Here is a 144,179-nt window from a genome sequence, read left to right as displayed (position 1 = left end):
TTGCTCAAGCCTCCATTTCTGGCCATTAGTGCATTACGGGATTGTTTTACGTGGCCTGCCTAAGAAGCAGCAACTTGATTTGAGTAGGCAAGGTGGGGCTTTTAAGAGCTGGGAACAGTCCGAGCCCTGGCAGCATTCAAGGTGTCCTCTCTGAGACTCGTAGCCATTGAATTAGCTCAGCACACACTGAGCCCTTCGCATGCAGCCGCCTCTACCAAGCACTGCCATTTTGGGGAATGCCGCTCTCCGGCACCTAGCAGCGTGCTGCAGCGGACCTAAGCTGCAGAAGTTGCTCTGCGCTGAAGTGACAGGTCCCTTTTTCTCCTATCTGAGGAATGTGAGAATCTTCTCTTATCTCTTAGCAAATTCTTAATATTACTGTTCTGTATTTATGTTTTCCTACCATGTTCTTTGCTCTTTTTTTCTTGGGATTCAGACCCTTTTCTTTCTCTTATTTTATCCTTCTTACAGTTTACCAAGGTTTGTTCAGTGACCATTCTTACATTTTCCTACATTTTATCATATACTTAAATATGTAATACAGTTCTCTCAGAGTCTATCAGCAGGGGGAGTGCTTTAGGAATAAAATTATTAATCCTCGTTGTTTTTAATCCAAATGCCAGGCATTTACACAGAAAAAGTGCCATTTGGGTGTCTGAAAATGCTGCACTGGGGAAGGTGGGTTTTTATGTCATGTGGACACAAGCGAGGTGGGACTATGGAGGGAAAGGGGACGTCTGTGGAAAGGATTTTAGGAACAACCGGGGATGGTGAGGACTCACCTGGATTCTATCTCATTGAAATGAAATGAAATGCAAAAGAAACTCAGCAGCGAAGATGCATTTGGCTTCTCCGTTATTTCTGAGGAGTGCCCATTTCCCCAGTTCCCTTTCTCTCTCCTAAACGGCAGCCATGAGGAGTGGTGGTGTGCCCAGGTGACCCACGCTCTGGCCCAGGGTCGTCCCTGGCCAGCTTGAGCTCCCCATGGTGCCAGGCGCTGGCCCAGCACCCCTCCAGGGCCACACTGTCCCACCCCACTGCTCATGCCCTAACAGGGGCACCACAGCCTCGTGACCCTGGCCAAAATCAGGTCTCCAGCGTGATGAAGCTCAGCCCAGCACTTGCTGGATGGAGCTTCTGCCAGCACTGCCATGCATTGAGGGGTTTAGGGTTGCCCTAAACTCTTCCAAATAAATCCCACAAATGTTTAGGGGACCTTCTAGTCTTTCCTGGAGCAGTACAGTAGATGCCACAGTGGTGGCATCTCCTGTTCATGTACTTCTGCTTCCAGCTCAAGCAGTGTGGATGCTGCTTTCAGACTGAATTATTTGCAGCACCTGTGAATGAAGGAAGGAGGTAGTTAATACTTATCCTGGTTGTGATTTTTGTGATGGAGCTAGGAGAGGAAGCATGTGGTTAGGATTATAAAGGGCTAGTGACATGACAGTCTTCAGTCATTGTCAAACTGAACTCCATTCACAGCTAGGCATTAAGGGATTTCTTTTTTTTTAACCACAGCAGCCCCCCTGAGGAATCTACATCACCAATCTATTTTTATTTATGATGATTACTAATAGATGATTTCACTTGCAGTCCCAGTTCTTATATTTGGCACTCTTGGTATTTCATAGCTTTAATTTATGCTGCTTCACTGCCATTGGCTTTGTTTGGCAATTACACAAATAAAAAGTGCACCTTCACCCTCCCGTGTGCTTTGTGTCGTCTCCACACAATAGCAGGCATTGTCCACATTTTGAAGAAGGTCTGATGCAGAAATTGGCTATAAGAGTAGCCAGTATTTCAGAGATTGAAATGGATATCTCCTAGTTGCACAAAGACAACTAAATGAGATATCCTAGGGTTATTTAAGTAATTTTTTGTACCTATCAATGACTTATCTGTTTAGGATTCAGGCACTCACTCCTGACCTCTGTTGTGATTTCCTTTCGATATGTGACCTTAGATTTTATGATGATAGGTACTTTTATATTTGATAGTCTCTGCAATTTTTTTTAATAATCAGACAGTGTAGATACATACACAAACATGTGCCTGAAGTATTAACAATTTTACTTTATTCTGCACCTGTGCTTAGATTTCTATAATATTTTAAAATGTAGTGTAGGCTGTTAAGCGTCTTCAATAGCCCTTTAAACTCTGCAGATAAGTTATGAAACCTGTACGTGCCACCTCCAGCTCTGACTGTGACATGTATTGTGGTCTCACAGAAAAGCAGTTATTGTAGTACAGATTAAATTCTTTATTTGTCAGGGAGGACTCACAGATATCCATGCATTTATACTTCTTCAGTGCTAGTGTTATACAACAGGGGAAGTTTCACTACCATTTCCCTTCCTGTGCTGGGAGTTTGTAGGTGTTATCTCCTGCATGTGACCTCAGTGAAGACAGAAAATTCAAAATGTCAGAGTCAGCTCAAACTCCCGAAGAAATCTACTATGGGACTGCCAACCCACCAGTGAAGTTTGGTTCAGATTAAATGGAATCATTTTAAACAGATCTGTCTATAACAAAACTTTCCCAGATGCTGTAAAATGATATCATGATGCTTCTGATTCTAAGCTTATGAAAAAGAAGAGTTATACCATTTTGCATGCAGATTTGTGGAGGACGGCTACTGAGGCTTCTCTCTAGTTCCTATTTATACAGATAAATCATGTGCTTTCTCTGGAGTCTGGTCCTTAATCCCTTCCAGGGACTACTTGTAGTGAGTAGGACTAAAATGAGATTTCCTCCAGAGCAAGAACTTGAGGTATAAGAGGCTTGATAATCAGAAATGAAGTGGGTTGGGTGAAATAATTTTTTGAACCTTACTTCACCTTCCTTCCCTCTAAACCCAACCCAGGTTTATGCCTTCATGTTCATATCACTCCTCGAAGGAAATGCAGAGTGAGACAGACACAAGTGTCTCCTCTGTGGCATTTCTAGCCGAGGCACCTTGTGAAATGTTAAGTCCCAGAGAGACTTCTGGGGAAGTCTTCTGGGGAGAATTCTGATGGCGGTGTCAACAATCACTGACACTGGCATGACATAAAGACATACACATTTAGAAAGGTTGTAGAAATCATTCCATCTGACTCCCTGTTTCCTATTTCCTTTCTGGCTTCCTTTTATCATGTTTGCATTTTGCTCCTAATGCAACCTTTCTTCTTCTCCATATTTTCCCCGATGTCCCACCCTGCTTTGGAAGATCACTCCTTTCTCAGCTAAAAATGAATATTCTGATCACATGGAAACAAAGGGAGTGGTGTCCCAAATTGGTGAAGGAAAGCCTGAATTTTTCGGGTAACTTTCAAAAATGTCTCAGTCCTTTGCTTCAATGCTGATACCATTGAAAGCTAAGGATAAAAAAAAAAAAGAAAAAGATATTTTTTCAAGAAGACCAAACCACCTCCCCTCTTATACAGGGGAGCCAATGTAAGGTGGCCAGCCCTAGTGATACAACATGACTGTAATTATCTGTGTGGATGCTGCACAGAAATATGGAAGTGTCTTTGAAATCAGCTGTACCTCTAGTGAGGTTCTGCAGGCATGAAGTCAGGGAATTTACTGACTGAATGTTCAGAACCCAAGTTTAGTCTAAACTGCATGGGGAGGCCACTCCTGATGCAGCCAGTCTAGCAAAATAGGAGTAGTGGTCATGTCTGGAAAGTCTGGGGCCACAGTCTCTGGTGTGCGTCTGTCTGTTGGTCGTGTATCACGGAGTTACCTTTACCCAAACAAACCTGGTGATTTTCATTCTCCTGCAGGACTACTGAATATTATCAGTTTAAACATGGTTTTATGGTTAATAAGTACTCTTCACGCTGCTGGTAAGGGCCCCCCAGGGCCTAACAAAGATCATTCTTTGTTTTAAAAGAATCTCATAAAAGTAGATTGGTCGTTTTGATCACATAGACAGATGTGTGCAGTCCGAACGCTCCCTACCCCCTGCAGTCCGCAGCGTACACTTGAGGAGTTCAATAATATGAACCTCACTAATCATCACGGTGTCAGTTCAGGTCACACCGCCACAGACTGAACGAGGCATCCCTGCGTTAGATACGCGATGGAGTCCCGTCACGTTCTGAAGTACAAAAGAGCCACGCTGTTCTGCAACAGTGGAGGCAGAAAGCTAACCCTGAAAGACACTGTGCCTTTTAGGGCAGCAGTGATGGAGCCTCAACATCTCCAAGGGTGAGGCCCTTTATACCTATTTGGTTTGCCCCCCTTACCTGAAGGGTTCAAATTAGCTGCTCCTTTACAAGTTTCAGCTTTCATTTTTAACTTGTGCCATTGAGAAATGCATGCAGTTTTCAAAGCAAAACACACCAGGGTTCTGGAAATCAGATGCTACGTGTTCAGACATCAAATAGCCCAGAGGACTCTACTTTAGTGGAGTCCACTCACGTATTTTCCTCATCTTTCTATAAGTCCACTGAGTGCCTGATCTGAGACCCTTTTTTTTACCTTCCCACAGTCTTCACAGATAAAAATTTGCCACTGTCAGAACTGCTGAATCCCTCTGTCACCTCCTCCAGCTCTTCACTGCTTAAACCTCCCCAGTTGAGATCATTGATTGACCAGCTACAAAATCTTCTGTTAGCCTTCTACTTACAGGCATCCAGGTTCGTCTTTGCCTGCCTGCCAAACCAGATGCTACTCATACCCCTAAGCATACAGCTCCCCTCTCAGCTATAAACTACCCAGGAATACTTTTCTTTTCCCTATTGCCAGCTCTTCAGTCCTTCCTTCCCCATCTGCACAGAACCGCCCTTTCCTCTTTGCTCTCTATTTGACTACATGAATCTGATAGATGTTAGTTAGAATTCCTTTTAGAATTCCTGTTAGAATTCCTTTTGTTTTCAGAGTCCTAAGCAGGTTTCTATAGCCACCAGTTGTTTCTCTGCTATCCTTACCAGCAGCTCTCATTTTAACTTTCCTCTTCCAGCGATCTCCACGAGAAGCAGTTTGTGCATGGCCAGTGACAAGTGGACATTTGTTGGTGTTTCAAAAAAATCTCAGACAAGATTATTCTTTGAAGTGGCTCTTCCCTTTTTAGCCATTCTGCTTACTTTTGTATGGCTGCTTTTGAGCTGAGATATGTACAAGACAGTCCCTTTATTGTTTGCTGTAATATTTTACAAGGATTTGTTATGCAGCTTGGTAAGTGGTGACAGTAAATCCTTTTCTAATACACCAAGGCCACTACAAGGAATGCTCTGCTTGTTGTTAGGCAGACACCTGGGCTGAACTCAACAAGGCATTTGGCTAAAAATGCTCACTACTAACACATCTGCTTTATCCATCTATTGGGGAGGGAAGGAGAAGCAGAAGGAGTTGTGGGGGAGACAAATTATAAAAAAACCCAACACCTCAAATTATTGTTTTAAATTATTTGTGTTGATGTGAATGTAGAAGAAGATTAGTTGACTTTCTGGAATCACAGCACCAAAATGACAGTGATGTATGAGATGAAAAATGCTTTCTAGTACACAGAGATGCTCTATTCCTTCTTCTGCTGCAGTGCTGTGTGCAACAGAGAGACACCCAAGATTCGGCTTACAAAGCTGAGCCAGAAAGTACTTTATTTTTATTCTTTCACTGCTCTGTTCATAGGCAGGCAATGGAGTACTTTCTCCAACCTGGAGCCCATTTAAAAACAGACAGAGCTATTTTTTGACTTGCATGTCAATTCAGACGTCTAAAAAAATCTGTTCCAAATGTAGTGCTCTCAAACATAAAAAATTCCATTTAAAATCAACAAAAAAGAAGTTTTAAATCCACATGATTAAAAAACAGTAGAAGGGCAGTGCTAGAAACTGATGTGCTTCTTCTGACTTGAAGACAAAATACAACTTAAATGCAAACTAGAGTAAACTATTCTGACTTACATAAGAGTAAGAAAATGAGAAATATTTGCCATGTGCCATCTTACTCCTGAGAGTACTCACTGGTTGTGTTCAATTCACATTTTATAAGAGGGTCTCTGTATGATGCTGTTATCAAGGACAGTGATTTGCGCTCCTGAGAACCCATGTGATGGGAAGTATATAGTGTATAGCGAAGTAGACAAGGATGTCAATGGGAGCTCTTCAAACATGTAATCTTTGATATTCCACCTCACACACAAGAATGTTTTGGCAGCTAGGAAATCTGATGAAAGCTGTTGCTGATCAAATCTCCTAGTATCTTTCCTTTAAGAGTCTCACTTGCAAGTCAGGCTTTACAAGACAATGTCTTAGGAAGCTCATGAGAACTAACTCCCAAGCCTGTTGAAGCCAGGTGGATTTCCACAGGCTTTGGATCAGCCTGTTCACTGGATAGAAAGGGTCCTTTCACACATGCATGTTTTTATGGTTGGTCAGGATCTTGACCTGACTACTTAATCTCATGACATGCCCATGTTGGTTCCTCTGGACACCTCCAGCTCTGGTGACAGGTCATATTTTCTTATTTGGCCCACCAGTAGACAGGGAGAAGAAAATTAATGACTTATACAAATACTTAGGCAACTTTGCATCAAAAGTTAATTTGGGACAGAACTTCTTTCCTTTTTCTCACTTCGATGCCTGTTTAAGTAGGTCAGAACATGATTTTTAAGATTTATTGTACTCATTGGTGTTGCTTTTTTGAATCTGTATTGAGCACTTAAACAAGTATCAATTTACGATAATACCTTCAAGGCTGTGTAATCGATGTAATAAATTCCAACTTATTTGCTTGTCATTCCTTGCACAAGAAACCATTTAGGGGAAGAAAATATAATGTTTGTCAAATGGCTGTTTGGCAAATAGATTAAACTCTTTAAACAAGATGGTTTTGAGTCAGAACTTCTCTGCAATAAAATACAGTTCTATCATTTACAAGACTTGTAAATATAGATCTTGGCTTATTTCTCCCCATTAAATACTATAAAAGAGTTAACAATGCAGGGGCAGCGACATAAGCTAGAAAAACATGGGGCTTTACTTGAAGCTGCCATAGTGTTTGTGGTTGAGCCTATGAGAAGTAGCCCATAATGATTTCTTACAAAGAGATGGCAACGAGAGCTGTGCTGGACAGCATTAAAACTCCATCCATGTAAGCAGAAGCTCCGCTTGTTAGCTCAAGTTCAAGGTACTGGAAATCTGGAAAAGAAGAAAGGCCAACCTTAAAATTTACATCAACCGGTAGATGTTTTACAAGCAGGATGATATGTGCCCTGCTCTTCTAGGTGTGTGTAGCCTTTGATGCTCGCTTTCTTTCATTTATCTGTTTGTGGGAGGAATTTACAAGGATTTGCATGATTTCAGAACACATAGCCGGTGCTCACCTAGTATCTGTTCCTATAACACAGCTCTCGCTATCTCTTTGTATCTCTACCTATCTCTCGCTAAATACATATATGTATACAGGTGTACGTATATATGGATATACCTGTCTTTATATATTTTGGAGAGAAAGAGTGAGACAGGGGGGTAGAACAGAGATTTCATTCAGGACTACTTTTTCATTACTGCACCTGTTTTCTGCATTCAAAATACGAAACAGATCAATTTCATAAGGAGTTTCCAGGTAGGCCAGTTTCCTAGCTAGAAATAGTATGATGTGAAACAATGGGAGGAACATCAGGATTGTCCTTTTATTCAACCATAGAAGAATTTAGTCTCCAGTAGTATTAAGCAGTAATTGACACAATGGTTTCCAAACATTGCGGCTGGGACCTGACCATCTGCTTTGGGGTATGCAATCCTGAACACATCGCAAATGATTAATTCCCATCAGATCTGAGACTCTGCCCATAACTAAGGTCACACCACCTTGGATTTCTGACTCCAAATGCTCAAGAAATGTGGCACTAACACCAGAGAAAGAGGTAGGCATCTTGTGATGTGAACTGTAAAATAAGCCATGCACCGGAGATACTTCTCCCCAACCTTGAGCAGAAGCTAGTACCCAGATTATACCCTGAAGTGTAAAGGGTTTCCCCTTTACAAAAATTTTATCTTATCTAATGTAACTGTGAGAATTATGTATGCTCTTCTCACTCAACTGTATATTTCCCTTTTGAAGCCTACTTCATTTTTTACTTGTTCTATTCAAAAACATTTTGATTAACTTTTGTTTCCTTCAGGTCTTCATTTCAAAGATAACACACTTTCACTTAACACTTTTGTTCCCACAGAACTCTTTTTGTGACAATTTTGGGGGAGAAAACACTATTTTCACTGTTTTATCTCAATGTTTCATTTGTCATGTTGTGGAAAACCCAATCTTTTAAAATATATTAATACAATTTTCTCTAAGAAACAAAGACTGTGAAGTAAAATAACTGAAAGTTGGTGCTTTGTCATTTCTTCACTTGATTCTTCCCAGTGAAAGGAGCATTAGGGGCAAGGACAGCGTGTTTCACCACACACTCTTTTACCATAAGCACAGTAATGTTTTACGAGGTACCCCTCAGAGTAACAGGGAAATAGATCACCAGCTCTACTCCCACTGAACTGAATGATAAAACTTTCTTTTTTAGTGCTGGAAGAATCAGCCCTTTTCTCCTTTGGCACCTTTTAATTTCACAGTGTGTCTCCTTGTGTTGTACCATCTTGAGGACAGATACATAGGTTTTTCTGATTTGCTTCTCTTCCATATTCACTACATTGCAAATTTTTAGTCACTTGTTATGGAAAACAGTTTCCATATCTGTACTTATCTTTGCTTGCCATTTATAACCATTGTCTACTTGTTGTTAGATCCTTTTTGAAGTGGTATGGCCAGCACTAACCATGATTTTTTAAAAGGTTTTAGGACGTTAATGACTGTGCCAAAGGTCAAAAAGGCTAATCTGGGCAACAGTTTCCTTCTGTGTTATCTCACAAGCTGGGTAAAAGTGTCATGTATTAAAAGTGTAGTCAAAAGTGTTGTAATGGGAAGCATGCTTATGGAAAAGTGTTAGTGGCAGAGTATCATATGCCTTTGTATATTGATATTAGCCCCAGTGGTAGTATAACACCTTCTAAATGTTTTCTCTTGAGGAAGCTTCTTCCTTATCCTGAATATAAGAGCTCAGTGATACAGCTGGCGCATCATGAACAGAATGGGGCAGGCGATTTCTATGGCCTGTATAAATTTGTCAGTGAGGTCCAAGAGCTGTCGTACGAGCAACATTTGGACACAACAGGTTAATGATACTTGGCCATGGTACATTTTTCCTCGTGGTGTGACATAACAAAGGCATATTGGAAATGGATCCAATACTTGTGTGACATCCTTTGGACTTCATTATATTGACAAGTATGACATATGCAAAAGCCTACCTCAATTTTGGGAAAGAAATAGGCATTTTTTTGCATCTGTTCAGACCTGGGACTATGAAGGAAAAATCAAATAGTAGTGTTTTGAAAGCAGTTTCAAAAATAAGTTCCTCTCATGGCACTTTTCTGTCACATTGTCCCTCCTGTGTGTCATGGTGATGAGAGAACGGTGAGTTGCATTGAGATGGCTGGTTGTCTTTGCCAGGGTGGCCCTCATTCTTTCTGTATGGGAAGATGAAGAGTGCATCCAGACTCTTAGAGCTGGCAAATACTGAGTCCCACCTTAGACAGTCACCTTAGGCTGGATTTTTCTCTGTCATCTTTAGCAGTTCTCTGTGCTGAGCTCTCTGACCAACAAGAATTTTGTGCAGGGACTTTTTCCCCACCAAAAAGGGCTCCAAAAATGGCTTTCCAGGATTCGGGATTTACTATTTCAGAGACAAGAAACCAGTTGCATGCAGATGCTATACTGGTTCAAATTTAGAAGCTATTTTTGAAAATAAAGCCCTTAACAATGTTAATTACTTATATATAATCCTTGAAATTATATTAGTGGTAGGAATTTGAACACTACTCACACAACTTAATAGAATTATAACATTAACATTCCTTTTGTGCTGTTGAACTATCACTGCACTTTAAGAGGGATAGTACGTTTTAAAAAGCCACTGGAAACACGCAATTCAAAATAAGCATCAAGGTGCTTAACACTGAAGGAACAGCATCTAGGAAGACTAAAAGAGATAACATTTCCTTCATATATTAATTTCATAACTGTATAATTTTAAACCTCTCATCATCATTTCCGTTTTCCTCTTGGATTTAAAGGAGCTGTTGATTCTGAATGGATTTGAAGTATGAAGGAGAAACCAGGAGGTGGACAGGTGCAAATGGCAATCAGCATAACCTTCATCAATGTCCTTTTTCATTAGTTTGCAAAACCATTAGAAACATGTTGCAAAATTCCCACGCTGAGCTGCCATGACAGCACAGTTCACTGGCTAACACCTTTAAACCTCAGCAAATCCAACAGGTTATTGCATCCTGATACTCTTCATTAGCGAAATCCAACAGTCTGATCCTGTCCAATGGATCTTCTAAAAATGGCTAAGCCAGTTTCATACCCAGCAAAGGGAATCTGAGGTGCTCTGCTCGTAAGGTTCATACATACAATGCTGCAGGTTCAACTAATGGTTGTCACACATAAAAAAGCAATAATAAAGCTGGATATTTAGAGAGACTAAAAATCATATTTTATCAGCTGCTTTGACCTTTTTGTATCAAATGGTTAATAGTATTTGGAGCAATGGAGAGAGACGACGTTACAGCCAATCATTGCTGATTTCAGTTGAAAAAAAAACAGGTCGTATGTCACCAGGCTTGCTTCTACCTATTCAAGCACTTACCCTTTGGAGACTATCTTTTTTCTCCCTCCTTGAGCCTTATCTTCAGGAAATGCTAATTAACTTGCCTTTACATAGACTTTCCTTTTAGTAGAATTGCTGGGGAACTGTTTCTCCTGTTGCAATTAGTCATTCCTACTGGTTTTCAGATTTCAGTGGCATGGTCACAGAGCTGAGAGTAAAACTGTGGCCCACATACTGTGAAGTCCTGCAGTCAGGCTGTGCAGTTTAGCCTGGTAGAATGATTACAGCATGGACACCGGCTCAATGTGTAGCCTTGAAATTGAAATCCAGTCTTGATTTGCACAAGGATGCATAGAATATATTTCAGCTCCTCTGGTGAAACAGGCTGTTCCCACAGCAGTGCAAGCCCGTTTTCCCTGCTGGCCACACAGATCTAAATGAGAGCATTCATTCTCTCTGCACCAAGGGTTAGCTCAATATGTCTCTCTTGTACAATATAGAAACAAGAACATTAGCATATGATGATCTGATGATCATCATCATTGTTATTGCCTTTAATCATAACTACATTTTTCCAAAATCAAATGTGACATGATTCAATACGTATCCTTGACTAAGCTGCGTATATTACAGGCCATTTTAAGAGCGTACAGATGGGTATGAGTTCCACGATTTGTTTTTTTTTCCTACAGTTTAATATCTCAGTAAGTGTTAGAACAAACATATTTCCCTATACTGTCCTTTGTCCTGCAAACATTGTTTGGGAAAGGCTCATATGTCTCCAGACTGGCCAGTCTATTCCTGACCCACAAACAGGTGTTTTGACAACCTCCAAACACTTGTAGTTCCTCATTAAAGCACTGTGAATGGCACACGTGAGCAATCATGCAGCCTTTGCCACTTTTTAGGCAGTTCTGCTATGACAGGAAAATTTTTATAAGCTCTCATTCCTTTGAGTGATTTCATCAGTGAAGATTTCATTTTTAAGATTCACCTCCAGTGAGTGTCATATAGTAACATAATGGATAGTTTATTAAAAAAAAAAAGAGGTATGATCATATTTGTGGTTATATGGCCTGACCAAAACTATTTGGAATTAATATTTTTTTTTTCTGGCTTTTCATTGCTTTTCTTAAGCAAGATGAGTGTGTTCATAGTATATCTATGAATATACCATGAATTTTCATTACCTATTTGAAAATGACTTTGCAGATTTATCATCAGTTTTAATACATGTGAGGTTTAAAAATGTGTGTCCTCTAAATCTAGGAAGGCGATTTGGGAGAGAGTCTGGACGAACCACTATAGCTTCTTCTAAACTGCAAAGTCCTTGGTGGACTGAGAAACTGTTTCTGCCTACACCCAGTACCTTTTGTGGCAGTAAAACAGCAGAATCAGATCAGACAATGATCTTCTAAAAAAAATCCCCTATGTCATCTTGTCTACTTGAGAGGACTTCTATATAAAGAAGTTCTTGGTTGCAAAACTCCATATTATTTTGTCATAATCATCGTCATCATCATCATCATCATCCTTCAAATTGAGTCTTGATTGACTCCATTTGTACTCACAAATTTTTTTAAATGAGGGCATGCTTAACATTACAGACTGTGACTGACCAGCACTGTATTTAGAATTTGCCTAGCTTTAAGGCCATGAGCAGCTATTTTGATTTTGAAATGACCCAAGCTTAAAAAAAAAATGAAGGAATGACTTCAGCTATAAGACTATCCTACTGTCTTTGTTTGAAATCTATTGAACTAGGAAGATCAGTAATATGCGTGAAATCCTGGTCCCAGAGAGCTCATTGATTTCAATGTCATTTGGGTTTTTATCTACCACTTTCTAAGGAGAGTCTGAGTCTTCTTATTATGTAGGTGATATACATTAACATGGATCTATACAATACAATGAGTCTTTAGGCCAGTTGCTTGTGAAAAAAACCCCTTGTATCCTTCCCATTAAGTCATTTAAGGCTACTATAAACATACCGTCCAGTCTTGAAACTGGGGAGTAGGGGTATAAATTTGAAAGTTTAAAGTTGGTGCAGCTATGTTATATTATGTATCTCCACCAAATCTTTTCTTCTTTACACTGAGTGCAGAGATGTGATCTGTACAAAAAACAAAACCACTGAGCTTGTTTCATTGGATTAATTTCACCCTGGCCATGTCGAAGTGATATGTATAGATTACTTTAGTTCAGCTCATCAGAAACATTTAATAGTAGCAGAGATTTGTTGATATAATGTAGATTCAGGTACTGTATAAATTGATGACAGGGCCTTTTTATGGAAATGGCAGTTTGCTCACCTTAAAATATACATCTTGGAACAGTTGTTATGAAAAGAATGACTGTGTTCAAAATTATGGATAGAAATGGTTTTTTTTTCCCCCTCTGTGTTGAGGTCCCATACTGCATCAGGTGAGGAAAGTACCATATTAGTACAAAACAAACCCAGAAAGTCTTTAAAAAATAGTTGCAGGGGAAAGAGAGAAGAATGACCCATCTCATCATTCTCCTCTCCACTTTAACGCTGTGTTTCATAACTACTGAATAAAGCGCCTGGAGGGGATGCTAACAGGCACACAGCTGTAAGCCCTACAGAGCTTTAAAACAGGCTACATCAGAGCAACTTAACTTTATTTTGGGAGGTTATGGGATAAGTCAGAACCTGATATCTCCATTACAGCTAGATTCCAGAGATATGATCTATTTCAGCGAGGGCTCAGAGTGGCCATATTATTGGAAGTGGGTGAAAATCCACCTGGATTTGGTGCTTCAGACATGCCTAATTAGAATTCTTTAAAAGCTGTAATGATTTTTAGAGGACTACAGATAGACGCTAATAGTGTAATGATTCTGTAACATGTCTGTTCCTGGAAACTGCATAAGAATTCTCACAAGATTACTGTATCATTTATATGTTCCATACACCTCTCAATTTCAGAAGGAAAATTAGGAAAATCCAGGGAAAAACAGGAAAAACTGCATTAAATTGCTGAATTTCTGCTTTGGAAAATGATAAACAAGGACCTATAGATATTCATAATGGAGGATCATCGTTAGCAAAAGTCTGTCTTGCCAGACTGGAATTTGGAAAACATAGTTCAGCTTCTATTTCTGCCTGATTGACTATGCAATTGACTTTCTTAAGCAAGTCATCAGGACCCAGATCCATCTCACCTAACTTTACCATCTAGAAGGGGAATTTCTGCTCTAGTTGCTTAGGCTCTGTCCTTCATCATGTTACAGCTATAAGACATTTCACTCCCCTTTCTAGATTTTGCATGGACTAAATCTCCTCTAGCTGTATGTCTCTGATAGTCTATTCTGCATAGGTGCTAATTTTCTCCCGGGCTCCTTCCAAGACAAACCCTGAGCATGAATGAAGAGAGAGCTTTGCCTCAGGGTCCACTCCACGCAAGAGGTATGGGCCACACCAGCAACCTCTGCTATTTTCACAGAGACATGATTACAGAAGAGCCTAGACTCCATCTTAGACTAAATGCTTAACTTCAAGATAGCTAATATTAGATGTGATGAGGTCTAACACTGGGTCCCTACATTCTTCTCACACTGTAAAAGAGGAATAACAATGACCTTTTTTCTGTCTCAAATTATTAGCATTCAACTCTGACCTTTAAGAAATGTGCAGTTCTGTGCAAAAACATTAATACTAATTAAATAAAATTTTACATATTTTTCATCTGAACCACAGGATCACAGAATGGTTGAGGTTGGAAGGCACCTCCGGAGGTCATCTGGTCCAACTCCCCTGGCTCAAGCAGGGCCACCTACAGCTGGTTGCCCAGCACTGTGTCCGATGGGTTTTGAATATCTGAGATCTACTGCTATTGATTTTCCTATTACTGGTTAAACACAGTTGTTCACTTAATATTTAAAGTTACCAAGACTTCTTTTTTTTAAAAAAAAGATACAAAAACTTTAGCTGAGAACATTCTTTTTTTTTGGGGGGGGGGGGGGGGAGGATTTTATTTGCTAAACATAGCAAACAGATAGTAGATCTGGATACAGATGAGAGACTTGAAGTCCATGATGACATTGTTTTGCCAGCTCCTTCACTATTCTTTAGAAGCTGTTTTTATCCATCACAATTTCCTTCACACGAGCAGCCTTTTGTTGTTGTTTTGTTCTTCCAGTGCAATGGATTAGCCTTTCTCTGACAGTTTTTTGAGGGTAGCTTCAAAATGGCTCAGAGGAGAATAAAGAGCTAGGAGATTTGAGCTAAATTTACGCTGTAGTTTGTTGGTACCCTTCGGAGTGCGCTCACAGCGTGCTGGCTGCTGGCTTGATTAAATGCAGTACAAACCGTTCTCCACAGCTTTTTGCAGCACTGAGGCAGGTGTCCAAGTCGCTATGTTATTAAATGCCACTGATATCTGTGGAAAGTTTTGTGCCTCTGGTTACTGAAATGACAAACACAGGGAAACTTATAAAAATCATCATGCATTTTATGGGATGAGCAGAAACCTCATTAGCAAAACGCTGATCTCCCATGTTTTCCCATGAGAGTTGGTGGGTGAAAGATGCATCGAACAACTGGCAGTTTTATTTTGGGAAGAAGAAGATCATAGTTTTCTCTGTGTGGATCAGCATCTAATGGACAGTTGCAAATTTTTACTCCCCTGAAATCTACCAAATCTGGGAATCTGGAGTTACTCATGTGGCTCTTTCAAGCGGCTCATGCCCGGGAATACAAAACGAATGTAACATTTCTTGCAGGATGGGAAAAAAAAAAGGACAGTCAAGAAAGAGTGGGGGAAAAAAAAGGAAAGTGGCATACCCACACCACTGCCACTTTGCTGCACACCCAAGATTCAGATTCCAGTTTGGCTGGAGATGAAATTGATAGCTCTGCGGGAGGAATGTGGGAATAATGGGCTACGGACACTATGAATGAATTATGCACTGCAGGCACAGGGCTCCTCAGCGCATCGCTGCCCGAAATTTTATTTTTATGTGGCGCATATTTAGAAAATTGAGGAGCGCCTTGGAAAGTTGGGACAGCTGGTGAGCGTGTGCGGGGTGCCGGGGGAATGCCGGGGCTCCGCCAGCAGCCTCTGGATAAGCAGGTCTCCAACACGGCTGCCAGCCCACCGCCCCAGGAGCAGCCCCCCGCTGCCACTGCCGGGGCTGGACAGATGCTATGAAAGGGCTGGCATTAAGTGCCTTTTGCAGGATATTAAACCAGCATCCTAACTGGTAAAAAAAATGAATTGTCACTGACATTACGTCGGCCCGCTTGGAGCCCTCTCTGCTGCTTTCTGCAGTCTGGTAACTATTACGCACAAGAGATCAATATTCTCCTCAGCGCTGGAATTTAAGTAATGATTTCCAATAAAACCTATTTCAGACTGTTCTGGCTAGAGGACAGAGACAAGCCACAAAACATAATGCACTTAAAGCCTTTTTTTTCTCCTCTTTTCTTTCTTTTTTTCCCCCTTCCTTCCTCCCTTTTTTTTTTTAAAGACTTGAATAATGGAAGCGAGATCTAGTGATAAGACACATGCACACACACAGAAAGGAGGCATTTTGGTCCAGGCCAATCTGCTTAGCTAATGGCTGTAAGCTGACACCCGTAATGAAATAAAAATGTCTCGGTGCAAGTGCATGGCTGTGCAATTGCTACCAACACCCACCCCGGCAGCCCCAGTGATGGGTGCTGGGGAACACGCCCTTTCTCATCACTTTTTTTCACTTCTTTCTGTTTTGCAGCAAATAAAAGGTACGTTTCCAAAATGGAATTAAGTAAATACTTCATGATTTCGTGCTACGGAAAGTCTGATGTCTTTAGACGTGGTGAACAGCTCCAGCTCCCAGTAACTGTAATTGACACTCCAGGTGCTCAGCACTTCTGAAAATCAGGTTTCTAGTACTGTTCCAGTTCTTTTTTTTCCTACTTGAAAGCTTTTTTTTTCCTTTCTTTCTTCTGGTCTTTGCAAAAGAATCTGAAGGGTGTAAGAAGATGACTGGTACTTGAGGAATGAAATTTCTGATCTATTATCTGTTAGTGAAGGAAATAATTTACAGAGGTGAGATAGATAGAGATGTACACATATATCTTCCAGGTTGTCATAGTTTCATATTTTGCCTTTGGCCTCACTGTACTGCCTAGCTTCTTTGTGTCCCGCAGCGCAGACTTCAGACAGAGGAAAGACCCTGTCCAAGTGTGCTAAGACTGGACTACTGTGGTTAAAATGGTTTCCCCTGGATCTCCCTCACAGCTTGCAGTTGTCTGATTTCAATCAGTGGCAGTTCTCTCCACATGTCTAGCCATCAATCTTCTCCTGCTCCTGGATGAGTGTGTCACAGCATGGTGCATGTTCCAGTTAAAAAATAGACTGCACCGCAGCTCTCCCTCCTCAGTCATTGATAAGTATTCCTTTGATATTTTTATTAAAAAGGAAAGAAAACACATTATGATATATGTTTCTGAAAAAAAAGAAAAGAAAGGAAAAAAAAAAAAGAAAGCCCGAAGCACAGCGAAGCCCTGGAGGCTGTAGGAACAGCAGGAAGCAGGGAGGGAGTTTGGGGTTATGTGGTGGTGATGAAACTATTGCTTGGTAAGTTACAGTTTGTGTAAGAGTTGAGGATTTCAATCTTTATTGCTTTCCACCCTGCGCTCCTCCAGCAATAAAAGTTCTCTGGACGTTGTGCGAGTCTCCGGTGTTCATCTACTTCACACCCCTTCCTTTCCCCACAGTGAAATAATAATTGCTATTTGAAAAGAGAGTTGCTTGGAAGGGGTTTTGTACAAAAACTAAACCAAGCGTGTCATAGTCCCTCGCTCTCACCTTTGGACCTTCTAGAAAGGGAAATAAATGGCTGTTTTTCTGCTTTAATTCCTCTTTTAGATTATAGACTGGTCTGCCAGTCTCCTAGACCAGCTTTCCTCTGTGTGGCTGAGGTACGTGCACAGGAGCATCCAGAAGTTGCCCGATAGAGAGGACAGAGTGACCTGTCTCCACATAGGTGTCCTTATCCAAAGTAAACCCACCTTCTGAAAAGGGTCTGCATAATAACTCCGCTTCTGATAAAGCACTTTTCCATGACAGAGCTCAAAGCACTTTATAAAAGAAGGTAAGATTATTATTCTTGTTTTATAAATTGAAAACTCAGACACAAGGAGGAAAAGCAAACTGTGCAATTTGCCCCAAGGCAAGTGACTTGGGGGACTATAAAACTCCTTTCTCTCAAGTGTCAGGGTTGTATTTAGGAGGCGCTCTACTTAACGTCTCACCCAGTAATGAGCTTTTACTCTTCATATATCGAAGCCGATGAGATTCAGCAGTTAAAGAAAAATTGCATAAATAGGCTTGAGCCAGTGTCATGGTTTAACCCTATCTCAGCCGAAACCAGGACAGTATGTCAGGTTTGAGCCTGCTTTTCACATATTCTCATGCCAATAATTCTAATTTAGAAAGAAAGTGAAAGGGGAAAGCAGCCAGCTGGGAAATAATCACATTTAAGAAAGACAATTAGAAAATAACCAGTTGTGACACAGTTGTTTCTTAAGCTAAAATTAATCTCTCTGTTACATTGTCACATTGTGTCTTTTCAATCAGCGATCTGCAGTGAAATCAATTGGTCTCCACATGTTTTTAAGAGCCCTTCTCCATGATATTTACTAAAGCCCCTAAATATGGAAAACTCACCCACAATCACACAATTCACTTTCTCATGGAAACCCATGTGATGAAAGCCATAGGAAATAGTTACTGTTAAAGCAGTTCACATGAATAACTAACTTCAGGATGAAAAATTTGCCACCAATACTATTAATTAATAAGAAAGAGCTTTTATGGTCTATTTTACTTTTCACTGTGTATTTTGTTAGCGCATTCTTTTACACTGGGGACTAGTCAATTTTATTTCTATGCAAAACAGCATAGCATATGTTATTCTCTCTTCCTCCCCTCTGGTAGGCAATGCATCTCAAAAAAGTGAATTATATAATAAGTAATGATTAAATAGGCACATTTCTAGCATAGATTTGTTGCTCAATAGGATCCAGAAGAAGATACAAAATTATTGCAAATGACACCAAAATTGGTCATTATGGGTAATGATGAAGACATACCGTACTGCACAGAAATCTGGGCTCATTAGTAAATTGGCCTCACCTGTATCACTGCTAAATGCCACATGAGATGGTTAATTAAGACCTTTCATTAAGAATGAAAAATATGGATTAGTTTTACAGAATGGTCGACAGTCTTTAGGCACAAAGTGACTCAGAAAAGGATTTAGTGGTTTTGCTGTGCAAACAGATGAGCAAGAGGTTACAGGGCAACACAGAGGCTGAGTCAGCAAATGCTGTCCTGAATGTATGTACGTGAGAAGACTACCATATAGAAACAAAGGAATTTTACTGCTACGGGTTACTGACAACTAGTAAGATCATTACTGGGATGTCTCTGTCCACTTCTGATGGACACATTTAAGTAGGATGTTGGCAATTTGGAAAATGTTCAGAAAAGAGCTACAAACACAACTTCAGTAACAGAAGTGAGAGAAAAAAGCATCTTAATTTAGTCACTAAAAAGTACAGATTAAGAAGTGATGTAATCATGGCCTGAGGATACTTCTCTGGAAAGAAAACTGGAGAATCTTTTTGCTTAACAGAAAAGGTAATTTTGGATGGAAGCTGAATCTCAGCAAATTCAGATTAGCGTTCAAGCACACAGCTCTTTTCAATGAAGGATCTTAACTGCTGAAAAAAAATCTTATCTAGGAATACAATGGATTCTCTCTCCTGTGAAGTCTCTAAATCAAAGCTGACTGTCTTTCTGAAAGCGCAGTTACAGTTCAGGCAGCAGCAGTGGATTTCATATTGGGAACACTTGGCAAAATTCTTTGGTCCTGTGTTATGAAGGAGGTCAGGCTACATGATTATTATCATTCTTCCTGGCCTTAAATGCTATCAATCTATGAAACATGGACTTAACTTTAAGTCTCACTCTAAATCATTTTACATTCATTCGACTTCAGTGGAGCCATTTAACATGATGGAAGTTAAGCACACGCTCAAGTGCTTTGCTGAGTAGAGGGGAACTTGCCTTCTTATAACTGACCCCATGCCAAAGTGCTTTGTTGAAATGGTGCCACAAGTCTTTGTAAGTCATCAAAGGCACAAACAAGAAAATCTCTCACGTTTGTTTTTTCATAGTTTTAATTCAGAAGCTACTCTTTTTCTTACAGTCCCCTCCCCCTCCCCTCCCCCCCGTAAATTGTTGTGTACTGTGCAACAGAGCTGCCAAATGGCACTGCCTCTTCCTGGCCTGTTTTCCTGCTCTAGGATTTAAGGAGAAGTGTCTGAATCCTAGATGAACCAGCAGAAGTCATCCCAGGTACATCAGAGGGTTGCATGAACAGGCCATTTCTGCCATGGCGGAAAGAGGCAAGACACTGCTTTAGGAGACTTGATTAGCTCTGGTTACCTACTTGAATAAAGTATTAACAAAGCATTAACAAAGCTGTAGCTTTATTAGTGTGAACTGTAAGAGATTGAATCAAATCAAATTGATGCTATGCGCTGTGATTGTAGAGGACTTTTCCATCAGAAATAGTAGTTAGCATTTCAAGCACTAAACTGATGGTGTTATGATATCCTCATTCACACAGGTTGGTTCTTCAGTGTTTCAGTTCAAAAGGAATTCAGAGGATGCAAAATAATATTTAATGTAAGGACTTCCTGACCTAAAAAAAAAAAAAAAATTAGACCTCCCTTTTCAGTATGTGTTGTGTTTTTTCCACTTTAGTAGCCATATTTTTATGAAGCATTTATTTAATTTCAGTCCAGTAAAAAAACCTCACCCCATGTCTTCGCTTTTAAAAGGCAACAAAACTCACAACTTCTATGATAAATCTTGCTGTGCTTCTTTAAAGGGTAGCTCACTTTTTAAAAAAATGTGATCAGGTATATTAGTCAAGTCCTGAATTTCACGTTAAAAACAAATAAATCACCAGTGAAAAGCAATCAAGTATTTGGTACTGAAAAGACTTACTATAACACAAAAATGAAATACAAACTGTGAAATACTGCGGGAAGTGCTTATAAAGTTCATTATCACTTTTCATATTTTCAGCAATTTCAAAAGCCAGAGAGAATGAATATGCTTATATTTTATCTTGATCTTTCACTTTGCTTTAGTTCTTGCCAGGCAACTTGATCTGTAAGGCTGAACTGTAGGGACATTCCTATTAATTTAGATATTAATCTCAGCTACAGTATGCAGCGTTGATTCCTTGTTAGGCTGAATGGTTAAAGTGAGTATTTGCAACTTTGATTTACATCTTGCAAATTGTATTATTTATAGCAGTTTTGCCCTAAAATGGCTAGTTAGCAGAGTTCAGCGAAAGTTAAAATGACTTAAGTCTAATATTAGATCATGAATGCTATACAGTGCTGACTTTCTCTTCTGGGGAGCTTGGTTCCATATTTACAGCACAGACCACAAAGAAGTGCAAGCCAGAATTCAGCCCCATTTAAAGTAACCCACAAACATCTCATTAAATCATTCAACACACAATATCAAAAGCTGAAAATATGGCTACGTGCTTGCATTTTCCAACTCCCTGCACAGTTTTAGCTCAAAATGGTTTTCTACCACAGGAAGTGATCACAGAATCACAGAATCATAGAATCATTAAGGTTGGAAAAGACCTCTAAGATCATCGAGTCCAACCATCAACCCAACACCACCATGCCCACTAAACCATGTCCCTAAGCGCCTCATCTACACGTCTTTTAAATACCTCCGGGGATGGTGACTCTACCACTTCCCTGGGCAGCCTGTTCCAAGGCCTGACCACTCTTTCAGTGAAGAAATTTTTCCTAATGTCCAATCTGAACCTCCCTTGGCGCAACTTGAGGCCATTTCCTCTCGTCCTATCGCTTGTTACTTGGCAGAAGAGACCAACACCCACTTCACTACAACCTCCTTTCAGGTAGTTGTACAACATGATAAGGTCTCCCCCGAGCCTCCTCTTCTCCAGGCTAAAGAGTCCCAGTTCCCTCAGCCGCTCCTCATAAGACTTGTGCTCCAGGCCCTTCACCAGCTTCGTTGCCCTTCTCTGGACACGCTCCAGCACCTCAATGTCCTTCTTGTAGTGAGGGGCCCAAAACCAAACGCAGTATTTGAGGTGCGGCCTCACCAGTGCTGAGTACAGGGGCACATTGTGTCTTTGATATCCAGGTCAAACAGATCCCCAAAAAATGTAAGAGCAGAGGATGACGAGAGTCAAGTACTGCTCACTAAACGTTAAAATTAAGGGCTTCTTTTTAACTAATATCACCTCACTGATCCAACTTCAAAGCACAGCCCCACAAACAACTGAAAGAGGACAAAGAAAGTTGGAAACTGGAAAACTGTTGAATTCCTGAAGGGGAAAAATTTTATGCCAGCTTCACCGTTAAAGGGAACGTAGTCAGCTTTAATCATATTAGGATTTTCTTTCAGCCCCAGGATGACCTCTAATTCCTGTGACATTCCTTGTGCTGGGCTTCACCGCAGAGATGCTGAATGACTAACAGTCTCCTCGGCACACTTCCATCCTGAAAGGAGGGAAATGAAGAAAGGGAAGAATACTTTATATGCCAAGGCACCTGCCTGGAGACACAAAGTAAGACTTTTGCTGTCTTGGATAATTGCATATAATTATGGTTTTTCACCTCAACATTTCATTTCAGACTTGGCCATGGGAGAAAATTCCATATTGCATTGCTGGTTTTCTTCGATTAACAATAATAATAAAATAAGATTTGGAAACATATCCTCATTCTGGATTTACAAAGTCATTCTGGAAGGAGGCTAAATTATTTGAGTCAAAGAGAGGATTCTGTCCTTAAAATTATGTATGCAAAGAAAGGAAGACTGGATCATTGCACAGAGTGCTTGCCAATGACTTGTTAGACCTAAATTACTTTCCTAACCTGATCAGTGTGTAATTTCTTACAGGTCTAGTGAGATTAATTACATGGTGACAGACATAGAGCTGTCTCTTGCAGGATATCCTATAGGTGAGGTGCAAAGGACATGACCTTGCATAGGGGCTTCCTATGGGAGGGTGGCAAAACGCATTTGCATGAACTTTACTCCTGCCACTAGATCTCTAACAGCTGATTACATTTTTGCATCTTAGCCTTTTTAAGCGTATAACATAATTCAGCCTTTCTTCTTAGCAGATCATTTCCCTATTTGACCCAGCCTTTTTACTGTGGCCTGCAGATCTATCTCAGCACAGAAGCCCACGAAAACTGTCTTTTGGGGCATCAGACCCTTTTTCCCTTTGTGTGGACACTCACATGGCATTTTTACTCCTTGGGCTATGCGTAGAGCAAGAACATAGGAGAGCACAATGCCCTTTTTTCTGAAGAGAACGGTGCTTCTTTGGCCTATTTTGCACATTACCAAGCTACTGGGTATACATTCCAAGTAAGTTCGAATGTCAGAGCTACTACATCTAAAGGGCCACATTAAAGAGATCCAAAATCAGCCCAGTCTTTTTATATAAAGAGCAGTAAAAGCTCTCCAACTTAACCTAATAAATTACTGTTATAAAAACAGTTTTATATAATGTGCAGAAGTCTAAGAAAAACTGTTTTAATGGTTATATAAAAGAGAGATTTGCAAATCTGTGAATATGAGTTAACGTTATGCATTTTCAAGTAAAGGGAAAAAAAAAGGGGCTAAAAATTGCCAAAGTAAAATGCAGAATAATGGAGTCTCAGTTTCATTTTCATCCAGTTAACTACCTTGAAAATGAAAAGGCTGTTCTACGGAGTTCCTTTGAAAAGTTAGATTAATTTAACTTTGGAAGTTGAGTACTAGGAATCAAGTGCTGCGCCTGCACTTTCTGTGACCAGCTGAAGGAGACGAGAACAGACAATGAGTGAGCAGAGCTCTCATGAGTAATTCACCACATACACAAAATTTTGACTATGTTGCAGTCAATGGGGTTTTGGCTATTAACTTGAATGAGGTCAGGATTTCAATCATGTTTATCTTAAAAACTCTAAGTCAAATTTGAGAGAAAAGGAATCTAAGTAATTGTCAGAAAAAAATTAAGTTTGTGGGGGCTGAGTTTATTTATAAACCAAGATTTAATTCCATTGGCTGAAAAATAGGGATTTGTTAAAAAATTGTAAAGCATTGAATTTGCTTCAAACCCCACTTTTTTTCTGCTCAGAATGAATGAAGGTTAAACTGAAATCGAATAATGGGCTTACCCATCTGAAGATGTTTCATTGTGGTTTGTGAAATCTTTGTGTTTACACAAATGATAATTTATTTCATTTCCTTGTTTGTCATTTTACCCCAAAATTTCTGTTTCATAGAAATTTTTCTGACACAAATGGGCAACCTCCTTTTCTTTTTGATGGCAAGACTGAGAAGCCCATTTTTCACAGAGCTTCATATAACTCATATATGATAACTAATATATGATAACTAATATGCACCTAGAAATACATTTTTTCAACTTACTGCTGAAAATTGCAAAAACTGACTCCTGAAGTCAGATGTTTGATTAAGACAGAATAACAGATATTGAGTAATAAACCCATGAAATAACAATAAAAGGAGATTCAAAATTAATAGGTATGTGGCTTAAACCTGAATATGCACAGTAAAGCCCAGTGAAGAGAAGGTGACCTTCTATGCCTAGATACTATAGCATGTGCCCTTGTAAATACATCATACCTAAAAACCCAGAGGTGGCTTACCTACCCCTTTTGACAAGTGACACCTTTTCAAAATATCCTCAGCCCAGCCTCCACTCTGTGCTCTAAACATTTCTATAAGCACTTTTTTTCTTCTGTATTGTCATTTTTGCACCTAGTTTTCAGTCACTTTTTAATAAAATGTAGTGTACAGCCCATACAGACACGTTCTGTAATTCTGCGTGCAGGGCTCAGCACAGCGGCCTTCCTGTAACTGGCTGGCACCTTGGCCAGGGTGCAATGCAAATATTAAACAGTATTAGATGGCTGGGTTAGCCATTGCTGTGATTATTCTGTGATCTAGACACCTTCTCACCATCCAAACATTTTAAAAAGTTTCCATTCTTCTTGGTGCTAAGTATATTTTAAACACCTGCTGTGCCTATTACCTTCTATCAGAAATTATATTTGTAGGTGTTAACCAAGCCCGTGCAGGCCACCAGTTATAAAAATACTGCACATTGTTATCTTGTTTTTCCTTCTCCAGTGGAAAACAGCTTTAGTCTCTCAAATGTTTCCTGAGCATTGTCCCATCTCCAGAGCAATGGTATACTTTCCGTGAGGAGACCCAAAGTGTCCAGTTTTGTGGAGGAAATGGAGCTAGCACCTCATACAGTCTCCGAACACTGGAACTAATTTGGATTTCTCTCCTCATTCATACACTCAGTCTTCTCCCCCCACTCTGCTCCACCTGTTTTCCTTTTCTACTGAAGTCATACAATGAACTGATGACTGAAGATTTTCCTATCCACAATCCTTGCAATTTCTTTCCAAGTCAGGGCACAGCATGATAGCTGCATTTAACTGTATTTTGATTTTTGGGCCAAATTCAGCATGGTACCAACCTGTACAATCCACTAAAGTCAGTAAGATTACACAAAGAGGAATTCAGTCCACTATTACAGAGGCTTTAACTTGTTTTCCCAGCTCACTATGAGCACTAATTGCCTAGAAAACTTTCATGTCATTTGTAGTATCTGGCAACTTTAGCTCTCTTTTTCCTTATTTTCCCTCTTTGGTGTCAGTGCTGCTTTGCTTCCTGAATCATCTTCAGCGTCATTCAATACCTGCAACCTGTTGAACACCCACAGTTTCATTCATTCCCTTCCCTTCCCTTATGAGCAAACTCGTCCACTTCTCCATACATAACCTGGTTACCTCCAGGCAGTGTCTCCCTGCTGAGCATCTCACTGCACTCCCGCAGCTGGGAATCCTCCTCTTCTGTCATTCCCTGTGCCCAGCTAAAAACTACCAGGCATCCTTAAAGTACCTCTCCAACTCACTGGCCATTCTGAAAACCCACGGTGTCTCCTGTATCCCAAGCAGCAATTTCTCTAAACACGATGTTCTCCTCCCATCGGCTCTAATGACCAAAACCATTTCTGGCTTGTGTGTCCCATGGTAGGCACTTAACCCTCTTAGTGGGAGAACCCCAGCAGTGCCAGGAAGCCCCAGTGTGCCTGGAGTTTCACACAGAAAATCTGATGGGGAACTTAGCAAGAGAGAGTGTTTTTCCCCAAAGGACAGTCTCCAGAGGGGGTGGAAAAAAACCCCACACCCAACAACAGCGAAAACAAGACAATGGCTGAGAAGGAAGATCGAAATACAGGGAGGTGACATATCCCAGAGGGTAATGACAGAGGCAACCTTCCTAGGGCCAAGGTCCTCGCTTCTCCGCCCGAACTGCATAGGATTCACTTGCATGTTACCAGAGAACAATCAAGCCAAAAAACTCACAAGCCAAGTGCTTTACAGCTGAATTTGTGTTGAATGGCAGCGAGCTGGGGCAGTGCCCCACACATTGCTCAGGAATAAGGTAAGTGCCGAGGATGGGCTGAACGCAGCACACGCCGCATCCGTTATTTGCCAAGGGGGGGCTGCTGCATCTGTGGTTGTGCCACCGGCTCCTCAGAGCAAACGCGTTGACTACAATATTCCCCTGAGCAGCAGCTGCAAGAGGATCGCTTAAAATTGCATAAAGCATTAATCTGAACTCTGAGACAAGTTTGGTACCGCACAGTTGGACATAAGCCAAAGTGTCCCATGTAGTAAAGGGGAAGGGGGAAGGGAAGAAGAGAAGGAAAGGAAAAAAGAAAAGACAGTCCTGTCAGTGGTTTTAAGCTGCCACTTTTTTTTTTTTTAAATGGAAAAATTGTTACAAATGGGTTCTTCAACATATGTTATTAATTTCATGTACTGGCTTCTTGCCAGTTAAGCATCAGTCCTGGTTTCTTTGCTTTCAGTTTTAACTAGCAAAACTCATGAGGTCATTAACGAAAATGGACACAAACTTTTTTTTTCCTTGCACACAACTGTTATGGAGCCACTGACTCTTCTGAAGGCTTTTATTTAATAAAACTTCAGCTTCTTTTTTTTAATAGGGAGATGTGCTCCTCAGCAAAATCTGGTGTTTCTACTATAAACAAAGCAACATGTGAAGGACTTAAAACACATTTACTGGTACTGGCAAGAGTAACAAAATCAGAAACTTTGAAAAACACTCATAAATGTTAGGTAACATTTCATAAAGCTACACTGCTATTTACTTTGCTCAATATGTATAAGTGCGAGAGACCAAAGCAGTACTGAAAAATAACAATGAAAGAGAATGTGGTTTGATAAAAATATCTACATATGGAAATGTTGATTGAATGTTATTAATGTTTGATTTGGCTTGCAGAGAACTGCAAAATCCACTTGAAGAAAGAACGCCATTTCATGGATTTCTGTGCAAAGCAGCATCTCCCACATTGCGAGAGCCACACTGAGCCCTTAATCCAGCACGCACGGTTGCTGTAGGTGTGGGCAGGGAACACAGGCTCATTTGAAGAAAGAACTGGTTTATTTTGCAAGTGAAAACTGGCATTACTCACCCCAAGGAGTGGAAACAGAGATTTGGAGCTGCCATGAAAATAGAGCTCTTGCTGGTTGCTAAGGGTGCCAGTGCCCTGTGCTGTTGCACCCCAAATGCCTGCAGTCTCCACTCCCTGTCCGCTTCCTGGCCAGCCCGTGATGGCCAAGCCCATTGTGAAGTCCTCTGCAACCACTGCTCCCCATACCCACATCCAGGACTAAGCTGAAGGCTGTGCTTTGTAACCTAGCAAACGAGAGGAGAAAAAGGATCTTCCAAAGGCTTGGCCCCACTCTGCCTCCTGCTTCCCATCTGCCTTGTACACACAGCAGATGTTGTTGGATGGTGGGCGCTGGACAGGGCCTGGCAGAGGAAGTCACCAACGTCCAGCAAACCTTACATATCTTACCTATCTACTTCATTATACCTGTAAAGAAACTGTCCTTTAGAAAAGGAGAAAATAAGTTTCACAACAGCAGGCATAGCCTCTATGGGTTATTAGTACATATGACAAAATAAGTACTAAATGAATAAATTAATAACTACATCTTCACATTCAGCAGAGCTACAAAGATGCACAAATAACAAGGCTGGATAAATGCATGCTCTTATTACTTTTATCCTTGTCCTTAATTGCCCCCCTTCTCTCCTGTTGTTTAGTACACGCTCCTATTACATCATGTCTAAAATTAGATTGCAGGATCAGGCTTTCTTGTGAAATATTTAGCGCTACTTTCTTTAGGCAAGACCAGGAATTCTACAGGAAAGGCCTTTTTTCACTACTTTTTATGTCTTAGCCTGATCCTGCTGCTGCCAAATGAAAAAATGTCTTTTTCTTGGCTTCAAAGAATCTTGGGCTGGGCCATGCGGCCAGAGACCACAACATGGCATACTTGTTAGATAAAGGAAAATGTATGTGTGCATGTATAAATAGCTGATCTGCCTGCTAGAGAAGATGAAATCATGCTCAGAGATTTCTTTTCTAATTAAAAAATTATGATTCAAATGGAAGCGAAGTCCTTCTCCTATGCCTAAGCAGCCCTGCAAATTATACTAGAAAGGGATAAAGAATACATCTTCCTACTCTAAAGATGCAGAGACCATAGCAGTTAGATAAGGATATGCAGATGCAATCTAATATCCAGGGCTCTGTTACACACAGCTATGCATGCATACACACAAATGTATGCACGCTTTCCAAGAAAGTCTCTGGTAGTATAGGCTTAGAAAGTACAGTTTGGCTAGATAAACGCTGCGGATCACTACCTTAACTGTCTAGCTCTTCCAACAAACTATTTTCACAGCTTCGCTGTAATTACATTAAGATGTTTTATTTGGTGGAGAAGGATGAATGAGAAATTAAAACTGATACTTAAGGGTTTATATAGCTTCAGCTCAAATCCGTGTTCTACTCAGAAAGTCTTCTGTGCCTTAAATTAAGTGCCTGTGTTCCATACATATTTATAAATGTAATTTTTCCCCTCCCCTCAGATGATTTGTAGAACAGGTACTTTAAAATATAATGGGGCATTTTTAATAGATCTCTATCTTTGCATGGTCTGTTCAATTCCTGGTTGCTTTTCTTTCACCCTCTGGAATATTGCTGGTCCTGAAGGTCTCCCAAAAAGTATCTGGCTTCTAGATCCCCTCAGCTGATCATGGCAAGGACAGGCCACAGTACCTGGTGAGCCTAAACCTAGAAAAAGGTGGTGCTCTTTCACTTTAGTTTTGATTGTCTCAAAATGCATCCTGAGAAGATAGATGTTTAGGTAAGGTTCAAACTTATATTCGTTGATCAAGATTTACTTCACGTAACTTTAGACAGGTGAAAGTTGGTTGGCTAAGGCTGTGCCTACATCAGCATTTTGGTTGCAGGCAGCAGCACGGTTTTGAAGTGAATTCTCTGATCATTGCCCCTTACTGCACATTGGTTTGGTTTGCAGAGCAGTTTCAGTGGGTTGAAGGTGGATTCCCCTAGATGGAAACGAGACCAGAAGGTCTACTTCCAAGACCAAAATGCTTTCCAACCCCTAGTGGGGACATAAGGGTGCTAACCCCAGACTAGTCCTTTGGACAGCTCTGAACCACAAGCACGAGCTCAGGCAACCCCCCCAACGGCATGCGGTGCTGATGTTGGGGCCTGAGCACCAAAGCTGCTTTGGTCTCCTGGTCTGTTCCTGTTGCACTGAGATACTTGCTAATGCTGACACAGCCCAGCTCTCGGCTGGCCACGTCAAGCCTCCTTTATGGGCAGTAGAAATAAATAAGCAGAGGCAAATCATCTTCCTTATCTGAGACAGCTATCTCAGGACAAGATAAATGGAAAGGACAACCAGCTTAGATGTACACAGTGAACTTTGGTGTACTGAGTGAAGACGGTCAATCCCCATCCCACATGCACAATTCTAGATATACTCAGCAACAGGCTAGGAACCAGCTGCAGACCACTTGCATGTGATGCACAGAAGGAACGATGCTGCATCCCTACATGGCAGGAGGGGATGTGACCCTCAGGGGAACCTATGCTCAGGGTCTCATCCTGAGACCCCACGCACAACTGTGATACAAGCTTGGGGCAGGACTTGTAGAACTGAATGCAGCTAGGAACAAGAAAGAACTTCCCAGTTTCTAGCATTGTAAAGGAACTGCCCCTTCCTGAATCACCTACATTAATGAAGAATAAACTTTGATGAAACTGAGCAAAGGGCATGATAGAACTGGACAAGCGCAGTGATAATGGAACTAGAATTGGCATCAGCACGCAACAATCCAACACTACACACCATCTCTCCTGCCCTGAAGGACTGTTATGACAGATGAAGCCCAAAGTCATGGACTAAATGAACTCAACGGACATTTTAGAGGGACGGCCCATAGACTAAGGGAATGATATCTGTGTGTACATATCAAAAGACAGGAAAAGTGGTGGTGATTAATTGGAATGTATTGGAAAGTGTGGGACCTGGGCATGACGTAGATGGTATAGAATAAGGGTTAGCTAGAGTTCTGGTTTCAGCTGGGATAGACTTAATTTTTTTTCCTAGTAACTGGTATAGTGCTGTGTTTTGGATTTAGTATGAGAACAATGCTGATAACACACTGATGTTTTAGTTGTTGCTAGCTAGTGCTTACCTAGTCAAGGACTTTTCAGCTTCTCATGCCCTGACAGCGAGAAGCTGGGAGGGAGCCTAGCCAGTACAGCTGACCCAAACTGGCCAAAGGGATATTCCATACTATATGATGTCATGCTCAGTATATAAACTCGGGGGAGTTGCCCGGGGGGGTGGCGACTGCTGCTCAGGAGCTGGCTGGGCATTGGCAGGTAGTGAGCAATTGCATTGTGCATCACTTATTTTGTATATTCTTTTATCATTCTTCTTCTTCTTATTATTATTATTATTTTCCCTTTTCTGTCCTACTAAACTGTCTTTATCTCAACCCACAAATTTTATGGTTCTTTTTTTCCTGATTCTCTCCCCCATCCCACTGCAGGTGGGAGGAGTAAGCGAAAGGCTGTGTGGTGTTTAGCTGCCTGCCGGGTTAAACCACAACACTACTCTATACGAATCTCATCATAACATACAGAATAAGATTCCTCTTTTCTTTTTCCTTTAAAGTTAACTGCTATGTTTCAAATTGAAAGAAGTAGTTTTATAGTTTAATTTATCCTATGACTAGTTATGTTCTGTTTGAGAACTTCTCCATTTTCCATTTTCTGGAGCTCTAAGAACTCATCGTAGCAGTTGCCAAATATGTAAATGTTGCAGCAATTACACTCTCATTGCCCATGAAAAATGGCCTTGTAAGGTTTTAAATGGATGCAGTTCTTTGGTGTTGAAAGTATTTTTTAAAATCCAGGAAAATATTTTTTGTTATCCCTTACTGTAGTAAGGGTTAATACACACTCTAAACATTAAAGTTGAATAGAAAAAGTTATGATGTATTTGATTGATTATTTTATCAAAACATTCCTTTTCTGAACTTAGAGGAAGACTGAAGCCAACCAGAAATCCACCAATGATTTTGTCATCTATCAAAGATTTATTAGATAACATATTTCACAAAGAAAATCTATTTGTCACATATGCTTGACTAATCTATTAAACAGGCATGACTTCAAAGGATACATAGGTGCAATAACCCGTTCACATAGAACAAGTGGCAGGACTGGGATGTAACACTTGCAAATTTAAAGAAAGTGGCATAAACATATGCTACAGAAAGGAGAAATAGCTACACACATGGCAAAAGACGAAGTCAACTGAATTTGTATTCTGGCTATGCATAGCTACATACTGGTTCTGGCTATAAATTTTTTAATAGATACGCTGCTCTGTCAAGATCAAAAGTTTCTGAGGAATGTGATGATTTTAAAAACTTTTTGTTTCCAAAGTGAATGACAAGATACATGTGCTTTTGAGTTTTACTACAAAAATACATCTTTGATTTTACGCTTTATATATTGGAATATAAATATTAATATCTGAAATAAAAGGAATTGAAATGTACAATTTCCTTGACCTAAAGACATTTTTAACAGCTTGGTTTACAGAATATATTTTTATTCTCATTCTGACTTGAATCAAAATTAATTTCATTATATTCAAATTTTGCAGATTTTAATTCTGACAGGTTCAGTTATCCAGACATTGAAGCACTTCTATTTTAATAGTGTCCTTTCCTCATCCCCAGATGATGTGTGGTCAAGAAGCAAAACAAGAAAGCATTGGCCTAGGTGGTAGCATTTTGTTTCTGACTGCAAAACGCAGCATTCATGACAATTACACTTTCTTCTCTGTTATGGGAGGGTATGTCCTATGACATGCACTTTTAAATTGTACGTGGTACTATTGTTCTAACTCATAAACATAATATCAGATATGATAAAGTGGCCTAATTATTAAATCGCGCATTGTACCTGGGACAATATTTACACGCTTGAAAACTAAATTCTTCCTGTTCACATTGCCACTTGGTCTCTTGCAGTTTTTAATACTTTGCTGTTGAAATGTTTTCTATAATACTTTGAACTCCGCCTCATTTAATCTAGCACGCTGAGCACTGAGAAGTACATGATCCTTTCACCTTTGGACACTTGGAGTAAAAAGCAGAAAAGCACATTACTCTTGCCCTAACAGGAAGAGTGCCAACACAATGTGTCATTTGTCTGTGCAGAAGGAGGATCATGGCGAGGACAGTGAGATATAGCAGCTTAACCTCTTCGGCTAACAGCACAGCTTTCATGCAACTTGACATCACCCTTTCTGGCCTGAGGAGGAATGGTTCAAAAATAGATGAAACGAATGAAAACACTCAAGCTCCAAAATCCATATTGATTTCCTGTTCAATAACACAGTCTGAATGAGTGATCAGTATTTTCACTTGTTCATTTGTGAAAATGTTCCTTTTTAGATACTGGGATCTGTGAGTATATTCACAGTATTTGCCTTTGGCAATAAAAATCTCCCTGGTATTGACTGCATAGATAAATAAATATTTCTCTTGTGAGAAAAAAAGACAGGGAATATCCTGTCAAGCTATACACATACAGGGTGGTTTAATGCCATGATTTCAGCTCATCTGCTTTTCCACCAAGCAGAGCTGGTGATGATTGAGAACATCTGAAGCCAAAGAAGCACCAGCACCTGAGAGAGGGAGCTCGGTCAGGCTGTGAAGAGGTCTTACAGGACATGGCATCAGCTACAAGGAGGTTGTACTGTCAGAGGAATGGATTTAGAGTGTGAGCATGTCCCCACCGTGCTCCCATGGCAAGAACCAGCTTGCAAATTGCCTCCTGAAGATCATCAGGTTTTCACTGGAAGCTACTGAAATACACGGTCAAATTTGTTTTGGGAACCAGACACCACTAACTTCAGGATCCTAGATCTCTTTTACCCTTTTGGAAATGGTAACTTGCCTCTTTAGCTCCTAACACGGATTCCAGCTTCTGCAAAGCTCAGCAAACAAGGCTGGAAAACAAGCTGAATCTAGAAAATGTATGTGAAATCAGAAAAAGAAGTTGTGACCTTCATCAGAGATGGACTGCCGTGCAATACTTAGCTTGTTACGTTTTGCTCTTCACCCTCTTCTAAAGATCCATGCCTTTCAATGTTCAAAATAAAGAGATACTTAAATTAATCCGAGGAAATGCCAAATAATAACTTTTAGTTTTTATTCACGGTAGTGAATGGGTGAAGAGAGAGCTAACTGCTGCTCAGCCTAGCTAGAAGTCTTCATATGCCGCCTCCTCCTCCTGCAGAGATCCCTGTTTTTTAGGTGTCCTGGAAAACTTTCATTGGCACGGGATGTTGTGAATGGCAGGCTCATTTCAGTGCTGACAGGCCTGATGCCTGTCCCTGGGGAAAATACCCTGATTCATCTTGGCCAGGATTTGAACACACAGCTTTTGGACAGGAGCTTGAACAGATTAAAGCATTAATTTGCCTAACTGCCCCAGCTACTGTGCTTGAAACCTTAGGGCATCAGCTTAGTTTACTAGGCACAGCATCTCTACGTACTTCTATTTCACTGCTGTTTTATAGCAGGGCATTGTCTTGTACAGTTCTCCTTATCTACACTTTTAATGGGTGTTTATAGTTTGTGGCAAGCAAATAAATAAAACACCCTTTTAGAATAAGAAAACTGAAATGTAATACATATAAACCAATCACGGCAATCCTACAATCTGACAATGATTAACCACAGCAGCAGCAAAGCAAAGCTGTTTGTATGTATTGGAATTAAAAAAAAAAATGAAAGCCTTCCAATGATCTTTTTCTTAGGTTAGTAACCAAAACTACTAAATATACCATGCGTTAGACTGAGCTGATCATCAACAATCAAACAGATTTCATTTGCATGAACTCTGAAGTGATTTTATGTTGACTGCACAGCGTGTGCCTGCACTCCCGAGGCCCTTCGGCAGGACTACGCCGCTAGCTTGCCTGGGTGTGCTGCCTGCACACTCGCTTGGCTTTGCCTGGAATGCTGTGGTTTTGCAGTCCAGATGTATATGTTGGTGGTGGCTTGGGGATTTTTTTTTTAAATGAATGGGGCTCATGGAAAGCAAAATAAATATTGTGAGTTTGCATGTAAAAACACGGCTGAGAGATTCTAAATTAGAGTAAGATCATTAAAATAAGAACAACTTTTCTACCTCCAGTTCTCTTAATTGACTGCCTGAATATTTGCTATCTGAAAATGATTTATCAACAATGAGGTTCTTCACAAAAATGTGCTAATTACCATGAAAACTTGTTGAGAAAACTGTTGGGTCAGTTCTGCTTATTTCAGTGTTAAAATGACTCATCAACAGGATTGTTCAAAAGTTACTGTAGTCTAGCATAAAATAAAACCAAAATCAGGATGGAACACATTATTCAGAATTTTGTTTTCAAGTGAATACCACACTCAGCAGAATAGAAGAAGCTGAATAATAAATGGACACTTGGGTCAATGTGCTGAACATTTTTACTTCAGAGCATTTCAACCTTCAAAAATTTTCCACGTGTGCCCAACTTTAGGCAGATCAGTAAATAATTCTGACTTAGCTACATCCTTGGCTATATGCAAACCCGTAGATGTGTCATGGAAGGTTGTAAAAGTGTTTTCTGATCCTACGTCTGTTAACACTGCTCTGCTTTCTGGCTGTGGTGGGCCCTGTCTTTGCAGATCAGAGATTTCCAAAGAATATTAGTCACAAAATTTCTGGGCCTTGCCAGAGGCAGAAAGTTCTGGAAAACTCAAAATGTATTATTAAGCACTTTCCAGCTCTGCTTAACACAGATCAGGAGTGTGGATAGCCACCACAGTTTGCACTGAGCTTCAGCATATCCTCGAGTTTGTCTGGCATGGCTACGGGCAGCGCAGAGGGGAGAGCAGCAGCCTGTGGGAACAGCGCAGCGACTCCACACCGGACCATGGTATGGAAGGAAGATGCGCTCTCTGCCGTGCAGAGCACTTTCCATTAGCAACTTGAAAATCGCATCATTTCTTCTTACTATCTGCATTGGTTTTCAACGCCTTTTCAAACCAAATTTATATACGTGTCTTTCATAAAATAAAAAATGCAGCACTCCTGTGTGCTCAGGTACTTTCCCCAAAGCGTACGTTCCCCTGCCCTTGTGCCTCTCGTGTCCCCACTGACAGCGCAGGCTGTCTCTCACGTGTGCTCTTTCCCTATAGACTGGCTTTTCCTTGCCAACATCTGCCTCTGCTCTCTTTACTCACTTTCCCCCACACAGCAAAACTAAGAGCAGCAGAGGGTCGGGCTGGCTTGGGCAATCACAAAGCTGGAAGCCGTCAGCATCTTGATCCCCCTGGGGGTCCCTCAGCTCCAAGTCCGTGAGTGGTCCGGAGGGGGTGTACCTCAAGGAACAGAAGGAAATGGCAGTGGAACAAGTGTCCTTGCCAGGGATGGGCAGTCACTCTCTCCTGGAGAAAAAGGAGCTGGAAAAAGGAGAAAAAAAGCTATTCCTGCTCGTAATACATTGTGGGATTTTCCATGTGTTTGATGGTGGGGGTGCCACCTCTGCTAGGTATAATATACTCGTGATAAAGCAGTTTACCCTTGCAAGGCAGCACAAATTTACTGGGGTGACCTAATCAGTCTTTCTTCAGTATTTTGGTTTCAAGGCATTTAACTTCTGAGCCATTTAAATCGCAAAATGAGTGACACTGTCCAGGCTGCCAGCTGTATGTGCCATTAAGAACCGCAGGGTCATTGTGCAAAGGACCTTTGAGTGGAAAATTATATTTGTGATATGGGACAATAGATAAGGTAACTGACTGACTTTCTTTTTTTCAGTTTAAATGACTGAAGTATTTACTTAATGTAGGTATGTTCAAACCAAAAGTGACAAATGAACAGTCTTTAATAGGAACCTTGATCTTGGAGCACACCTGTTGGTTACATAAAGTTTTGGATGTACAACAAAGGAATAAGTAAACCTGCATATACACAGATACATATATATTTTTTTTATATATGGATATATATGTATCACCATATAAGTTCCTTCACAGGGAATATATAGAATTGTAATTCAGCCAGAGGAGAACAAGGAAAGTATGATGGCAAATGTTTTTGATGGCAAATGGTTTCCACATCTTCCCACTCTTGTCGATGTTCTGCTGCTCTTAAGGCGTAGGACTTAGTTTTTATTTAATGTTTTCATCACTAGGCTCCCATTCAGGAGAATGTCTGCATTGAGTATCTTTAACTAATCAGTTTTGTTGCAATGTGAACATGCAAAGGATCAGATACAGTCAGGAAGTTTAGTGGCAGATTTTAAAAAATGCAGTTCCCATCAGTCTGGCATTAAGTTATTCCCCAAAACGGGCAGCCTCCCCACTTTCTGACCATATATTCGGTGCTCACAAAGAGCTTTTACAGTTGATTTCCGAAGGCTGGAGCAGTGACTACAAACAAGCTTTTCCTCCTTCTGAGGATTCATTGCTCTCATGCAGCTGTTGTTTTAGCCTCCTGTACAAATAGGTTTAAAAAATAGGCACTTCCTTACATATAACTGTTCACGGCATCTGGAATGACAGGGTGGGCACATTACAGTAAATGGTGTTTAGAAAGAAATGATGTGAAAACAAAGAAAGCCACATAGGAAAACACTGACAAAACCATACAAATATGTGGCTTATCTATTTTGACTATTTGCTTTCTTTATGTTTTGGAGGTTTTCACAAAACGCATGTGGCCCTCACTTCCAGGCACACAGTATGTAGTTTCAGGATTCTCCAAATGGAGAGAGTGGTCTGAAAAACTGTGAATATAATTAGATATGGAATATTTTTAACAGCTGGAAGGATTTCACACTTACAGCCCAATTTACAAAACTTTGGGCTTGGCACTGTTTCAACACTAGCACTGGAAGTAATAATTTCTCTGGCATTTTTTTGGCTCCTGAAATTATTTATGTCTATACATATATCATTTTAAAATCGCACACACACAAAAAAAGAATACTTCTACCTGGTTAGTGATAAATGAGCAACTTTAGAAGCAGTGTCAGAAAGAAATCAGAAAAAAGTGATCCCACACAAGGCCCATGCTTAAAAATTACAGCTAATTTTTCTCCCTGTTTATAAAAGGTCTTGTGGAAGTTTCCTGTGTCATTGAAAGTGTTTCAGACATTTTTCTGATACTATAATAGAGTTAATTTGTATGAGATTTACAAGGAAAAAATATTAGCAAGTAGCCAGCACATCAAATACTGTAGCTAGGAAAGCAGATTTATCAAGTAGGTGAACCAGATACCGTTTCTGAGATGAGATCTAAAAGAAATGAGAACAATAACAACACAAGGAACAGATGATTATACTTATCATTTTCCTGTCTTTTCTTGGCCATGTTTTAATAGCAGAATAAGAAGTCTATACAGACTCTGAATTATCTTGTAAACTGCAATCCCAGCCATTTTTGTGCATGACTCCCTGTGCATGACATCCTTTCACTTTTGAGGCTCTAGAAGCTAAAAAAGTCACCTTATCAGAATATGTTACATAGCAAAGTGTTCCTCCCGAAGGGAGGGGGTTATAGCTCTCACTAAAACAATATCTTACTGAATTGGGGTAATGACTGTGTAGCATCCCAAAGCTGTTAAGTCTGTATTAGAAGAAAAATATGTGTTTAGTTCTTTGATAGTCCGTAGATCACTAATACTGATAAAGAAAAATTAGAGTAATCCAATGACATTGTGATGATACCCAAAACATTGCTTTTCAAAACGTGTGCCGTTCCTGGAAAAATATACTATGTAAGGTCCTGACAGTGGTGCATACTTATGTTTTGCATTACATAGATAAATAGTTCCAAAAGGGTTTTTATACAGAGATACAAATGTATGCTCTGTTTGCAGCCAGTGAAGGGGGAAGATATCCATATCCTTCTCCTAAGGTTTGCAGAATAGGTTCATGGCTGCAGACTTCTAGGTTACAGAGCTAGTCTCCTCTTGAAGGCTGTGGAGAAGGCACTTGAAAACAAGGACTTTTTGTGTTGTACAACCTCCTGCAGGTATACGGTTGTGCACTCAGGATAACTCTCGTGGAAGTAAGTGACTCAATCAATGGATGAATGCATTTACAGTCATTATTTTTTACTTCATTTCCCACCTGCCTTACACTGCTAGTAACTCACACACTGCTTGCTATTTGGAGGAAGAGGGGCTTACTTGCTCCATCCATTAGGGTCTAGCCTGGAGCCTGTGGGATTCAGGCCTTTACCAAACACGCCAATAACAGGCAGCTACCGCAAGGAACCAGCGTGGCTGAAGGTCATTTAATGCCACACACCAAGTAACCATCCCATAGTGATACCTCTGGTTTCACCAAGCCTAGGTGGGCTTCGCATTGGCAATGAGGTGCTGAGAGGACTGAGATGCCTTCAGCAGTGCCGCACAACGCACACTGCCTGGGCTTTGTTTATCCTTTCAGAGAATGCTGACCTCTCCTCAAACTTTCAGCCATGATGGAGTTTCATTAAGCTATTGCATTATGAATAAAATTAGTTTTTCCCCTAAAGGCACAAGCATACTTCTGTTCCTCCCCCCATTCCATCCCTCTGGAAACAACTTTTAAATTTTGCAAAACTGAATGCCGTAATGAAAAAACCCTACTATTCCAATACTTTCTTTTGTACTGCCAAAACATCTACCTCTACCATTAGTTACCACGAGGGCTTACCCCAAATTCCAGTTAATTACAGCAACAAACATGGGCTGTAAGCATTCATCAATACCTCAGGTAGACAGGAAGGAAGACTAAGGACAAATTCCTCGTTGATCCATATGTTTAATATATAAGACGTATGTTAAGAATTACATCTTAACACTGTGGCATGTTTCAAAAATAAAAACCAATTTGGGTAGTCTGAAAAGAGTTGTGTTTGAATACATATTGATAGCAGGACAGTTTTATTGCTAGGGAAAAGTTACTACAAAAAAAAAAATCCATAAAGTGTTATTTGGGTAAAATAGGTACAGGAGTAATAATTTAATTTTCTTGTACTCAGTTCTGCAAAAATAAAAAAATTAATGAAGGTATATATTTATAACTCCATGCCTGTCACGTTTGGATTATTGAAACATTCATGCGTCTGATCCAAAGTCCTCTAAAACCAATCTCCCCCCAGCCTCTGGATCACGTGTGTAAAATCAAACACACAGATAAATCTTTACCAGATTAGGTTGTAAATAACTACACTTCCTGCTCCACCCCATATCTAATAGCTTTAATCTCTTTCCCTGGGCCTTTGCAGACATCACCTTAAAAAGACACTTCTATCAACTCCAAGAAGTGGTTGAAAAGGAGCCTCTAAGGGCTGTAATCCTGCTCTGGCAGCTTGAAGTCGGGGGCCCTTCGCCTGCATCCCCCGCTCGCGTCTCCAGCTCCAGGTACCCACCCCGACCGTGCCCCTGTGCCTCGGCACGGACAATCAGGGCAGCCTCGCTGAGTTTTCCCACCGCCTAGCACACACACCCTTGTAAGCCGTACCTCTCCCTTTCTGTTTTCATTTTAGCACCGGTGAGGGGGGAGGCGAAATACAAGATATTCATGTGCCAAACAAAGGATGGATCGGGTGTCAGCCGACAATTGTCTCCGCTAAGGAGGCAACGTCAGGAGCTGGCGAGATCAAACGCTGGGAGGAAATATGGTTGTAATATTAATAAACACCTGTCTGGTATTACTGTACCTGCTGGACTTCTCCCAGCAAGATAATTAATCACCTAAACCTGGCAAAACAATCTCCTAAGCCCCATCACCTCATGCATTACAAGGTCAGTTTGAACATGCTCCAAAACCCGTGCTGGGGACCCCGCAAACTCCAGACATGGGCTTTTGAGTCAAGGAGAGCTGGCAGTTCCCGTTCCTCCCCGCCAGCTGGATCAAGAGGGGAGCGTACCCGAGGCTTTCGGGGCACAGCTGTCCCCCTGCCCTCAGCAGCACGGGGGAGGCCGGGGCGCGGGGATGGGGAAGTGCCCGGCGCCGGGCGCTGGAAGGACTCGTCCTTCTCCTCGTTTGCGTGCATCATGGTCCGAGCCGGCTGGAGTGCTACCACTCAGTGGAAATATCGTGGGCACCCTCCAGTTCCTCAGGGAAACTCTGTGGGATTACTTTAAACACACTGTTTTGCAGGATCAGGGCCCGACTTGGCCAGCCAGTCCCTTTGGTACAAAGAGGCCACTCTCGCGGCCTGGCTGCAGCCCCCGTGCTCACCTAGCGCTGCCAGAACATGCTGCCCTCCCGCTTTCATCTCGCTGTGCGGACAAACCCCGATTCGGTTACATAAATAATTCTCGCCCACTGGAAGCCATCCAGCCATTAAACCTCTTGATTCAAGAGTTTAAGCCTGAGATCAGGATGAGGCCTAATGCGTGTGGAGTGGAGATTATCCCACATCTGCCAACCGTGGTACGCCGGCATCTGCCGAGCACCTGGCGGGGGTCACGGCCAGATCCACCCTACGGATCCAGTACAGCAATTCCTATATTCCCTTCTCTTACTCAAGTGGCAGGACGTCATCAAATATGTATTTCTAAGACAGATTGGCCCCTAACTGGGTAGCGTGCGCGGCAGCCCCAGCTGAAGACGGTCTGTTAGCAAGAGCAACCGTGCCCAGCCCCTGCAGCCCGCGTGCAGGACCGCTGCTGCCGGCGGTGCAAAGCCCTGGCCCGAGCTGTGCCGCCCCGCGACACCTGCCCGAGCGAGGGGCGGCGCACGGAGCGGAGACGGCCTTTTGCATTTGCCTGACGCGCAGTCGTCACCTCTTGAGAAATGGCATGAAAAGGCATCTGCAGGAACTGAAACTAGCAAAGGACATTAGGTTAAGATCCAAGGGGAAAACTCTCATTGTTTCACCAGATCCCAGACTTTATCCATTATCTCCATACTGCCTGTCCCGCTCAGGGACGCTCCGCTAGCTGCACCCAGGAGTAGCACAGTAGCCCCACGGCAGAATATTCATTAACACAGAACCAGCGTCCTTTGTCTCCCTGCACACGCTGAGCATTTTTGTTTCACTTGCACATGCGGTCTTCCAGGCTTCCTTCTGCAGGTTCAAGCCCACAATAACTAACTCCCCTTCATCTGCAGTATAGTAGGCTGCAGCTATTGTAATAAAATAGCTGTGATCTTCAGCAACTGCAATAGAACATTGTCTTGAGATCAATTTCCTTTTACAATAAAGTCTTGGTTTTGCCTTAGCATTTATGAAGTGGTGGGAGGCCGTTATCCATTGAAATTATCTCTTTCATATACTATACCGTAAAAATATGGCCCTCTATGTGTAGTGTTATAAAGGTATTTGGCTGACTGACTGACTTTAACCACCCAAGAAGAGTAATAAGTTCAGTAATCCTCTGGAAATGCATAGCCTGGAGTGTGTTATTGCAGCTAGTACGCAGGGCACTCTACAAAAGCAAATCACAAAAAAAATTAGATTTGTGCATTACAATCCTTGATTGATACGGCCTTGACATAAATCACAGAGTTAGAAGAATACACTGCTGGATTAGCAAACCACATTATAATAGTATGGCTTGCCATGTCATTTTGCTGAGATATTTATGATGCCAACAAAATCAATGACAGTCTTAAGCAAGTTACTGTTGTTACAGGGCTCTATGAATAGACTGTGCATCTAAATTTTTAGTGTGTGCAGAACAAATGCAACCAGGTTATAACTTGGAAAGATATCTTGGGACAGATTCTTGGACTGGTGTCTGAGGACGGCCAGCCCAGTGAGGTCTAATACTGCACTTGCAGAAAAAACTTTTATCAATGAGCCATAGGTGTGTTCTGGTGCCAGTGATGGACAGAGGAGTTATTTTTTTTGAAAATAGTATCTATGAGGGGCTTATTTGTTTGCTGTGGAGTAACTGTGTTGTGTTCACTGGTCTTCCTCTGCAGTGTCTGAAGGGACAGGGAAAAAGATCCTCTTCAAGCGTGTAGCTTCACATAAATGGTGTAAGATGCAGAGCCTGGTGAAAGTCCTAGCAGGCTTCACAGTGTGTAATCAGGCTGCTTTGAAGTTTGGCTGTGGTCCTTACCGCTGAACGGACAACTCAGCAACTGGGACATTATTAATCAGGGAAGCATTTCTGCGCAGCATTACGGTTAGGTCTCCTTCACGCTGCAGCTCCCATTGCCCACAGCACAATATCTTCACTGTATCCCTGCATCTTTACCGAAGCGAGCCATCAGCAGGAGTGCAGACTGAAGGCCTTTCTGGACCCACAATTAAATATAGTGATGGCAAACTGGAAGGGGTAAATTCTCCTTGAGGCCATCAGACCTAGAGAGCAAACATTAACAAAGATACTGATGGAAGGAGTAGATATCTTCCAAAATAATAGTACTACTTTTATCATAGTTTATATCAACCCGAACAGCAGTGTTTCATATCAGCAATCATAAGTCTGTGAGAAGACGGCAGGAAGGGAGGGGCGCAGAAGCATTGTATGCTGATTTCAGAGTGCTTTGTAATTACATTAGAACATTTTAAGACACAAGTTGATCAAAAAAATCAGAGAGCTTATCCTGACCAAGTCACGAACTATCCAGTAGTCAGAAGGCTAGTGTATCAGGGGGTTGCTATTTTCAACATCAGCTATGTGAACCAAAGATTTAGAGGGGGAAACAAACCACTGCTGGAAGAAATGATCAGAAGAAAAAGCACAAGTGGATATTTGGAAGTTGGTAAGCTACCTGGGTGAATAAGCAGCTCATGATGCCAGCCCATCTGAGGCCACATCATCTAGTTTATATATAGCCTTTAAAACTGTCCAGATCATTTACAGTTCCAAATAAGCATCAACTGTGTTTAAGATCAGTCACAGCTTTTGACTCCTGGTTTTGAGAGCAAATAAATGGTTGTCTGTGTTGAGGGTGAGTTAGACAGGGACTATGTGAGACAAGAGATTGGCTTTGTTTCTGCTGCTGTCGTGGACTCCAGCCAAAGAAGGAAGGATTATCACACTAATACAGCATGGGACTTTGAGATGGTCTATCAGACCATAGAGCAGAAGAAAATGTAATGCAAACTCAAAATGCTAAAGGGCGGTAACTAGCATGGCCTGACTTTGACAGTGTCTGAGCAGGGGTTCTGCTGGAGATCACCTTTTCAAGCCTATGCTAAACTGTTCTTTCTCCACAATTTATGCTTCAGCAGCAGGAAATGAAAATTTGAAATTTGGCCTGCAGTTTGAGGTAAACAATGCACTTTCCTCCCTTTCTTTTGCGTCTGCCAGGGTACAGAACCCTGAGGAAGGGGCAGGATTTTACCAGTAATATTTATTACTGAGTCAAATCTCTTCATATTGGTACACTTTGAGGCCAACCCCACAGCCAGCATAAATCAACATAGTTCTATCAGAGTTGCATTGCTTTGCTCTGCTGATGATCCAATCCAACAAGAATAGGAGAGGAATAAAAACAGAGACCCCTAATTGCCAGAAATAGAAGAAAGTTAGAGTAAAAAAGGCCAGGTGAATAAAAGTGTTCCTTATGAAGTTTGTGTATTTTCTTAGTACTTACTTGTTACAGTAGAAGCCCTGCAGGTCAGGTTTGAGTAGTTGAGAAGCTGCAGTATGGAATCAATTAATCTAGTACTGTATTTCAGGGAATAGTTTATCAATAGGTTTCTTTACAAAACAGCCTGACAGCTATTTTATATTCCACTCATTCCATTGAATCTGCATAGAATAGAAACCCTGCAGCCGTCTCTGTTTCTTTCAGTCCCCTGGTTTTACTACCCTGATTAGGAAGCTGATGACTGTAATGTGTCAGTGTGATCCAAAGCGAGCACTTGGGTCTTGCTGAAGAAGATATTCTTAATATGATTTGATAGTCTCAACATTTTTGTTTCTGGACGATTTTATTATGTGAAGACGGTCTGCCTTGTGATAGGTGTGATCAGCTGAACTGCACATGGAGAAGATACTCAGTGAGGTGCCTGAACGCCAGCACACAGCTGATGGAGATGCTCTCTCTCTCCATCCTCCACACACAGATGTGCCTGAGGCTGTTTTAAGAGAGCAGTTCAGGTAAGGGTGGAATACCGCCATTTCCCATAATGTGACACAGTTAGAAAGATCCCCCAAAACAGTTTTTATCTCTCTTTTTTATAGAGACTTGTCTTGGCTACTTTAGCCAGGTTCCATTTGCAGAGCTTTTTTATCTTAATGGCAGTCCCCAGAGTAACTTCAGCTGTCTCAGCAGTATTGCCTCAGGAATTGTGAAAGGAGCTTCCAAATTTTGTGGAGACTTAGGCCACGAGTCCCTCAGAAACACGGGCTCTGGCAGTTTTCCAAAGAGCTATAAACATAACACATCTCTGGCTGCACAATCACTGATTTTCAGGGCTCAGATAGACTGCACACAGAGGACTGGATCTCATGATCAAGGATCTGATGGCCCCTGAGCTGCCCCTGTGTGGGGCAGCAGTGACTTGGCTGGGGCGTTTAGCATCCCATGGACCCAAAGGGGATGGGAGCATTCTCCATCCTAAAGAAGGTGTGTAAAGCTAAGCAGGGGTGTTCGTGCAGATTGCAATCGCTGTGATATTCTTCAGAGCCATTGCCCAAGAACTGTGTTAGAAACAAACCTTCAGTGCACACACTGCTACAAAGTCCTACTTTGTCCACTGCTACTATACTGAAATATCTTCTTTTGACCTTTGATGGGAGATATTTCCCATTTTGCTCATCATCTTTGAGCCAACTTGAGAGCTGTGGTCAGATATGCCTTAGACCAGGTTGGTAAGTGCACTTGGTTCTTTCAGAATCTGAAGAAACACTATTACTGTACACTGATGGCATGCATCTACAAATACCTCACTATGTCTATAAGTTAATGAGTGCCCATTTACCTGTTCATGTAAAGGAAAAAGCTCAGATAATAACGTATTGCAATCAGGTCTCAGGATTTGACTACCAAGTGCTGATACTTCCTAAAAAAAAAAGTAAATAAATGAAACAATTGATTTTGAGGACATAAACTTTCATTAAGGGGCACTGCAGTGGCCAGATGTAGGCACTTCACTGCTAGAGGAAGAATAAATTTTAGATAGGTTTTTATTACACATGAGGCAAACGGCTTTACTTTCTCTGTTTAACACAAATACGCAAAGCTTGCCTTTGTACCACAACGCTACCACTCTCTTGGTACCAATATTAAAGAGGTCCCCTTGTTTGGTGGATATTAATACCAGGCTGCACTCTGAAATCTGATTTTAAAAATAGAAAGAAAGTTAATTGTTGCTGGGAAATTTTAATTGAAGCTGATTAAAGGAAGCAACAAAATATATTGACTACTAAACCTCACTTCTTATTTTAAGTGTGACCTGTAATGGACTCCCCCAAATCATTACATGGTCCCTCTAAGCATTCCAGGTTCTTCATTTGAAATTCATTAAATGTTTGTGTGTCTGATTTTTGGGGGGTTTTCTGAAAAGTTTTATAGTCACAGCTGCACTAGTTATGGATAGGTTTATAGTGCCTTGCCCATCAACTGGCCCACATGTCCAGTCCAGTTTGTTTGATACCCTACCTTTCACAAGCGTTCAGCAGTTCTGGAGGTGTTCTTATAAAGCTGCCTGTAAATGTACCAGCTGGACTCGTTTATGTACATGAGCAGCCTCATTCCGGCTGACTTACAAAAAGCCAGTGGCAGTAAATCTGTGGTCAGTCCATATATGTACTTTAAAGTATTTTTTTACACTTCTGAAAAGAAAATAATAAAATATTGCTACGCTTTTTAGTAAGTTATATGCGGTCTTCAGAAGAACTTGAATACTCTGTGGTGAACAAACAACCTTCTGAGAGTCCCTTTTTCTTTGCAGTAAATTCTTTATGCTGTGCAATTAAAGCTGTTAGAAAAGTCTGCTCTCTTAGAAGCACACTGATGGACTGCATTTTTGTAGAAAATCATGTGAACAAATTGCTCATTATTTTCTTTTGTGACTGTTGCAGGTGCAACACGAATAAAGGACTTTTTCAAGGCTGCAAACACCTTCTTCACATTGCCCAGGGAGGTTTGGCGGTAAACAAGACTGATTTAAAATGTTCAGATGAGTGGAAGAATGAGAAGGCACCATGAATAACACATGCAACAGTAACCTCAACAGAAATTATCATAGGTGAAAGGACTTCCAAAGTAAGTGTGCTGGGTTTGGCTGGGATAGAGTTAATTTTCTTCATAGTAGCTAGTATGGGGCTGTGTTTTGGATTTGTGCTGGAAACAGTGTTGATAACACAGGGATGTTTTCGTGATTGCTGAGCAGTGCTTACACAGCATCCAGGTCTTTTCTGCTCCTCACACTGTCCCGCCAGTGGGTAAACTGGGGGTGCACAAGAAGTTGGGAGGGGACATAGCTGGGACAGCTGACCCCAACTGGCCAAAGGGATATTCCATACCATATGATGTCATGCTCAGCATATAAAGCTGGGGGAAGAAGAGAGAAGAGGGAGATGTTCTGAGTGATGGCGTTTGTCTTCCCAAGTAACTGTTGCGCATGATGGAGTCCTACTATCCTGGAGATGGCTGGACTGCCGATGATGGAGATGATGGCCTGCTGATGGGAAGTAGTGAATGAATTCCTTGTTTTGCTTTGCTTGCACACGTGGCTTTTGCTTTACCTATTAAACTGTCCTTTATCTCAACCCATGAGTTTTCTCACTTTTACTCCTCTGATTCTCTCCCCCATCCCACGGGGGGGAGCGAGTGAGTGGCTGGATGGTGCTTAGTTGCCAGCTGGGGTTAAACCACGACAGGAAGTAAGAAAAAAAAAAAAGAAATAATAGTAAGAAATTTTTTTCTATTTCTTTAGGATAACGGGAGCTTTCAGCTAACCATGTGTGTTATTGCTATAACTCATGGGTGTTTTTTACCAGAGCTAGTTTTCAAATTAATTATTTGACAGCATGTCTACTGAACACAAGTTATAACTTCATGGCAACAGTGGACTTTCCTGCTTTGTGTTTTACCACAGGAATACTTATGGCATGTGTCACTGTTTCTTCTACTACCCTGCAGACCAGTCTCTGTAGCTTTTCCAATGAGATAAGTAAGTGGGTTCAAGCTTCAGTGAGGAATATAGCTGGGATCTTACCAGGATAACTATTCTGGCTATCCTTTTCCAGCCGTAGTTCTGTTGCAATAAAAAGATACTAATACACATTATTGGTATCTGTGCTCTATTGCAGTCCTAGGACACTTTTCCTCTCTGACAGTGCAGCTTGCCTTCTTCCTCCCTAGTCTAGAACTTGTTTTGATGGTTACCACCAACTAAAAATAAAATGGTTACAACCTCCATATGGTACACTGCAAAATACAAGAAGCATTAAGAAATTAAACTCAGAATTTCCTAAAGCAACCTAATACTTTGGTTTGGGGATGTATTTTTGACTTTGTTAAAATGTATTTGCTGCAAGCAGCTGTCCTGTGTTCTGGGAGACTTTTCCAATGCTTCAAATTTCATAGCAATTAATAGTTGCAGGGAACAGTCAAAATACAGTGCTGTCGACCCGTACAATCATAAGTCTTTCCTAAACCCACAGCTTGTAAGTCATGGAAATTCATGCTCTAGGAAGCTTGGAGCCAAGCTGACCCGAGGGCATGGAGGCAACCACCTGTGCAACCAGCAAAGTGACCTGAGTCAGAGGCTATGGCCGAGCATACAGACCCTCAAGTGTCTGCACTGATGTTCGTGCTTCACGGTTAATCCAGTCATCAGTTGCCTTCTGCTCATCACTCGCATGTCCAGGGACAAAGTCCTTTTCCCTAGCTTTCCAAAGGAAGGAAAGCAATACTTCTCTCTGGAAAACTGAATGATTCTCATTTCTTAAATAGACCAGTAAATCTGTATCAGTTCAAATTATTGTTACCTGGTCCCTTCATTAAAAGTGTAGGAGAGGTGGCAGAGGGTTGTTTTTCTGTGTCAACATTTCGTTTCCTCCCAGCATGAGAAATGACTTGGCAACAGGTTTCGTCGGGTGGAGAATTCACAGCCTACACATTGCACTCAGATTGTGCCCTAACAGTTCAAAAACACTTCCAACATTACGCCTCTTCTATGGTTATTTACTACAGAGAAAATCAATATGTTCTTATTCTCTCTTACTTTCTTAAACCAAGCTAGTTGGTTTTAACATTAACCTCCTTTTATTTATCTTTCTGCCAGATTGAAAAGATTTGACCTGAGGTGTGGAGCTAGATGTTTCATACCTTCTCTCTAGTGCAATGTTGTTTGGGAACTAGTTATATTATTGTAGAGAAATGCAATACAAACTTTATGTGTATGATATTAAGGGGGCAGCGTCTAGACAGAGATTGGGTGCCTCTAGACTTGTGTCTACTACAGGGATTGATAGAAAAATGAAATCTCTTAGTGAAGCTTTCCTAGAAAACCACATAAGCATTAATGGCTTTATTTATAGCGCTAATATTTTAAGCATAACATAATTGTGACTTCAACCATTTAGAATAGCAAATGAGTCAGGGCCTGATGCATAACTCCTTCAAGCAAATGCAATAGATGATTATCTTTTGGTGTTTGGTTTTTTTTTTCCTCTCTTTAAAAGAATACCTCTTAATCTGCTTTCTGTTAATGTCATTAACAGAAAGGTCATCAACTATGGCTATTACTGATATTTTATTCTTAGATTAACTGCAAATTTTTAAATGCTTATGTGGTGTGCAAATTAGCTGCTGAAGAGCAGCCAGGAGTGGCAGGTGAACGTGGCAGGGGGTGTCAGAAGTGACTGAATTTTGGAAATGGGATGACTTTCTTAAAATAGACATGAGTCATAAAGAGATTTTGGGGAAACTCTAACTCCTACTGTTAGACAGTGAGGTAGAAACCTCTGTAGGGTCCCAAGGCCGAAATGGCAAGGTTGTGAGTATTGGAAAAAGTCAGTGGAATAGACTGTCAATGGCTTTGCACTTTTTACATTACTGTGCTTTATCAGAGTATATGAAAATACTTTGTGTAGATACAGTAAAACATGTTGTATTGATTCACATGCCTCATGTTTGGGAGGACAAATTCTGAAGAGCCAAAGAACCTATGCTATACTTGAACAGTTTTGTTTTTTGTGGAAGTGTGGACGCTGAAAAAGATTGTAAATTTGAGGAACCTGAAAAATGCCCTTAAACACATGTTTACCTTTTGGAAATATTACAAGAACATAGCAGGGAGCTGCCTGTCCAAAGGCCAGGTGCTAAAGAAAAACAAAAAAGATTTACAAAAGCCTAATATGAATAAGATGACTCCCCTAAAAGCCTAATATGAATAAGATGCAAGAGGCAACTTGCTCTGAGGTCAGCATGACTTTAACTTAAATGTCAGTGTAGTAAAATCTATGGCCAACATTTTCAGAAGGGGCCATTGGTTTGGGGTATCTTCAGAGCATTACCTTGGTACCCAAAGTTCAGCATCGCAGTATGTGGCATCCCAAACCTGCAGCTGCGTTTGAATCTCATTCTTATTATTCTTTCAGAAAATTCATTGCAGTGTAGGGACTGTTAGATCGTAGTTCTGTTCGTCATTATTACTGACTTGTTAACATTTCTCTTATGCAACTTCTGCTGTAGTGGATCTAAGGTTTATTATTATGACATAACCTGGAAAACATTTTAGTCTTTTTTCTTCTCTTGGCAAGAAAATGCTCCCATTCTGGGATGAAAAGATAACACAAATGAAACCAGACAAGGATCATTACATTTGCTAATCTTAAGTGAGAGATTAATGTTGTACTCTGGACTAGTTCTAAAAAAATGCAAGGTTTTACTCCGTTTTCAGAACAACACCTGCATCTGCTGAGGTGTGGACAGAGGGAAAGGATCAACACTGATTTTCCAGTCTCTTTTATGGAATAAAGGTAGTGCTGTCATGTTTTGCAGCTTAACGACTTAAGGATTTGCATGTCACTAATCTTGTCCACTGTCACTTTGTTAAAATCAGAGAGCAAGAAAGCAAGGGAGGGCTCATTAATTACTTCAGCTTCTTGGTAGTAAGACATGCCTTTGATTTTAACTTTTTATTTTCAAATGTAAAGCAAAGTTACTAACTTTTGCTAGACTGTAAGGACAAAGGGCTCCTTCTCACTCCGGTGAGCATGGGAGCAGTGAAATATATTGAGCCAGTGCTCTCTTTGTTACATTACTCGTTACCACTGGGGCTAACTGGTTACTGAGCCCAGTGGCTGGTAAACTGAGATGAATTCAAGACCAGCCCATGGGTGCTTGCTATTCTTTCTTCAGCTTTTGTTGTTGTCCAGAATATACACTGGGCCTTTCTGATGCAGAGGGTTACAGTGCAAAGACACTCTTGCGACCCAGCATGCTCCCCACTGCTCTGCTGTTTGTAAAAGATGTGCTGTCTGGTGCTCAGCATTGCAGATGACATTCCCAGCCAGAGTCTTGCGTTATTAGTGACTAAATTAAGCTGTGTGACAAGAAGGTTGTCACATAGTTGCACTGTAGGCTGTAGGTCTTGGGTGCCCCTAAACCTGGGAATGGGAACTGCAAGGATGGACCAGAAATGGAATGCAATGCTTGTGGCTTGCCAGCCTCACCCCAAATCAGCTCTCACAGTACAATCACTAAGGTGATTGAAATACATTGCAAGCCAGAAAAACCCAAACGCCAGAACAGTTATTTTGCTTAGAAGGGTACAGAGGTAAGAGAGAGCAACCCATATTGCTACCGAAACTTCAGATCAAAGCCAGTGGGAATTCTCTGAAAATGCTGTTTCTTGACTGGCTTAAACTGATCAAAGTGTGTTTTGCTGATGGGAAGGATGCTACTGCCATTTTGCCTGCCTCTGCTCACATACTTCCACAGTCTCCATGCTGTCTTCAGGTTAGCACGTTTTCTCTGAGGTTGCATTGAGATTTGACATCTCTAACTCCCATTCCTGTCTATGAAGCTTCATAAATTAGATATTTAATCAAGATGGCTAATTTTAATACGTCTTCCCATGAATTACCTACTGTCTTCCATCTAACCTTCAGGAGGCTAATATATTGAAGGTATAACTTGGATGGGACATTAACTAGTAAAACTAAACAAAACACATCAGCTGCGGTCTAATATTCAACTCAGCTCAAGGTAAATTTTTTATTCACTGTGAAGAAAATGCTCTCTGTTGTGTGGGTTCCAGCTTCAGTGTGTAAATTGCTATGCACTGAAAATTGTATATTCTGGTTGGAAGGGACCTCTGCTCATCTGGTCTAATCTCCTTTTAAAAGCAGGGCTGTCTTCAAAGTTGGATTGCTCAGGGCGGTGTCCAGCTCTGTTCTGAATATTTCCAAGAACAGAGACTCCACAGCCTCCCTGGGCACTTGTCCTAGTCCCTGGCCACTCTCATGGTGATATTCTTCCTTTCATCTAAGTAGAATATCCCTTGTTGCAACTTGTGCCCATTGCCTTTTGACCTTGCAGAGGTGCTCTTCTGAGAAGAGTCTGGATCCATCTTCTGTATAGTGCCCTTTAGGTAGCTGCAGGCAGCATTTAGAGACCTAAGCTTCTCCAAGCTAGACAGACTCAGGTCCTCACCCTTTCCTCGCACATTGTGTGCCACAGCTCCCTAACCACACATGTAAGTGATCAGCTGCATGTTGTGCAAACATGTGAAAAACATCAAGCAGTTCATTACTAGCTCTTGAATGAGACTTGACACAGAAGTAGGTAAAGAGCCTTGGATTCAGGGTGAACATTGCCAGACAGAGGGACATGTGATAATGCAAAGGGGGAGAGTGCTTCAGAATATGTTACCCAAGTTCTCTTGTCTTGTGCCAACACGACACCTGGGCCCTCTGCGTTGTCACCCCTTCCTACGGCACCTCACAACCACAGGAACAGATTTTTGCACGTGCTCATGGAAGAAGCCTTTTTTGAGAAGTATGTGGTGCAGTATGGCAGTCGCCAATGTGAATTTGGGCAGGATGAGACAGAATAGACACAGAACTGCTGGCAGGCTAAAGTTTTGCTGTGAACAAGCAGGGATCTCCTGTCTATAACCTCATTTAACCTCACTGGAACATTAAATATTAGAGAACTGGAAAATCCTGAACATCCCCATAAGTGTTTTGCCTTTAACCTGTTGGTGGGTCTGATTTTATTCACTTTTAAATAAGACCAGGTTTGCCTTATATGAGGAGCTAATACGATAACTAAGCCCATTTTCAGCACAAGGGTGCAAATATCTTTTTCATTGTTCCTTCCAAGGCTTCCAGAAGAACCACACGGTGCAAGAGGCATTCAATGTCAGCGTTTTGGGGGTTCACCGTTAACGATCATGGATGTGGATAAAAGACTGGTTGGCAAGTGATACCATATCACCCACTGTTGTGTCATATCCAGTATCTTACATTAAGGAGGCTTTAGGGGAAATAATAATAATTTTGAGGGGAAAAAAATTAATAGAAGTAGAGGTTTGGCAAAAATAAATGTTTTATCAGGAACAGCCCTTGCCAAGCATAACATTTTCTCAGGAGCCAATCTTGGCAAAATGAATGTTTTATCAGGAGCAGAAGTTTGGAAAAAGTAACATTTTATCAGAAGTGGAGACTTAACAGAAAACACCTTTTTATCAGGAGTGAGGACCATGGCAATTTAAGGAGAAAGTCTTGCTGAAAGTGGAGTTTTATCAGGATTTTTGCTTGAGGAAAATAGTGTTTCATGAAGGGCAGGAACTTTCCAAAAATAATGTTTTATTAGGGGGAGGAGATGGATGAAAATAATTTTATCAAAAAGAAGGGGGGAGGGATGGATTTAGTGAAAGTAGTGTGCTAACAGCTTCTACTTTCCAATATGGGAAGCTTTGCTCCTGGAAAAACATTATTTGCACACTGAGTGCTTGCCCTAGCTAAAATGCTGGTTTTGACAAGCTGTGCTGCTGATAAAATGTTATTTTTGGCAAGCCCATCTCTCAAAGAGATGTTTTTAGAAAACTCTTTTCAGAGAGAAGATGTGCAAATTGACTATAATATCTGCAGCAGAGCCAGGTACCTCTGTAAGCCAGATTTTCATCTGTTTATTAGCTCTCCGTGGCTTCCCTTCCGCCTTTTGCTTTATGGTGATGATGTTGATGCACAGCACTTTGGATCCTGAAGCACCGTTCTGCTTCCAAATGTAGGCCTCCTTCATCATTTTGTTCCCCTCGGCTGCTCACTGACTCAGACTGGTTGACCCTTCTCCAAGTGTGTGTGTTATGCATCCTTTCCCACCGGGGCTCTGCTGCTCTCTCCCCACACCTGGAAGATTGCTTACGCCTTGTTTCTAACTCCTCCAGTCAGAGTTTGACACCACTGGGCTTGAGATGTCCCTGAATGCAGTGAAGGACCCAGTGGCAAAAGCCACATGGAAAGGTCTTAATTGCATCTTTTTCTGGTGGTAAGAGGCTAATCACGAAAGACTGAATGTCTTGCAAAGTACGCTCTCGCAAAGAGGGGCAGGAGAGAGGAAGGAAATGACAGGTGGAATCACTTGATGCATCTCCATATCTCATCACATCTCAAAGTCATGCTGTACATGTGCTCCCCAATGGAGTTCTAGGCAAATACTTGTGTCAGGAGTCTCCATAGGTGTTATCTGTAGGTGTCACCACTATGAAGGAACTAGGACCATACGTGAATGTAGACTAGAGCCTCTTAACAATTTGTTGTTGAATATAAAAGTTGAGATGGCATGCAATAAACTGGAAGAGAAGAGCGTCAATCACTACGACCGGATGGATGGGATTCTCCATGGACATTGCAGGAATTTGCAGGGCGTCATCAGAATCACTCACTGTTTATTTACAATGTCACTGAGCACCAGTGGGAAACCATGAGAAAGGCTGACTCAACAGCTATTTTTAAGAAAGGTGACAGGTGTGAGCTGGTTACCATAGGCCACTCCGTTGTCCTCCCTTCCAGGTACTGTAAGACACTTGCACCAGGAATGAAATGGCTGGCTATTTTGAGAAGGGGGACTCTGAAGCTGATTTCAACTTGAGCTCTTCTTTTAAGGCTGTAAGAGAAAACGTCCTGTAGGGAACCGGTGAATGAAAGTGGACAAGCATATGTGGTGCAGTGCGTTAATTACTTCAGCTGAAAACAGGATATGGGAGACAAGCGAAGCACAGGAAAAATCCCACAGATCTGACCAAGAGGACCTTAATTCTCTTACTGTCATAAGAAATAAAGAATGTCCTCCAGTGTTTCAAAATTTTCCCAGTGCACATTGGCCTTTTATCCAGGTCCTACTGAAGCATTTCCACATATGAATATTATAAGTTAATGTCATTGCCTTAGTGATTGTTCTTCATTGTAGCCTAAATCACCGTGCTATGAGTGATTGACTTATTACTTGCACTATGAGCACCTGTATATTGTTGAGTTACTGATGAATTGTCACTGTAGCCCCTAAAAAAGTATTTTGTTGTTTTATACTTTGACTCTTCATGTGAGAGAGGAAGGATTGCCTTTTAACGACAAAAGACTCGGGTAAGATTCGGTTTTTCCATGGGTGAATGGATCTAGGTAGTGAAGTCTTTTAGAAGAAACCCTAGATGTTTGAATTCATCTTTTGTGACTACCAACAGCAACTGGCAGAGAAGTTACACAAAGAGCAGGGTAATGTGGGTAACATCTCCTCTTGGTACTAAGTAGCAGAAAAAAACGGGGCTTGAGGGGGTATGGGCTGACTAGGGATGGTTCAGGAAAACTACAGTTGGGTCTCCGACTACCGCATTTCACTTCAGATTCAAATGAATCTCATACTCCAGAGAAAGTCTTTCCTGAAATCGCTGACTAAATTTTGTTTTCAATTTGAAACTCTAGGAAACCACTTTCGTGGAAATCTATTTGTATACACCAGAAGCAGTAAATTCTTTCCAGTTCACTGGAGATTTTGCCTAGGTGATGTTAACCCAAATTTACAGCTGTGACATTTCTGCACATTTGCCCCTGCCGGAAAGCTCAGCTTAGCTCTTCTGGACACCCCATTTGTGCCCTACGACTCCCACCAAAGCAGAGCATTCCCCCAAGGGCTCGCCTGCAGAGCTGAGCTGTTCCCTGCTAAAGTTATACGTGTATAAGTTGCCCCTGAAGTAAATTGCCCCGCCCATTTCGGCCTCCGAGCTCAGTATCCCTAGAGAGCACTCTGCTCCCCCTCCGTGGCTCTGCTCGCAGCAGTGCTTACTCTGCGCTTCCCTTAAACAGGCAAGAGGACAACAGGTGCAGCAGCAAGAGGGCATCTGTCCCATTCTTTTTCTGCTGGGTTTTTCGGTTATTATAAAGTACTTATTAATAACATAAGACTGTTGTTGGTTTTTACACTTGATTTCCAAAAGATGATTTGTAATATGGTGAGAGTGATCTAGCCCTGTGCATGTACTGAGAGGGGCTGGAACTAGTTGTTTCAGGTTACACGAATACTTTGCTTAAGCAGAACCAAAGCAAATTTTGGCTTGTCTGCTGAAACAAAAAAAAAAAAAAAAAAGAAAAAGAAAAAGAAAAAAAAAAATCTTTTCTACGCATAAGCCTAACCACAATGCCAAGTCGTTTCTATCAGAAATTGTTCGCAGGGCTCCTTCCTCGCGTAGGATCTTTCTGTGCATCCCCAACTGCAGTCCTATCATAGTCTTCCAGGAAACACGGTGACAGAAGGACCTGCAAGACCTTAGATCTCCCCACCAGAAATGGCTCTCAGCCTGATGCCGTGTGTTTATTATAGTAAGCTATGTCATTGACCTCAGGGGGACAAGGGCTTGGCTCTTGGCTATTAAAATTACCACTGATCTCTGTCTAAATAGCTGCTGCATTTACAGCTAGGCAGAAGATTTTAACAGCCACAGAACAATTGAAGGGAGAATTCATAGTAACATTTAAAGAAAAGTTGTCATTTTTTTTTTGAAACAGTAAGAGGTTAAAATTCAGCCTTTGCTCACTTTCATCGTAATGGTACCCAAGTTGTTTTCAGACTTTTCCAAGTTTCAAATGATAGTACTTCCTCCCCCTCAAACCATGTATTTCTCAAACTCTTAGTATTGTAATACCCTGCAATGCAAACATTATATGCGGTTCTCTTCCCCTCTCTCATTCAGGCCTTTTTGTCTCCCCTAAAACCACAACACAAGTAACATTCATACCTTGTTTTATCTACCTGTATTTCTATCTCTGAAGGAAATGATATGATGCATTTAAATGGCCGATAGAGATCTTAAAGCTTGGCCTGTAGTTTAGGAAAGCTTTCTCCTCCCCTTTTGTACATGCTACTTTCTTTCTGTATTTTTTAAAGGATCTTTAACTGCCAGGAAACTCCTTCGAGTGGGGGTCTACCGTTTTCTGAGAAAGTTCAAGCAGTTTTCAGGCTTAGGATCTACTGGATATGACTGTTGCACAGTATTTCTGTAATAACCACAGCATGCTGTTTAACAGAAAATACAGAACTGAGCAATACATATGTATAAGTATATTTTTTGAGGTGGAAAGCTCAGCCCATGGGCTGGACGCTGTTTTCCCTTGAGCCCACTGCAGGCAGCAGGGCTCGGTGCTCCTGCTCGGCAGTCCCACATCTCCATGCTGCGGTGATTACAGAAAGGATGGCATTTTTCCCTCTTCCTTTGAATTCGCCTGGCTTCAGGGGTTTAAGTGAGACCATTAGTGTTATTGAACTTAGCATTTGGTGGTTTATATATGATAAAGGGGTTATTACACAGTGATCCCTGTATGTTTAGGTCAGCTGTGGCAATCAATCAATGGACACTTTGCCTTTGACAGCACATGCTTCCATAAAAAAATTCTCTGGCACAGCCCTGTTAGCTAGTAATGACAGAGTAACCTCTGTCAAGTAATATACTTGATAAATTTTGCATGTGCTGTTGACTGACAGAAGCTGTGGCTTCCTGTCTGACCAGCATACATGGGCTTCAAAGAGCACAGAAACCCCTTTCTCCTCCCCGAAAGGAGCGCCTGAAATCCATGCGGGTAGAGTCAGACCTGCCTCTGAGGGGGGAATAAAACAATGCTGCACAAGGGAGAGCCGCTTTTATGCCTTTACAAAGCTAAACTTGCTCTTTCCCCTTCCCTTGCCTTTTCCTGTCACTCACAATTACCCGAGACCTGCCGGCTTCGCGCGCTCGGCCGTGCAAAACACCCGCCTGGGCAAGCGGTCCAGGCGGAAAGGGGTAAGACTCCCTCCCGGTCCAGCTGGCCGGGGCTGCCTATCTCTGGGATCGGCGGGGCTGCGGCGGCGGTCGCCCTTTGTTTAGTCTGGGCGGAGGCGGTAATTGTCTGCAGCTGCCTCTCCTGCTTCCTCGCTTGCCTTGGGTAGCTCGGAAGGTACAGCCGCAGCGCAGCGGGTCCGCAGGGGCATCCCAGGATTTTCTAGCCCCCAGATGCTCACCGGTGTTTCAGTGCGGTCTGGCAGTGGGCGGCAAGCCTGGGCGGCTGGGGCCAGCCCCGGCAAGCCCAGCTTGCTGCTGCTGGCAACGCAGGTAGCTTAGGTGGGCTTTGGCCATGGCAAAGGCACCTTCATCATATAGACCCCTTCAACATCGTGATATTGTCGGGAAACAGGTCTGCCAGGCTTTTTGCTTGAAATGCCCTGACCACAGGCAGGGAGGCACGAGGGGATTTCTAGCCAGCCTTGTTCCCGGTGTCTTCTCACCATCACGTCCAGGCCAGGGAGCACGGCAGGCGTTAACCCTTCCTCTGACGGTTGTTCTTTCAACGCCACTTTACATTTCACCATAGATACTGATGGCTGTCTTTAGCAGGTTATGAAAAATTAAATTTCCATGTGGCCAAGCAGAGCTCACATGAAGGAGGCTTAAGCCCGCCTGCTCCCTCATTAACCACATGTATCTGTTTGTTTTGGAGAGAAGGGGATTTCATCATTTGCTTCCACAGGGGCACAATCTGATTATGTGGGATTAAGCCTGAAAACCACCCTAATCCTAAATGCAGCAATACATAAAGACTGTCAAGTGAGTGTGTGATCTCAGCTCCTGCACTTGGCTGTATGGGGCAGACCTGTGAGGCGGGAGCTCGCAGCAGCACCCCACTGTCAATTACCGTATGGACTAATTGGAGTGTAATTTAAAGGGATTCCAAAGTCCACTTGTCAACAGGTGTTCTTTAGGGTATGCTAATCAAAACAATCCTGTTTATGGAAAATATTATTTAAAACCAACATGTAGGCTGCAATAATAAAGTGACACAGTTTCTCAGCAATTGCAACATCACTTGGTTAAAGCTGGCCGGAATGAGAAAATATAATCCTGGACCCCAATCGCATCTGTACTCATGCGTTCAAACCGTTGCATTTAGAAAAGACAGCATTTTTTGCCTCTGAAATGCTCCTTTAGTTTTCATATAGATATCTGCTAATAGCAGCAGGAGTTCCTCTGAGACTACCAAAGTCAAATGTGTTCTGAAACAGAGTCTAAAGGACTATCTAATTGTCAATATTCTATGTCTGTATTTTTTATTTGTTATAAGCATACTTTAGGCTTTCAAGCAGAATGCAAAATGATGACACAGGCAGTTAAATAATACTTATCATCCAGCTGTCATTCATTTGTAAAGGACCACTGCAGAACTCATGATATAATAAATCTTCAAAATATATTCCTCCTTTCTTTCTCTCCAACTTAAACTTGGAAATCATATCAGAGAAGTTGCATGTGGAGATTTTAATTACAAACTGAAAAGAATATCTCCTCAATGAATAACCATAATGAAAAGTGCTAAACTTTGGAAATGTAAACAATATAGCAATTCAAACCAGCTTTAAAACTTCTGAGATGCAGAAGACTTAAAGATGAATATTTCTTCTGGTGGGATATAGAAATCTTGATGAGATCATTTTATATGGTGAAGTATGTGGTTGCACAGAAATAGTGCTTCATTTATTCACAATGGGAAACATCATTTTCATTCAGGAAATTTAAAAATGATCATTTCAAAAATATGTGTTTGAGGAATACATTCATAGTAATTTCTGATGGAGACAGATCTTCTGAAAAGGCCAATTTCCGTCATTTTCCCTGCTACGTAAAATGTTGAGTGTGTACTATGATGATTAATGAGGCACATTCCATCTAACTATTCATTTTGTGGAGCTTGAAACAGTGAGGAAGGATTGTTGTACGTGAACTTAAACTTTCACATAAAATATAGACTTGGGGATAAAATTCTGATTTTCCTAAAAAAAGTATCAGTAGCATGAATATTTCACCCCCTGTAATTAAAAGTTTACTGTTGAGTACATGCCTATTCTCTCTCCTGCTGTATTTAATATCTTACAGAAGAAAATTCAATTCACTACCAAGGTATGCTCTGCTCTAAACAGTCTTAAGCAACATTTTGAGAGAGTTATAAACTGTTCTTCCCTATCTTCAGTCTGCAAATGTGGTTGGAATACAGTTTTAAGCAGGATGAAAGATTAAACAAACAAAAAATAATGAAAAGTCAAAATATGCACACTGTGCAAAAGCATGGTCGAATACATTTTGCCTTGTGTAAACTTCACCCAATCTATGTGGGTTTTAACATATTTCCATGACTTTAAATAAGAAAACATCTTAAAGCACAGCCCATGGGAAACCCAAGCTTGATTAGTTTTACCTTTTACTACAGCCTGCAGAGTGTAAAACACAGCACATCAGAATTGAATTTGTCATCTCCAGACCTCACAGGAATTTTAGGAACTAAATAGTTAGGAAGCATCCTGGTACTTCTCTTTGCTTTAATCATAGTAGAAGTTTCAATTTAAACATTCAGGAAATCTCCCTTATTTAAAGCAATCAACTCATTGCTGACAGGGTCTGGCTTTACTGTGTTTAATTTTTTGGCATCATGCAAAACTTGATTGGTTACAGCCAGTGCGTGAACAGGTCCTCTCGCTCCCCCTACTCCCCAGAAAACATAAAAAAATCCCCAGATCTTTGCTGTATCATTCTCAGCCCTACACATCCTAGTATGTGTGCAAGCCAATGGGATATTAGTGCAAAACCCCGAATGGAAAATGAACATAATAACTAATATAGCCAAGGAAAAACTTGCCAAATAGCTCTTCTACATCTTTCAGCTGCAAAAGCTTAGAATCCAAATTTTGGTCCAGTTATTAAACTTTTTTGACCCTTATTTTGAGTGTGCCTCTTCTCATCTGGTTAGTTGTAGATTCGCAACACGTTTCTAAGATTGCAGCCTACTCTGGATGAAGGAAGAAAGCACTCGCCTTCCCTCCATCTTTGAGCTGTGGTGTTGGTATTCACATAAATTAGGTTGCACTCTCAGAGGAGGAACCTCTGGTGAGCCCTGAGGTTGGCTGTCAGGCCTAACGTTTTAGGATAAGCACTGATGATTGACCACAAAGTAAGATGTAACTCCTGATTAAAGACTGTTGGTAGGTTGCGCCATAAGTAGATTATAGTATGCCACTTCCGTGCTTACTTCAGCTGATAAAGTGTCTACAGTCAGATCTCGCATGGAAACCATATTATTTTAGGAATCCAGAGAGATGATGCCTTGGACCAGTCTCCTCCGACGCTGAATTGCACTTACAAGACCCAAGTCTGAGAATATGAGTCCATCACAGCTCAGGTGAGCACAGGCCAGAAGAGCTCACACTCAGAGTCAGGGAAGGGTGCCCTAAACCAGATAGGTTTGAAGAACAGCAGGCAGTAAAACAAGTTTGAGCTATCTTCCTGGCATATTTTCCCACAGGACGGGGCAAAAGGTGATGCTACAACACGCAGCTATTCCTAAAGCTGCAAAGATCAGTGCAGTCTGCACAAAACCTCTGCTCACAGATCAAACAACTTTCAGCAGCTCCTTTCCCATGCTCTGCTTCTCTGCCCGCTTTCTCCTGCTGTCCATCTAGAGCCTGCTGACCCACATACTCACAGAACACAGTCAAACAGGGTTTTGTCCTGCTCTTCCTCTGCCCCATGCCTGTGCCTGCACCTGCACTCACATGGCAGCATGTGCTCAAGGGTTGCCCGTGAACCTTTGTGTGCAGCTGCTTGGAGGGGCAAGTTCAATGCCTCGGGCGGGAAACCACTGAGCTGCGGGCCACTAAACAATGGCAATTCCTTTCCTCTTTCCTTCATGAGGCTTTTATTTTTAACAAGAATAAGGATTTTTTTTCTTTTCAGCCAACATCCACCCTGTGGCTTTTTTCCAGCACAACAAGGTGTTGAATCCCACAGAGAGGCAAAGAGTGATAAGCACACAGCGCTCCTCTCGCCGTGACCGTACGATGCTTCTATGCCACTTCTTCCTTGCTGAGTTTTACTCAGGCGGCAACAAGGTTCAGGTGGCATGGCAACTCCTTCTTTTTTGGGGTAGGGAGGGATAATTAAACAGTTTTATTTTGTGTCAAAATGTGTGTTTGGTTTTTTCACTCATTTTAGTCTGTTTTTATGTGGCTTCCCTGAAGCTGTTTAGATAGTTGGGAAGCTACTCTGGGGAGGGAGGGAAGGTGCTGGGGAAGAGGCTAGGGTAGAAGCATGCTGGTTTTCTGAAGGATACTGCCTCAATTTTATCCAGCTAACACTAAGCAGAAGTGGTCATATTAAGTACTCGGTATTTACAGATAAGTATTTCACTGGATGATGCTGTACCAATGAAAAAAGTACACATTTTCAGATTCATATACAGTTTCTAGTATTTGCAGAGTCTATAAAAACTCTGTCTTTGACTTGCCTCCTTCTCAGCTGTGACCTCAGAAAGCTTAATGAGTAATAATGCTGGAGTCTCCATTAGAAAAAAATTTCTCCATCTTCCTAAATATCTACGGACACTTTTGAGTGTCCAATTTACTCCAGCAAGCTGTTGCAGTTCCCACAAGTACTTCTGCAATATAGATTATTTTAAAAAATGTATTTTCTTATACTTTTCCTCAACTTCATCCAGAGATCTAGATCCAAATGCAAAACCTAGGACGAGGAACATGGAAGGTATTTATATAACTCTTTGAAAGACAAACTTATATCTGTATCTCTGAAAGCTGTGGAAACTTTCTTCTACAGACAGGAAATTTCTCAACTTTTAGTTGTACTGGGATTGTTACAAGTGCTACAACTTATAAATGAATCAACATAATTACAGGTATCAAAGTCAACATGATAAAATATCCATAAAATGTATAAATATTGGTAACTTATGCAAATGATAAGACTGTGGACCCTAAATCAGGAAAAGTTTTCAGCATATTGACTTCTCAGGCTTATTTCTTTGGTACCACTTTCCCAGTTTAAAGTTGGACTGTCCTTGACACTGACTTGAACAGGGAACTCGTGCTTGTCAGATCACAACTAAGAAGGTAACGTGAACTAATCAGAACAGCCTTTAGGCCTGTACTGAGGAGCTGACATTTCCTAATGTAAAACTGTGCTGCATTTCTCACCTTGCAGTAGTTCTGCAAGTCTTGCCTACAGCTGCAGTGGATTATTTCTTGAGGCCAAAGTCCACGTAACTCACAGGCTAACATTTCAGGTCAGCCTGGCTCCATTTGCAGAATTTAACTGCTGCGAATAAGCATCTGCCTTCTTCATTTTTTCTTCTTTCTTTTTTCTTATGGTCACATTCACAGATTCTCACCTTTTGCATTGTTTCTGTGCAAGCTCTTCAGCCTCTGTTTATACTACCCCAAATGCAAGTTAGCATAGTTTTCTGTTCCCTGTATTGTCCCTGTCTTTTATCTGGTGAAAGTTTATTAAACAGAACATTACAAATAACACCAGATCATCCTAGTTTCCTGCTACCTACTGGACTAAGCATGGCTCAACACACGTAGAATGTAAAGTGGTATAAATCTTAGATTGTGCTTCCTCTCCTGCTACTCGGGACCAGGCTGTGAACTCACACATGACTTGTTCAAGTACTTCTACTGTCTTATGTGCCTCTTCTTCCCATGGGAGCTAGCTGAATTCAGCATTGGTTTGCTTAACTACTTTTTCCAACTGTTGGTGAAAAAGAAACCAGAGTTCCTCCTTCAAGGGCAAGGTTCATGCTTCAGGCTGGCATGAACACCTCAAAAACCAAGGGGAAGCAGTTCTCAGCATGTACCTTGACAAAGTGGGGCAGAGTAAAGAGCAAGACCAGTCTTGTGGAGAAGCATGAAGACTTGCTTTCCAGTATATATCTGACATAGATCAGTGTAAAAGAATTGCCTTACAAGTGGAAGGGCAGGAGGACTCCTGATGCATCAGAGGGTCTTGCAGCTTGGGGTGTGAAAAGCAGGGTCCCTGTTCTCTGCAGCCATACCCTTGTATGACAGACAGCATCTGTTTTCTTTATGAAGGGTCATCCATTATAGCAGTACTTCACAAAGCAAAATCTACCTGCAGACACTATATTTCAGAGAAGACAAAAGAAAAAAAAATTATGCAACTTCTAAGACAGATCTGTGTCATGAGCTTCACGTGGTTTAAATCAGCAGAGTAAATAACACAGTTAATGATGTTAGACTGATTTACATGAATGAAGTCTAAATCTGACCAATTGCATCTTGGCTGTGGTGCACCCAGATAAGACATCTAACATGTTATGCCTGTCAGTTTCCCTCAGATGCTTAGCACATGCCACTAAAGCTGAAAAAATGGACATCCTGAGCGAGTATCACTGCATTACTGGCTAGATCCATTTTTTTCTTTTAATAGTCATGAACAAGGTATGAGAAGCGGGGACCAATAGTAGCTGGCTATATTTCCTGAGCAAACATGGCTGGAGCTACTCAGTGCTTCTAGCTCAAGCTTGTGTAACTTGCTAAAGGTCATTTAATTTTCCTGTTAAGGCTTGATCCAAAGCTGAACGGAGTCAATAGAAATATTTTTAAATTAACTTCAGAGCGTACTAATGATACTGTTATAATATATGTCTTGGTAAGCACAACGAAGGAGCCCATCCACATTAGATAGCCATCACGGAGCTATTGATGGAGAAAGCCTGTGCAATGACAAGCTCACGTTTGTCTCTGGAGATAAACTATGTACTAAACGTCTTCGCAGAACGTATATGAAAATTTTGGCCAGAGGTAGATTCACGTCTATCAAAGCAGAATTAGTATTATGTATCCTAAGTCCTCTCACACTTTTGGAGTGGAGATGAACCTCCTGCTTTATGACTCTGTTGACCAGTGTTGCATAAAAAGTCCAAAATCAAGCACAAGATTAATTTAGGTTCCTGTTTCCAAGAAGCTTAGCCTCAATTTCTGCATTCAACAACTTGGTAGTTTGCTATTCTTCATTCTGGATCAGCAGCCTGTGGCTCTCTATCCTCTATAGGTAGTCGTGTTGAATTGAAAGGTGTGAATTTAATAGAATCTAAGCAGAGGTTATAGACAGAATATGCATAGTACTAGGAATTAAGCCTCTATGGAATGCAGATTTACAGTGTGGTATTTCTATGAAGAAATATATCCATATTAAATAACTTGAGCTTTAGAAAAAGAAAGCTGGAGTCTTAACAAAAACTAAAAAACCCCCTCACATTGTAAAGATGGGAATCTCTCAACACGAAGGCTTATAGGGTCAAATTCCAATGCTCTCAATAATTATTATATAAATATGGATTAAATTCTCTGAAATCAATGGATTTGCTTTGTTAGTACAACTGGGGAAAAAAAATGGCCCACTGGATAAGTGATGTTAATACACATCTATCCAGGCAATTTCAAGATAAAAGAAAGATCTGAGACATTAGATGCAATCTCTTATAATGATTAATATGCAAGAAGATTGATAGGTCCAAACTTCCAGCTCAGATATTGCATTTGGATTCCAGAATGATATCAAGAAATTTATTGCAAATACTCAAGCTTTAAGAGAATATTGCCCTTAAAGATGTATGGAGAATAGTAAATCATATTTTTAAATTATTTTGTCTTATTCTTTGCTGTACAGAAAAAGATGTTTTACACGTTAAATAGGCAACATCAAGACACCATACAGAACAATTGCAATCTAGAATAATCCAAAAGGGAATGACAAAGTACAGAGAAAGCTGAAAAAGGGGTAACACAGGAAAGAGGTATATTAAAAAGATCACAACATAACTGAATGATGTTATGTCATTGGAAGTCTTACTGCAATACTTTTAGATATTTTTTGCCTTTTTTAGGTTTCCTTAAAAGAAAAATACATATGAATAAACTGATTTTTGTGAGTTATGTAGTAAATATAATTAAAATAAAAATACAAAAATCCATTTTAAACACAAGATAGACTAAAATACCTTAAGCAATCATTTTTGTAGTTTTCATTTAAGCCTTAAGGATATCAGCAGTTTTTCTTTCTGTACATGCCTGAATGTGTATTTGCTTGCTGAGAGCAGAGAGAAATTAGAAATTCTTCTTGAGTCATAGACTTGACTACCTGTGGAATTTATTTCTCAAAGTATTGAATCCCTGCTGGGATTAAATTCAAAATCAAAACATACTTTCTTTTTTCAGATGTGTATTTCTATATTTTCAGCCTAATTTCTATATTTTTCAGTTGTGGGCCAGTTAAAGCCAATTTTCATAGGCCTTGTTCAAGTGAGTTGACCTTGTGGAACTTCCCACTGACTTCAAGTTGTAGCACTCAACACCTCCAAAATGAAGGCTCTGAGGATCTTGCCTGAATTAAGCCATCTTCAACAGTCAGGCATGCAAACTCCCTGTATAAAACTGGAGACTTTTAAATGGATTAAGTTAATGAGAAGAATCATCATCAGTGACTGAGTTTCTCAGTTCCCTTCAGTGCCAGCAGCAGGTCCTGAAAGAGGTCCTGAAATCCCAGGATACCAGAGAGTGAAGGATTTCTGTAAGGAGCTGTAAAGTTGCTTGCCGAGAACCCCATCAGAAACAAAGAAAATGGCAGGTGGACAGAGAGGTTTGTGGGAGCAAGGCTGGGGTGGGCACCACTTTGGTCTAGAGGACAAACACAAAAAGGGCTGTGCCTGTGCCTCTGGGGAAGGCAATTCCCCAAAGATTAAAATTCCTCAAAGGCATCTTTCCTGCCACTGCTTTGACCATGAGACCTGATCTGTATGGTTTAGCCTCCATGGTGAACTCAGAAAACAAAGAACCCAAAAGATGGGGACACCTGAAAAACGTGGGTCATATTCCTCTGACCTTTGCCCAAGAGGTCCATGTACTAATAATTCACTTTGTAGTAAGACAATCTTTATTAAGGTCAAAATAACACTGGAAAAAATATATAAATCATTCTTAAACTGAAGAATAATGTCAAGCGGGGGAATAAATATAAACTGACACATAAACTACAACCACAATATATGTATAAAATCAGCAATACAATGTGATTTATGAGAGTATAGCCTATGATCCCATGATTCAAGATGCCAGTAGGTCCAACAAACATATATAATTATAATAAAGCCATGTTTTCCAGAGTGACCTATTTGGAAAACATATTGTTATTATTAGGTTGCTAGTGCAGTCACTGGATGTAAATCAATCTCTTCACTGTAGGTGTTGACAGTGGCAGTTCTGGACATGACAAAACTTCATGATACCAGAGCATCAGCAGTCCCACCTGCAGGATTCATTCATTATTTATATGTTTGGGTTTTTTGACCAAGACAACTCCCGAAGATGGTAACTTATTGCTGTCTTAGTGTGGCCTTCCCCTTGTTATACAGCCTTTTCCTTTACCCCTTACTCAGTATTAATTACCTGCTGCTTTGCATGTCATTAACTTGACTTCTTCTATGAGACAAAATTGCAGTCACGTTCAAAAGACATGTCCTTTTTTTATCAGTGGCTGGACAGGTTACAGAGTGATTAGCTGACTTCAAGGCAATGAAACATATAGCCCTGCTATTTTATTACAGTGAGACCTTATGTTATGTTTGAGAAGGGCTTCGGGGAAGACCTGTGCCAACAGTCATCTAAGGCAATGATGCAATTTATTGCTAGACGGCTTCCTTTCACCAGGGCACGAACACTCAGCAAGGACTGCAGTTTAGCCCATTCTGATAATCCAGCTCACTGGGATGAGCATCTTTGGCTTGCCAATGTTATGAAGTTTAGGCAGGGGGTTGTGCAAAGGTGGGGGCTATGCAGGCATCTCTTTGTGGCTCGTTTTTATAGGTGAGGTTTGCAGGGGGGGTGATCTACCCAAATACAGGTCAGTTGGACAGATGAGGCTGATATGCAATTTAGCCATCATTGGCCGGAATCTCATACATGCTAAAGGTTTTTTAAATTGCTCTGAATGCTTGCCCAATGCCGGCACGCAAAACTTCTCTGTGTACATGGCCCAGGGGATCAGTCATGTCACTGGTGTCACACCAGTGTCACGCAGAGGGCAAAGGAGCCAAGAGAATCTGCTGCAATCATCCAGGCAGGATGTCTTAAGTATTCCCCCCGCTAACCTGAGAAAGTGGCAGTAGATACTCTCCCCCCTTGGCTTTCCAGACCCCTTCAGGTAGGTCAGAGATACTTTGGTATGGCTGGAGGAAAGACACACACTGTGAAGCTGGCTTTCCCGTCCCTACTTATATGCCCCAAAATACATCCACATGCTTGTGGTGTCTCTTTGCTCCCTTGGACAGGAGGGAGCTCTTGGGCTTGTGGTGGTGATGCCCAATGAGTTCAATGATTCAAACTGGGAAAGAAAAAAATCAGAAAGGTCAGCCAGTATTACCGCTTTCTTTATTCTCCCGAGTCTCTGGAGTTGTGTTATTGTCTTCATGTGCTATGGTGAACGGACCCAGTAAATAACTTACGCTATACCCTAATGAGTACTCCGAAGGAGGCAAATTTAATTAAATTACAAGACAAAGACATAGAGGGGACACCATCCTGCTCTAATTCAGAACACTTATGAATGTCGTTAGTAAATTCTAGAATGGTCCTGACATAATAACCTATTTCTCTCTGTAGTGGGTCTCCTTCTTAAAGATATTGTTTTGGGGAAAAGGAGTTGCATTTTTGTTTTTCCTGCAAAGTTTCACCAGTGAAATACATGAAAACAGAGTGGATGAAGCTGTAGATAGAGCTAATAAAGAACTACCTAACTAACAAAGAAAAGAACTAATTAAAAAAAAAAACCTTACATGGCCTCAAAGAAAATTCATTTGCTCCCCCACTCCCTCTCTTTTTCTTCTTTCATCAAATGAAAGAAGTTACTTCTTTCTTCATTGTTCCTGCTTTAGTTTAGAGTGCTTTTAATTTTTTTTGAAGGACAGATTTGTCATGCTCTGAAGGTTAAAGTTGGACTTAAGCAGCTTACTCTATAGAATGAAATGTAAAGTGAGGATTTTTTCAGCACATAGACAAATATTTTATATACTGTGATTTTTTTAAAAACAGTTCATAAAGTGACTGTGTTGTGACCGGAAATTATTTCTAGAAGTCAACTACTAGCTACTTTCTCCCTCCTGCTCTCATTTATACTTTATAAGTTTAGTGAAATAAATACTGCTGAAAAAACATCTTTTTGGCTTCACTAATGGGAACATAAGAACAAATTAACTGAAGGTTAGTGAAGTTTCACTGTGTTACCCATGACCTTGTCAATCTTTCTAGTCTTTGGGGTTTTTTAATTTTATTGTGGATATGTTCATTTTCTTTCCCTTATCTTTTAAAACTTTCTTCCAGCAACACAAGCCGAAGGCAAAGGTACAAATCTTTGAATTACCTGTGAAAAAAGTCATCTTGTTTCCATCTTTCTTTTCCTTCCTAATGATGATGATCTCACTCCTCTTCTGTAGTTCAAAACCACATTTGTGGCTACCAATCAGTTGCAGGCTTTCAGCCAAGCGTCACTCATGTCTTCAGACTTCTGCGCCACTAATGATCCCTAAAATCCCTTTGGGGTTACAATATTTACACCTTCACAACTAGATAGCTGAGGAAAAATAAAGTGGGCAGAGCCTGCTGAATTATTTTGGCATTTAAACTACTTTCCTACCCTGAGAGTGCAGGCATATCAGTTCCACTTAGAAGAATGTTAGTCAGTAATGAAGTCATCAGCATCTCGTGTCAGTGCAATGTACTGAGCTGTCAGAAGTTGTCTGGTGGCTCTTGCTCCTCTCTGTTTTCTTTTGTCACTGTTCTTTTGTGTCTTCCAACTTCCCTTCCACTCCGACAGTCAGGGCATCTCAAGGTAAAGGTTGTTTCGCAGACTCCAGCCGTGCTACTGGGATATTTAACATCTTCCGTCATCCCAGGCATTGAAGTGGATGAATAAAAACATAATCATACAGCAGAGAGAAGCAAAAGAATATCTCACTGGTATACAGTCCATAATTCTCATTTATTCAAAACCTGGTCTAGAGCAGGTGATATTTCATAATGCACAAAGGCACATCTGAAACTACCTTTATTAACACAATCTTAAATTTCTCTTTTTTATTTAGAGCAAAGTAAGAAACACATTTGTACACGACTTCACATAATCCTCTGTGCAAATATAATTAACATTAGAGGAAATTTTGAGAAACAGCCACAGAAAACAGATCACCAAAATAAAAAAAAAAAAAAAAAGAAGATGAGGACTATCTAAAGGAATTTTTAGTCACTCTGGAGTCATTTAACAGCAGCAAAAACAATTCTGTTCAGCAATTTTTAGTCTTGGAGAGTTACTGTGTTTTGGGAGGTGGGAAGCAAAAGAAATGACAAAATCATGTACTTTAAATGACGTAAAAATAAATGAGCCAGTGTTGAAATGAGAAAGACTCACTTTCTACCTGCCACGTCCATTGTGACTCCCTAGATATTCTCTTCTGAGAAGGAATCAAAATCCACATGGTGGTTTACCAGCATAAAAAAAAAAAATACAATTTGACACAGATAGATACTTTTCTGTTTCCATTATATCATTAAATCAATTTAGAGCTGCTGCAACCCACTTTGCCCAGGGAAGGATGTATTTCTCTGCAAGTCTTGTTTCCTAGCTTTATTAAACTCTGAATGCAAGAATCATGCATGACCTGCAAAGGGTATAAGGTCAGCTGGGTTACATCACTATTGGTATGTGAACCAGCTGTCAAAAATGCAATAACAATACACTCTGAGAGATTATGGAGCTGGAGGACTCTAACATATGCAAAGCACAGAGAGTGATTTTTCAGAGAGGTGTACGCTGTCATCAACATCGGAGAGCAGAGCAACTAAATTCCTTCAGTGGATTTTCAAAATGTACCTTGTAGCACTGAGACACATGCAACCTTCTTAAATCAGCCTTTTTCTTTAAAAAATACAAATTTTGTAGGAAGTTATTGACAGTTTCAGCTTAGTAAGTAACTGAGTCCTGGTACACAAATTCTCGGTGCTTCTCATGTCACATTAAGCACTATTTCCAGGCTATTCAGAAGTCTGTGCTACTTCTGCAACTCTAATACTGCGAAACAAACAGCAACATCTCGCTGCTAGTTCACCCAAAATGTGTGACAATTTGTGATGCATTTGCAACCTGAGTGTTTTGATCAATTGTACAAAGATCATGTAACTAAACTAAGAAAATTCCTCCATGCTACGAAATAATTCAGTGTAGTAATAATAATTACACCACAGTGAAGAGTTCAGTGAAAATTAGAGGCAAAAATAGATAGTAGATACATTAATTAGGCCAGAACTGGAAAGGCTTTTGTGATCTTGTGTTTAACATTGTCAGTCACTAGCTTTCACCCAGGGAAGCGCTCAAAGCGGGTGCTGAAATTTCAAGATGACTTTTCAGAGCTCTGTGCAAGCCTCCGCAATGTGATTTGGCTACATGTTAACCATTGCTTCAGAATGGGTGGTGTTACTTACTCCCTTAATTACCCTCTTGAAATGGGGCTCTAATTTCTTAACTGTTCACAGGCTCCTAATTCGACTTTCTCAGAGAAGGTTGTCATTTTCCTTTCATTTGCAATCTGCTTCATCAAGCTGCTGTCTTCTGTGTTTCTCTTTGTAAATACAGTAACAGTAAAGACACGTACAGTATACCTTAAAGTGTTATCCAACCTCTATTGAAATCCTGATCCTTTAGGGCAGTGTATTTCCTGTACACATACGTATCTCGCTAGCAGCTGTTCCCAAATATATTGAAGTCTCTCATTTTCAGGTTTTTCCCACTGCTTTCCCATGCCTCTCTTTTTTTCCTACTGACAACCATGTCACATAAAAATGTTGTCAGATTAGCTTCTAATGGCTTTGAAATGTATCATAAGAGTGGAAAAAAGCATTTCAAGAGACTGACTTGTTGCTTATGTTAGTCTGGTACTTTTTGGCAAACAAGTTATGAAAAAAACAACCATGAATCTTTGAATTTTTGTTGTATGAGTGACACAAATACAAACCTCTACAAGAAGTACATCCTTTTTTTTTAATATTTCTGCTACAAAATGGAGGTAGAAGACTGTGTGTGCATGAAGAACTAAAACTTTTAATGAGAAAAATGTGCATCTTTATCAGAGTATTCAGTTTAGAAACAGCATAAAGCAATAAACAAACATTGTCACATTAATGATTTTTAGCTACAAAAGCTACAGTGGGAAAATAAATGCCAAGTACTTTACCTACATTAATCTGCTAGAAATTTCAGGTCCTACATTTGAGCAGCAATAAATGAATGAATCATAATAAAATGCAAGGCATTGGTCATACCGAATAGTAGAATCAATTGCTGGAAACTCTTTGGTAAATACTATAAACAAGAAATGTATTTGTAGAAAATAGGCTGACTTACTGGCAGAAAGATGGCTTACATTTGTACGTATTCTTTGCAAAGAATCATTCAACCATGTATATATTAAATATTCAATACTAATATACATCGCTAATGTTTATATATAGCAATGAGACGTACTCTGGGGAAAAGTGAAGTTTTATAACACATTTGTAATTCAGTTTTCTTTGTCAAATTACTAAATGTGATTCACTCATTTTAAGCTCCAGCTCTTCCAGTAGAAATGTGTGGATTTATGCAGCCTGTTTCCCTACAGCAGTGATTTTCAGACAGGATTTAGGAGACTGTAAAAGGTGTCTAAGAAAAGCAAATCTAATGGCAGAAGAATTAATTTCACTGTGCAGAAGTTCTGTATTAGAAGACTTTGAGAAAAGATCCAAGTACCAGAAAACAGTAAGATTACTATTTTTGTATCAGTAAGACAGAAAATTTATCCAGATCATAGTGCTGTTTATCATGAAAATAGAAGATTCATTTTAGAAACTGAAGATGGATAGTTTCACCACAGAACTCTGAAGACTTTTCTTCCAAGTAATATACCTCAAAGATATTTTCCTTACAAACTGAATTATACTTTTCTTATTTTCGTCTTATTCTTCCTGATTGTTCCCTCTTGAATGATCATGGTATCCCCGCTTTCTTTAGTGTTGTCACTTTTCCAGCATTTGCAATGTGTTACCATGTCCCTTCGTTAATGATCAGCCACACACTGGTAGCTCTTTTAGGAGAGTCCAAAATTTCTCACTGTAAGAATACTCCCAGCTTCTTTCACCAAGAAAAATGCTTCAGGTGTTAACTCTGGACTTGGCTTCCAAAACCACTTGCCTTGTCCCAACTTTCAGTAGTGCAAATACCAATCATGAATACCACCATCATTATTCGTAATGATAAAAAATTGAAGTCTTTAAACAGAGATTTTCAGACTGGCCTCCATCCTACATGACTCAGAGAATATTTTTCAGCAGACAATAAATTCAGTGAGATATGTCAGATTTTTTGTATGGTGAGGAGAAGATTAGTATGAAATTATGAGACTGCTTTTGGCCAAAATATTGGGAAAACAGAATATGTTAAAGCACTGAAAAGTCTTCTTCTGCACAGTATTTTTATTTTCAGAATTGTCCCAATATTTAAAAGGAACTGCAAGGAAGAAGAAAAAAGATTAAATTATCCTGAAAATGATACAGCAGGGGGCTGAAGAAAACTTCTAAGGTTTCTGATTTGAGTCATGTGAGACAAACAGCTGAAATACATTCTCCAGGTTCCTGGTGGAGGCCTGATCTAGCTTATACTTGTATATCTCCTTACACCTGAGTGCCTCAGCAGCAGGGATGTGTTGATCCTCAGATGTCCTGTGGGGAAGAGGAATATTGCTGTCCCGTTTTACAGATGCAATGGTGGGGCAGAGGGGAGCAGTGGCTCGTGGTTCACAAATGCTGCCACTGATGGAAAAGCATCAGTCCTTCCTTCCTCTCATCCCACCCCAGCATTGCCCTTCTCTGTGTGCCAGCAGGAGCGTTTGTGCCACCATCAATCAAATCTTAAAACAGACACCTTCCTGTGTTAAAAATGAATATTTTCTTCTTTTGCGGCGGGGAAAATGGCTGGGGCAGTTCCAGCACATGTGTGCCCTGCCGTGGGTCCCCGTGTGGCACTTCTGCTGACTGCACTGCTGCTTTTGGTGGCAGCTTTGGACCTTCTTAGCATGGGAAAACCTGTGCTAAAGCCTGTGTTAGACTTTAGCCCATGTGCTTTGTGCAAAGATGTCTCTGGTAAAGTAAGGAAACTGCAGCTGCATCTCCCAAACTTGAGGCAGAAACTGATGGCTGGATCAGCCTTCCCCTCGGTACTGAGCTGGGAACCTCCCTAGCTTAAAGTATAAGTTTCTAGAGCTACAGAGAACCCAGCAGTAGCCAGCAAAAATTTATTAAGTGCATAGGTAATATGAGTAATCTTATTAACATCCTTCCAGGACTAACTCTAGTATTACTAAATTTACTGTATGCCAATAATATTTAAACAAAGATCCTTAGCTGATCTGTCTTTTCTTTTGTAAGTAAAAGTCAAAAAACAAAGGACAAAGGGAAAAATGGAGCCCATTATAGGAATTGTAACTGGAACTGTTTAAAAATAATTGAATGTGTAGCTGTGGGTATAGCCTACAAAGTAAAGTAGTAGCAGCTATAACATTTCTTCTCTCTAGGGCAGAAAGAAGGGTGAGCTGGAAAGAAGGCAGTATATACCTGCCAGCATTCTGTTGGCACAGAAACATACACAGAAACATACACAGAAACATCTCTTCTCTTCTATCGTATGTTGAAATTGTGGGCATTTGGGAACTGACCATATAACAGCCCCTTGTAACTGTACGTCTTCAGAGTGGAGTTATTTTTTGACTCTTATTTCAGCTCTGCATTTTACTCCATTCATCATGCCACACACCAACTCTGATGCTGTCAGTCTCTGCGGGATGATGAGGTTGAAAAGAGAGGTTAGAGGCAGCTTTTCACCTTCATTCAGCTTTCTTATTTTCCCAGTTTACTGGTGAAGACCTAGCTCACAAGCACAGAGGCTTTTCGGAAACAGCTAGAGATCATGAAGGCATCACATTTGTTCCTTGGCTGTTGGTTAGTGACCTTAAGCTAGAGGACCCCGCTCCAAGGCCATGCCATGGACATTACTACCCACTGTTTGTTGCTACAGATCCAGATTACTTCATTTGAGGTGATTAAGGTTAGGCTACGTAACTCAGCTGTTCAAAGGTGCTCAGGGTCATTTCCTCACCCCCTGCCTCCCACTTCCCTTCATATGCCCAAAAGACACCGTTGCCCCAAAGAGTTAGGTTTGGAACAACTCCACTTACTGCAGCGAGAAAGGATTAGGGGAGATGCCCTGCAAAGGCCAACAGAAATATCTAGGGGAACACTGAGCTAATGAGGATTCATTAGCCCGGCGTAGTTTGGCAGCCTGGCTCCTCATACCTCGTCTCGGCTAAAGCTGGTACTCAAAGCCGAGGGCCAATATACTGCCTGCCTCTGCAGTGAAGACATGCTTAACGGGGCTATTACATTTTCCACATAAGGGAAATCCACCACTATTTATATCCAGCTTAGTACTTTAGATTCAGGCAGAATACTTCTGAAACTACATCCATCCAATATTAATAGCATCTGTCTCGCAGATTAACTATCACATTGTGTTTTTATTTAAACATCATCACTGAGCAATCACTCACTAAATTATTTAAAGGAAACAACAAAAAATTGTTTTAAGGTCACAAGTAGGATGTCAGCGGGCCAGTATTACTAAGCATTTTAAAACCTGGAAGATTTCATTTTAAGGAACTGTAATAATGCCTTTCTTTGGCATATGTAATTCTATATTTTATATTTATGAAGATGGACATTTCTGAAGTGTTTAATGAGCAGCAATATAGTTGCTCAGTTAAAAGGCAGAGCCTTATACTATTTTTAATATTATCCAGTAAGTAACTCAGTGCCATATGCTTCTGTAGCTTGTCTGCCAAAGAATGCAGCAAGTTGCTTTGGAGGCTGCCTCCAAACTCCACACCCCAGCCAAAACCACGTCTGTGGTAAAGAGCTATTGATGTCCTACCAGCGTAGAACATAAAAATGGCCCCACAGAGAAGTTACACAGAGGCTCTGCTAACTCCATTGAACGGGATGTGGCTTGGAGCAATGTATGGAATCAGGGCAAAGCTTAAATACTAGACATGCTACGCTGGAAAAAAACAGTATGATCTTGCAAACAGCGAGGTGCTTACTCCTCTTGGTTGCCAGATGACCTCTGCTCCCCAAAGCATAAGCCATATACTAAACTTTCATGCACCACCTTAGGGTACATTAAATGTTTTGGTCTGGGAAATGGCAAGACAGCCATTCCACTTTTAACTTCTGCCTCCAACCTCTTGTCTCAACAGGTATAGGTGACTGAGTTAGAAACGGATGCATGAAGGATAGAGAATGGGAAAAGAAAAAAGAAATTGTCATCAGCAATAAAGGGTGAACATGAACAGGAATTGAAGAGATCTGTTAGCTGTACACGTGAATTTATTTTGTTGTCTTTCTTTGCACTATATAGGTTATTTTGTACAATGTTTATCTGTTAGGTACAGTATCTAAATCTTTACTTTTTAATTGTTTATCATACTGGGTCAAGATTAAGCTCCCATTTTGCACTGACTGGATTGCTTCCATAAACTGTAACAACTAAGCACTTCTATTACCATCTTATTTTTTTAACATCATGCAAAATAGTTCTGTTGTTCGGTAATCATGAGGAGCCAAAAATAATTCCAGTGTTTTCATTCAGCATCTGGGTACTCATTGATCAGCCCTGCACTAATGGGAGCCCCAGTATAATCTAAAAAACAGACCCAAAGATGCGTACCAGGACCTCCTTAAGGTGCAGTTCCCACAGCACTGTCATCCTGCGAGGACTGCAGTAATCAAGAGACTCATTACAATAAGAAATTGCCTCATTTCTAAATCTGTTCATTTTGCTGTAGTAGTGCTGATTTGATGGTAGAAGTGTGATGTGATGAGGGCTCTAAGCTCAAAACCTTGTCGTGTTTTTCTGGCTGCAATAGCTGGTCTATAAAGGATGGAGTCTCTCTACAGGCTTTGCTTTGTTAAATGAAGACAGATAAAAATCTTCTCTCTCCTGTCAACAAAGCAGCTGAACCTCCTGTGCTTAATATGATAGAAAACAACAATTAAAATAAAATTTACCTCACACATACACTAGTCTTAGCCTATCTGGACATTTTCTATACAATTTAATATTTTTGGCCTAAAAACAATAACGGTTGAGAAGGGACATAAATGGAAACAAAGGAGCAACAAATCCGAAACAGATGTTAGGAAGCACTCCCAGCACAGGAGAGCTGATGTGCTGAAAAGCTACCTGGGGGCAGGACATTAAAAGACGCCTCTTAAGAAAGCCTGTGAGGAAGGGCAGAACAACGGAGGAAGGCTTGATCCAGATACCTCTTCGTCCTCCACACCTCTCACTTCACCACCTCAGGGGATTCTGTTTTTCTTACACAACACGATTCTGTGGCCCATTCAAGCCCACTTTAGAACAAAAGTAAAAAAGTGAGGGAGAATTTTTGAGTGCATTTCAGATGAAAAGAATAAGAAGGAATAAAAACACTGTTGTGTTCTTTCCCCTCTAACAGAAATAGGCCAGTTTGGCCCAGGATGAGCCTCTGAGAGGATTAAAACCCACCATCCAGTATCCATCTGTGCCATTAGTACTTCACTCATTAAGCAAGTAATTTTCACAGTCTGGAAGATGCATTGGAAATGAATCTTTAACCAATGCTGATGACCGTGTTGATAGTTATGCAATTTATAGTGCGCTTTTTAGGGTTGTCTTTAAAATACCAAAATTACTACCTGTTGAATAGGGCACCCACTGTGATTAGCCCCACGCAGCCCATTCGATAATACTTAATGATTAACACTTAAAGCATCCTGTAAAGTACTTTCTAATCATTGACGTAATCCTTCAAAACCAGGGGAAAGACAGGCCTAGCAAGGGGGAAAATGAGTCAGAAGGTAACATGGATTTCTTTGTCAGGGACCTCAGGACTCAGTCCTTGATTCCCACCCTCAGTCTGCTATGGTTACCTTCTCAAAGAGGGCATTTGCGTGTTTCTGTCTCTTTTTAAATGTGGATGGAAACACACAAGGGAATCCATTCCTTCAGGAAACCAGAGGGTCTGTACTGAGTGGTTCAGGAGAGGATTTTCCGTTCTCCACACTCCTAAATCCTGTGGATGCTTCCCAGACCCTGTTTATTAGTGCCCATGAGACATATGCTAAGGACAGTGGTGATGAGGGACCAGGAGGTAAGCTCTGCATTGCTGAGCCCAGATGCAGTCTAAATAATGAAGCCTGAATTACACTATAGCTCTTGTGACATATGAGTAACTAAAAGGCAGAGCTTTAGTAGCAATGTTCTGGACCATTAGCTCCAGAAAGCAAAACTCAGGCAACTCCAACTTATTGGCATTTCTAGAGCAACCGGTTCTAGTCCACCCTTGCGGGTAGTAGCAGGAAAGAGTGGTGCTTGTTTGGGATGGAGTTTTAACGAGTTCCTGGCCAGAGTCTGTTCTGGATCTTTTCATGCCTTCATGGGACAGGGGCAAAATGCAGAACCCCTCACTACTTTCTCTTTTGTGAATACTTGTTAAGCATGCCACCTGCCATTGAGAATGGGGTAACTCAAGGAAGAGGTGATTTGGCAGGCAGAAGTGGGTATCACATTTGCAGCAACTTCGCTTTCTGTCTGGTAGATGGGTACACATGGCTTTAGACCAAACCAAGGATGGTTTAGCGTGCACTACTTTTTGTCCATGCATCACACTCTCCAGCTTTCTGATGCAACATGGCAATCTGCCACAGGGGAAGGCATCAATTCCAAGTGTGGATTGACTACTTTAGTATTTCCTCCCCTCTGCCAACAGAATGGGCTAACACTGTGGGTGCTTTAATAATATGTCTCTTCCCTTCATACTAGGGCTGCATCCTCTCCTGATTACTCTAACAGTTATTTTGTTGTTTATGGTCTAACTTGTTTCTCATTTCATGTTTGCAGTTACTCTGGATGCATTACTTCTCACTAAGAGATCAGGCAGTAAAGAAATGATAAGGGAATAAAATACAAGAGTTTATAAAAAGTAGCTAATTATCGACCCGAAGTCTCCAGTGTGTATGTGTGAAACTTCAGTTTTGCGGAGGGTCTGAGTACTAGATGTGATAGTATGTTGATACTTTGTCATTAGTCTGGTGGTACTGTGTCTTTACAGTGATTACTAGGATAGATATTATCTGCATTTTTCTAAAGCTATACCTACTTTCGTCTAGGTAGAAATATTAATTCATGCTCTCTAGGTATAATTTCCATTACAAACACATTAGGTCTACTTTCTTCCTGACCCAGAAATACTCTTGTCTAAACTACAAATTTCTGTGCTACAGAAGAGATGCAGCATCAGAATTCAAAGCCAAAAAATTCCATGTCCACTAGGAAACCCATTTATTTTCTTGTTGAGCTCAGCCCACTAAAAAAACCATTTGCATTACTCACAAATAAGCAAGCGACCAACATGCTTAGAAATGAATGTAGTTGTGTTAAACCCTGCTGCACATCCTTGCTTTGTGACTGTCACTGCAATGAAAATCCTTTGCAGCTGTCATGTGAGTGGATGACACAAATGATGCCTGGAGGGGATATGTTTTAATTATGAAATGTTAACTTTTTGTGACAGATAACACACATGTAGCCAGTCAAGTAACAAGGATGTGTCAAAGCAGGCTTTGCATATACATTATATGATCCCCTTTCAGTAACTAAATTCTGGATAACAAAATAAGAAGGCTCCTAGTTTCTAAAAATAAACTCTCTTCTTATTAGGAGAATTATTTGCAGACACAGTGTGTGCGCGCTGCTGGCACTTTGTCAGTGCATGTTTCGACAACCTTCTTCCTACCTCCTTCAGACTCTTCTCCTTTGAAATCTCATGCAAGTTCCTACATCTTCAGTGTTACCACTTTTCACTGTTGTTTTGTCTTCTGAGCCAGCATATGCAGTGGGGCAGTAAGAGGTTATTAGGCCATAGTTCTTTACAGGGACACATTTTTACTGCTGTCCTAGCGTGGCCTGCCAGTCTCAGGATCATCACATGTTCTGCTCTTCAGGCCAATCTCTCCTGCGCTTTGCACTATTTACTTTCGTTGGGATTTTCTTCATGTTTGCTGCTGCATTCATCTGTTGGATGCTCTCCTGTTGAGCCTCTCTGTTGTTCGCATGCTTTGCTTCCTCTTACTTCACCATGTGGGCAACTGCCAGTTGAGCCACTTGTTATGTCCTCAAGCTTCTGGCCTTGCCATGTTTCCCCAAAAACCTCCTGCTGTGTTGCGATTGCCTTGGACTTACATCACCCCATCTGACCTTAGTCTGAGTTACCTGTAGAACTTGAATCTGGCTGAATTTCAGAACATTTGGCATGGCTACCTGATGGCTGAGCTAGTTCATCTCCCTATTAGTTTCTTAGGCTGGGCACTGTCTTACCATTGCTTGATGGGGACTCAGGGAAAGTTGGCTTGTGATCAAACTGCCCTCAGCGCTGAATTTTTTTAAGCACTCAGTAATATAGCATAACCCATTATGAGAAGCCTTCGGTTTCCTAACCCCAAGTCTTACTTGTGTATTTTCCAGACAGTTTAACTTCCAGGCACTGAAGTGGTAAGTGACTATAAAAGTGTGGTCCTTCCCCCTGAAAGTGAGCCATGAGGGTCTGTGCAGGGCAAGGGACGTGGAGGGAAGGATTTACCCCAAGGTGAAATGATGTGCTTTATGCCAATACGCATAAGTTAGGGTTATCACTCTAGCACAGTTTACAAAAAGGTGTTAAAGAGACAGATGGAGAGCTGGATTTCACTGGCATAAAATGTATGCATACAAGTTAGTTTGTAGGCTAGTTCTTTACTGAAGCTAACTATGGAAAAGACAATTTATTCGCAATGCCTGGGGTGGAATAAGGGACCCCAGAGTTCCCTTCCTTGCCTATACAAGCTACTTAAATCACAGTATGAATCACTAGCAACCCTGGTAGGCTGTTCCTCCTTCCTCTAGGGGAGACAGAGGCAGGAATTCGCAACAGCAGAGTGGGAAATGATCTACTGCTCACGCTTACGCATGTCCAGCCTCCCCTGTAGCTGCAGGAAGCTCTGGAGCCACTTGGTCTCTTGATTTTCTCTTTATGTAGGAAAGCTGTGTGCTGCCTTTTCCCCCCATAAAATCAAGGCTGCAGTCTAACCATAAATTAATTAGTATTTTCAATATGTCTCAAACTCTGTCAAGTTGCCTGAAAACATAGTGAAGTTGTGGAGAAGGACAAAGGAGGAAATGGAACAAGCCTCAAATAAACAAGCAAATGAGCAAGCCAAGCAGCCTACCAAAGAAAAAACAATTTAGTGCGCAATGTCCTAAATCTGCTCTCTAGAGCAGGTCGATCAGTGGTCTCCAGTTTTTCATGTTCAGTGCCACATGGCGTATGCGAGCCATGACAAGACTCTGAGGAATCAGGGAAGCTGGAGTCTGGCTGGCATATAAAATCATTCCTGAAGTGCCACTGCCTGTGACATGAGGGATCATTCCAACATCTTTGCTTGCCTTCAGGACTTTTTTCTGACAGGTGCAGCAGATGAACTTCTCTTACAGCCTTCCTTGCGAGTACGAGACCAACCCACCGCCAGTCTGGGATGCCAGATGACAGAGGAAGGTGGTTTTGCTCATACTAGCAGGACTCGCAGCATTTTTGTGAATGAGCAGCGGGGACCTGCTCTTCTGCAGAAGGAAATACTGAATGCTCCAGTTTACTTCCACCGTGGGACAGGGAACACGAAAGGCTTGGGCTTCCCAGCAGCTCTGTCCTGGCACATGAACTCCACGGCATTATCCAGGCTGAGAACCTCCCTGAATTGCAAGGCAAAATGCTACAGCTGGGACTGGAAATCTGCTGCAGCTCTGGAGTGTTTTATGTGCCCCAAACCCTGCAGTGACCTGACTGATTAAAACAGTGGGGGAGGATTAGCTCCAGCTCAAATCACATCTCCCATGGGAGGATGCCGAGGCAGGTCAGTCAGGGTGGTGGGAGTCACGTCGCAGGCTCTGATCTCGGGTGGGTGGCAGGGAGCCAGCACCAGACCAGCCTGCAGGACTGTCACTCCTCTCCTCCTCCCCGGTTCCTGATCCTCATCCCAGAGAGGGGTAGCTGTCCTCCTGGTCTCTGAGAGCAGCCAAGGCAAGTCTATGGAGAGCAGGCTTAGGTAATGGTACATGGAAATGATTCACAGTTCAGCTGTTTGAAAGGTTGAAGTAAAAGGGACGAGGATGTAACTCTCCAAAGGACAGATAGTAGCACTCCCCAATAGGTCCTGTGGTTGGTTTAATAAATGGTTTATCTGGTCTTCAGTTTCTGTTAGTTGCCGGAGTTATGCGATTTAAAAAAAAAAAAATCCGTGAAGTATTGACAACTATTTTGTCACTTGCTTCTTTGACAAAGACCCAAAAATAAGGATGTTGTTTGGAAAGAGGGGATGGTGGTGATTTGTTAGTTTAGCTTTCCCCTTAAAAATCACTTGCACCAGAAGCAGAAGAGGAAGGAAAACTGCCTACATTTCCTAGCTAGGAATAATATCCATAACTACAGAAGAAATCCAGAAACCAGGGTTTGGGCCTCAGCAGACTAAAAACCACTTACCAATCTTTCATCACAACTGCAGCACATCTTAGATGTGAGAAGCAACGTTCATTATTTGAATGTTGTGCAGCATTTTACATACTTAGGGGCTTATTTTCCCCTGTCCTTCCTGAGAGCCTTCTGAGTTAAAATAATGGCTTACTATCTGGGCAGAGAAGCATTCCTGAAAAGTGTTTTCTTTGTTTTTGCTCATGAATTGCTGATGGAAATGAACAGCTGGCAAATTAAGTCACCCTGGTACTTAGGAAAAAAAAAAGATGCCCTCAACTTCAAGTTTAAGGTCTGTTTACATTTCTTTAGAAAAAGAGTGTCTTTTCTCTCTACTGTTATATACCGACCTTGGTTCAGTCTTCAGCAACTACATTTGTCCTTTGAGACTCATCTGCATTCAAAAAAAGAATGACAGAAAAGCTAACAATATCAGATGATCTGGTTACAATACATTTTTGTTTTTGTAATTGTTTAAACACGGCTCCGGACTGTAGCATAGACAAGAGCTAACCTGGTTGTAGCTTTAAGGCTATGGTTGGAGGTCTTTGTTACAGTAAATTACTGAACTTACGCTTTATTCATACTATGGATATAACAGACACATTAACATATACGGGTGTCCTTGTTTAAAGACCAAACAGGTTTGATTCATGTGCCAGATGCTCTGCAATTTTTTGGTGACACAAGCCTACAGTGTGGATATCCCTTTTAGCTCTGACAATATTAAATGCTGGTGGTATATTTTTGCAGTTGTTTTCAGTAGGAGTGAGTTTTTGATGGACCACAATGGAGTGATAGTGAGACACTGAACTCACAGCCTGAAGGTAAAGCTAAAACTGTATCACCTTGTTCAAAACTTCTTTTTCTTTTCCTCAGTACTACTGAAATTCCTCATTAGCAGATATTAAGAACTGTTACAAAGGATACAATCATCTGATAATACTGACAAATATCTTGTTGAGCTATCAAATAGCACTGAAATAGGTCTCATTTATATCAGAGTGCAGATCTGAGGCAAGCTGTGTTGTGACAAAGGATTTAACTCTTTGAAGTGTCTCACCTCCCCCTTCCCAAAAATGAGCATGGAATTTGAATGTCCCAAATTCACTGCTGTTAGTGACGGATCGGATTTGGAAAAATTCTGAAAGTTGTTTTTTGGTTTTTAACCCTTGCTTTTGTCACAAGTTCATATTTCCCATAGTGAGATGTAGTCCTTCCGCTATAAAATAAGACATCATGGTAAAAAAAGAGGAAAAGGAAGAAAGAAAGAAAAAAAACGTTTCCTGAACTCTTCGAAGTATTCCCAGAGGACATCTCAGCATCAACTGGAAAGTTTCACAAGCTGTCCGTGAACATCAGAGAGTAAAGGCTCATTTGGGCTGTGGCTTTGGTGAGTCAATCTGCTCACACTTCATCAGGAGTGTCAGGGGATCCTGATAAAATGATAACGATGCCGTGCATTGGGTAGAGGAGAACATAAATAAGCTACTAATTCCATTTCTTTTAGCATTTCTTTATATCCATATGCTCGAATCATATCACACCAGCCCAGCCTTTGTACTCAGAGAGTTCCTCTGAATTGGATTAGGTAATATATTGAAAGCCATATTTCTTGTAGTGCCTTTGGGTTTTGTGCGTGTGTGTGCATTATTTCCCTGACTGTGTTTTTGTATATGCAGAAAACAATTAAAAGCTGCTTCTCCCAGTCATTTTGCTAGAAATCAAGGTCATCCCCTGGGAGTCACTTGCTATAAAATCTGGTGATGAATAGATGAATTTATGTGTAAAAATCCAAGAGTATTATGGAAGAGTTAAGCAACCCTTTTATTTTAATGCAACGGACAGCACTGAGTAAGCAGTTGGCAAGCAGAGCACTGCTTTCCCCACTGAGAGCTTCACCTTAAATCAAAGCTTTGGGATATCTCTCCTTTCCCACGGAAAGGGCGCCAGTGACAGCCGCCAGCCCCTGCGCTGCTCCGAGCAGCTGAGCAGAGGGCAGCACAGGAAGCACAGGGTATCTCCAAGCACACAGGAGACCATTAATGCACTGATGCACCAGTTTCAGATAAAGGCACCCTATTTTATTTGGCTTTCCCAGATGATGAAAATTAAAGGCAAAAAACCTAACTAACCTCAACACTACCCCAGGGAAAGAGCGGGTCCTTCAGCACCATGAGCTGTGTTCCTCTTACCGTGAGTAGGACAGCAAATTTATTGCCCATACTTGTTACACTGAATATGCAAGTTCTTCATGGAAGGCTTGTTTGTCTGAGATATCTGTAAAGTACTCGGTGTTGTTCCAGTGGGTGCTGGTGAACTAATAATAGTTATTTTGAATTCCTTCTCTGTACTGCTGGCCATCAAGCTGCTTGCATACAGACAGGTATGACACCGTGTGCCTAGGTGGCTTGTATACTAAACAAGCGTCTGCAGACCCAATACTCTGGATATTGTTTACTGCTTTCCTTTACTTAGCACAGGTTTTTGCACGTATTAATTCGTAAACGTATATTATACAACTACCTGCTCCACAGCTCTGGCCTGTGGCCTCACTACATCCTGGTGAGCAGCTCTCTCCTCTCGTGCAGCGCGTGCCCAAGCAGGGCAGTCAATTAAAGGAAACCAGAGTCAGGCATATTGCTCTTGGTTTGCATACTTGGAACTGGCACTGACCTTGAAAAACACAGGAAGAAAAAAAAAAGATTTTTTTGTCATCCCCACGAGCTGCTCCATAATTGTACAGTTGCTAGATCTGATGCAAAGGGGGAGTTCAGAAAATGCAGTTGGGGATCCCAGAGAAAATGGGGCCATCCCTTTTGGGTAGCAGCCCACAGATAGATCAAATTATGCTGATCATGAAACTGTATCCTTAGACAGGAACCCACAGCTGCAATTGCAGGGAGAGTCCTGGAGCATGCGTGGAGCCACTGGAATATTCTGGAAATGCAACTGGGAAAATTCAGGAGGTCACAGCTGAGCATGTGCAAAGTGCAGCGAGTCAAAGGTCTGCAAGTTGGCATCACTTGGGGAGATTTTCATGAGGATGCCAAAAGGCAGCACACTGTGGGGACAAAGAACCTTGTCTCTACCAAGTTTCAAACTCTGACAATATATTGGTCAAAGAGAAGGCCATGAAAGTATATGTGAGTGTATATTCTGCCTGATGAATAGTTGAAGAAAAGCTGAATTGTTTTTGCTGAAATTTCCCAGGAACACTCATCCTGAAGTCAGCTTTTACATGGAAAATTTCATCTGGAACAATTCCATTTAGGCAACAGAAAGTTGTGTGACTGGAGAGAGAAGTAGTGGCCCATCTGCCTGCTTTCAGGTTTCAGATGCCACCCGCTCCGTCTGCTGCAGTTTCTGGTTACCCCTGCCTCTGCGCCTTCCTGCTCGAGCTGCTGTTGACCATCAGCCACCAGACGTGGTCGCCTCTGCCATGTCCTGGAGGCCAAGAACTTCAACGGGGACAGGACATTACCCTGGAAAGTCATCCCCTCCCCCTTCAGGTGATGAACCAAGTCTCACAGCAAGTCAGCTTTTGTCAGGCATAACATTTGTGGCAATTACATTTTTCCTCATCCTTCTTCTCAGTTCATCATGCCGTGCTTCTCCATTCATCATCCTCTCAAGCACCGGTCTAATATTATTTGATCCTGACCATGTAGATCAATAGTGATGGAACCAAGTAGTGCCTTTTAACACAGTTACAATTATCTTAATTAAAGAGAATAAAAAGCCCCACAGAGATTTAACAGCTGCAAAGATTTACTCATTTTCACTGAAATAGTTACATGGAGCCTATTGCCTTCCTCTCCCTCACTGGATATGATTAGTTTCCCATTGAGCCTCTAACTCTCTCTGTCTCATTAATACACTGCATTTGACTGACCAACAGCTACAGCTGTTCATTTTATACTTCAGGTATCCATCCCACAGGCTAAGACAGACAAAGTAATTACAGAGGCCTCCCCTTGACCACACTGAAATAGACTCCCCGGTCAGTGGGAGGAAAGAGGAAAGAAGGACAAAGAGTGGATGTTGCCACTTTTCCAGAAGTTCAGTAGATGTTAGCCATGGCTGAACAAGGAGACATGGTAGGACTGGGGCAGGGAGAGAGATCCCTCTCCCCAACTCCCCTCTCTCTCATTGCTCTTGTCCTCACCTATTGTCCTAGACCTGTGTGACTCAAATATTTTGGTGTCCTAACAGCAAAAAGAGAATTGTTCTGCTTTGTGGGGTTTTCCTCTTCCAGTCTGAACTGAGCAATGTAAAAAAGAACTCAGGAAAGGAAATCCAGAAACAAGGTGATGAGCCATCATGAAATGCCTGACTGTCCTGCTCTCACTTACAGTAGGATCCCTTTACACTATCCTGCATGTACAGTGAATGCACTTGTGCAGAGAAAAGAGGTCTCATGGGAACAGAATTCAGGTGATTGCTCCTCGTATTTTCACTTAAAGCATCGTTAAATCACATTTTAGCCCAGACTTTTACATGGCTATTCAGATAAGTCCTATGGAACTGATATAAATGACTAGGAGCTTACCCTCTCACCTCTTAACTGGTTCAAGGAAAACAAAAGGTACCTTTTTTACAAGCCATTTCTCACTGTATCAAAGGGTGCTGTGGCTGGGTTGTCACAGAACTCTGGGGCAACAGGCTGCATGATACAAATCTAGACGAAAAAATATGTGGGCAGGAGGATAGAGGGATTAAATGCATTTCAGGAACAGTGTGGATGAATGCTATTTCTACATCGAACACGGCAGGTGTATTTGTCTTAATTAATGATAAAGTAGAAATGGAGGGTGACCCAACATCAACAGTTGCAAAGTGCCAAACATACAATAAAATTTCTTTGGAACACAAACCCACTTAAAATTTAGTGTTTATTCTGCTGTTGGAATGATGAAAGACTGTGAAATATGAGCATGCAGACTTTAGAATGTCTGTAGGTACCGTTGTGGTTTGAACACCCTGGTGCTGAGTATATCAAAATCCCCATGGATGTCTATAATGGTCCTTCTACATATTGCATGTCTAGTATCTGTAGTACTCAGCAAATTTAGCACCGGTATATCCCTAGCAGGCAAGCTGAAGTTTCAAATTACTGATGAGGCCTTCTGCTTCTTTAAACGTGGTATTAAGAGTACCTTAGAGTTCTGAGCAATATCACCCTTTTTTAGATCTGTCCATTCATCACAATATCGTGCCAGGGTTTGTTAGGTAAACTTGATTGACAGACACCCATCTTTATCCTCTGCATGGCTGGAGGTCAGCACTGGTGGAAGGTAATGCTTTTTTAATTAGCTGCTAAGGTGTTAAATTTCCTTTGTGTGGATTGCATGTTGCATTCCTGTGAGTCACTATCTGAAGAGACTGTCTTTGCATTCACTATTCAGCATAACACAGACAAGTGGAGAAGAGTCATAAAAGATTCATATCAAAGATGTTTATGAAAACTCTTGGATCTGGACAACCTCCAGGTTTTTCAGCAGTGACTGTAAGACAAGAAAAACAACAGCTTTAAAATAATGATAGAAACCAATTCAAAGACATGCTTTACACTGCACCAGGAATCACAAAGCCAAAATACTGTGAACGTCATCTCAAGTCCTCTATAGATACTGATTTCTCAGCTAGAATCAGAAGGATCAAAAAATTTGTGTGCAGATAGGGACAACAAATCAGGTGTTCAAGATGACAATAATCTATAGAATATGATTGGAACTGGATTTTTCTTTACCTAAAATCACCCAATGCATAAATGGGTTGTGGCAAGAGCTCTAAAAATTTCCAACAATCCTCTAACAAGGTAGGGATATTTGTTTGAGGAAAACACAATACATTTGAAAATTTATACAAGGCTTTCTGACAAGCTTACAGTAAACTAAAGATGAAGGGAAATTGCAAAAGAACGGGATGACAGGGCGTCCATGCAGATTCCACATAGGTGGGCAACAAGTTCTCCACGCTCTTAAAACTTATGTAGAGACATTTATTGTCGTGCAAAGTAAAAATATGTGAAGCGCTGCTACCTGGATTAAGCTAGCCCTACAATAAAAATTCATGTGAGACTCCAAAACTCCAGGACTTCCTTAGCAGTACACAGCCAACTGCGGCTTAAGGAGCAAACGCAGGATCACTAGTGGCAGCTAGCACTGAAGATACTCTTCAAAATGGGGTTTACTAGAACCACACAGTATACTTAATATATGAATGCAACAGTGAATTTTTGGAAAAATGTCCCCTTTCTTTTCTGGTTTGAAGTTCCACCTATAAAATGTTATCATAACTAAGTACTTGCTCCTGCAACTAATTCAATAAAGCTATAACTCAGGCAGGGACTCATTTACACTTAGATTATCCCTGCAATTCAGAAAAAGTTGAACAAAATGAGGCCATACATTCTGTGCATGTAAACAGTGAGATCTGGCCTCAGTCCAGGTGGTGTTATATCCCATAGCATGTAGAAGTATGTGCATATGTTAAGTGTAAACATTCATAAATATACTCCAGCTTTCCATTCAATAAGCTGACTCTGTAAGTGTTTTCACTTGAACTGGGGAATTGCTACTTAGAATAACACTTCCTAAGATAATGTCCCAGTGAGAGAGAGAGGCATAGGCTGATGATAAATCTTGCTTGCCCACAAATTAGTCCGTCTGTAAGGGAAAGGGCTCTGCAGCGAGGACTGGAAACACTCTGATCTCCAGCTAGCTCCAGGTGGTCTTAGGCAACATATTAGCTACGGTGCAGAAAACTAAACAAAAATGCGTAATAATGTCCGGGATAATCAAATAACGTTGCAAATAGGTTATTTTGAATCAAGCCTACAGACTGCTCAGAGAAGTTTGTAAATGACTCTCTCTGTTTCCCTAAGCATTTTCTGGGTGAATAATGTCATGTGTTACATGTCATGTGTGAAGAAGAATGTCTGTAAAATATTCCGAAGTTTTATCTGAAGTTGAAAGTGTTGCCTCACTTTTTCTCTCTTTTCACACGCACACACAGAGTCATAACTCTTATTAGTAGAATCTACATGCAAATTTCTAAGTAAGTTTAACAAGTTACTTTTGTTTGTATGTGCATATGATGATGGGAGAGGAAAATGCAGAGGGGGAAATAATATTTATGGGTGATCATTCAATTTTTAAAACATATGGAGACCATAGTTTTCAAAACAAGATTTAGTTGCTTATGAAAAAGGAAAAAAAATGAACAGAACAGTTACTTAAGTCTCAGCTTCTCTATTGTTTTTAGACAATAGACATTTTAGAATTTTTAATTTCTTTGTGATGGTTTCAGAAGTTAATTTAGTTTTTTTTTCTACTACTTGCTTTTCCTAACCTGTCTGCTTTTGTATAGCATGATGGCAAGTAATATCTGTCATACCAGCGTGGAATGATTTCTGGATCCTTGGTTATTCTCAGCATGTGTTTACAGTGTACAAAACATGGTGTCTGCATTTCAAATATATAATACACTGTTTGAAGATGAACATAGACTCCAAGATTTAAGGCAGCATGTCAGTGATAGGGCAGGATATTTGCTGGATGTTTTTACCTTTTCTTTCTGTAGTGATTCTAATTTGGGAGAGAAGAAAAAGAAAAGTTGTCCTTACTTTTCCATCACATTTAATTGGCCTGTGGAAAATGCAGGACTCTCACTCAGGATTTATAAACAAATACACCATTATGTTTCTCATTAGTGCGAAGAATACCTGTATAAGTGGTAGCTGTCAGATACAATAAGTGCCCCCCTCCTTTTTTGCTTATATAATAATCCCAGCATTCAAAAGACTAATCACTACACACTGATCTACAAAGCATCTTATTTCCTCATCAAATTTCCCTGCTGGGCTTAGCCATGCTTGTCAACTTCCCAGATCCCCCTTTCAATAACTGGTTTATTCTTAGCATCTTGCCAAAATGCATTCCTAGGAGTAAACCACGGAAGAATGAAGTTCTAATTTCTTTATCTCACTCAAGAAGAGGTTTCTACCATGCTCCTGGGAAAGGTCACAGGTAATTTTGGCTGCAGGTTCCCTTAAAAGAAACAGGCATGTACAGCACATTGGGGCCCTTTGTCTATAAATACAGATGACCACCAAAGATGACACTGAAGAAAAAAAAAAAAGAGAAGAGGGGATATAAGAAAAAGAAAAAGAAAAAGAAAAAGAAAAAAAAAAGAAAAAGAAAAAGAAAAAGAAAAAGAAAAAGAAAAAGAAAAAGAAAAAGAAAAAGAAAAAGAAAAAGAAAAAGAAAAAGAAAAAGAAAAAGGAAAAAAGAAAAAGGAAAAAAGAAAAAGGAAAAAAGAAAAAGGAAAAGAGAAAGAAAAGGAAAAAGAAAAGAAAAAGGGAAAAGGAAAAAAGAAAAAAGGAAAAAGCAGAAAGAAAAGGAGAAAGAAAAAAAGGAAAAGGAAAAGGAAAAGGAGGGGAAGGGGAGGCAAAGAAACTGATCAAGCAACAACATGATCTTCTATCTTAGCATTAATGTCATCTACAGCTCCTAGGTAGTGCCGAACTGAAGTTCAAAGACAGAAACTGCCCTGTCCTCTAACCCTCAGCTGCACCCTCCTGGTTAAAGCTGAACCTCCCCTGTCATCCTGGACAGGGAACAAAGGCAAACACTGACATGCCCAGCTCACGCCCAACACGACGCAGAAGGCCAGGCAGCTACACGTAAATGGTCACGGTCATCTGTTCTTTGGGTAAATGTGGCTTGCGGGTTCTAATGCAGCAATGAAGCACTGTTCCCCAGATCTGTATTCTGTAAGTTTAAACAAATCTACATTGAGTTGAAAGAGTACATCCCTACGGAGCAAGAGCTGAAAATGAGCATTTACTGATTTTCTAAGCATTAACTAAGTGAATTAGGGATGGATTATTAGATTCATTTAATGAGAGTCTTACTTGTCCTTTCTTGTGAAGACTAAGCTTATTGATTTCACAGTCTTGCCTATTCTTTTCTGATGTTTTATTTATTACTAAAATACTCATTTATTATATTCACATATATGAAGTAAGTGTCACGGAAAACAGAGCAGCAAACAGAAGGAAAAGCTATAGCTTTTCAGTATTGTTTCACCTCCTACTTGATGTCTGTCATGGGCTTCACACAACAAGTTCCACATCAGTTGAACAAGCTGAAGCACAGCCCTTAGCAAAGTAAGTCTCAGGTGTTTTCCTTCACCATAAACACATCTCTGATAGTTCCCGAGCCCACACTTTCCAGGCACGTTTTAAACATAATGCATGAGTTGCCAACTCCTACATGAAAAATATTATTTTCCCCAGATGACAGCATATGAAAGATAAAAGATGCTGTGCTGCTGTATTTTTTTGGTTCTCTTATTTCGACTTTGTTTGTCCTAAATTCCAAGGCAGGTCCTGTATACTAGTCTACTATATCAGAAACTAAATGACTGATTTTCTCCACCTCCAATAAAATAACCATTCTCTGCAGCTCTGCTTTAAACCTCCCAAAGGAATGGGAAGTCTTTTCATTAAGCCCAATAATCCTTTGGATCAGAATTTCTTTGTTTTAGTCAGGATGAGTCAATATTATATTCACTTTATAACCAATGATCTGCTTAGAAAATGAAGATGACAGTTTTTTTATGATCAGGGATTTGTGGTTTCCTTTATAAAAATTACTCTCAAATCTTGACATTTTCTTCTTCAGTAAGATGAGTCTAGCTCTACGGAGAGCAAGGAGAAAAAAACCAGGTTAATTCACAGTGTTTAGACTATGTATGTGTGGATAACGCTTCTGGTTGCCAATCCATTTTAAAAGGAGTAGACAAGATATAAAGGCTGCTTCACTGTTGTTGAGGTTGAACAAAAGAGTGGTGCAGAGACAGAACATCTCCTTCACAGCTAACGAGCGTTCTCAATTCTCCCTCTCTCTTGTTCGTATCTCCCTCTCATGTTACTGCATTTTCTGTTCCCCTCATGCCATTGCAGTAGCAATGAGGACAAGTGAGATAATGCTTGGCCCAAATCCAGGCAATCATTTTGGAGTAATTAGTTTAGGCACTGCACACCCAACCCATACTTTTTTTCGGGTAGGTATCAAGTGGCTCACGTTACCTGATTACCTGCCTGTGTCTGGATGGCCAGCCCCAAAGTTCAGTTAAAGCTCATCCCCAGGTAGCGAGTGAGGGCTTAATTGAATGTGTCAGTTTGTTCTGGGAAATGAGTTATTTCTCCTCGTGCTGCTGTATGTGATCTCCCTTTTGCTGTTCTACTTCTTTGGCACTTCTAGCCCAAGAACAAAGTCTATGCTGTGATGACCTTGGAGCTGCTGTTAATTCTGATATTGCTTCTTTTTTTTTTTTTTCATTTATTTGGAGAGCTGGGGAAGAGCAACATATATTGTGACGGACAAGCAATTTTTCACTCTGAGAAACCGTGGGCACAAGTAGCTAGTGGTGGGTGCTAGGATTTGCAAAGGTAAAAGGTACATGCAGTAAGCATCCCCTGCCTTCCCACTGATTTCACAGAAATTAGGCAGTTCTGCATCAGAAACACACTCCTCTTGCATTCAATCCTCACATGAGAAGTGCTGTACAGGGAGAGAAGATGACTGATGTTGATATGCACTGTATGCAGACAGCTTCCTTGCCAGGGCGACGTTTTTGCACTACTTACTCTTCCCTGCCCCATCCAATGCTTTCTGACTGATCCTTTGCCACCTCTCTCCATGCACCCCTCTACTCAGGGTCTCTCTGAGCCAAACTCCTCTCCTCAGCGCACATTAACCAGCAATGGCGTCTCCCCCACACCCCTCCACCTACATGCCTCCTGCCTGCCGGTGGGGGACTCTTCTAAGGGCAGGAAGGAGCTACGTCTCCCCCTCGTCCTCACCTCGCCTCTCTGCTGCGACTGTGAGCGAGGCTGCAGCTTTATGCCAGCTGTGAAGGTAGCCTTGTGCTATGGATATATATCCACCAGGAATTGGGCCGAGGCCGCTAACAGCTTCACAAAGACAAGAGAAGAGCTGTTGGATGCTAAAGGCTTCCAGCCAGTACTTGCCTGGATCAGATACAGATTGGCAGCCTCGAGGTGCATGGCTCCAATTTCCCATTACCAATTCCCCTGAGCTGCTCAGTCTCCCATGGTGAAAGCTCTAATTTAGGAGAGAACCTGTAGGGCTGTGTTGTTCTTGTCCTCTCTGCTTTGTTTCTAATTTTTAGAAGCGAGTCCATGAAGTCTTGCAGCCAGATGCCCACTGGTTCTCAGGTGAATGTAAGCAGGCGTCCTGAGAATAGTTCAGCTCAAGAACTAAAGCTGTGGTCGCTATTTATATTCCTAGAAATCAGAGCAAATAGCAGTATTTCAGTCCCATTTCACCTAGCCGATTAGCTTTGCAATCAGTGCGTGAAAGAATTTGAATTCATCAGCTACTCAGAACATTTCCAAACAATGGAAATGAAACAGTAGAAAGACAATCATATTTCTTTAAACAATTGATTGCAAGGCAAAAAAAACCAGAAATGTATTTGCGGTTAGATTCAAATTTGGGGTAAGAGGTGCAAGCTATTCTGGCAAGGAACAGTCACTATGTTAATACAACGTTGTTCAAGAGGGACCTTGATTTCAGCATTACTTGCTTTCTTTAGAAGAAGGCCAGATTCTGGACTGGCATGAACGGATTATTTCCTTTGAAGCTGGCAGAACTGTGATGATTGCAACAGCTGAAAGTCTTGCTCTGCACTGTATCAGCGCTATTATTGTTGCAGTTTTCATCCAGTAAAACTAAGCAGATCAACATAGTCATGACTGGCTCCGAGTTTTTCAGCAGCGTAGGAGAAATTGGATGTCACTTTCCAGTGGACGAGGGTCTGGGGACAGCCTCCTTCTGCCAACGGAAAGACAGTAGGAGGAGAAAGGCATGTTTAAGATGGAGAAATGTGGGGAGCTGGGCTTCCTGCTGCCCCTGCAGCAACCAGGGGAATAAAGGGGAAGGGGCAGGGTGTTTCGGAAATGACTGTCCTGTCCTCACAGCCGGTGGTAGCTGCCCTCGCACCCGTGCCCTGTGCCAGCCCCAGCCAGGCAGGTCCTGGGGGAGGGCTGCTTGAGCCCGGGCAGCCCCTCCAGGCCCAGCCTCCTCTGCCTACAACCCAGCACCAGCCGGAAAGGCACACCGGGAAAACATTGGCATCATGTCTGCAGGTGCTTTTATCCCACCGCGTACCAGGTGTGAGGTGAACCTGCCCGCTGTTGGCGAAGCACCCATACCCTTCCCTGCCAAAGGAGCCCCCACGTCTCGCCCGGGAAGCTCTGCCTTCCTCGCCCCGCCGTCTCCCCAAACACCCTCCGGCAGCTCGGCAGCGTGCCCGCCAGCACCCGCGTCCTCGCCGCAGCCTTTGTGCAGAGGACGATTACCAACATCATGCCACAAAAGCTTAGTGGCACGAAGCGAAAACAGCACAGCCTGAAAAAGAAATGGGGAACATGTGGTCACCATACAGCATTACCTGACTTGAAATTACCTCGTCTTTCATTCAGTAGCAGCCTTTATATTAGGGATGGCCAAAAACCTGGGGTCCACATCTGCTATAAGTGAGGGAAGGTCCTAAGTTTAAAATGAAACAGTTCAGCTTGATACATGTTGCTTTTTCTGGGCTTTCTTTAGAACTGCGGCACAACAACGAAAGAGGCTCCTGATATTACAAGCAGGGTCTCACTTTCATGACATTTTTCTAGCAAAATAAATGCTGATGGTTTCTCTATTCCTTTGTCTTTTTTTTCTGAGCTCTTTCAATTCTTTCAAGAAATACAAACTCCTAGTATCTGGTTTTGATGGATGCGGTATCTGCCAGAATGGTGAAAAGATAAATAATGTAATTACTCATTTCTCATAGAATGGTGTTATATCTGAAGCATAACCAAGAAATATTAAGAAGAGATTGCATGAGTTGATAGAAAAAGTCTGGAAAAGGCCACGGAGAAATGGAAGTGTGGATCAATCACCTCGCCACCTGACCCACTACATGGCACGATGGCAAGTTAAATGAATCAGAAAGGACAGATCAGGATTTGTAGTTTAAACAAACAGAATTAGCAGTGGATAATCCAAATTTTGCCAGTGACGTTAAGAAAATCATCAACAGGAATATTGTTCTTTCTTATCAAAAATAGTGTCAGCCTGTGGGGAAGATATACTTCTTGCAAATAATCTGAATGTGACAAAGACATAGTCTAGTCATTCTTTTAAACACATAAGACATTAAAATTAATGGCATTTTCCCCACCACTTTTAAGGGCATGGTCTCATAACAGAGTTAGGATTTGCAGCAAGTTTGACAGTACAAAATGGCATATTATATGTATGTTACTTTTTGCTAACCTACTATTCAATGGAGAGATTAGAAAAGGATGTAAAAATCATCAGGCAGAAGGTCTGACAAACCATTCATCTCAACACCCTGTAAAGATAATTCTCAGCCATTTAAGAAGGATATTGAAGAGGTTCTGGCAGATAAACAGACTGGCAATAAAAATCTCTAGGGAAACATTGATTTCCCATCATTTCTAAAGAAAGAATGGATTGCAGAAAACAACTGACTACACAGGTGTACTGTCTTCAGTACACCATTTCAATCTCTCTGTGGCCCCTGAAAAGAAAGGATTCTGTTATTCTGCAATAAGGGAAATCATAGACAAGCGTAGGTTTGGTCAGGAAAGAGCTAAATAAAAACAAATTTTTGAATTTTAAAACCAGACACAAGAATCCATTAGCAATTTTCCTGTTGGCTGGAAATGTTCAAAACACATTTGAAAAAGAAAAGAACTGTGAATAGACAGACTTACTCTGAGGCACTATTAATCATTTATATCTTCATTTAATAGTCACGACTGCAGCTGCACCGTATACCAGGAGAGGGGATATATTGTGCAGCATTAGGAGCTGTATGGATGGGAAATTGTGACCTTGAGAGCTACAGTTCCTTCTGTGTGTTTTCTGGAAAAAGGACCTCACAGTTACTTGCTTATGGTCCATATGTTGAAGATGGGATGGGGAAGGACGCTCCGTCATCTCCTGCCCATTTGCTGTGTTGGAAAGCAGCAGCTTCCTAATGCACTATCTACTGCACTCCTGTCTCTACTCGCTCGTCTGGACCCACCTCCCATACAGTTCGTGCAGGGACTATGAAGGGGCTTCCTTTAAGCACAACTTCTACCACAAAATCTGCCCATATTTAAAAAAGAAACCAGATCACTTTTTTAGTCACGTGTATGCAGTAGGGAATTTTTGGTCACTTTTCAGCCTCAGTTCAGTTTTAAAAAGTTTGGAATTAATCAGCAAACCTGGGAAAAACCAAAATTAGGATGCTTCGGAGTTAACTCAGTCATCACTTTGACAACCAAGCAGTCCCTGCTGTGACAGCTTCCTACTCCTCCTGTCCTGAGTATTTTGTCTACTGCCTTTTCCTCAAACAAGCCATCTCATTTCATCAGCCCAGTATAAACACGACTCCTCTCCTCCTCGTTAGGTCAGAGGGAAGTATTTAACACACTGGAACTCACCAGCACCAGTTATTTTTGTCTTGACAACTGAAACTTTGACAGAAGAGAGAAATGGAGGAATCCCGTGAATGTTTGGAACCATTATATGTACACCCGAGCTCCTCATAGCGACTATTACCAATTAACAAAACCCTGGCAGAGTATTGAGGAAACTTGCGATCCGATTCTGTAAATACTCACCCGCGTGAGAAGGGCTGCGCAGCTGAGTGGCCTCAGTGAGTTTACTACCAATGCCCACGTGGATAAAAAGTTCCCTACTCGCTTAAGCATTTGCAGGAATCCTAATCTTCGCCTGTGCTGTTCGTAAGTGTGTGATATGAAGAACAGTTCTGAGAGTTTTCATCACTTGTCATATTTTTGTAAATTATCCTACGCATTTTAAAGTTTTCATTATTCCAGTAGTTACCATGTTTACACATAGACACACCAGATAGGTCATGGTATTTGACTCTGGACTTCTTTTTTAATTAGTTCTGCTGACCAGGGACTCACTGTTGTTGAAACAGATGTTGCAGCCCAATAATAGCTCTCAGCTGCCAACAGCAAACTGTGGAACTCAGCCCTCACCATGCAGAACAAATGAGTGTAATCATTTTGGGGGTCGGTGAGCTCCAGACAACAGGGACACTCTACAACATGTGTGTTTACCAGCTCTATCTTAAGGCACAGAAAATTTTAAATGCACTTCTTTTTCTCAGCTTAAATATAACAACTGAGCAACTATTTCTCAAAAATGCATGTAATGCCACAGAATAAATGCATTCTTTTCATTCCTTTATCCTGTATACTTGTTTAATGATCTTATTTTTGCTGTAAGTTACATGCAGTAGGGATCAACAGGCTCTTCCAGACTTGAAAAGAAGACCTAGTGAAGCTCAACCTGAGGACTCAAGTGAAGCCTCCAACAACTCATGTCTTGTTCAGACAGGTACAGAAGGGAACTATAATACTTGCTTTCTAAGGCAAGAATGAATTTACTCCCCTGTGAACAGTCGCTGGCTCTTCTTTAGAAGGACTCATGTTCTGAGCCAAGGTGCTGATCATCATAAATCAATATCCTCTTCTACATGATAAATCCTTTATTATAAGGATTGAAAGACATATATCTAATTTTTCTACCTGGGTATTACAGTTTTTCACCTCCATCTATGTCATTAAATATCTGAGATGCAGATTATGTAAAACCAGACTTCGTTTTTATTATCTTGTATATTAAATTATTACCGTCCAGTGTTTCTTTATAACCTTCCTAAGTCTTTTAGGCCATTTCTTTCACCTTAGAGAGAGTTATTCAGTACTATTAGCCATTCTTATGTATAACTCATTTTATAACATTAATAAAAATATTACATAGATCAGGCACAGTGTTGATCTCTAGACATGTCTTTGTACCTGTTTGTCTTTCAACAAGGGCATGAATATCTTCTTAGGTTGAATGGTATATTAATTTACTAGCAGACACATTGATATTGTGGAAATAATGCGTTTCTGTAAAGATTTCTAAGCCATGTGCAAAAGTAGGAGTATGAGTAACCATGGCTATTTAACAATAGGCGAAAGCAGTCTTGAAAAGCAATGATGCTTATGCAGTGCTGGTGGAGAGCAAATTAGATAACAGCTTGTGGTGTAATATGGTGTAAAATTAAAAAAAAAGCAAGAATCCACAATTCACATGGTTACAAAAACACAGAGCCACAAAGTCTTATGTAGAGTTACTGTAATGCTCAACTTAGGAAACTGTTCATTTTTTAGTATTTTGATACCACAAAAATGCCAACAAGTTACAAAGGATTCAGAAAACAAACAAACAAACAAACAAACAAAAACAGTGAAGAGAAAGCTAGAAGGGTAGCTGAGGAATGGAGGAGTGTTGGGTTGACCTAGCATCAGTGATGTGGCAGTGGCTTACATGGTGGAAGCAAAGAGAGCACCCAACTGAAACATGGGAGACAGGATGCCATTCTGCAAATAATTTGATTTGGCTAAGCTATATTTTCTAGCCCCTCAAGGGCTTTTCCAGCACTATCAGTAAGATTTCCAAATCCCTTCTGTCACTTCGGAGTGCATCTCACTTTGAATGCCACTGTGATTCATCACAAAAACCCTCCTGGGATCTCGGCATTATTATTTACAACTATCAGAAGTGTTTAAAGCAGAAATAGATAAACATCAGGGTGAAGAAAGGCCACCCAACACAAACCAGGCTGCTGGAAAAAGGGATAAATCCATCCTGCCATCATCTCTCCCCACCTCAGCTCTTGTACCCATGCAACCACACCATGAATGGCTGCTTACAAATGGTTCAGGTGGACCAGAGGTCTACCCTGGCTCACCCGAAGACCACCTAGCATGAGGGGAGCACAGAGCACAGGCAGCTGAAGGAACCAGGCACGGGGACACCTTTCCCTGCTGGCGTGTCCTTAGTCCTGAGCAGCGACAGGAACGAGCTAATGGGAACTCAACTGAATGAGGAGTCTGCTGTTTCCTCACATCCTCTGTAGCTGTAACAAGGTGGCAGTAATATTTGTGTATCCACTAGATCTATGAGATCCTGATTTTAATGGGCGTTTGTGAGCACAGTAAAAATGAAATGGAAAGGGAAGGATTTAGAACAAGTACTGGCTCGGGAACCTTTTTCTAACACATATACAATATATAAATCTGTCTAGTAAAGTGAGTACTGCATAGATTAAAAGGCTTGTTCAGTCCTGGTCTGGACAAAGCACAGTAGACCACGGAAGCCGCAGCCTTTCCTCTCTTCCTGACAAACACAGTTTTCCCTGCTCACGGTGATTGAGAACTGCTCCAAAGATCATTTCCCAACCTCACTGTTTTGATCATGTTACAGCTCGCTCTCTTTGCCTCGTCTCTGCCTCGTCAAACATAACCTAGCAGGCTTCATTTCGCAGCCCACTCTCGTCTCAGAGTCAGCACTGAGAGCTAGACTCCCCCCCTAATCCATCTGTGTTGAATTTTTACATTTATAAGCAACCACATCTGTGTGACTCCTTGCGTTGGGAAGAGTTTGCTGTAAACATCCACAAAGTCAGCTGTTTTTCAGACCCTTTCTTAGAAGTCCTTTGCCCTTATGCTCAGGAAAGAAGCCAGTACGACTTCTGATGGGCTGAGACCTCTGCTCGTCTGGCTGACAGACGCTGCCTCTGCTTGTACTCCCTCTGCTGCGGCTTTCTCCTGCGGTCCCTCGCTCTGTTCTTAGGCTTGATGCCAAAGTCTTGCCTTGGTGGCAAAGCTAACCAAGGGTGTTCCTGCTTCTCCCTGGACTTAAACAGAAATGAGCTCAAGATTAGTCCAATGATTTACTCTATCCAACTTGTAGTAACTTCCCAGGTGGTAGGTGCCTACGACTCCCTACAAGCCAGATCTCTTTCTCTTTCAGGTAGCCCTATTTGTAGTTCCCAAAACACAAGGCATTCCCTTGGCAGTACAATGGCATTTAAAGGACATTTTGAGACACTAACGTGGCAGCAATCCCCACTCAAAACTGTAGAACGAAGCACTTTTCCACTCATGCAAGAACTTTTCCCATCCTTCTATGAAAAAGAGCAAACTCCTTTTGTTTGGGAAGGACCGCATATACAGCCCCCAAGAGAAAGAAAGAAAAAGTGAGAGGAGGAAAGGAAAAAGGAAAGAAGGAGGAGGGAGGAAAAGAAAGAAAAAGAGAAGTGAAGGTATCTTGCATGTATCTGAACTACAGGAAAGCATCTGGGTCTTGTCTGTAACAGAGAGAATAAGGATCACATTCCCAGAGACACATAAACATTACTCCTAAGACAGAAAGTATGATTCATTTTGCTATCCTAAAAGGAAAGGTATCATTTGGCCTCCCTGCCAGCAAAGTAGACAAAAAGTATTGCAGACGTGTATGTAGCAAAAGAGTTTTCTCATGCGCTTGTATTTTGCTGCCGGTCACCGGAGCGTGCGTGGCGCTGGCTCCTTGAGCAGCCTGGCCGGCTCGTTTGCAGCAGGCTCCCAGAGCGGGCAAGCACAGCGGGGTCGGCATCGCGTGCCAAGGACGAGAGTTGGATCGTCATGCGGAGGAGGATTTGTGAGCACGTTTAATAATGTAATCTTAGTCCACTGATAATTGTCCTACTGCTGGGTAAGTCTGACACAGATACCTGCCTCTGCGGGGGCATGCCTCCAGGTTAAAAAGTGGCAAAGGATATCAAATGGAGCATAATGGAGCAAGATGGGAATGGGAATCAGTGTAAAATATGAGGGCAATGAACACTTACTGATTTTAGCTTTTTTCTATTTCATACATAGAACTGTAGCAGGTTTTAAAGGTATGTAATTTGTTTCTGCATATGTGTGCTTTTACATGCAATATACGCTCTTTATATGCATGCATAAGCAGTTAACTTTCAAAATCCATGCACCCTTGTGTCTTGCATATTAAAAGTGTTTTAGAAATGAACTAAGCTTTCTTGCTTTGAGTGTAAGACAGTAACTAACTGAAGGCAATTATGAAGAATTCTCCTTTATTGGCAAACTATTCCCTTAATGTCTTCCTTGAGGTTTTTGTTTTTCAGAGCGGTTTTTTTTGCCTTCTTCTGGAGCATCTGGAGGAGGTCAGCCCTGGAGCCAGATTTCAGCCTGGAGAGCAGCACAAGCCTGTTCCAGGAAGGCAGCTCCTTTGTTCCTCAGAGAATTGTCCAGACTTTATGGGTTTGTCTACATTCTTCTCTGCTACAGCTAGGTGTGCAGTCAGGCATTTTTATCATGCTTCCTTGGCACAGTACTACTTTTGCGTTTTTGTATTTTGAAATCCATCCTGTTTCCCTGGTGCTGTTCCATTCCCAGTTGCTGGCATCCGTGAGCACATGTGATACAACCCAGGAGATATTTTCAAGGACACTTAGTTTTCTTCCCCAAACTGCACTCTCCCAATTGTAAAACCTTCCTTTTCCCTCCTGACGCTGCAATACTTTCATAATACAGAAGGAAAACAGCGATATAAAAGCATCTTTTCATTCCACCATTTTCTCTGCACTGTGTGGCATGGCCGGCCAGCTCAGAAGCCCAAACATTGAGTTTTTCCAGCAGAAACAAGCTCCAAGATCACTCTAAACTGCAGCGAGGGGGACTGAGCAGGAGGAAATGCATAATTTCAACTGGAATTGAAATCCCTCAATTAGGTTAGAGGGGCATTTTCTCAAGGAATTTTGGGGAAGGTTATCTTGTAGGCACAATAACTAGGAAATGAAACGGATCATCAAGAAAATTCTTCGGGCTTTTTTTTTTTTCCCCAGTGCCCATCAAGGAAATGTTTCCCTCATAAATCAACTCACTTTTTCTTATTAAAAGTGATTTGATCATGTAGTCCTGGGGCAATACAGAGTTATGTGAAAGTTGATATTAGAAAGTGAGGGAAAAGAGAGAATTAAAAGCAAGATGAGGGAAGTAGATAGGACACTAACTGCTTATGTGGTGTGCCTGGTGGAAGCAAATGGGTCTTTCAACATGCATCTAAACTTCTTTTATTGGATTTTAGAATGGGATCAAACAAGTCCTGTTTTGTTTTCGGGGAGGCACACTGAACTCACTGTCTCCATCTTCCCCTTTTCATACCAGCAGAACTAATCACAATAAAACCTTAAACAAGACAGAGGGTCTTATATTAATTCTTGAAGCAATGATTTGCAGTTTTCCCTTCTGAAAATGAAAGTGTGGTGCCCACATCTATAGATAAACTTCTGTGGCACAGAAACACAACGCAGCAAAGGCGCTTCCTTTTTCTCTCCTACAGATCTCCCACAACAGCCTGCCTAGCAGCTCCGCAGCCGTCACCTTGCGTTTTTGTCATGCCGTTACGTCCACACAGAGACCCGCGCTCGGGTATCATCTCGCAGAAGCACACCATGTGGAGAATAATGCCATGAATCAGTAATGCCGTCTGGGGAAGGGCTTAGAATAAAATATGACAAGAGGGTGCAAACCTCACCCAAGAGGAGGTTTCAGCGCTGGTCGCACATGGCTGCTTCGGCTCTCGGCGGGCAGCGACAGCTGGCGAGCGCTGGCCCTGGCCGAGGACCTGCGGCGGGCGGCGGGGGCTGTCTGCTGCCTTGGGCTGCCCTCTGAAGGCTGAACTTAAATCCACAGCGCTGGATGAAAAGTGCTTCTCTGGCTCCCAAGCAAATTATTTGGAGGGGACTCCAAAGTTTTGCTGCTGGGAAACACTGGGAAAGCAAAATAAAGAGTGCCGCATTTGCAAAGGTTATCAAGCAAAAATAAAGATAGCCTGAAGGGGGCTTTACATGGGGCAGCTGCTCCCTGCCCCCATGTTAACAAAAACCTCACAGTCCCAAAGACAACTGAAATATTGAAAACTGTTTGACGTATACTTTTAAAAAAAATGGCTGTAGGAATTGGGAAAATAAGGAGTTCTTTAAAGTAAATGTTGGCACTGACTGCATTAATAAGTTAAGCTGTACCGCTCTGCTTTTTGTCTGCTTGAGGCTAAGAACAAGTTGGCACTTTATAAAAGAAATATGACCTGTATTGCCCTAACTCTGTCCTTACATATGACTGCATGGTAGACAACCATGAACTGTCCACCCTACAGCAGGTACAGGTCTCTTTGTCCCTATCTATCTGAACCCATATAGTGCAAGATGTTATACAGACTAATCATGTTTATTCTTTTTAATCATTCACATTTCTCCTCATTCACATTTCTCCTCATTCACGTTTGTAAAAATAAAGCATTTCAGGAACAGACAGTTTGCCCATCGTGGTGAGGGAAAACAAAAGCACATATGTTTCAGTAGGTATCACACAGATTTATTCCCAGCCCACATTGCTGGCTAGCTATTCTACACTATTAGGAACGTGATTGAAACCATTAGCTCAATTTTAATGAACTCCATGTGCCATTTCAGTTTTTTCTCCTGGAAAAACGTGTCTATCATATAATTCTCCACACACATAATTGAGATAAATCCCAGTTTGGGCCATTTCTCAAATGTTTGGTTTAAGAGAATCCTTTTTAAAAAGACATTTGTGAAAAATAAACACAATTACATATACATGATTGGTTCTGCTTATTGCTTCCGCTAGGCATTAGGAAATGTGTGTGCATGTGTGTTCATTTATACAATGATGCTCACAGCTACAGCGAATTATGGCATGTTATAGCCGTGAGTGTACTCTGAACCAAACTGCTTTCTCAGCCTGATTTCCTAAGGAAATGAGTCTTATACCAACACAAGATACTCCAGTAACTTCTGAACCCTTTGCCCTATTTCTGCTGAATTTGACAAAAGTGGTAGAGATCTCAAAGATTCCAAAGCTCCCACTGGCATGGGAAAACAGGTGGCAGGCTAAAAGGAAATCCCATTAATGCCCACACCCTGGGCAAGCTGCAGCATGACCTTGCTCCTTATTAGACTTCAGAGAACCCACGAGGGAGCCCGAACCCTGGGTTAGGGACCCAGCCCTACTAGAAAACCTGACTGGAGTTTTGTGAACTACCTGCTTCTGTTTAAAAATAAATGATCAAATACCTTCTTCACTGATATGCTCTGTGACAAAGTCGTTTCTTCCTCCATTAATCTATCTGCCAAAACAAGATTTCTATGGTTTACTTGTACCTCTTTTGCACAGTATGTAGGATTAAACTAGCGCTTCTGTTTCTGCACTATGAAGATGAAATTGAGGCGCAGAGAGGTTAAATGACTCCCCCTGAAGCTGTTAGAGGTTGACACAGGAACTGGATCACAATCCAGCAATGTCTCTATTCTGCCTAGTGCAAGGATTTAGGCATAAATGCTGTTTTCTGAACCTGATGGAAAAAAAAAGCTTTAGAAAAGCCTCAAAGTTTTCTGGTTTGCAAAAATCTCTTATTAGTGTTTGCCCTTGTGGATGCCATTTTACTTTCTCTGCAGTCCTATCAACTCTATTAGCATCCATGCTACACAAAACAAAACTGTTTGAAATATGTTTTATCTCTACTTTCAGATGAAGGATCTAGCTACTCATTGGCCTATACTACTGGTGAGCTAAACCCTCTTGTTTTCACCCTAAAAAACACCAGCAGAGGTGGACAAGAGCCTATGATGCTCTCTGGGGCTGACAGGTCCTTCCCCACCTGGATCCTAAGGCAGGAGAGAGTTGTTCAGAGGAACAATATTGCAGCTGGCATGTAGGAAACACGAAATAGGATCCTGCATGTTCTCTGTCCACTGTTATTTTGTGCACTGGCATGGGGTACTAACATTCCTAGCCCCAAAATTGTGTCATAAATAACAGAGTTTAACTCAGTTACAAGGCATGGAGTCTATATGACGACATGAAGCCTAGTGGAAGTTGAAGGCAAGACTCTTTTTCACAGAGTATGGATCTTGATCTGAATGCCTAAATGCAGCAAGCTTGAATTTCTCTTGATTTTCAGTAGGATATTCTTTTTCCCACCCTCCATTACAGATAAGTAACTATTTGCAAAAGGAAACTATCTGGAGATAGCAGAGTCTTTACCAACAGCAGAGCGGGGAAAAATGCCTCTAACTCTCTCAGTGGCCTACAGGTATCATCTTTACCGTGTGAGAGTAAAGATGAGTTCAGCTGCATATACAGCTTCTCCCTTAGTTAAGGTACATCACTGAGAAAGCAACACTCTCTGACCAAAACTATGCACTTGTCAGCTGGGCATCTTGAATTAAAGGACTTAAAAAAATATTTAACCAGCAGAAGAGAATCTGACAGAAAAATGTTATAATTCAGTATTTAAACTATTTTTGTAATTACTAGGGCTTGAATTACAGTAATTCCAACTGAGATGGGGCCCAGATGCCAGGCACTATACAAACACCTAATAAGAAACTGCGGCTGCTCTGAGTCACTTACATCCTGATCCTGCAAATGTTTAGGAATGTGTTTAACTTTACTACTGTCAGTATTAATGGAGCTGCTCAGAAAACTAAAGGTAAAGAGATGAGACCAACGAGAGCCAGAGATTTTGAGACTGAAGTGTTTAGGTGTCTAATTCCCACTGGTCTCAAGATGTTAACTCGGATCTGGCCTTATACGACTTATCGACACTTACACAGCAAATCTTAAACAGACACAAGGCAAGTGCACGCGTTCACGTCATTTGCCTTCCATACCAGTGCAAGGCTATTTCCAAAATGCCCTTCTTGCATGTCTCCTCCTTAACTCACATGGGCATTTGTTAACTGAAACGCCCAAACTATCTTAAGATTTGGGTGCTGTGCTTTTCAGCTTCTCAGGGCACGGTGCAGTAATGCCCTTAGTGCCATTTGCTCAGCCCTCTGCGAGCTGCCGGTTACTCAAATGAAATACCTTGGTCGCACTGAGGCAGCAGGCAGGGGAGATGCTCTCCCTTGCTACAGCCACTGCCCGTACCCTAAATAGCAGTATTTTAAAGATCGCTGTGGATTAAGAGAGTGGAGAGGTGTCTTTCTCTTCTCCTCTTCCCATTCTCCCCCTCCCCTTTTGGTGAGGCTGCAGGCTGAAGTCCCCCTCCCCGCCATCTTCTCCCCCTGTTTGCTCCTTCCCTTCTCTCACTTTTTTAAAAATTCAGTTTTCTTTCAAGTCCTCTACAGTTACAGTGTTTCGACCATCAAAGTCCCCTCCCAGCCATTTTCATTTACCTTGTGACTCTGACCCTTTGTAAGGCTGAGGATTTTCAGAGTAAACCGATCCCCGAGGTCCCCAAGGATGTTATTCTCATTTATTCACTCAGCCCTTTGAATGGAGCAGCCTGGGGTTGGCAGCGGTTCAGCAGCCTCGCATTCACAGAGCACACAATCCTTTTTCTTTCAGGGGCCTTTCAAAATAAGGCCCGAGGTTTGCCAAGGAGCTTGCAGGGCTGTCAGTCATGCAGCAAGTTACGTTTCACTCCCGGCCGCCATTGAAAGCAATGAGCAGAGGAGGGGTAAGAGCAAGGAGCAGGCAGTAACTGCAAAGGACCATCTCCGTGCCTTCTTCATCAGCGTGGCACGCTCTGGGGACATCCATGTCCGCCGCCACTGAGCCCCCCCCTCCCCAGCCTGGCAAGGACCCCGAGCCCCGGGACAGGGGGGCAGAGTGTGGCCCCTACGGGAACAGCTGTGCAATGGCCACCCCCTTTCTTCAGGTGCGCGGTGGGCTGAGGGAGCACCTCTAGTGCCATCTGCGAGTCCACCGGCAGTCGTTACCTCCGACAGCTGGCCCTCCCTTGCGGGAGGGAAAAGGCCCCTCCTTAGCATTCTCATTGCAAAATGTTTGGGAACGGTCCCCTGGGACTGATAAGACAGAGACACGTCTGTGAGTGTCCCAGAGGGAGGGAAGGCTGTAGGAAAAGGCTCATGGTTATGTACCACTGTACCTGCCAACTGGTGTGTCACAAAAGGCTAAAATTACCAGCCGGTCAATTATCTGATTAAAGAGAGCCTTTCATTTGAGATTAAAAAAAAAAAAAAAAGAAAAAAAGAAAAAGGAAAGAAAAAGAAAATCCTGGCTGAATGCAATACCTCTACTAGGTTACCAAACTTACTAGACATTGCGTTCTTCACTTTTTACTTTTGGCAGTGATGAACAGCAAAGTTAAAAAAAATCAAGAAACGTGGGGAGAATAAACATTTTGCATTAGTCAAACATTTTTCTACATTTCTTTCCTCTAACACAACATGATCTCATTTATCTCCCTTTTCGCAAAAAGGACGTATTTTTTAAAAGAAAGAACAACTGCCCATTTTACATATTTCCATTCTTGTTCAACCGATTAAATAAGGAACCTTCTCCGGGAAAGCTATTCAGGTTTCATTAGTTTACAGTTGCCTTGGAATCCCTTTGAATTACAGCGAGCATAAATTATCATTCTGTCAGCTAACATCAGAAATACCTCTTTAAGGCTCCTGGACTCAACAACGGCTGCTAAGGTTTGGGAATAAATGTACGATGTGCCGGGGCTTCACCAGCTGGTTAATGACCTGCCGCAGTAGTTATAGGGCCCAAGACGAAGCTGAGGAAGATTAACTAATCTGGCCAGTCACTAGTGTGCTGGCTCTGAGCGCCGAGCAACGTGGTGTGCGTGATTGTAAACTTTATTGTCTGACCTCTGCTGAATTAGGAGCTGGGGTTTTGGGGGGGTTTAATGTTTTATTAATAACGTTTCCAGTGTTTATCCTTTCCTGTTTGAGTAATCGAAAAGGTAATTTCCAAACACAGGAGTCAGCAAAGCTGTGTTTCCTTCAAAAAATGCCGTGTTCTCTACACACAAGTCAAAAAAACGTAGTTCAAGCTGCAAATTATTCCTGCGTTACAACAGAAAAAACTGGGCCCAAATGTAGTTGTTCTTCTTCATTCACATCCATTCACACGGTCCATCCTTCAATTGCTAATCACTGAGCTACAGATGAAATCCTCCACAGAGTGATACCTCTGCAAGCCACTGGCTCCAGAAACCCTCAAAGTTCAATAAAATCTGAAACTTTTCTGGTCTCACCCATCTCCGTTGCATTTGATTTCCTATCCAGGCAATGTGAAAGAGTAACAGGAAGGGAGAGTGTTCATACAAGATTGGCATGGCTAAGAAAAAAAATAGGTATGTTATTGTAGTTACGGTGCAGCTAAAATGAACTCCCTTTTAACACATCTTAAATCCTTTCACTTTTATGCAACTGTTTACTCTGCTACCCAACCAAGGACATACAGACAGTATCTCTTAAGTATGAAATATTTTTATAATGAAACACTCATCTTCTGGATTTCTTCATATGCAGGGAAAAAGTATGTCTGATGTTAAACATATTTTCCTAGTTGGTTTCTACTTTGGACAGAGGAAAAGAATTGGCAGAAAATATATTACCTTTTTGGTGTTTTTCAAATTGCTACAAAGCAATTCAGCCAGACTGGGTGAGATCAGGAAATCCTGTCTCCTGTCTCTCCTGTGGTACCGACCAGTACCAGCTTGGGTGGGCATCTGTGGGGTGGCCCACCTAATGGAGAAATTTCCTCCAGTTCCTGGAGTTTGACTGCATAGATGAAACTTCCAAAGCTCTTTCTTCATTGAAATTTTGTATTTGAACTGGATGTTCCCATTAACTCTAGAAATCATCTCATTTCTTTTTTTGAATCCTTCTAAACTATTTATCTTATGTTAAAGAATTTCACAATCTCCATGAAATATTAAACTAACTAAATTCATGGCGGGGTGCCTCTAAGTCACATGCCTCCTCATGCTGGAAGGATGAGGCTCAAATTTTAAACTCTTTGGTGCCTGCACTGCTATTGGCAGGCACATGCTCTGCCCTTCATCCTTGGGGCCCAATGTCATCTTGATGTTCTCTGCAGCCCAATTGGCTTATACAATGGCTTATACAAACTGCGAGGAGATACACCCCCTGGCGTGTATGCCATGGCTGATGGCTGGACCTCTCTCCTGGCATATGGAGGACCTGGATTCAAATCCAATCTCCAGAAGCCAGGGTCCCATTTGCCTTCACCATGATGTTCTCTTGTGAAAGGGTTGCCCATCCACTGTATCTCCATGCTTTCTGTGAGAAAGGAGGTGTTTTGGCGTTAATTACACAAGAAGGTTCCTTGCCATGCAAACTGAGCGGAGAAAAGCACTTAGTTCCCAAGAGCCTCTGCTTGACATTTCCTGCTTGTTAGCCTAAGTGCTTTTCCACTCCAAATGCAGATCTTGGTGAGGTTTATTCTTTACTGCTTTATTCTGCCTCTGTACTAGTCTCTGGGCTGAGCCTCAAAATGGACTTTCTTTGACTGGCTATTGCCAAGGCGCTTGAACGCTGTTGTGAAGGAAAACAGGAACTTGCCAGAATACTGTCCTGCAGCTGGGTAAGTCTGAAAATGACTCTACTGCTAGCAGCAGTATAAGGTACTATAATATCACTAGCTAGAGAAAACTTGAGAAATTGCAGGATTTGTTTTCCTTATCCCACCCAGGACAGGTAGTACATTTGGGGTCAGACATGACTCCAAACAATCAGGGTCAGAAGTGCTCATATGGATGCAACTAATGCATCTCTTCTCTTCTAACCTGGAAAAAGGTGCACTGCCCATCACAGCCCTCTCTGTGTTAAGAATGCCATTCCATATTAGTTCCATATCAGTTTGCCTCAGAGCATAAAGCTGTCTTGTTATTGCATAGACACAGACATGCTCAAGTCCCTAAACCAAAGTTTGTGAGGGATTACCCTGCTGTGCAATGAGAAGAGTGAGTTGCCGGGGTTTAGGATCTTGGGCGTTTAAGGGGAAGGGCAAGGGGTGTTTGCATGGTGGAGAAAAAGAGCAAAGCAGGGAGAATGTGAGAGGGTCACAGCCACACTGGGGAGAGGTGAAACATGTAGTTCTCTGCTGCTGCTGGGAAAACAAAAGGAACTCTAGGGGAGTGGGAAAGAGCGTGTGAGCCCTTGGGAGGGGAACCAGAGCAAGCTTGGGGAGTGAAGGGAGCTACATGCAACAGAGATGGGGACCAGGAGCAGACAGTTACATAGTCTGACAGTCAGAGACGTGCTATAGGCAGGGGACAGCTCTAGGTTAGATGAAGAGAAAGTGGGGGGATACAAGCAGGGCAATGGGCAGCACCAGCACACCCTTCCCCTTCCCACCCCTTACACACGTAGCTAGAGAGAGGCAGGGTAATGACACTTGGGGACTTGGAAAGAGTCACTCACATGTTTATTTAACAAGCAGAAAATGGGACTGAGACAGCAAAAAGACACCCTGCCTTTCCCTGTCACGCCTCCATTAAGCCCTGCTCCTCCTTTGCCTTATCTTGATTTTTTCCCAGTCTGGCCCTTTAAAAACTGCTCACAGACCCCTGTCTGAAGCTGAACCGGCCACAGGGAACTGAGACAGCCAGCCATAGAGATGTTATAAAATCCCCTCAGTGCCAATTTATTAATGCTAATGAGACTTGTGTATGCTCAGAATAGATATATTGCTACAAGGGGGGCCTTCAGGCAGCCAGAATCAGTCCTCATGGCTCCGCTGAGATGTAATCTACCAGTAAAAGCACTGCTTGAACAAACGTTTTTATTGTAGGGCAGGTTTCCCCCCCTTCAGAACAGCAGTCCAAAAAGTAACACTCTCCATCCAGACATCCATGGGCAGACCTGGAAAATCATCAACTACTTGGCAGTATTTAGAGCCATTGTTTTCTAAAACAAAACCTAGCCTCACCTGTGATGCCATACGGCTGAGATGTGACACGCAGTATCCCTAGACGTGTCGCCATGCCGTGCCAGTGGGTGCCGCAGCATGCCCGGCCGCCTCCCGCAGCCCAGCTGGCGCAGCACAGTGTGTGCCAATGGGACAGTGAGGAGTGTCAGGCACGGGAGGGGGGGTCTTGCAGCAGGGCAGGGATTTGGGGGAGTGCTGTGGATCATTTCACAGCCCAGCGAGGTCTCTTGGCTCTGTCAGCTACGACAGGACTTCCGAAGCAGCCCAGGATCGAGAGAAAGCGGCGGTGGCGGTGAGCTGTGTACGTCCCAGCTCCCTCATGGCTCTGCAGGTGAACAAAGAGTTGGCTCCAGCCCAAAGTGAAACCTCCCCAGGAGGTTTTCTTTATAAATGAAAATGACTTTAAACTTCCCCACTGGTAGTCCCGCCCATTCCCCATTACATCTGAGAACCACGAGCTAGCAGCAAAAGCAAAACTGAAGCTCACTGAGAGAAAAAAATGGCCTGGGAGAGGCCAGCCAGTTTGTAAGACTTAAAGAATCTTATGCATGGGAGCATATTGCCAATTTTTCAAAGACCCCATGAAAAAGAACAGGGCTTTACTAAAAGCTGATTCCTTATAGTAAAACACACTATCCAACAACCCTGATCCTCTGGTTATTTCTTTTAGTGCCTCCCTGAGCTAAGCGGAGATAGTAAGTCCACTCCAGAGATGGACATCTACTCCAGAGATGGACATCCACTCTGGAGATGGACATCCCTGCTCGCAAACTGGGCTGTAGGATCAGGGCCTGTCTCCTTAGCATTTCTCAGGTCTTCCCACATGAAGTGAAGCTTTTGCAGTTTCACTCCAAGCACTTTGATGTTTCCTCATAGATCCCTTGAGTTTAAGACTAAAAGGGGTCATTAGATATCTACGTGACTTCTTGCCTAAAGATGGCCTCAAAATTTTACTGCTTACCTCTGACTTGAACTCAGTAACCTGAGTATGAATAGTATACATCTCTCAGAAAGAAATCCAGGCTTAATCCAAAGTTGGCGAGACAGCAAACTTCTTTCCCTTAATAGCTTGTTTCAGTGGTCCATTTCCACCCTCCCTGAAAATCCCGTCTTGTTTCTACATTGGATTCATTTGGCCACAGACTCACCCCATTAAGATGCTCCAGAGCATCCCAAGGCTCAGCCCCGCACACCTGCAAGCAGCCAGTGCTGTCTGACGGACTGGAAGGGCCTGGGCAGAGCTGGTGCAGCATGCAAGCAACAAGCTGACCCGTGCCCCTGCCAGCCATGCCCCTGTTGCCGTGACATTTGCCTGGAAAGCACAGGCCCTTCAAGGCACATGGCTTGTAAAACCACTTGCAAATTCATGTGGTGACTTACCTCAGTTAAATGCAGTGCATTTTGTATAACCTTAGAAAATAAATATCTAACAATCATAGAATCATAGAATAGTTTGGATTGGAAGGGACCTTTAAAGGTCATCTTGTCCGACCCCCTTGCCGTGAACAGGGAAACCTTCAACTAGATCAGATTGCTCAGAGACCCATCCAACCTGACCTTGAACGTTTCTAGGGATGGGGCATCTACCACCTCTCTGGGCAACCTGGTCCAGTGTTTCACCACCCATTTGTTCCTTATATCTAGTCTAAAGCTACCCTCTTTTAATTTAAAACTATTACCCCTCGTCCTGTCGCAACAGGCCCTGCTAAAAAGTTTGTCACCGTCTTTCTTATAAGCCCGCTTTAAGTACTGAAAGGCTGCAATAAGGTCTCCCCAAAGCCTTCTCTTCTTCAGACTGAATAACCCCAACTCAGCCTTTCCTCATAGGAGGGGCGTTCCACCCCCCGATCATTTCAGTGGCCCTCCTCTGGACCTGCTCCAACAGGTCCATGTCTTTCTTGTGCTGAGGGCTCCAGAGCTGGACGCAGTACTCCAGGTTGGGTCTCACCAGAGCAGAGTAGAGGGGCAGAATCACCTCCCTTGACCTGCTGGCCACGCTTCTTTTGATGCGGCCCAGGATACGGTTGGCTTTCTGGGCTGCGAGCGCACATTGCAGGCTCATGTCCAGCTTTTCATCCACCAGTATCCCCAAGTCCTTCTCGGCAGGGCTGCTCTCAATCCCTTCATCCCCCAGCCTGTATTGATACCGGGGGTTGCCCCGACCCAGGTGCAGGACCTTGCAGTTGGCCTTGTTGAACCTCATGAGGTTCACACGGGCCCACTTCTCAAGCTTGTCCAGGTCCCTCTGGATGGCATCCTGTCCCTCGTGATGAGACGTGTCGACTGCGCCACTCAGCTTGGTGCCATCTGCAAACTTGCTGAGGGTGCACTCGATCCCACTGTCTGTGTCATTGATGAAGATATTAAACAGTACTGGTCCCAATACGGACCCCTGCAGGACACCACTCGTCGCCGATCTCCATCTGGACATTGAGCCGAAGCTGGACAATGTCACTGTCCACTTATTCTCAGCCCTATGTGTGCTTGGATCGGTACAGACACACAGGCAAGGAGAGGTTTGTAAGTAGAAATATGCCTTTTTTTAGGCAAACTACTGTAATTGGAAATGGCTGACAAGTCCCTCTTTGGTCTGAAATAGAAGTAGCAAGCTTTAAAATTAAACACAAGTTGAGAACAATTATCCTGAGCGCAGCAGGAGTTCAGAAGTCCTTATACATGTGGGAAGGGCACTTTTTCATACGATTTTTTTTTTTTTAATATGAGAAAAATATGGAGCAAAGTCGAATTATGTTACTATAGCCCTCCCCAGTAACCTTGCAAAGCCAGAGACCAGGAAAGCCTCTGCCTTCAGCGCAATCCTACAGCCGGCTGTGCAGCTGGGATTTGTCATAATGTCAAACAAAACGTAACCGCACGCCTTTCAAATGCATTCCAGGGGGACCTTCAGCTCTCAGCGGCACAGCCACATCCAAACAGGGTGGTTTGCAGGGGAAATAGCTGACGGGCTTAACTAGGGCACAATGCTGCAGACCTGATATGCCATGCTGCTATAGGCATCTATCGTGTAACATACTAGTATAGGATTAGAGTCAACAGGTTTCTTCCCTCTATGTTTCTTCTAGAGCAGCCTCAGGATCATGACCAAAGCAGAGGAGATGACAGAGAAAGGGAGGATTTGGGAGGGCTCGATAGGCAGCAGGGTGGGGGTTCACTGCGGGAAAAGGCAGACTTTCAGTGCTGCTTTTGAAAACCTTGCCCACAAGAGCCAGTGCTGCAAAACCATGTGCCTGCGAGGAACTTGGCACATGCAGATAAGCCTACTGAACTCAGTTATTTTCAGCCGTAAATGGGTGTAAGATTGGAGTCACGGTAACCAGTACCATAGTAAGGAGATTGATCATTATGATTTAAGGTATCTTATGTAAAGCAAGGTAAAATAAATACCAATAATCAAACATTCACACCAAGAATTTAAACAGCGCTTTTGTGGTCTTTATTCAGTAGAAAAAGTCAAAGGTAAATTAACATACTAATAAAAATAAGAAACTGTTAGCAGCTCTGCTTTCCTGATGAAATCAGAACTGAGAAGCTTTAATTCTTTGAGGTTTTATTTGTTTGGGGTTTTTTTTCAATTTTTATTTTTATTTTACTAACCTCCCCCAACTGCCACAATTCATCACATGTTTAGCAGAAGTTCAAGTGCAACTGAAGACCCAGCCAAATTTCTGTCTGCTGGTCTCACTGTCAGTACGTCATGTTTCACTTAATTTTTATCTGATGCAACTGGTGGAATAGACAAAGGAAATCTCTAGCACAGAAGTTCTCTGCTGGGAAGTATCAAACTGCTTTTTTTCAGAAGAGACTAACACAAACTGGAGATAAATGAAAGAGAAATATTGTCATGTTAATTTATCCTAACAGAATCCAATGAATTTTCCTCCTAGATGGATTTTTTTTTTGCATGCAGCACACCAAGGATTTGTCTACAGCAAAACTGGACTTCTGATATTATCTTAATCTGCTATGACTGAAGCTGTAAAGAGGGCTTATAATCCAAGGTAGCAGCACAAAACACAGCTGAAAATGGCAACTGATTCTCTGTGAGCTCTTATCGTGCAGCAGAGACAAAGTGACTCCACCAGCCACGGAAGAACGGGATAACAACAATAACAAGCAACTCCCTCCCTTGGTTTTTTCATTGTTTTGCATTTTTTTAACCCAGTTTACAGAAATAATCTAAGCTTCAGTACGGCTCTACAAAAGCTGCCTTAGCAGACCAAGGTAGGACTGATCTGCTGAGGTCTATCATTACCTCTGATGATACTCTCCAAACGATAATCTCCAAACTCGGCTTCACTGCCAGAGAACTTCCCACCTCATTAACATTTGTCTTCTGTGGACTAATACTAGAAATGGGGCTGGACTCAAGAGCTGACCTATTTCCCCTTTCCTTGATTATTAGGGAAACTAAGGACTGAACTTAGAAGCTGTTCCCTTGACTGAATCAAAGCCATTGAACAACACCTGCTTGGGAAGCTTGGATATGGATCAAGACTTTGTGACTCAGGTTCTTTCCTGAAAAAACGGAGTGCACAAATCTCCATTTTCTCTTATCCATTACAGCAAAATGCAGTCAAAACAGTCAAAAATAATTTTAGAATTACACTTTGATTGAAGAGTTATTCCTATAAATGATAAATCAGTGAACATCATTAACACTGTTTTAGTTTACAAGGGATGTGTGCATTCTTATACCATTCGATGAATCCATTACTCTCCTGAAAAAGAGGAATATGGTTCTTTAATTTTAGCTGTACTTCTTATTACCAAGGCCTTTTCTACCTTTGAGAAGGTGGAATCAGTCCTCACAAAGTCATGTCCTTAAATGTTCCCTACTTTTCACTGCAAAGATATGCAATGACTCCTTGTTGGGCCATTTCAGTGTAAAGCAGCCAAGATGCTGTTGTGTCCCAGCCCCTATTGCACCTGTATCAATTACCAAGGGCTTGAGAGGTGCCATTCAATCTGGTCTCTATTTCACAGTGTCTTAAACCCTGATCAATGTTCAGCTTCTAAAGTCAGTAAGAATAGCTGATTCCAGCCATGACACTAAACCAGATGTGATTATGACTTGCTAAGATGTATGATGTGCAAGGTTTTAGCGTAATGTTTTAAGGAGCTTCTAACAGAAGAAGGAAGGTAGAAGCCAGGAACATGCTATAAAGAACACAATAAAGAAGTGAGTCACTCTCAGGCAGGAGGAGAGAAAGAAATGGCCCAGTCCCCTGCAAATAAATTCCTTAACAAACAAGGCTGGATCACTCCTCTTTATGCAGAGAGGGAGCATGAAAGCGGGTGTTTTAGGTTGTTCCACTGTTAATAACAGTAACAGGAAAGATGTGACTAAAATCTTCCCAACTCCATAAGCTGCCTGAAAAATTGGAGTGACTAAGGGGGATCATCACTGTCAAACACAATACCAATCAGGTAGGGACAAAGTTGGCACTAGCTCGTCAGACAAACACACATGCATGCACATGTGCACACACACACACACACACGTGCACATGCACACATGCATGCACGCTCAGCCCTCAGGAGGAAGAAGCCAGTATCCCAGTTGGGAAGGCTAAACGGCAATGGGTGCTCGGGGCTGCTAAACGGCGATGGGTGCTCAGGGCTGCCAGGAGCCCAGTGGGAACCCATGCCAAGCCTAACGCAGAAATTGCCAGGCTGTGGCAAGGTGTCTCTCCTGGCGAGCAACATCCAAAGCCCCTCTGACAATTAGCACCCAGTGCGAAGAGTGCCAGAGATGTAGGGCTTGCTGCAAGCTCCCATTATTGTGCATAACGGAGATGATGTATTGATACAAGTTTCCAACAGAAGGAGCAATGCATACAGTTGAATCAAAATCTGCATTAAGTCACCTCTTGAATCCGTAATTCCCCCATGTTACAAGTCAGTACAAGGTAGGACATGACATGAAACTGAAGGTTTGACCCCATGAGGTGTTAAACTTCTCAGGGTGCTTTCAGTCCAGTCCCTCCTGCAGCCTCTGGGTACAATCTTTGTCTTCCCTCCTAAGCTGCCGTGCTGGTCTTGATCCTTAGGGGGCTGCCAGGCTGCACCTCAGAGCCAGCTTGAGCTCTATGGTGATGCACTGATTTTTACTATAACTAAAAATTTTTAGTATAACTAAAAATTGGTCATTTACTTTGGAAAGGAAAATCCCTTGGAATAAAATATGTAACACCAGCACTAAACATAAAATACTGGTAATACAGTGACACTTACCTTAGATAACCAGCCAAAGGACTGACATAAAGCTGTGCCGCTTGGTAGAAGAGGTCTCCTGGTATTCAACAGAGCTGAGTGAATAACTGAATTTTTGTTTGTCTGAAGTCCTAAATAAAACACTGCTGAAAAGGAGAGGAGAGTGAAAAAGGGCAATATTTTGCTCCAAATGAAATTAATTTTTGGGAAGTTCTTGCTAGACTGAAAAGCCCCAAATATTTCCATTCCAGTTTAGGCCTTTTGAACAGAAACAGGGCAATTGAAATAAAGGGCAATATTTTTGCACCATGCATAAGTGTGCTATTTTTTTACTCAATAGCATAGAGATGAAGGCAGTGGCTTTCAAACTAGAATATATTAGGAAAGATTATAGGTGAGGTTGGAAGCCCTCAGAAATGGGATGCCAGGGGAAAAAGGTGGGAGCTCTTGTCTCCAGGGCACTCACGTGGGCTTCTCGGTCTCGATTCCTGCCTTTCCTTGAGGAAAGGGGACCAGCATCTCCCACCCCACCTCTCCGAGTGTATAGGCAGGGGGTGGTGGAGCTCTCCATAGCTAAGGGAAACTGCCCTAAAAATCACCACCTCTCCAACCGTTGGTACCATGAAGCTGGATACCAAAGGACTTCTATAAATAAAACTCTTTAGCAAACTCAGATTAATGGTGATAGAGTGACTGAAACACCCTTTTCTGGTAAACAGTTTATTGCTAATAAAAGCAGTCCCTGCCTGAGATGGCAGCAGCTCCAAAGGTGTTGTAAGAACGTCTCTTCAGGCATCAAGTACAAACATGATTATACCCCACACATCTGTTACAAATGGTACTAACTCCAGCCTGTTTAGCACATCCCAGAAGGTCCAAGGAATTATTTTTGGAGAGAGCTGCCAAGGTATGCACGGTGTGACTTGCCTCGCAGTAGGTCCGTTCACCTGCGCCCTCCTCATGCTTTGTCTAACTGTCCCATGGAGTGCCATGCTCTCCAGGCTCCTCCCCTTCTCCAGTCTCCTCTGCTCCTCGCTTAGTGTTAATGTGACATGAGAAAACTGTTTAACAAGCCATTATCAAGGGGGAAATGCTATTTTGGTGGTTGTTTCCAGGCATAAGCTATCATGACTGTGTACATAATAACTAGAAGGTGATACAGCAGTAAAGAGATTTAAATTTGTCTTTTGATTTGGTCTCACTGGGAGAGTTATTAAGAGCAGAAGCCAGTGAGATTGTTGCTTTTGCTGTGTAAAGATCAGTCAACTAGGCAGTAAATATAGGCAAATGGTTCATTTTATATTGGCAGCAAATGAAACGGTGTCACCATTTTGATTATATGGGTGTAAAAAATCTTTAGTATGGCACATTTGATTTGTAAATGTAGTGAATGAAAAACAAAATAACCTCAATATTAAAATTAAGCAAGTTATTTTATTTAGACAGGAGTTAAATTCAGTGTGGAAACGCTTCCCATAATATAGCAAAATATAAAAGGATTTTTACACAGCAACATACCTTTTATATGTATACACACGTACACATACCCACAAACACACATGAAGATATATATGTATATATATGTATGTGACAGCAGAAATATATAAAAATGGAGCCAACACTGAATTCTTACTGAACCTTAACAAATGCACTTTAATAAAAATATAATTGCATCCACTGGACAGCTTCGAACACAAAATCTACTTTCTAACATGGATCTCTGTTCTTGCCAATTAAAATGGGAAATCTTCTTTTGAAGAGTATCCATTTACATGCTGAGTTGCTAAGCTACAGAACAGAAGGGTACTGTTATGCACATCTTGTTTTCAGAAGCCACATCTCTGCATTCAAGGACACCGGCACATATTGGTTTAGTCATTGCCTTTGAGAGCAAGTCTTTTACTGAAGCCCTTGAAATTCTGGCCTAGCAGTGGGAATTTTGCTATTTAAAAAAAAAGAAAGAAAAAAAAGGCAAGATTTTATTTATAATCTGTAATGTATATTGTCTACGACCTCATTTTATCCTTGCAAAATGTAAAGGTAGAAAACTGCAAGTGTCTTTTGCCATGTTTTTTTTCCTACACAGGCTGGCAAAGTGTTCAGCCACACTGGTCACACTCCTTTCATCTCCTCAGGGCACTTCTGCAGTGGTTCCCTCCTACAGAATGGTTGACCCAGTGGACTGCAACCCTCCTGCTAGCTCTTTCGAGGGGCAGAAATGCATGCCTATCCTATCAGCATCTCTACTAGCCAGCCCCATAGGAGAAAAAACATGAGATACTCGTGGTTCTAAGAGTAATGCGTGGACACCCCTCAGCTACAGTCCTTAAAGAATGCTTATGTGACCGGCCCCGTAGCTTTTAGTGTGCATATTATTCAGAGCCACAGCGATCTATGGGGCTCTGCCAGGTTTCACCCATAACCTACTGGAGATACCTCTACATAGATGAGGACTAGCAGATTTCGCTCTAACACAGTAGCACTGACTTAATCTAGAAGCTGTAGCAACATGGTAATGTGTGATTCCCTTTATCTCTGCTGCTTGCAATAAAGCAGCCTTATAATTTCCAGGCTAGAGCTAGCTTATACACCAGCTTGGAGGGATGCAAAGTCAGCTCGGCCCTCTACAATACAAAAATATATTGCGTGTACCGGATCCATGATCCCTGAGTACCATGTAACAGAGCTGCCTGAACTGTGGTCCATGCACCACTGATGGCTGCAGAATATCAGCAAGGGTGACCGTCACAGCATTGTGTCTCAAGGTGCTGCATTAACCTCTCTGTTTCCAGCTGCTAAATGGCAGGAGAAATCTGCTAAATACGTAGGAGATTTCTTTGAGCTACATTTTCACTTGCTTTTCTTGCTATAGAAGCAGTAGGTGATGAAAAGGACAGGATGAAAAGTGATGTGTCTGGCTGTGAAAGAGAGAGAAAAATACAGCTGGGCATCTCTAACGAGATGCAGTGCAGTTTATGAAAAAAAATATTTAAAAAAATGGTTGGGCCAAGTGGCCTAGTGCAGCACAGGCCCAGATTCTTTGCAAACAGGAACTAATTGCTAAAACCTCTCCAGAGGATTTTTTTTTCATTCCTTTCAGTTAGCATTGGCAAAGGGTTAGAAATTTCAAGAGGAATGATCTCTTATAAGTCCTTCTTTCTTAAATCTTTTTTCCTTCTTTACCAATGTGAGGATTGGCACCAGTTTAAGCGACTTCTTTCATCTCTGAACATGGACATTCTTAAATTAGTTTAACAATTTAATCCATTTAGCTGAAGTCCAATCCAGTCAAATCCATTCAAGAATTGCATGGAACAGACCCTCAGTGTTTTACCCAAACCGCTGCTCCGTTAGCAAGAAGAGTAAGAACGGCAACTTCGGTCAACGAGCTCCTTCTTCTGGTAACCCACCCTGACACCCTCGGCTGACTCCTGGAAGACTTAGGGGGCCTTGTAAATGGGCTTCCAGTGAGAGAGAAGTCAGTGTCTCTGAGGCTGACTGTGGCTCTACAGGTATGCCGGCTTCATTTATACCTACGTGAAAGCTGTTAAAAAAGAGGCAATCGCACACGGCCTCTACAAAATCTCTGTAGCGTGGGGTCTAAACTAGCAATACCTACGTCCCAAAAAGTAATCCTCCTTCAGAGCTGTCCTTCAATATCATCAATATTGCAGGCAGTGGTCTGCCAGCTGTTTTTTTTTTCCCAAGGGATTTTTCAAGTAGTAGCAACGATGAGTGTCAACCACATGAGTTTTGCCACAGGCTAAACATTTGCTCCGAACTGGAGAAAAGGATGGTAAGTCATCTGGCCCCTCCTGCCACATCACACAGTTAAGCGGTGGAAGGGTTAATGGTTTTTGTATGTCTGGGTTACAAGGAAGCTAATGAGCGAGAAGCGAATTTACAGTTCTGCTAACATTTCGCCCAGTTGGCCGGCGGCACGCTGGGAGCTTTGCTGGGCGCTGAGGCATGCGGGAAAGCCCGTTGTCACCGGCGTGGCGCGGGACAGGGCTGACCCATTAGCTCTTCCCGTCTGCCCGTTCCAGTCTGCAGCCTGCAAATTACAGGCTGCGCTCCCGCTGTAAAACGCTCCCGTCCCCCAAGTTCGTTTTGTTATTTTTATATTCATGAAAACATTAAAGTCAGGGTAAAAGGGACAAATAGTCTAGATTTGAAGATTTTCCAGCTAGACCAAAAAATGCTGCATGGCATGTGTGTTTAGCATTAGGAAGAAAATAAATGTGCTGTTTTCAAATTTTTGCTTCAGGGTCAGCCAACATCAGTCTACCATGTAACAGCTTTGAGGGGGGAAAAAAAGCTTCACTTAAGGATATATCTGCCAGAGTAAACAGTGCCTCAAACCAGGGAAATCTAAAGCACATGCCTTATTGTCAAGTTTGGTTTAACTTGTTTTACAAATCAAAACAGCAGCTCAGTTTTTAAAACCTATTTTTAAGTCCACTAGTGTTTTATCAAGGAGGTTAAAGACCTACATTAGTGTTTCAGTCCCTGCATTTTAAATCAAATATGATGTACCAATTTCTCCTCAGTGAATTGATGTCTTACCCCATTCTTACATGCAGCTCTTCCTACCTCTTCATCACGTCTCATAAATCAGAGGGTAGGACTCCCCATTTTAACTGTCCTGATATACCCTGCACTCTGTGGGCAGTATTTATGTAGCCACTGGGGCTTCTTATGAAATATGTTAGTGCTCCCTGTTAAGGTGAGAGCAACTGGTCCCCAATACATGTTGGAAGCACGCAAAATTCTGTTCTCCTCTGTGTGAACAGGAGGAAGCTTGTGCTCAGAATTTACTTCTCCTTAGGAAACAAAGCGCATACCAAAAAAGAAACCTCCTGCACTTAGGAGATGTGCAGACAATTCTTCTGATTGATGTGGGAGTTTTTGCATGCATATCTGAGGGAAGAAATAAAACACTGAAGAGTATTTAAGGAGCAAAACCAAGCCTGGAATGTTTTGAAGACATTTCCAAGAAACTCTAAGAAAGAAAAAAGTCTTTGCCAAACATAGACAAACCTCATCAAACCCTATAGCTTCCTTTCAACTTTTATTGTTTCTGTTCCCCCACAAACCAAGCCTCAGCAGGTAATTCTGCTTGCTTGACTGCAGCTGAAGTTGCATGATTATTTTATTCCAGAAGTCTGAGCTGTGTTGAAAGGGGGTGGGTGGGGTGGTCCCTTCCCCCTTCTTTGTCTACTCAAAGCTAGTTGTGCCCTTGTGGCTCTGTGTAATTTGTTCGGTTCTGCAGGGAGCCTGATCAGGGAACTGATCCAGCTGAAAATCAGCTTTCCCTCACCCAGCCCTTCATTGCGCCTTGCTCCTCCAGCACTGCATGGCTGGATGAGCAGTAATGTGAGCACAAGGAAAGGATGGGGATATGCGACTGGATGAACAACAGAGAGGAGGAACTGGGGTTTTCATCACAGCCCCCCCACAACACCGGCTGAAGCAAACATACAACTTTGACCTGAATCTAAGGGTGGTGTGCTGGTATCACTCAAGAGCTGTTCCAAGGTGAGCGGTGATTAAACACTCAGCATGTCTTCATTGAAAATAATGAAGATCCTTTTTTAAAAAAGACCTTAAAAATTAATTTTAAGTTTAAACATTCCATTTCCATTTCTCAAATGTCAACAACAAATGTTTCCATCAGAAAGGAAGATCCATTTCTCTGAGACTGTATACAGCATGTAAAACTGTTTCAATATGTGGCATATAACTGTGCACACTGATGCATGATAAATAAGGGGAAACCTAAGTGGAAAGATATTCCTATTTATTGCCATCTGTGTTGTTGCATTAGCTACGTGCAACATTGCTTAGCATATCTATTGTGAAATACTATCAGATAAGATTTGCTCATCTTTAGTGTCAATTTTTGCATTTGTTGATTTTATATGAGTAAAATAGGCATAGTTATCAGGGAGTCTACTTCCCTATCGCTCTGGCTTTTGGGGTCCTGGTGGAGCACAGAGCAAGCTTTGGATGCCACTGTAGTAATAATAATTCAGTTTTAAAAAATCTCTGGATACCAAGTATTTACTATAAAAAGTGATCTAGATCAAGCAAATATAGGGGATGTCCCATTTTATATGGAAATCTATTAAAACCGAAGCCATCTCTCTAGAATATCCAAAGCATTACTTAATCAACATATGTTGAAAGGGTAAAGAGGTTAAAGGGATCCTTAACTGCCAAATGTTGAAGTTCATTCAAATCTGTGAGCCGTTACTTACTCCAGTAGGACTGGTTATGTGTGTGTAACTGCTCACTGATATCAATGTGTGTCCAATAGATCCCATATTTTTCAATAAAGCTGCAGTAGATGCAGTCATTCAGGTGTGAAACTGGGGTGAGATCAGTATTTGGCTTCAGCTGGTATGTTAGCGAGGGTTCTAACAGAAGTATTGACTGTAGCGTGCAGTTGGATTCAATGAACAAAAGAAATAAAGCACATATGATTCCTGCCCAACATTATCCAGATTGCTCTGAGATAGGCTGAAATTTAACTTTTCAGAAGGATCAGTGTTTGAAGTGTTTCTTCCCTCTTGGGCAGCAAGAAGGTCTGATTCAGCTTCCTGTGAACATTGCTTAAATGGCACTTGCTGAGGCCCCCCATGCAGAAACTCAGGAAGGAGTTTCATAACTCTCCAGGAGCGCTCGGGAATGAGCAACGCCTTGCCAGGCAGGTGCAGGGGTTTAAACAAAGGGGGTTACACAGACGTGACTTTACAGGAGGGAAAGGGGAGGCGGGGGATACAATAAAAGAGCAGCTTGGAAGGGGTGAATGCTCAGCAGTAGGGGAGGCCACCACCTCCTGGGCAGCTCTTGGCTCAGCGCTCCCACGGCTGGCTGGTGCAGTCGCCGTCAGCGGCTTTTCTTGCCCCTGCTGATGTCCAGACCAAAGGCGGTGTTGGGTGGCCACGGCTGGGGAGGGAAACCCTGCTCAGCTCCTCAGGGCAGCACCCGGCAGCCTGCGCCAAGGATGGGGCTGTGCCCTGACGAAACCCCTCTGAGGTGGCCCGGCCATCACTCCCTGTCGCCACTGCTCAGCATTTGGGTATGTTTGGATGCCCAGTCATGTTGACTGAGAGTTGCCCTGGGAGCGCTTTGGTTCCTGCAGAGGAATGGGTGACTCTCAGCGCTCTCAGAGGACCCTCACCCCTCAAAAGAGAGGTCATCCCTCAACAGTTCCTTTTTCCTGCCTTTCGCCATTTCTTCTATGCCTTCCAGTATGGATCTTGTACCTCAGTCCCACAAGCTGCGTCCTGCTTAGAATCACCATCCAACAATGCATGGGTGACACGGATGGTGGACACAGATGGTAATTTTGCCCCGTTATTTAGCAGCTGTAAAAGGAAAAATGACTTCAGTCGGTTGCCTGCATACAAATGGCCTCAGTTTGCCCAAGCAGTTCCTTCTATTTACTAAAGATATATTGGCAAAGAGCTGCTTCCTCAGCAAGTCTCCATCCATCTGGAGGCCTGGGCTGCCCATACACCTGGTGTTGACAGCAAGCGCCTCGGTCTTTCAAGGTTTCAGGCCATAAGGACCACAAAGAAGTAGAAACTATTTTCAGGGCAGGCTCAGTTGTGTCTGTCCAAGAACAACACAAATCAGGCGTGGATCAGATCAGTCACATACGTCCCTGTCGTGATGTTGTCATATGTAAAGAGCTTATCGAAATCTACTCGTTGACTGCAGTCTTCTTCTGTCATGTTTGTGGAGGAGGCTGTGGAGGACTTGGACAATGTCTCACAGCAGTGCATTGTGGAACAGGATAGCTGAGAAACCGTCCCGCTTGGATCACTGTGCAGAAAGCCTTTGTTGCCGAGAGCCAACATCTTTAATTTTGCTTCAGGCTCAAATTTAGCATGCAGACGTTCAGCTCAGAGGAAAACTTTTTACAGCAGCTGGCCATTTTAATTATAGAAAGAATATAAACAATAAACTTCTAATATTAGATACATTTCTCACAGTCCTTGTTACTGAAAATAATGTCTTAGGGCCATATCCAAGGCCCACTGAATCAGTGGAAAGCATCCCACTGACCTCATTGTGATTGGATCAGGGCCTTAGTTTCTTAAAATAAAATTTTACAAGGTGCAGGCTAATCCTATTCCACATATTTTTAGTCAAATGGCTGAAAGTTTTTTTTTCCCTCCATTAAGGTCCGTAAGAAACCAAGACACAGCCACAATAACCTCTTGGCACCAAATATTTTATAAGGAATTTAAATATAAATGGGGGGGGTTGAGACCATTTTACACCTGGGCTTCAAAACGGCTGGCTCAGAGCGCAGGTCCCGGGAGCAGCAGCGAGGGCCCATCGCGACCGGCAGCGCTGTTCACTCTGCAGTGCCCTGAGAGCAAGGAGTGGTCAGCCTTTCCCGGGAAAACAAGCAGCGAGCCAAGCACAAGGTGCAGGCAGCGCCGGCCGCTCCAGAGCACTTACCGAATTCCACCAATATTTCATTTATTTAATTTTTCATACGTAGCCAGGCTCAAGACGGCTGTAAGGAGCTAGAGCTACCAAGACACTGAGTGACAAGCTGTACCTGCGGTACGTCCAGACACACCAAGCCCAGAAAGCAGTAAAGCACTCCCAAGAAGGTCTGATTTTGTGATTTTCCAGCCTATCTTCCAGCCCATAAAGTTTCAGATAAGTCTTAGATAAGCAAATGAAATTGGGATTATCCAAACGGAAATATCAACCTGCTCCCTTTATTTTACCCCCAGCCGCTGGTGCAAACTGAAAAGGAAACATCTTGAAAGGAGCAGGAAGGTTAGGAGCAAGCGGAGTCACGTGCAAACAGAGGTCACCTCTCCTGCACCCAGAGGAAATCCCCGTCTTCGGCGCTGCAGAGGCAACCAGGCCGGCAGTCGGAGACTTTCCCTGCACTAATATCTACAGCATGACAAAAGGTGTCATTTTAGAAGATGTAAAAACTAAGAGGAGAGAGGAGAGAAAGAAGACTGCATGGGGAAAAAAAAAGCATGGAAGTGTAAAGATATAAGTGACACAGACAGGAAGGTAGTGTTCTCAACACACCCACTCTCTGGCAGTTATTGCCGTGATGTTTCTGAGATTGCTTTTACTTTTTTCCTCTACAAGCTGCATGTTACCTCTCACTAATTTTAAGGACCCATGTGTAAAGCCCGTACTACCCTGGCCAGTTTGGGGAGACTTTTGCACGCTAAAGCAGCATAAAAACCAGCGCACAAATGGTACCATGCCCCAAACCAGAACTGACCCAATCAGTGCCATCTGCAGAAGGCCTGATACAATGCCCTCCGAAATTTGAGGATTTTAATGGGATCTGGATGTGGAGTTCAGCTAAAATGCTTGCAACCAGGGTTGCAAAGTGCACTCACAACCTGACACGTTCAAAGAGCGTCTTGACACGTCGGTGTGCAGATATGAATGCCACAGGTCAGACGAAAGAGAAAGGGCTAGAAAAACACGAGGAAGACAAAATGAATCCATGACAGCACCATCCAATTTCACCATCAGGAATAATGTATTTATTTTATGCCTGAGCCAAGGTTTAAATTGCCAACAGCTTTGTCATCATACCCTTTCACCCCTGGCTCACTTTTGCATGCAGCATATCACAAGACACAACAATTCATTTTCTCCCGTCTCGCTTCCTGTCAAACCCTCCTGCACGTTGCGTAGGGATTTCTTGCCCCATAACTGGGGATTAAATAGTCAAGTGATCCAGCAGTGCAGCCTAACGCACACTTCGTTTGACATTTCCAGCTTGTGTTAGCCCAGTCTTGCCCCCGCCCCCGCCTTGGCGCTCTGAACACATGTTCATATTTTAAAATTAATTTTAAGTTTAAAAAGTATTTTCCGCTAAGCTAAAGAAGATCTGAATGGCAGGTCCTAAGCTGGGGAACTCTTCAAAAAGCGGGCAAGTCTGCCCAGGGAGCCCTCCAAGCATAGGATGCTCATGAGCTTTCTCCTCTGCAATATCTGCAGGGTTGTCCAGACCCAGCAGAGCTGAGCAGAAGTGGGCAGAGCCCATCATTGCAGCTTGGCCCCTCAGGCCCCCCTCAGCAGTAGTGAGGCAGCCCCTGGACCTCATCCTAAGTTCTGCCTCTCCAAGGCAACTTAGTAAAGGAACCATAGGAACAACACAAGGGCTAGAAAAATATGCTTTAAAATAAGACACACAAAGAACATATTTTGTTGTCATCAAAAAGAAGATCAAGGGTGACTCTTGTAAGCTGATGCACTGGTGTGCCATGTTAAATATCTACATCAGGATTCATAGGGTTGAAGACAGAACAGATTTTTAGATCACCTTGTCTAATCTCCTGAATATATGTATTGCCAAAATTTACCCAGTTACCTCTCAAATTAATCCTGACTTTGTATAATCCTGACTTTTTATAAAAATCCTTTTTTATATCAACAGATCAAATATAGATCAAATGTTAGTATTTCCAAGCTTATCTGGGTGATCAGTTTGTATTGAACCACTCGGCCGACAAATTTAATCAGATTTATTCTTGGCACATATTCAAAGGTTTATTCAATGGTCACGAATTTGTGGTTTCAGTAGAGCAACTGGTCACCCAAGTTCCACTCTGTTGCCCCAGTTCTTGGCCTAAATGACTTAACCATTCTTAACTTCTTTTTCCATGTACTTAAAATCATTTCATTTAATTGACAAATATATGTTGTTATGCAAAAGAAACGTCTGCTACTCTGCTAAAACTGACTGTAGGAAAGATTTGTGCCACTAAAACTTGTATTTACAGAAAAGTGCACAATAAGCAAATGAAGATGCTTGGAAACACGGCGACGGGAAAAGGCTTCTAGATGTCATTGAAATGTCTATAAATAAGTTTTCTCACTACTTACCCTAGTGGTTTAGCAATCCAGACTGTGGGTAACATTTTATGTTGGTGTAAACTATACGATTTCCATTGGCTTCACAGGGGATGTGACACTGAACCCAAAGCTAAATTTTGCATTTTTGTGTTTGGAATTTGCAGACAGGAGAACAGACAGCTATTTGTAGCTGTACTCCACTCATTTTTAACAACAATGTGCAGAAAAGTTCAGCCATCCATATTCATCAGCAAGAGGAAACGCCTCATAAACTCAAAATGCTACACTAAGGACTCTTTCAGCTTTACCTCTCTCTTTATTTCCTTAAAGAGTGCTTTGTTTCCACTGCTGTCTTGTTCCCATTCAACTCTGAGAAATACAACCTGCACGCTTTACCAGTCTGCCCACCCCCAGATACGCTTACAGCCAAATATTGCTTCCCCTTCACTTTTTAAAACAAACATCCTCTTGCTGCTCCCCCCCTCAGAAGACCCTACAGAAGCGGCCGGGATACTTTGCAGATACTTGACAGCCGGCACAGCAGTGGCGTGGGTTTTTTGGAGGAGAAACTGCAGAAGGCTGAAGCGCGCTTGACGCTGGGGTACCCGGCAGGATGTGTCCCTCCACCAGTCCCGAGGGCCACCCTGGGAGCAGGGTCTCCTGGGGCTGGAGATCCCACGGCTCTCCTGAGCACACTCCTGACCGGCCATGAGGGGAGCAGCGGGCAGCGGGAAAGGACGGTGCTTCCCAGGGCGCTTTGATGCCGCAGCCGGTAGCGGTTTCTGCTGGGAAGGGGTGAGGTGGACAGGGCTGACAGCCACCAGGCTGTGGACAGGCAGTCTGGGTCACCGGGGTTAGGCTCAGGACAAACTAATGAGCTCCCTGCCCCCCTTAAAAATAGCTTGGTTTTCTGCTGTTTACTTTCCATGACCACACAAGCTTCTAGCTCTGTGAAATAAGGACTTCACACCCTTTTATCTACAACGGCAAGTGAGAGCAGCAGCCAGTCCACTAGTCACCCGTGCATGAAACCCATTCCCCCGCACCACCTTGGTTTTTATGCTTCTTGAGGTATTTCAGGTTTGCATGTAGCAATCGCCAACCATATTTGTCATACCAAGATGCCATTTTTCAGTCCAAGAACTGAGTTGCTCACATGTGGCAATTTAATCATCAGCTTTAAAAGTGCTTTAAAATGTAAAGACTAGATATAGAAACAGTAAATATTAAAACCAAACTGTGGGTGATCTCTCCATGAGAGATGAGCAAACCCTGCCTATCGTCCTAGCCTCTCCAGGTTCAGGTCCTGAGCTACCCAGCTGCATGGGTGGTGCACGCCTGGAGGCAAAAGTTACACCCAAAGGGTACCCGAAGGTCAATGTTTGGCCAACACGGGCCACCAGAGCTTATAAAGGCTGTAGTCTTATCCAAAGGATGGGATTTCTGCTCTGTGAGGTCTTGCAGCTAAAATTTTTATAAGGACTTCATTCTCTGAAGTCCCATCTTCAACAACATCTAAAAAATTGACTCTGAAGACATGCAAGTGCCAAAGCTGCACAAGTACTGGAATTTAAAAAGCAACAGTACAGGCTTGATGATATGGTGCTTTTGACAGTCTTGAGCTTCTGAGATCTGTTCTTGAGAAGACTATCCAAAAACTTCTTTGTCTTAAATTTAATGATTAAAATATATTTTTCTATCAGTGTTGCAGAGAGAGTTGGATGAGTGGGTTCTCCTTGTCCAGGACACCTAAATAATTCTGTTTGATTGCATCATTGATACAAGTGCTAAGCTGTTACTTTCTAATTTGCCTCCAGGGTCTCCATAACTACTACTCCAGATGACAGGAGGAACAAGAACAAGAACGATAAGCACCTGACGCAGTCGGAAACCCCCGGGATCATGTAACCGCCATATTGAGGTACATATCAGATCTCGCAGGGCACATACCACTTACCACTGTAAATACAACCATTACCTAGGGTCATGCAGCTTTAGAGAAGTAACCAAGTATAAGTGGTAGCTAGCAGTAAATGCTGCCTTGTAAATGGTGCCTGTTATACATAAAACTGGATGTTATGTACAGTATTTTTTCTCTTTGCAAACTAAGTAGAAAGCTTTTTCCTCATTTAGTTATTGAAACACTACTAATAACTGATGCTCTCTCTGATCTACCTCTAAAGAGAACAGAGTGATTGAAAAAAATCCTTAAATATGAGAACTGGTTCAGGAAAATACCTACTTAGTCTTTAACAGACTAGTTGGTGCCTACCTTATTGAGATTTAACAGTACATTTTCAAAAAGTGTCCGCTGATGTTTATAAAATGCATACTCAATAAGGAAAATTTAGTCACAAGTACTCAGAATTTGCAGTAGCAGTCGAATACCAGGCATTAATTTGCATCTACAGATCAACCAGAGGTTCAAAAGACAGACATACATTTGGCAAATAAATAGCACGTCTTCAGTAAATTTTATTTTTATTATTGGAGAAGATCCCATTGGATAGCGCATTTTGGATAGGCTTACAAAATGTAACAGCAGTTAATGCACTGAAGTTTTACTTTCATATCCCGCTCACCCAGATGCTGACATTCCTTAAGCACAGGTATGATGCTAAGGATAATGAGCATGGGAGACACATTTTCTTGATTTTTCCAGACAACACTGGAAACATTGTGTAGGAACAAGGTATAGATAGGAGAAGATATTTCCTTTACCTAGGTTTCTCTGTCATTGATGATGCCCCAAAAGAAAAGGCATTTATGTTTTCTGAAGCCTAAAGTCAAGAATTTTGTTGGGATTTGTTTTGTAAGCTGAGAGGATAAAGTCTGCACACCACTGATTAGTAGAGGCTGTATCTACACTGACTTCTTTACTGTCCCCGGTGATACGAGGGAGCACTGTCCAGATTGGCCACCAGCAGATTTTGTACCTGCAGGAACTATCCCCAGATCCATCTAACCTGTAAGTTTTGAGCTTCTTTCCTGAGGGAACTGGTGCTCAGCCTGATACGTTATGTCCCCTGTAGGGACGCAACAGGGTGTTCACACCCAGAGCAAGGAAGTTTAGATACCAGCAAAAGCCCTTCCACGGAAACATTCATACCAGTATAGCCTACAGTTGAGTCCTGTGTCCAGTCATGGGCTCCCCAGTGCAAGAAAGACATTGACATACTGGAGCAAGGCCAGCGGAGAGCCACCGGGGTGGTCAAGGCTGGAGCCCCTGGTGTGGGAGGAGAGGCAGGGAGGTGGGCTTGTTCAGCCTGGAGATGGCTGTGGGGTGTTTACTGCTGGCTTCAGCTACCTAATGGGAGGGTGCAGAGAAGACAGAGCCGGGCTCTCCTCAAAGGTGCACAGCAATAAGGCAGGGGACAAACAGCACTTGTTATAATGTGAAAAAAAATCTGATTAGATATTAGGAAAATATTTTTACCGTGAGGGTGGTCAAACGCTGAAACAGGGGCCCAGAGAGGGTGTGGGATTTCTGATCCTGGAGATATCAGAACTTGACTGGCCAAACTCGCGAGCAACACGATCTAAGTTGGCCCTGCTTTGAGCCGGGGGTCTGGACCAGGTGATCTCCCAAGGTCCCTTCCAACCTAAATTATTCAGTGATTCAGTGAGAATGGGTCTAAGCTATACCAGCAGAGCTGTGCCTCCTCTATTAATTGTCAGCAATTTTAACTGTTATATGAGAGTTTGGAATTAACTGGATATATAATCAGCACAGGAAATTAGATTTTCTCCTTTAAATTAAACTGTCATGGTAGGAAGGAACATAAGCAGGCATTGATAGTGCTGAGCAGTATGTTGTAAAAAATCAACTGCTTTTGTTTTTTTTTCATTTCTGGGTAAGAGTTTACCTTCCCAAGCACAAAAAAAAAAAGTATTTTAAAGCAACAAAAGACAGGTAAGCACTCCTTTTTTCTCTGCTTTTATGCCTCATAGCTCTGCCTTCTTCTATATGTTATTTTTCTTTGTATTACATGGACCTAAGAACTGTTGTCATTGCTCCATTCCCTCCCTTATCTTCTCTTTGTCTTTTCCTTCACTGCCCTGGTTCCTGGCGCTCCCTTTTCCAATCTTTTGCAAATGTTAATAGCTGCCTTCAGCTGTACCTGATCTATAGATAACAGAAGAGCCAGAGGCTAATCTGACTTCCTTCATGTCCAAGGAATTAAAGTCATTTTCTATATGAGTAGCTGGAAATAATGGCAGTCACTGTTTGAGACAAGATCACCAGGGCCTGTCCAAAACCAAAGCCACGCTGCAGGAGGGGGCTGGGACTTGGACTCAAACTTGGGCTCAGACTTAGAATCAAATCATAATTTGGGAACCAGGACACTACTTTTTGGGAAACTGACTGTTTGAGAGAGGCAGAAAAGCATTTGTGATAGTCATTTGTGAAAGACAGTCCTACAAACTGTTTGCAAGGAAACCCTGTTGTCATTTGTTTTCCTTATACTCCTCAAAACAGGGTTTCCATGCATTCCTTGTTAATACGCTGAATTGCCGCATCAGTTTCCCCTCCTAATGGAAATAGCCTGACAAGCCCATGGGTGTTAGCTAAAATGCCGCATCAGCATGGCGACAGCACAAGTAACCAACACAGAAGCATGTTTGACCTCTGACAGAAACCTCTCCTGCAGCCAAAGATAAAAATAGCAAAACATCAGTGTTTAATATTTAGCAGGTATAAATGGGGTAAATCTGAGCCTCGGTGTAATAAATCTATTCTGAGAGTCTTCTCTATACACTTTTAAACTTCATCACTTCTATGCTTCTTAGACAACTACGTTAAGCTGAATGTAAAATTGAAAGTCCATAGGCATACATTGAGATAAAAATTTCATTTTTTTTAAAGCAGCTAGTAAATACAGCATCACATTTAGACTCAAAAGGCATCCCTACTTTTTAAGGTATGGAAATCATCAAACAATAGAACTAAGAAATGAAAATTCATCTGTGAGAAATGGTTGGGTTACCTCTGATATCACAGTGAAATCACGTATTAACGACCAGAGCTACAGACCTAACCTTAATTCTAACTATGACAAGGTCATTAATAACATCTTGCTTAAAATCAGTTTCATGCAAGGTTCACTTGCATGTGATTTCACCTGTGTGTACAGGCATATACAGAACAAATCTGTGCAGCTTCGTTTTTGAAACTATCTATGTTCAAGCGAACCCAAGATAAATTTTGCATTTCTTAAGGAACTCGCTCATTAAACTTGATCAATGAACTAATCTGAGATTTACTTTTAAAATCTCAAAACATCAAATGATGCATACAAGGGAAAAGATTCTGAGCACTGAAAGGATATGATTTGCGTGCAATGTGTTTGAAGGAAAAATTTAAATCAGCTTTCATTGCCGAAGGCCTATATAATCTGATGGGGAAAGTTCTAGAAGTTGGTCTTCATTTGTATTAGATTAGGGTAGTGAATTACTGTCTGGCTTTTGAGTGGTGAAGAACTGCTGCAAAATGAGAATTCCCTAACATGGAGCTGTGGGTGACAAAATGCCATCCTCATGTAGCGTATTCAATTTATATGGCATCTTTAAGTGTTGTAATGGTAATACTGACCTCAAAAGTGCAAAACACCAACACAGTTTTCGGGAAACAGCAGTGCTGTTTCAGAAACAGGGTGGCGTTTCTGACTCAGTCTTGTGATCCAAGGTGATAACAGAGGTTGGTGAAGAAGCTGCCGTGAGGGCACAGGCTTACCAACACAGCTCTGTGAGCAGCGCGGGACAGAGCACAAGAGTCTCCAGCACAACCAGCTGCTTGTGAACCGGTTCTTAGCAGGTACAAACAACAGTTTCCTCAGCCTCAACACCATACCCTCATTGAGTGCCTGCAACATTTATCTTCTATTTAGCATTACCATCAGCACTAACTTCAGGGGTGGCAGAGGACACTGTTGCCACTGCTGCTTTGACCTTCACAGCGTGTTCTCCAGCCTGCAGTTCAGCTGTTGTTCCTGTAAGCATCATATGCCAAATCAAAAGCATACAAAAATCATCTGCATTTCTAGCAGAACCACAGAGGAAACTCTTCCATTGGTTTTGCAAGTAGGTATGTTTGGCCATTTTGCTACAAATTCATCCTCCTAAGAACTCAACAACAGATTATTTCTGGGTTTAAAGTGGCGAGATAGCTGCACTTAAACAGGCAATTCTCATTTGATGGTATGTATAAGAATAAGGATTTTTAAAGCGGGATTTCTATAATTTCCTATTAGAAAAAGTTGGGTTCACCAGAATTGGAAGAAAAAGTCATCTTTGGCTATTGCAAAGCAGTGGGGTTAATATACAGTACGAAACTATGGCTCCTCACCCAAGATACCACAGTTAACTTTCGCGGCCCCCAGGCTATTGCAGTGTGGATTAAACAGGTTAGCTGGAGCTGCCAGTGCTGGGCAGGCTGATGGGAATGATCCCTTTCCTTGGAATTGCAAGGAAATTGTAGGAACTGCGGCACCTCAGCTGGATGTGGAACCTTCCTAAAATGCAGTATTGCATAGAGTTGAATAAGCAGGGCTTAAATTTGGAAAGCTTTCAGAGAAAACTCAGAGTGACAAATAAATCTGAAGCAAAGCTTAATTTCCAGAACAGAAAATTCATCTCAGGAAAACTCAGTAAGCAAAAGATCCCTGCTTTTACAAAACTCACTCTGTGTGCATGTGTGCATGCATGCGTGCACGTGTGTGGTTCCTGTGGTTACGGTATAGCAGGCCATTGAATTATCAAACCAGTAATTTTGCCATTAGTTTTTCAGTTTGCTTCTTGCATGCATATTCTGTGGTCAAATCCATTAGTAAGTTATAGTGATAAACACCTGGAGTCTATCAAAAACAAAGAGAGTCTTATTCTGTAGGTACAACCAGCCTGGTGAACATACCAAGCAGAGACTAACTGCATAATATAGAACTCAAACAGGAATATGTTTTTTATGATGTGCCAGCATAAGGGAGATCAAAGACTAAAGCCAAATAAATAGCAAGTGGGTACCAGCAAAGGAAACATATTTAGACCTTAAAGTAATCAGAAACAAACCCAGTGTATGCCAACACCCTCTGAATTCAAAAGTAACATTTTCCTCCTTTTCATAAAAGGTTCAAGAGCTGGCAGATTTTGCTTTGGTTTTAAATCTACTGGTTTTATGACTGGGAGGGAATTTTCATTTCTCACAGACAATGGAACATGAAGCACAAGAATCATCCCCTCACCCCATCATCCACTACTTTCTGGTGGTTTTAGGGAGTTACACCCCCTGCTGCCCTCTGATTGAATTTTCCTTGGCTGCTTTGTGGAATTTGCCAGCTTACATTAACCATTTATTGAGCTCGACTCCTTATCTGGAACATCGCCTGGCAAACTGCAACAGTCTGTCTGGCACCTGGGGACTGGCAGAGCAAATTTTTCCAGGTGGTACAAGCAGACACCCAGAATTACATGCCAACACTATTTTGTGAGGCAGTTTGATCAAAAGGAAAAAGCCCAGATGACTAATGTTCAGTGTCATGTTTAGTACCTGCAATGTATTTACATAAACAGTTTTAAATGACTAGTAGTACTAAAAAACACTTGCAGGGTGGGGGGGATGGCGGAGGGGTTGGAGTAGGGGGAAGATACAAGGGTGGCAGTGAATTGACAGGTTGAGCCTGGGGGCAAGCAGTTACATCTGTGCTTGATTTGTCAGGGATTTACATTAGTGAAACTTTAACTCTGCAGATGATAAGTAAGATTACACTTACCGAACAAGTTTATGCAAATAAAGCTTAGTCTACGGAGCATGTGAGTCCAGACACAGTGGATTTGGCAGGTTTCACTGAGACTGGTGGCTGGATTTAATAAGTTCATTTACATAAAGGATTAGGACATCTGGAAAAGTAGCATGGCAGTTTATGAGATATAAATAACGTTAATCGAGAGGTCACAGGTATGCAAAACACTCCATACATGCAAAAGAAAATTATGGAAAATGAAGGGGCAGACACTTGCATTTTACTCTTGGTTACATCAAGCTAAGTGGTAGGCACTAGCTGCCCCATGCCTTTCTAAATGCCACTACTGATTTTAGTTCCCATTACAGAACCCTACTTCATAACAGGTATGCACATAAACAGTCCCTTTTTCTTAAAAAACAAAAACAAAAGCAAAAAAAAAACCCCAAATTAGTGGTTCATTTCAACTAGCATCAGGAGACATCCAGAAATCAAAGAACCTGTAGAAAATTACTTAAAAACTGTGATTTAAATAAGCAGTGGGGCAAATAATTCAGTTTTACCCAAAAGCCGTGGCAACATCATCTCTTTTCAGCAGCAGAAGTAACACTGAAAAGTATGTTTACACCTAATTCCAACTTGCTTTAGAAGTTCTGTGATACATACTTACTACACTTCTGCATTTTCAAACTAACATCCTAGTGAACTGGTAAGCACGAGATACCAACAAGTTGTACGTGATCCAGCGGTTTGTAAGAACTATACTGTATCCCAGGATTAATTTATAGCTTGGTAAGCGATTCTAACTCCTTTTCATTATTTTTAAGAGTATAATATGACAGTTTCTCAGCATAAACCCCCAGTTCAGCAGAGCACAGGCAAACCTTTTGCAAAGGACTATAATGTCCGTATGCTTATATTTCAAGCAGTTTCTAATAAAGATGATTTTAAAACAATTGAAATGTTGCTTATACAGAGCTAAGAATAGCACACTTTGAGTTTTTTTCCTTTTTCCAGGTTTTTTGATAAGCTTTGCTTAGTTCTGTCCCTTCTCCAAGATATTAAGTACATGCAAACAAAAAGACTTGTCCGGATGCATACTCATTTAGGCATAGCACCATACACATGCCATCTTGAGATGTACAGGGGAACAACAATGGTAAACTCATCTGAAGTAATACACTGTTCTCTGACCTGGTTGTGCAAAAGCCCTGTGCGAAGCGACTTGGCTTTAAGTCTTACCTGAGAGCCAGCGATCTGTTAGAATTGCTGCAAAATACACTGAAGAAATATATATGCACAAAGCAAAATGTTTCTACCACCTGGCCTTTAAACAGTCAGTTTTGCTCTTGTGCAATCCAATTATATCATTGCTATATTCAGACGCAGTGGGAATCTGGTGGAAATATGGGGCAGGAGCAGCTGGGCTTATGTAGTCAGTGGGAATGTTGTTGCTGTACGTATTGACCTTATCCAAGCAATTCAATATGTAAAACTAAAAGCCAAGACATATAAGCATGAGGTATGAACATATCAGCAGCCATGTTCAAACAGGATTAGCTTTTGGAAGGGCCAGTTCAGCTGCGTGCTGCTACTGGCATCTGTTAAGAGCAGGGGAAAACACTCTTCATGTCTTGGTCCATGAGCCAGATATATCACTTCATTCATCCTTGCGGTGGGACGTTGATAACATCTGAAAGCAAACAAAGGTGATGATTTGGAGTGGCTGCTAGTAGGCACTCCCAGTTCTCTTTCCACTTATCATGCTCTGCTATGGTTGGATCGCTTCCCCAACAGACAAGATTATAACTTGCCTTAGAAAAGTGACCATGCTCACTAACGATTACAAATGGTGATCACAGTCCAAATGTAGATGAGGCTATAGCACCCCAAGAAATACAGTCCAGCTAAATTAATGGGGGTTGTACAATCTTGATTCTGTTTGTGAACTTCTCACCTAAGGAAATACATGCCTAAGTAATTTCTTTTCCTCCCGTGTTTATGGTAGACAAATGCCAGCAACCTTCAGCTATTCCGTTCTCTCTGTGGCTGGACTAGTTAGTTCCAGCCCATCACTGGCACAGGCTGAGGGGAGAGAGCTTCTAGCCTCTGCTGTTCCTCTTTGGCATTCAAGCCATTACCCACTCCTGAGTCAGCTAGCTTTGTAAAGTCAGAGTTCAATTTCATGCTCCTTGAGAAACATTACAAAAATTACTGTAAACCTCTACATCAAATTCCAGTTATTGTCAACCTACTAAATCTATTTTTAGTCCTTATTGCAGAATATTCATGTCTAAAAGAACTATTTAAATAAACTGCATACTAACTACCTGGTAGGTTACAGGTAAAATTGCCCTAGAATAGCCCCAGATCTGAGCTAGAGAGGTATCTTTGCAGAGGGCAGAGTATCTCACACCACCATGAGTCATTCTGGTTAGCACTGCCCACTGTACAAACTTTCTTTTTTCCATATCTCATGCAGTTTGTTCCTGAGGACACTTGGTAAAAACAGTCCTATTTTCCTTGAAGTGAAAATACAGCATTTTCCTAACACAGTATAAAATGTACAGAAAAGCAGCTTATTATTCCCTGTCTCTGACCAAGTTAATTGGATATTAGAGTTAGAATCACGTCAAGTAATCTTTGTCAAATCCTATCAGCTCTCTTGCTCTCTTCCAGAGTATCTGCTAAATGATACAAAGCTTGTAGAAGAGTTAATCATTATATACCTTATGAGTGCAGCCAAAGTATTTTGTTTGTCAAGGTAAAAGAGACCCTTAGGCTTCCTATCATCCACACCACAGGGAGAGCTCACCTTTCTCCCATGTCACCCTCGGCAGTAACCAAGAACAGCAAGCTGGAGATACTAACCTCTGCTGCAATCATAATTTTCACAGTTGTTCATGACCCAGGTTGAGAATTTAAGTGCAAAAATATACCGAAATCCAAAGCTATAGTTCCCACAGCAGCTATAACTCAGTCATTGGTATTTGGACATACATTGTGAAGTATAGACACAGTAATGCAAAACACTAAAGCTACCCCTGGTTATGGTTGGCTGGGGGAACCATAACTCTGAGTTTCCTGACTTTTGTGTTAAGATCTCAACCATAAATATTGCTTTAATGTAGCTTTGTGCAGTGGGTTTACATTGGCATTGGGAGGTGCTCATACGGAAACAGTAGAGAATTAGTGTGGTATGCTTATTAAATGAGTAATGCTTTTAGAATAATTCCTGGGGTGAAATCATGGCCCCAGTGAAGTCAACGGAGCCAGGGTTTCAACTCAGAAACATCTTATTTATTCAGGGAAGAAAGCAGCAAATGTCCTGGTGGTTTTGATCTTTATTATAAAGGAAAGAATTTCAGATCACCTCCCTCCCTCCAAATCAAGGCTCTAAAGGAGTAATCAATTTATTCTAAAGGAGTGATCAACCCCCTCACAACCAGCAAATGGTTGGGGTGGGGGTTGCCTCCACAGAAAACCTTAGAGGTTATTGGATTTGTTTTGGTTTGCTTTGTTGTTTTCCACATTAAATACCCCAAAGTGTCTATTTTTTTCACAGGAAGTTATTTGCCAACTAAAAAAAATTCTTACTTACTGTAACTTTTCCCTGTTTATCAGTAGATGACAGTAGAGTTAATGATCTCATAGAGTATCAAGCAACAGAAAAAAGGGTCCCCATTGAAACACTTTCAAGAGAAAAGGTTCAGCCAGTCTTGGTATTAATTTCAGCTGTTAATTTCTGCATGCTTATTTTGAAGGTGGAAGTGACATACCATTACCTTGCCTGATAGGATGCTAGAGAACATTCCTCCTAGAAGAAGATTATTTTTTTCCTTATCATGATTTAGCTTGCATAAAACAGCCTACTTCATTATGCAAATAAAAAAATAAATAAATCAGAGATGGGCTGGTCACAAGAGGAGAAAAATTGTGTATCTTGCAGTCTGTGACCAGCCAGAGGAATGCTCCGTTTGTGCCAATCTGACTTGTGTTTTCAGCTGGGAAAGACACTGTGCAAACTGATAGCAGATGGTAGAGCCGAAAATAGGTGCTTTACATGTTTGATTGAGAGCCAGCATTTTGCCATTTAGTTGTCTCACGTCATTGCACTGCGTTATGTTGTGCAATCGCATGTGACATGCCGAAATCAGCCTTACCAACACAGCATTTTCTGAAACAGGACTCTTGCCCTGATGCAGTGGGCAAGAACTTGGTGTGTTTACTGTTTACTGTTCTTGGAAAGGCTTCATCCATTGGAAGCCACCCTCTGAGGAAAATTTCTGTCAGCTTATCCTGATGGGAATGGCCAGTGGTGGCACTTGGAGAAATCTCTGTTCAAAGACTCTCAGGGGAGGAAATCCATAGCCCTTGGCAAAGGCTGGTGCAGGGAGGGGGTCTGTGGAGAGAGAGAGAGGGTGGTCCCTGCAGAGCAGTCGTGAGTCATGCAAATCCAGTGCCACTGGCTTGCCTTGCAAAATGAAAATGTTCCAGCTCCCTGCCAAAAAATGTCATGTGGCAGCACACTGACATCCCCCTATTTTTAGCTGCAAAGGCAGCTATGAGTTCAGTTCTTTCTTCGCTGAAGCAAGGCTCTTAGATTGCTCTGCCATGAGCATGAAATGGCGCGTGTTGGTGAAGACTGAAGTCAGATTATGCAGGGGCTAAATCTCTGCCTTAGTGCTGGGTAACCGTATTTTAAGCTGTCAAGGTTTTTTATTCATGAATCTCAAATTTACTCATTTCCGTGCTAATCAGGCAATAGCTCCTCTTCTCCATTACATTTCCTCATCTGAGCAAGAAAAAGGAGGGAAAGGGAAAGGATAGAAGACCAAGATCACTGCATGTAATAATATATGACAATCTTCCATGAGGCTGTTTCCATCACGCTGCCTTTGCCTCTTTCTAGACTTTTTAGAATATTCTTAGCATGGCAAAAAAACCCCAATAAAGCTAAGAACAGGAAAACAGGCCTCCAAAATTTCCAGTTAGAAGCTAATGAATGCAGGTCATTAGCTTCATGACACTTTCGAGTTTAGGCTTGCTGAGCTTGTCTTGCCTGGGTGTCTCTCCCTCAGCAATGTTTTACTGAGGTGTGATCTCTTCTTGTTCTGCTTTTCAAACTTCCCGCAGTCAGTGGATGCCATTGCCATAATTTCCACATTTACTGGCATTCCCAAACCACATTAGATGCTTTCCTCCTTTTATTGTTGAAAGCTGCGTTAGAAATCAAGAAGACTGGAATACAAGTCAGGATAAAAAGCCTGACCGCAGTGCTTCAAATGTCTTCCAGGAGTTTCTCTTGAAAGTAGACTTGTTTCCTCTAAGGTAAAATCCAGTGGAAAAATATCTATCATCTTCAACAGTGTCAGGTGTTGGGACAACACAACACAAAAAATAAATTCTTGTATTCAGTCCATCAAACCTGGTAATCAGTGCCACTACTAGCTCAGTCCTCGTATAACTCCTGTTTCCTTCCTCCTAGCTGCTTAATAAGTCTGAAAGTAGTTAGAGGAGAAGTAAAAAGGCAAGCTGGCTTTGCTGTCCCTTTGCTGTCACCTTACATAAATAAATGTAAATATTTTGTTTTGATTAAGCATTTTGAATGAAATAATTTAATTTCTTTTGACAAAAATATCTCAGAGAATTATGGCAACTCAAAGCAGCTGAGGATGTTCCTCCCAAAATGGTCAGTAGGAGCCCATATGTACAGGCACACGTGCTTAAGAGGGTAAAGAAAGCATATTTGGTAGGCTTTGCTTTGGAGAACAAATATATTTTTGGCCATTTTACTCCCAAAATAGAGGAGGTTATGCCTGCTGCATTGCCACTGGAATATAATATTCTCTAGAAACAAAGACTTGCTATGTTTTCTTAACTGTATATTAAAATAACAAAAACTGTAAGCAGCAAGATATGGTGATTTAAATTTCCTGATTGAAAGTTGTTGCATACATATCTTTGGTAGATGTTTTGGCTAATTAAAGAAATAGAATCAAATGAACCTTAACATAAACCCTTAAGAATATTACCATTGCAAAAATTGTCAGGAAAAGATCCGTGTTTAAAACACTGCAGTCTTCTGTGACATAGATATTTTTAGAGGGATTTTTACTTCGCATTCGACACGGCTTTATGTTTACAATTTGTTACGCGGTTTTAATTCTGGTTTTTGTAGTACTTAAGGTATGGGTATGGATTTTGTTTAATTTTTAAACTACACTGCTTATTTATTGATTTCTGATAGAACCTGGAAAAAAACCAAAAATTAGGGAAGTTTTAAAGACTTGTTTAAAATGTTTGTCAGACTTTTAGGTTAGAAAATTAAAAACGTATTGCACAAATGTTAAAGATAACACATAAATTACCTATGACATAGAAACATAAATCCTTCTATATAGTTCCAAATGGATTGTCCTTGAGATTTGCATCCAAAGAGTCCATCGGCTTCAGTGGGAGTTTGGAGTGGTACCTTATGGCACGCTCACTCCTTCCTGCTAGCAATTTCTGCAGGACATGCCCTCATCGGAGAAGCAGGGTCAGCTCAGCCCCTCGTGCCCTCAGGTCCCGGGTAGCTCACCCTCCGTGCGTGGAAGGGAGCTCGGAGTCCCTGCAAGAGATGGGGCCTTTCTGACATGCTTCTTCTAAAAGCTTTTCAGGCATAGTCTGTTGGGGTCCAAAGACCTTAAAAGCAAGAGCCAAGAAACACAAAATTATTTAATAGGTTAAAAGCTAGGCCTTCAATTGAGACATGCATGCAGACCTTCCTCGCAGCATAAATTTTCTTACAGTCACCAGTTCCACTTTAATGGGAGCACATTTAGCCATTTGCTGTTTATTCCTTTTCTAAACTTTTACATTGACATGTACCAATAACTTGTCCAATACCCGTAACTCCCATGGGACAAAGAACTGGTACAGGTCTGTGGAAACTACTGAAATCAATAGAGCTACTTCAGACCTGGACAGGTTTATATGGAAAAGAAATCTTGCCCATACATCATACAAGGGATCTTTGTTGCTGAAATCTGTGCCATAATTGTGGGTTTGTTTGGTTTTTTCAGCTTTCTTACTGGCAAGTGCACCATCCTGACCTCTCTCTTTCTTTCTTTTGGAGGCTTTTTGCATAATAGAGAGGTATTTGGCAGAGGTCTGCTTTCTTTTTTTTTTTTTTTTTTCCTCTTTTTTTTGGAAGAACAATGATCTTTCCCTAGGGTACATTTGGATGCTGAAGCAAATGTAACTACAAAAAGCAACTTTTTTCTTTTTAAGGATATTCACAAGTTTGATCAAAGACAGGTTTTTAGCTAAGAGGATAATTCTTTTAATGCTGAGCTGAAATGTCAAATGCATTATTTACTAGGAGGTACCCTATTCTGTACAGAAAAGTGAATTTGCTCTCTATAAAACTGTAGCATAATAAACCATGCTGTTTAAAGCAAAACAAAACCAATATCATCCATCTGATGAAGGAAAAAATGCACCTTGCATATTGCCAAAGTAGTATTTTTATCTCAGCACAGAGCTAGTGGTATTCACAGACCTCCCTCTTCTGTTTGCTTCAGTAGTAACAAATGGGAGATGTCAAATCATATCTTAAAGGTCATCCACAATTTGAAGGCCAAACCACTGCTGAAAATAAATTTGAACTATACCATTGTCTTGGTGATGTGGTAGTTGAGCTACGGTTGGTGATACTGTTAGCTACACTGTGCATGGAAAAATCCTTTCAAAGAAACTACTTGCATTTCTCTGCCATACACACAGTCTGCAAACTCATAAAGACGACTCTGAGGAAAAGGTGAAGAGTGAGATTCAGACTGCTTCCTGCAGTGCGCAAATCAGGACTGAAAAGCTTTAATCCCTCCAAAATCCGAAGGAATGATTCAACCAGCTCCAACAGCCCTCCAGGACTGGTGGTACCTACACTCAGTAGATGTAGCTCATTTTGGAATACAGAGTTACTGGTGGCTGTGTTTAAGCTCCCAGGCATGCACAGAAGCACTTTTCAATGGACCACATAGAAAGCTTAGCTTCTGTGCAAGCAACACCACTGTTTGAGTCTGTGCAGGATGGGGTCTCCACTCGGCCTTATCCTGACTATTTGGTAGGCGGCCTTGGGCACAGCTCTTGCACTCGAACAGCAGGAAGCACAGTACAAAGCAAAGCAAACATTGCTGCCTTAGTTCAAAATCACACACAAAAAAATGTTGACGGTCCTAATCCATGCCTAGGATTTTAAAATATTGTAGAAATTGTCATTTCAAATCACCCTTAGGCTCCAATCAGTGCTCAGCATCAGTGGGGAATGTAGGCCAAGGTAAAGGCTGGCAAAAAAGGGGTCTCAAAACCAGGACACTCAGAGAGCAGAGCCAGACTTTCTCTGTTACCTCCAGAAGAGCCTCA

This window comes from Calonectris borealis, chromosome 3, assembly GCF_964195595.1.
Source record: "Calonectris borealis chromosome 3, bCalBor7.hap1.2, whole genome shotgun sequence".
Taxonomy (NCBI): domain Eukaryota; kingdom Metazoa; phylum Chordata; class Aves; order Procellariiformes; family Procellariidae; genus Calonectris; species Calonectris borealis.
The sequence above is the reverse complement of the archived record's forward strand: the minus strand, read 5'-3'. Positions refer to the sequence as shown.